Here is a 144,179-nt window from a genome sequence, read left to right on the forward strand (position 1 = left end):
TTACCTATGGGGAATTTTCTTTTATTTATTAACAATTCATTATTATTTTAATAAATAATTATGAAATAATTTAGGAAAATTATTAAATCTATTCACACCGATTTAGATCAGCCACTCTTGGCTTTACATCAATTAACAACAAATGATTTATTTTTAATTAAAACTAATGTAGTAAATAATTTTGGCTTAAAAAGTTAATAATCTACATTAACTCATTCATTTATTGTTATTGTAAATAACTAATTTACTGTACATTTTTTTTTCTAATCAACAACAATTTCAATGATTTTTGGAAATTATCATAAAATATTATAATTTATTGTTATTTAATTAGTTATAGAAAATTGGTAGAATTATAGAGATGGCAAGTTTCCCTATAAAATTAGGGCCCTACCTTGCCCCACCTTGAATGGGATAAGTTTTCTTGAATTTTAGATAGGGATTGTGAAGAGATAGAGTGGGGACGGGGAAAATATTTTTGCTCTAAATCAGGGATGGGGAAGGGATGGATTTTGCACATAATTCTAGATTTAATATTGATTTTTAAAATATTTCTATGTTTTCCTCATATTCTTATAATTCTAGGGTCCCACATTTCCATTTATAAAATATCCCTAAATTGTCATAATTCAATTCCTAAAATACCACCAAATTCTCATAATCCTATTTGTAAAATATCTACAAATTAGATTGTTTTAGGTGGTTGCCTCGAGTTGGAAAAATTTGGGGATTCCCCATCCCCAATAGGGAATGGGTGCCTCGCCTTGAACCCACCCTAATGCAGGGATGGTGTAGAGTGTCTTGACTATGAGAGCGAGGGGACAAGGAGAAATGCCCCATTCCGTGCATCGCACGACGCCCACTAGTATATACTAAAGTAGAGCTTTCCAAGTCAAATGCCCTCTCTTTGCCCCATTACCCTGAGCAATTCTAGAGGGGTGCAAGATTCCTTCTAGAAGCCCATGGAGTTGCCAGTAATCTTCCCTTTTTTGCCCCATTAATTTAGGAAGAAAACCCACTAACTTTATTTTAGGAAGAAAACCCATTAACTTATTAAACCTTTTCCTATAATTCTCTCTCTCATCTTTTCCTATAATCTCTCCCAATCCATAAATGGAAACTTGCATAAAACCTAGCCCTTCCATGTAGTTACGTGGTAGCCTTCTCTTCTTCATTAGAGTCCCACTACTCTCTCTCTCTCTCTCTCATGTTCCCAAACACTAGCCAACCCCTTCCTAAAATTTCTCCTAAACTATCTCTCCCACCTAAAATTCCTCCTAAAACAACTCTTAATCTATATTACATGCCAAATAAACCAACTAAAAACAAAAAACATGGTTAAATTAATTATTTACAGGTGGTCGACCTCCGGGATACAACAACTCTCAGCCTTGGCGTTATGTGCACTCACAAAGCAACAAAACCATAATATTATGTGCACCCAAAATGATTCAACCAGTGAAGGAGGAAAAACATAGTGGGGGAGAGCAAAAGTTGCATCCATGAGAAGAGAGCAAGAACTCATAGTAGAAAGGCCAAAGTTCACTGCTATATAAATGTAGATGTCTTGGCTATTAAGAAAACCTAGGACAAAAACATCTCTTAACAACTTCCCACCAACTTTGGGAGTTCTCCCACGCAATAGGAGAGTGGGCAGTTACAAAGAGAACGTTCGGAAATGGATTCTTGGTTAAAACATTAAAACTTTAAAGGAAAATCAAAAAGAAAATAAACAAAGATAGGGCAAGGGCCCTGGACCTATCTGAGTGCGTGCATGCATGTAGTGGTCTAGGTGCACTCTCTCCACATGCCCCAAATACAAACCAAAAAAAAAAAAAAAACGGTATAAGATAAACCTAAGAAGAGTGCTTCTCCTAGTCCATGTAGGACTCAAGCCACTCCAAAAGCAAACAAGACAAAAAAGACAAAAGGTCAAAAAGCAACAACAAAGGCAATTAATTTAAATCACACAAAAACCAAGAAAAGGTACCAACATTTAAAATAAAATAAAATTTTAAAATATAAATAATATTTTAAATTTATTTTGTTGGAATTGGAACAAGCGAAGACTTCATTTCCCATCCCCACCCTACCCCGATCTGAGATACCTATTAATCCTTATTGTCCTCGCCCCACCAAAGCAATCCACATCCCTGACTCGACAGGATCAACTTGGGATCACCTGTCAACAAAATACCTTCCAACACTGTACCAACAACATCTAACACCACACATCCCGTTATAAACCAGGGCCCAATGTAAAAGTGGGACCTGCCATGTATCAGATGTGAGGAGTCAGATGTTGTTAGTAGAGTGTTGGAAGGTATTTTGTTGGGAGGTGATCTGGACTCGATGTGGTTTGGAAGTCGTATAGGATCGGGATGGGGAAAATTGTCATCCCTACCCATGTGACCACACCACATTGTATTGAAGAACAAGCTACTAATATGAATTATTAATTAGGGAAAATTCCAGTTTAGTACCTTGAACTTTGGGGGGGGGGGGGGGGGGGGAGTAATTTTAAGTTAATACCTGGACTTTCAAACGTGTCATTGCAATACCCAAACTTTCAAAAAGTGTTAAGTTGGTCAAAACCATTAATGAATGTTATCATATTAAAGGATAAAAATGCCCTTTACCTAATTTTCTTATAAGATGAATGGGCAGAATAGAGTAACTCGCAACCTAACCATAGTTCCCTTGGTTAGCGCAAGAAAAGAACAAAAGACCAATAGACCACTAACCACTTAAATTCCATACTTGAAGAAACCTCGCCCAGAAACGATGATTCTCTTCACTTGTCAGTCACTTCCGATATCATGGCTGAAAAAAAAAACGGAGAAAAACCCCAATGAAAACATGGCTATGGAGAAGAGAATATAAGCACTTTTTCGTCAAAATCTACAAGAATGATAGAGGATGATTCTTCACCATGGTTTTCAAAACCGGACCAGACCAGATGGTTGGACCGAAAAAACCAGGAATCCATTACATGACCGGTTCCATTTTTTCCCAAAATCGTTGATTTTGGTCAGCAAACCGCTGAACCGGCCGGTTAACCGTTCAAACGGTTTTGACCATTTTTCAAATTTAATTTTTTTTTAATTTTTTTGTCAAAACGGACCGGCAGTTCGGGTCGAACAATCAGACCGTTCAAACTGATAACTGGACCCCTGACCGGTTCAGTTTTAAAAACCATGTTCTTCACCGTCAGATGCTCTACTCCAGAACAGCCACAACCACCGAAAATGGGAGTTTGTCACCGATCTAAACAAAATAAGAAGAGAAACGATGAAGAAGCCAAACACGATGCTTACCTGAAAGCGTTTTATCTTTGAGCCTACCCAATGATGCAGGTATGGGGCCATAAACTTTAGTATCAGCTTCCATCGTGTTTAGAGAAAAAAAAATCCTTTAACTGGCAGTCGGTATGGGGTCAATTGCATAGCCGACACCACCACCACCACCACCAAAAAATAACAAATTTGTCTTCAATCAACCTGCAAAGAGTTTATGCCATGTAGCCCTGGTACATATTTGGTGACTCAATCATACTCACTTATGGCTGTCAAATGATCGTCAAGCTCCTCTGTGGTCAACACTTTTGCTATGTTTGGTTTGAAGGAGAAAGTAGAAAAAATGTTTTCTTACATTTTCCTTTCCCTACCTCTTACTTCAAACCAAACTCAGCTTTTGAAAACTGTATTTTCCTTTCTGACAACTCCCACTTCAATTTGAGTGGCCTTAGTATCCTAGAACTATAGCGGAAAGAGTTCAAATCAGTCCCCCACAAGACTGCACCCCACAACGTGTTACAACACATTCCTGTTGTGTATTGAGAATATCTCCAAATGATAATATCATCATTTCTAATACTATCATCAAGAGATGTTCCAATACCCATTGTGAGACGGTCTTATGGGGGGCTGATTTGATCTCTAGCAGAAATTGCAGTCCTTATACGGTTTCCTCATAAGAAAATGCAGAATCAATTTTTATTTTCTTCTCTGACAAATTAATTGCCTCCTATTATTTTAAACCAGCACTTGTAGGATTGGGATCTGTTACTCACACAAAGCGCCTCACTCTGACCTAACATGCACATCTGACCATATAGGATGGGGAACATCTCCCGGGAGATGCACCAAACAGCTACTCCAACTTCTTCATCAATGCCCAAAACCATAGCAGCTACTCCTAGAGGTCTCATATAGACATGTTGAGTATATATATGTGATTTGTCTGCGATCCACCTGGCCAATACATCCATAGGCATCTCACATCCACGTTTGAACAAGAACTCCGCTGCTTCGTTACTGGTAATGGCGAAAAGGTGTGTAACGCTAGTCTGATCCAAAAGCTTAAGCTTGTCCGGGACTTTCTTCCGTGTGACAATGCATACTGAATCCTTTCCTTGAAACACCAATCAGGGTGAACCCGAAAACCTGTACGGCCTTAGAAGCATACTTTATGGCCTCGATTTGTTGTTAGACTTGGGGCTTTGCGCTTTTCTCTGATAAAAGTTAGCAGGGGAGTGGAATAAAAAACAAAAAACTTTCTGTACAAGAACGAAAACAGAAAAATTTTCAAAAATTAAAGATAATTTCAAAATTTGATATTTTCAAAAATTATACATATAATATGATATGATCATCACGTGATAGACAACTAACGGTAGGGATCAATTGAACATTTTTGCTACCCCGTTATTAAAGTGGAATTTTCCCTATTAATTATTTCATTTAACATAGATTAAAATCAGGTTTTATTTGAACCGGACCTCGACGCAGACGAAGTGAGAAGAGCAGGGCACTATATACCGTAACTTCCCGCTAAACAGCCTCAGATTGAGAGAGAATCCTCTGGAATTGTATATCACTTCTATATCTGTGTTCCAGACTGGGTGCGTCATTTCGTATTTGACGAGAGAATGGAAGCTCTAAAGAAACTGGAAGAGGTACAGAGAATGCTGGCCTTCATGCAAACGCGTGGTCTCTCCTCAAGCCATCATGATTCCGATCGCTTCCTGGCCGATTTCATGCTCTTTATGGTATTCCCCTCTTTATCTCCAACGGGTTATTTGCTATTTGCTTTTTTTTTTTTTTTAAGCATTATTATCTCTATTCGTCTATCTATCCATTCATGGAGAGCCACCTTCTTTGAATAATGCTCACCTTTCTTCTAATTTCTACATTATCTTTTGTAATTATTCTCTCTATCCAGTAAGGGTGGGGTGTCTCGTGATTTTCTGATAACATATTGAATCTCTAAGCACGGAATCCAAATCTGTAACTAACTACTGCCTTTGTGTAACGTGACCTTGTTAGGGTCCGCTAAAGCCTAAATTGTAACTTGTCTGTATGTGTTTTCTTGCTAATTACATTATAATGGGTTCATCTATTTGGAACTGGAGTATGGGTTTCTATATAAACATTTAGGGACCGTATCTTAGTGGCTTGAAGTTAAATAGAACGGATTGGCAAAACATGATTCATGTAGCCGACCCCATATAGTTGGGATAAGGCATGGATCATGACGATGATGATCTTAGTGGCTTGCTAGTAACCTACTCTTAATAACAAATTATTTTGTAAAGATTTCAAACGAGTTATTATAAAGTAGTGGATTGATCACATTTCTATTGCACTTTTGTTGGAGAATATTTGAACTGAAGGCAAGTTGGACATCATTACCAGATTAGACACTTATTGAAATGAAGTTGTAGAGTTAATCTAATTGGAAGTAACATGACAATTAGATTGACAAAGTATGTGTTTGGTTCCGTTTACTTTTTTTCATTCAACGTTTGTACTTTATTTGCTTGCAAAACCGAGAAAGGTAATAATTACAACCGTTTATGACAACTAGGTGCCACTAGGCTCCACATCAGCGTAACAGTAAAAAAATGCTTAACTGTTTGTGGAAGCTTTAAAAAATAACTCCCCCAAACGGTAGGCGTGCACAAAAACCGAAGTCCACTTTTGCCATTCTCGATCTGTACAAAAGAGCAAGAGAGGGAAACTGCTGAAGTGGTGCCTATGTGGCAGCGTTTATTGAATAAACGCCAACGGAACCAAACACCCTGAAAATAAGCAAGATAATGTAGTCAATGTGTGAAGTCTTTTTATTCCCTGCTAACGTGGCACCTTTGGGAGATGGAAAGAGTGTTTGGTTGCAGTTGGGTTGTCCCTGGTGGTTTAACCCCTTACACTGTGTTTGGAAGCAATGGAAAACGTCATCGATGTAAAAGTTTATGCTGGTTCGGTTTTGTCAGCGTTTGGATGGAGTGGAGTTTTACATCATAAATCGATGTAAAACCTCATCAAAAGTAAAGTTTTACATCAATAATAGATGTAGATACTACATCGTAGGGGTGGATTCGAGCTGAATACTTGGCTATTTGAGCTCGGCTTGCTGAAACTGTGTCAGGCTCGAGCTCGAGCTCGATTCTAGTTAGAGATTTGAGCTCGAGCTCGGTTCAGATCAAAGCTCGCAAGTTCGAGCTCAGTTCGAGCTTGAGTGCAAGCCAAGTTTTTTTTTCTAAAAAATAAAAAGTATACATATAAAAATATTTTTTTATTTTACATACAAAAAATTAAGAATTATAAAAAACATTTATTATTATACATATAAAAAATAAAAAATATACATATGAATAATGTTTTTATTTTACATACAAAAAATAAGAATTATAAAAATTATTTACCATTATACATAAAAAATAAAAATATTATATATAAAATATTATCATAGAATAAGAATTATTATTATAATATTTATATGTATATGTATAATAAAAAATTATTTATTTATTATACTAGGCTCGCGAGCCTCACAAGCCGAGCTTCACTGGGCTCGAGCTTGGCTCAATTAGCAAACGAGCCTATGTCAAGCTCGAGTTTGGCTCGAAGCTTGGTTTAAACCGAGACGATCCGAGCTCAAATAGCTCATGAGAAGCTCGGCTCATGGCCACTCCTACTACATCGATAAAATCAATGTAAAAATTCAACACTTTTCTCCACTCTTTTCGAATCTCAATGGTAACTTTTTTACGATTCGGTGTAAAACCTCATCGATGTACTTTTACATTGCTTCCAAACATAGCCTTATGAGGTTTATGATCTCATGACACATTGACATTTGTTTGGTTGGAGGAAATCTTGCACTTCCATGCACATGCAATGTTCTTTTACATCTTAGCATAAGTTGATCCTCGGTCCTTCTAGGCTGGAAAGATTGCTCATACACATGCACATATAACAGCAACCTATTTCCTAAATGTCGTGTTCTTTTTTTCCTTCTTGTGCTATCCTTTTTCTGGTTCTTTCTAGCTCATATTTGGTCTTTGACATCCATTCTTTCACCTGTAAACATTCTCATCATAAAACAAAAGCAAGAGAGACTGTTCTTTATTGATCTTGTATTTGTCATTTGATATTCTGAAGGTACAACCATCTGGCATGCTCAACATGTATCAGAAGTGCCATTTGATGTCAGAGCTCTTGGCAAAGGTGAGTTAAGGTTTAGAATTTGTTTCTATTACTAACATGACTATAAGATTCACCATTTTTTGTTATTGTTTCCTTGGCAGATTTCAGCTGAAGTTTTTGAGGAAGCAGTGCTTTGGCTTACTGGAGAAAGTATGTAGAAAACAACTGGACCTAGCTGACTAGTATACATTGATATAGGGGAAAATTGCATTACACTTTTAGGCCTTTTAAGCCTACAATTGATACTTATCCAATTTTCCAAATAATAAAAAATTGACAATGATATAAGTGGATATGAAATTGGTTAAGCATGCAAAGTCATTATGAACCGAATTGAGAGCAAGAAGAAAACAGAATTAGGGGTGTCAAGAATAGTTGACCCCCACCCCAAAGAGTCTTTTATATTAAACAGATAAAATATATGTACAGTTACAAGAATGCCCTTACAGGGTTGAAAGATAAAAAGAACAAATAAAATAATAAGAATTCAATACTATACAACAAGGACTACTCTAATAGTGTACATCAAGATATATCTTCACACTCCCCCTCAAATTGATGCGCAGACATCAGCATCAGTTTGCCCGCAAGAATGAAATGTCGAATTTTAGTCATGGCCTTGGTGAAGATGTTGACAATTTGCATGTAAGAGGCTACATGAGAAAGAGATATAGAGCCTGCAACAAGAAGGTCTCTAATAAAGTGACAATCCATCTCGATATGTTTAGTCCTCTCATGAAAGACCGGATTAGATGCGATTTTGATGGCGTTGGTGTTGTTGGCATATAGAGTGATAGGAGTAGGAAGAGGAATACCAAGATCCTGAAGGGATGAGAGATCCATCGTATGGACGCCCTAATCTTGCGGAATAAAGGGGCGAATTTCAAAAAAATTCTCTCCCTTCAACTGGGAATCGCATTCCCTATTTAGAAAATCATATTTTCAAGGATCAATCTTGAACCATAAACTGAACCAGATCTAAACCAAAAGGAGTAGGAGAGGATTATACCTGATACGGAGAAATAGTATCCCTCAATGAAGGTGTTCATGCCCAAGGAAGGATCCAAAGACTGCTCCCACTGAAGATGGCACAGTGCAGGATGGAGCAGAATTAGCAGTATTCTTCTCCAAGAATTCTGTCCTTCGCAAAAACAGCAGGATGGCACGTGAGCACAGCTTCATATCAATCATTTCTCAAAGAATTGATGTCAAGATCGAATCTTGACTTCTCCCACAACTGGAGATCGAACTGGCAAACAGGGCGGCAAGAACAAGGAGGCGGCAAAAAAGAATTCTGCAGGGTTGCTTAATTCTTTCTTCTGTGATTTCAGCTCTGAAGAGGATCTGATTATGTGTCTTCTCAAGGTTGCCGCCCCCTCCTTCTTTTGTTAACCTAAAAGATCAGCTCCTAATCCAATTAGGAGCTGCTTATCCAAATCATATTTGGATCAACCCTCTCTTTAGGTGATAAGGATAAACCCTTATCTTATCTGCAAATTAGATTAGCTTTCTCCTAATCTCATTAGGAGGTTTCTAGATCTGAATCACATTCAGATCTGGACTCTCTGAGTGGATAGGGTCTTGCCCTATCCTATCTGCTAATCCATTTCAGAATTCGCCCCATAATTAACTAATTAAATAGCCCAGTTCAAAATGGGCTTTAGGTCCATTAAGCTTATGTGCTCACTTAACCTTCCTAACTGCTGCCCAGTTGGGTTTCCTTGTATGGCGTGGGACCCAAGCATTGATCTACACATCAGCCACATGGGTTCGGCCCAACCTTTGTTATAAGGCCTGGCCGAATACACTGTTATGGACAGTGCACCCCCCGAAACCCATCAAATGGGCTCTATGGGCCCAACACTTACCCTAAGTGGTCCCTGGGCCAAGCCACCTTGTAACACCCAGGGACTGTGGGCAGATGCAAGATTAGCCCATCAGATATTACCCTCAATGGTCTTACACATAACCTCTCAGCCCATAATGATCATACACTGCCCAACAAGAGAGGACCTTTCCCTCGGCTGCAAGGAACAGTGTTGCACTCTCTACTTATATGGATCCCGGGAATTAAAATCTTTTTTGCAAACATTTTAGAAACCATAATATATACTTTTATATCTCATATAAAATATACTTTGCAAAACAAATCTCAACGATTGAAATCGACTGCCGGCAGTCTTGGTTTCCATCAGTGAGAGTACATCCCCGATCATTACTGGTGTTCGACAAAGGGGCTGATCTTGTCACTATGATCACCCACTTAGATGAATTCTCAGACTGCCCCAACATACCTAGATTTTGACCCCCGCTAAGGATCTCACTGATTGGTACATCAAAGATAGTCAAATCCGACACCTAGTGCAGTATCATAATCGAGTCTAGGGGTCGGGTGTAACTTTCCAGTTTTGCCCATCAATCTCCAACGTCCAGGGCAATACTAGAAATCTGGTCCATTTCATAGATTCAATTAATCCTACACTGTATGTGCCTAGGGTCTCACCCTGGCAGCTGAGACAGGCCACCCCAACCGACATGGTGGCACCACAGTGTCAGCCTTATCAGGATAGGTCTCCCCAGACCGACCCACTGGCTGTGAACATTCTAAACTAACACGAGTCTCATTAAGTGTCCAGTTTAAGGGTATTACACAGAAACATACCAATGGAACATGAATCAAATATGCACTTTTATTTATTTACAATAAACTCATAAAGTACATCATTCTGATTGAAGCTAAGGGCATACAAAACTGTCTAACAGCTCCATGAAAAGGGACTTCAGCCAAACAATCTCACTACATGCAGAAGACATAGCTCTATACTTGGCTTCAGTAGAAGACTTAGAGACAGTTTTCTGTTTCTTGCACTTCTAGGAGATGAGAGAGTCACCCATGAAAACGCACCACCCAGTAGTGGATCGATGAGTGTCAAGGCAACCAGCCCAATCGACATCAACATAAACCCTCAACTGTATAGATGATGAGGAAGAGAAAAACAGTCCCTAAGAGGTTGTGTCTCTAACATAATGGATGATGCGGCGAACAATAGTCATATGAGGTTGCCACGGGGTAGAGACAAATTGACTGACGACCTGAACAACATGTGAAATATCAGGCCTGGTGATAGTAAAATAGATCAAAGAGCCAACAAGCCGACGGTTCTAGGTAGCATCAGGAAGGATGAGGCCTTCGAATTTAGATAGCTTGACATTCAGCTCCAGGGGGTATCAACATGTTTCTCATAAGTGATTCCAACTAATTTGACGAGATCGGAGGCGTATTTTTGTTGACAAATAAAATACCCTCGACTGCTACAATGAACCTCCAAACCCAAGAAGTAAGAGGACCCAGGTCCTTCATGTGAAATGAGTTATTAAGTAAGGACTTCAGCTCACAAATGCCATCATGATCATCCCTAGTTAAAGCATGCCATCAATATACAATAGGAGGATAGTGATACCTTGGGGTCTTCTCTTAACAAAGAGGGAGTAGTCAGAGGAACTTTGATTATACCCAGTTGCAACAACATCCCGGAAGCGCTCAAACCAAGCCCTGGGTTCTTGCTTCAGACCATATAGAGACTTCTTTAGGCGACAGACACGTGAAGGATCATTACAATATCCAAGCAGAGGTTTCATGTAGACTGTCTCCTTCAGTTCACCATGAAGAAAAGCATTCTTCACATCTAATTAATAAATAGTCCAAGAATAAACAACATATATGGCCATAAGAGTCCGAACTGTGGTGATCTTAGCAATCGGGGCAAATGTTTCTTCATAATCAATCCCATATTTCTGACTGTATCCTTGGGCAACTAACTGAGCCTTATAATGCTCGAGGGAACCATTTGACTTCAGTTTGATCATATAGACCCAACGGCTTCCAACAATAGAAGTATCTGGAGGAGTTGGCACAAGATCCCAAGTATCATTCTCATGGAGGGCTTGAATTTCAGCATCCATGGCTTCTTTCCACTAAGAACTTCTAATGGATTGCTGATAAGACTTAGGGATATCTATGGAAGAAAGTATAACAAAAAAGGAACTATGGTTTGAAGGAAAACCATAGTGGTCAGGTGGTCGAGAAATATGAGTAGAATGACGAAGTGGAATAACTGAACTTGGGTCAAGGTATCACTTACAGAGGATATCAGAGATGGATGCTCTGGACCGAGTGGAATGGGGGGGTTGTAGGCGCAGGAGCCAAGACATGTAGCCACTTGCGAGTGAAGACGAGAAAATCTCTCTCAGTTGAGGAAGTAGTAGTGTCATTTGAATCAAAGTCTTGTAAAATAGAGATGGAAGGAGTGGGCAATCTAGCAACCCCAACAAAGAAGGAGATATGTTCAAAAAATACAACATTCCGGGAAATCCAAATACAACGAATATCAGGATCATAGCACAAAAATATTTTGTGGTTAGGACTATATCCCACGAAGGCACACATAGCAGACTGAACAGTTAATTTAGATCGTTCACGAACAGGAAGATGAACAAAATAAAGACAACCAAAAACATGAAGACTAGAGAAATCTGGGGGATGACCAAAAAGTTTTTGGAAGGGAGAAGTGTTACCTAGAACAGATGAGGGAAGAAAATTGATCAAATACACGGCTGTACTGGCTGCTTCTACCCAAAATGAAGTTGGAGTATGAGACTCCTGTAGTAATGTCTGTACAACACCGAGAATATGTCCATTCTTCCGTTTAGCCACACCATTCTGTTGTGGAGTGTCTGAGTAGTTGCGCTGAGATTGAATTCCATAACTCCTTAAGTATGCCAGAAAGTCTCCATCTCTATATTCTCCCCCTGAATCTGAGCGGAGGATAGTCACATTGCACTTGAATTGATTTTGCACCATAGTATGAAACAATTTAAATGCACCAAAGACTTTTGATTTGTGCCGTAGAAAATAAATCCAAGTATATCTGGTACAATCATCTATAAATAATATGAAATATCCGTATCCCAATCGTAAGGTAATAGAAGCAGACCAAACATCACTATGTATTATTTCAAAAGGTTTAGTGGCATGTTCAGATGTATGAAGAAATGGTAAAACATGACTTTTACTCAAACAACATGTAGTGCAAGAAACATCAAAAGTATGAATAGGAGGAATTTTATTCTTAATCAAACCTGAGTCAAACAAAAATTTTAATTTTGGGGAATATGGATGACCCAATCGTTTATGCCATAAATCTTAAATGTTATTTCTATAACTCAACTGAGAATCAAACAAAGAAGAACTAAGTAAAGCTGAGGATACCCCTGATTGAGAATTCTCGAACTCCAGCGCAAATAGATGGCCTAGCCTACGCCCCTTCCCTTTCACCTTCCCAGTGTACCGGTCTTGTATCAAGCAACCATCATGAGAAAAGGTGAGAACATTTCCTTCATCAACAAGTTGGCCAACAGAAATCAGATTAGTAGTAAGGTTGGGTACTAAGAGGGTTTTGGAGAGAGGGAAGGATCTGGTTGGTGACAGTTGAAGGGACAGACCATTGCTACCAATGATGTCTAACTTTTCACCATTGGCAATAATAATATGTTTATGGTGAATTTCAGTGGAAGGATTTGAGTGATTGAGGTAGGCTCCTGTCATATGGTTGGTGGCACTTGAATCTATAATCCAAGCATGTGAAGGGGAAGAACAATATGCAGAGACCTTACCAGACAAGCCAATAGCAGAGAAAGCAGAGGAAATAGTAGAAGATACCAATTGCTGAACCTTTTCTTCATCCATGACACCTGTTGAATCACCTTTCACTGAAGAATCATCCTTGGTGGATACAATGTCTATTGCTTATCCATTTGTTGCCTGATAGGCTTGAGGCTGAGTCTTTTTCTGAGAACCCTTAGCTGGTCGGACTAGACAATCTAGAATGATGTGACCATGTTGCTTGCAATAGGTACACACATTCTTCTTCTTACAATGAGATGCAATGTGTCCAAAATCCTTACACTCATAACACTGGGTTTTGGAGAAGTCCTTGGAGGTTGGCTTCTTACCCCTATGAGCAACAAAGGCTGTTTCAGCCCCAACTTCAGCCATCTTCCCATCAAACCCGGCTGCAATGAGAAGTCTAGTCTCTTCCCTCAGAAGTTCCCCTAAAACATAATCTATATCTGGAAGTATTCCCCTACTCAGAATGTTGGACCCAAATATCTCATATTTAGGTCTAACCTCATTAAGAACTGAGTCACCTTTCTCTTCTCAAAGTGCTTCTAAAGATATTTCACACTCTACTAGATCCAAGGGTTCAATGTGAACAATCTCATATTCAGCCCATAAATCAAGAAAACTAGAATAATATTCCTATATCCTCCTATCTCTTTAGCTATAGAAAAATATTTCTGATTCTATCTGATACTGTTTAGATACGTTGGACTGTTGATAAACTTTTTCCAAATACATGTACATCTCCATAGGCTGTTTTCTTTCTCCTCATAGCTACAAATATATGATAATAAATAGAACTCAGAATCCAAGAAACAAGCTTACCATTGTCCAACTTCCATTGTTGTAAAGCCTTGGCCTCAGTCTCAGCTGGTTTAGTGACCGTTCCATTCAGATATCCTTCTAAACTTTCCCTTCAACTAAAAGTCAAAATGGAACTTCCACATCCCATAGTTCTGTCCGTTCATCTTCACAAGAATGATATCACCTCTGTTTGAAGCCATTACAGCAAGAAAGTAGCACAAAATAGGGTTCCACTGAAGTTTAAAGGAACTAAACTGAAGTAAAACTTGATAAAAAACGAGTGAAATAAGCTGTAAACGAATCCAAGAGACTCAAAAACTGAGAAAGAAACCCCTTACTTTCCCCCAGAGATTGTTCAAGATCCAATAGAAAAAGAAAACTGAACACACAATCCAGAAAAGGAAAGTCTGGGCGCAGCCGCCTAGAAGAGAAGTCCAGACCTCTCTCAAAACTTCACGGATCTATGGATGTCAAACGAAAGAGATCCAATAAAATCTCTCTCTCTGGATGCGCAGAAAACAGAAAAGTGGTTCTTGGAAAGATCAAAACAGTCTAGGGCCAATTGGTAGAGATGCAGTTCTCAATGGATCAAGAGAACAAGGTGGATCAGAGAGAAAAAAAGATCAAAGAGCAGCCTGCTCTGATACCATGTGAACCGAATTGAGAGCAAGAAAAAAACAGAATTTAGGGGTGTCAAGAATAGTTGACCCCCACCCCAAAGAGTCTCTTTTATACTAAAGAGATAAAATATATGTACAGTTACAAGAATGCCCTTACAGGGCTGAAAGATAAAAAGAACAAATAAAATAATAAGTACGATACTGTACAACAAGGACTACTCTAATAGTGTACATCAAGATATATCTTCACAGTCATAATTCAACTTGAAATGTGACATGAGCCATAAAAATTTGTTGGCTTGTATATCCTAGAATAACTAACACTCTGGTAGTTGATTCATAAGTTGTAACTTATTGACTTTGTTAATATCTATGGATATGTTGCAATGATATTATGATTTTTTTTTTCTGAATTTGCTTATGACTACTGCACATATTGCTTTTGTCAAATGGGGCATATCCTTTGCGAAAAGACAGTGGTATTTGATATTTGCCATGATTGTCGAAGAAAGAACAAAACTACTTTGTCAATATGATTTAGACCAATGTTGTAAAATGCTGAAGCATGAGGCAAGGCATTTCACTCGAATAACATGTGAGGTGTACCATCATGAACAGGATAATATTAATAAATGAGTAATCATGAGTTAAATAAATTGAAGTTAGGGGTATTAATGTCCTTTCTTTTATGTTTATATTTGTTTATGTTCTGTCCAAACTTCATAAGGGCAAAACTGTCATTCTTTCCCCTTGATCTCTTCTGCTCTCTATTGTTCACAGCACACTTGCATAGCTAATTAACCATTAGAACAATATATACATAAGTTGTTCTCTTATTTTATTTTAGACCTTTTATGTTTTATTGGGCCAACTAGGTACACTAATCCTGCTGGAATTAAGATCTGTGAATTGCTTACAGCTAAATTTCAACATTTTGTTTTGATTTTTTAAAATTTTCATAAGAATATTTGACATGTTCATGAAGCTTAGGCCTCAGACTTGAGTTGTTGAAAAGGTGTCTGCCTCAAAAAAAAAAAAACCTCAAAAGTGTGCCTGTTTTAGTAGATGAATAATTAAATGAAATATATCGAGTGTTCTTTTTTCTTTGAGTTTTACTGTGTTAGTGGTGCTAAATTACACTAATACTATTGGACTAGGAATGAAAGAAAAATAAACTGAATTTCAACATTTTATTTTGAATTTGATATACATTGTTTGACAAGAATATTCGAAATGTTCATGAAGCCCATGCCTTGGACTTGAAGTGTGAAGAGGGTCTGAATCTCACGTGAGGATTAAGCCTCATCTCATTCATGTCTCCTTCATGCTTCATGAGCAATTGAACATGTTGGACTTCATACTTGCACCTTGGGCACAGGGAACTTCAGCTATTCCCTCCTTGAGGTGTGTTTTGAGGTTCATACCTCAAATGTCTCTGGAAACACTGATATAGACATCTTCCAGTTTGTTCCTTTTTGTCATTCATTTCAACAGAAAAACTGAAATTTGCCATAAAAGTATAGTTCAGAGTTGTGCTGTTGTGCTTAACATTTTGTAGCAGTAAGCTGCATGCAGTAAAGATATTTGTAATGGTGGGTTTTCTGGTTTTTCTTGTTCAGAACTCTTGCTGTTTCCATGGAGGAATCTAACAGACTAAATATGTCATTAGTGTCTATATTTGTCATAAAAATACAGTGTGGCGTTCTGCTATTATGCTTAACATTTTGTGGCAGTAGCTGCAGTAAAGGCATTATTGTTTTGTAATGGTGGGCTATCTGGACTTTCTTGTTCAAAAATCTTGTTGTTTCCATGGAGGAATCTAACAAACTAAATATTTGTCATAAAAATATAGTATGGAGGTGTGCTATTATGCTTAACATTTTGTAGCAGTAGCTGAATGTAGTAAAGGCATTATTGTTTTGTACCGGTGGGTTATCCAGATTTTCTTGTTCAGAACTCTTTCTGTTTCCACTGAGGAATCTAACAAACTAAATCTGTCATTGGTGTCTATAATATCCTTACAAATCTTGAAATATCATATGAATTCTTCAAGTTAAATAAGCCAGTCATGTCTCAACTTGGATTTCCAATTTGCTCCTTTCCTTCAGCATTAGAGATGTTTCCAATTTAACAGAATAAATGTTCCCTAGGTTTCCATGTATCTTGGGACTGAATTCTGAGATATTTCTTGCTAGAAAATTCTTGAGGACAAGTTCTATAAGAAGGAATTAAGCTTTACATGCATTGCAGGTTATGAACAGAACTGTGCAGAGCAGCCTTCACAACTTTGCCTTGATAACAAGATTGATCTTGGTTCACTGAGGGCCAACACTGAAGAGATTGCCATGGTTGGGCTAGATGCAATTGAGCGAGCAAATTCTACCCTTGAAGATTTTGTGAGCTATTCCTTGTCTTATAGTAGTGATGTTTTTGTTAATTATGTGTGAAGTGTGACAAGAGGGAAGAAATAGTACAACCATCTACAGCCCAGCTGCCCAGGGAGGGGATAAGACCTAGAAGAACTCTAGATAGATAAGAAAAAACAAAAAAGAGATGTGACTGACCCTAAACATTTGTAGTAGCACATAAAACAAAAAATAGAACATAAACTAAGAGAACAACAAAGGAAGGATTCTTTTATGTTTTCTTCCAATCAATTATGTGTTGATGTTAAGTTGCCACAAACAAAGAGGCCAGACCAGATGCCCATCCAGACTTTCCTTTTATGTTTTTTTTTTTTTTTTTGAATTGTAAGGTAAAGTTTTTCATTAATAACAAAAGGGCAGATTACAAAAGGTCCCTGTACAATGAGAGACTGTACGGCAGAAATAGACAGAAAAACTCAGAAAAGCCAGCCTCTGAAAAACAACCCAACAAAAAAACTATGATCTTCTTACAAAAAGGAAATCAGGCTCAAAAAAAGAACAAGTTTGACTGTTTTTGAAGAGTGGATGGTTTGTCAGCCATGAAAACACCATCCCCATAATCCTGTTGAGCACCTCTAATTTTGATTTCTTCCCTCAAAAATTCTCAAATTTCTATCACCCCATACTACCCAGAAAACAGCAGCGGGGAGGATACTCCATGCTACTTTTCCAGCCTTGCTGAGGCCTCCTAGGAACCAAGCCTCTAGGAAGCCCTTCACATCATTTGGGAAACATATTAACCCCAAAAGTCTCTAGCAGTCTTGTCCAAACCCAGTAAGTGAAGTCACAGTGCAGTAATAAATGACTAATACTTTACACATTTCCATTACAGAATGTGCATTCCAGATCTGTCACTTCTAAAACTCTTCTAGATAAATTCTCCTTGGTTAAAATCTTATCTAGCACGCAGACCAAACAAAAAAAGCTAGTTTTGAAGGAACAGGCTTGATCTAGATCCTGTTGCTCGGAAAGTGAGAGGTCTCTTCCCTTGACAGGTAGTTAAAAAAGGCCTTTAATGAAAAAGAGCCTGACTTCTCAAACAACCATTTTCTTTTGTCCTCCCCTGAACCCAGGACCTTGGCCATCATACAAAATCTGCAACAGGTTGACTAGAGACTCCACTTCCCAGTCATTCAAGTTCCTCCTGAACAGAGTGTTCCATGTAACAAAACCATTTTGCCTCTCTATATAGTCAGCCACGGAAGCATCCTTATTTAAAGCTATCTCAAACAGATTAGTAAATAAGGTCGATAGAGGGCCCTCACTGCACCAGTAATCCTTCCAAAACAGCTCCCTGTGACCATTTCCCACTCCATATTTAATGCCCTTCAAGAACTGAGGATTAATTTTCTGGATAGCCTTCCAAACTGAACAGCCACAAGGGGATCTTGCCTCTTCTGTTTCCCACTCCCTGCTGCTATAGCCATACTTTGCCACAACTAATCTTCTCCATAGGTTGTCAGAGTGCTCGTTGAATCTCCACAGCCATTTCCCTAGCAAGGCTGAGTTGACATCTTTCACTGATCTTATCCCTAAACCTCCTTGTTCCCTGGGTGAGCAGAGTCTCTTCCAGTTTACCAAATGACACTTAGAGTCCTCCTTCCAACCCCTCCACAGGAAATCTCTTGTCCTTTTTTCTATATCTGCAGCCCATTTAGCTGGAATTAAAATAAAGACAAATAGTAGACAGGGAGGGAAGATAAGGCACTCTTAATTAAGGTGACTTTCCCCCCTTTTGACAAGTACTTGGATTTCCAAGAGGCCAGTTTCCTATCAACCTTTCTCAATAATAGGTTCCCAAATGGTTTTAGATTTACAGCTTTCACCCAAAGGCGTACCCAGGTATTTTGAAGGGAGTTTACCCACTTTACATCCTCAATCATCCGCCCAAGAATCCAGGTTTTCCACTTCCCCAACTGCCAATATCTCACTCTTTTGGATGTTGATGTGTAAGCCTGAAACCACCTCTCGAAAAATTGTTCCCAAGATGCATCACAGAAAAAGAGTGTGTCATCTGCAAATTGCAGAAGAGGAACCTCTACTTCCCCATTCCCTACATGGAAGCCTTCCAGCAATCCTCCCTCCCTTGCTCTCTCTACCATTCTGAAGAGGGCTTCTGTTACACATGTAAATAAGAGAGGGGAGAGGGGATCTCCCTGTTGAAGACCCCTAGTGCTTCCAAAATGCCCAAATGAGGTTCCATTTATGAGAACCAAAAATGAGGAAGAAGAAAGACATACTTTTATCCAATTTCTCCATTTTACCCCAAAATTCATCCTCCTCAACATATAATCAAGGAAATTCCAATTTACATGGTCATGCCTTCTCCATGTCTACTTTACATAACAGTCCCACACAACCACTTTTCTTCCTTGAATCTATTAATTCATTTGCTATGAGGACTCCATCAACTATTAGTCTTTCCCCCACGAAAGCACCTTGGGTTTCAGCAATCAAGCTTGAAATCACTTTTGCCATCCCATTAGCCAAGAGCTTAGTTACTGCTTAAGAGGCTGATTGGTCTGAAATCATTTAACTTTACTGCACCTTTCTTCTTTGGAATTAGGGTGATGAAAGTGTGATTAAGACTTCTTTCGAGAGCAACTCTTTCATGGAATTCCTTAATCACCTCCATTACATCTTGTTCCATGAAACCCCAGCACTTCTTATAGAATAAGAGTGTGAAACCATCAGGCCCCGGGGCCTTATCACCCTCCAACCCTTTTACCACCTCCCACACTTCTTCCTCTGAAAAGGGCTTCTCCAAGTCTCTAGCTTCCTCCGCTGAAAGGGACTCAAACTGTATCCCATCCAGCACTTTCTTTTTATGTTTGCAAAATAAAGACTGTAAAGTAAATGTTCTATATAATTTCTTTATTGCATTTTTGTAGTCTATATTAGCTTTATGATTGTATCATTATCTTAAATTTAGAAAATATCTTTTTATGCTCAACTAGGCAATGCTTGAGAACTAAGTAGTCTTTGACTAGAGAAGCCAAAATTACTAGTCATTGTCTTACCCCATTGACAATACTCTTTTGTCCTATATCAGATTGTACTTGATTTGCATCATTCATGAATATTTCAAAAAAAATTTGTTTCTTTCACTTAGGTGTGGCTTGGATCTTGCATTGCAAGATAGAATGTATTATTATTATTTTTTGGTAAATAAGATTGAATGTATTATTAATCATCTTGCAAAATTGAAGTAACAATCCATTTTCTCATAATTTGCTACATGTCCCATGGATGTGTTGGTGAGTGGCTTGATTGCTGCATTGAACGCAAATTCCAATGATTTGATCAGTTATGTATTATCAACAAATCATAATTTCAATATGATGCAAAATGCTCAAAATTCCATCTGAGTTATTTGTTATGAGTTAATCTATGTTTCAATGGCTCCAAACAATATTTTGACAAATGACCCCAAATTCCAAAACAATATTTTGACAATAAGTGAAGTAAATAAGAATTATTGTTAAACATCTAATAAAATTGAGCTACAACCTGAGAACCTTTTCTTTTGACGAAAAAGAATTGATTTGACAACTTCAGCCAAATGTCTGGGGTTCCTTGGAGTGGTGACTATACCCCAATTACCCAGTGTTGTTAGGGATGCAAACGGATCGGATCAGATTTGAACCGGGGTATATCTGATCCGATCTGAAGATCAATTGGTCTCACAAATGTTGATTTGAATCTGAATCCATTAAGGATGTCAGTATCTGAATCTTATCTAATCCGATTTAATTTCTGAAAAAATTAATAAATTATTAGAAGGAAAAAAACATAATAGTTTGTATAAAGAAAAACAAAAAAAATACTTGTATCTTTTTCAACTATTTTCATCATATATATACATGTCTTTTTATAAAAGGAAAAATAATATAATAATTTACAAAAATGCAATATAAACATATTTATATATAAATAAATAACATATTGTATTCTTTCGGACTGGATAGGGGGTGAACTGAATCCAATCCAATTTTTATTCAGATCCTATTGTTCAATATGATCCAATCTGTAAACCCAACAGGGGGATATCCGTATCTGACAAAATAGAATCAGGTTCGAATTTGGATCAGATCACGATCCAATCCATTTGACCCCTAGGTGTTGTCAACCTTGTTGTATGGAGTCTTCCTCAATACAGATAGCTTCATTCACCATTTATGCTTTTGTTATTTCCTTGTACTCTGTACAAGCAATTTTTTCTAGAGGTTTTATATGTGATTCCTTTTTTGTCTCTTGTAAGCAAAATTTTGGATATAATAACAGGATATGGTTGTATTTCTTATCTTGGTTTGAAAAGCTTTAATGTTGCTTCAGTAATTTAATTACTGCATGACCAATTAGCAGTGCAGGTCTTATTTTATGTTTCATGAAATGGATGTGAGCAGACCAAGATCAATATTCAGATACCTTCCTGTCCTTTCGTTTACGGAAAGCTATATTTATCAGGTAAGAGGATCTAAACTTGTAATAGTCAGCAATCACTTCTTGTTAGGCACTAAATAACTTTTATAGCCTGAAGTTGTGTAGTGGTCCTAGAGCTTTAATCTTGCAACTTATGATGTTTGAGCCATGTGAAATACACATGGTTTAAATGCTATGCATTTTTCATATTTGATACTGCAATGTGCAAAGTCGATAAAAGAGAAGGTTGTAATCTTCAAGAAATCTGGCCTGAGTTATCAGTGTCCAGGCTTTATTTTATTTTATTTTAGTATCTTCTATTTCTTAATTGTCTCGTCTTTTTCTTGATACAGCTTGACAGTTTTAATGAGAAAATTTTGCATTCTTCTCCAGAGGGACTTGTAGATATGGAAGGAGGATCCAAACACCTTAGTAATATTTACAAGGTAGTAACATTGAGAGCTCCACAAGTATATGTTATAATATATTTTTTCTCTAACTGAATGCTAGCTCTACCATTTCTAAGATGCAGGAAAGGAAGCAGGGGATCACAAATAGCTTGCTGGAAAATTTTATAATTGATCCATTCAGACCCCTTGTTCTTCTAATTGAGCAGCATGGACTTTTGACAGAGAGGTCTTTTGTTTTAATGCCCACATCCCTCTTTGGCAGGAAAGATGCATTCTTTTGAAACATTTGAAGATATGACAATGTTATTTTTGTTTTACCTGAAGGTTTCAGGATAAGAGCAGAGCTCAATTGTGGAAAAGAGTATTGGGCACTGGAGAGGAAGCTCTGTCATGCACTTCTAGGCAGGGAGGAGGTACCTGTGTCTTCTTGTATTTTCATTTATTTTACTGCTAAGATTGCTTGATGAAGTTATTGAAATAAACATGTTTGTTTTCTATTTTCTTCCTTTTTCTTGTTTAGAAGAAAACTACTTGGCGTTGTATGTGTGCACAGAGGATCTATACTAGAAAACAGAGAATCTATGTAATTTCTACAGGCTGGAATTACACAAACTTAATACCCAACTTATCTGCATTTTATTTTCAGACAAAATGTCAGTTAAATGTGCTGCTCTCCTGCTTTCGATTTGTTGATTGTGCATTTAGAGTACTGAATTCAAGTAGCCACATCTCAAACAATATGGTGTTGGTTTGCATTGAGAGTACTTCGTAGTTTAATTAACCTTAAAAAGATATTGTATCAATGCCTCAATGGGTCCTTGTTTCAAATCATCTGTTTGATTGTTTTTTTTTTCTGGTTTTTGTGAGATGATGTTTCTATCTCACCTTTCCCAAGATCCAGATAATGGGAGCCAACATTAGGTAATGACCTTTTATCCATATGACTTTGAACTGAAAGAAAATTTCAGTTCATTGATTTAGTATGAGATGTAAGTGTTTTTTTTTTTTTAATTTATAATGAAAAATATTTCATGAATATATGGTAATAAAAGGTCATTAGGTCCTGGTAATCTGGGGTCTTGGGAGGCCTTAACTGGATATGGAACTTAACCCCCAACTCATAAAGTGGCTGCTCTCAGACTGAAATCCAAGTTTTCATGCTTGTCATCTCGGAGTTTTTATCATTGCATAGATATTGAATATTTTAATGTATTCGTGTATAAAGAAGATGAGAAAGCATCATCAAAAGAAAAAAAAAGAAATAAAGAGATGCAAAAGTGACAGAAAATTGATCATATTCACCATCTCTTTCCAATTCCTTTTGAAACTGATCCTGCTCTTATCTTGCAACCTTTTAGGAGTAAGTGTTAGTGTAGGGGTATTTCTGTCTTTATACTTATGTTGAGATTGCTGATCTGTAATATTATATTAGAACTAGTGTCCCTCACTTAAATAAGGGCACATGTGTCTTTTCCATTACATTAATAATATAAAAACATGTCTGGCCGAATGGGAGAGGCACTTTTCCCTAATTCGAACCAGACTTTTCTTCTATCATTTTCTCCTCCTTTCTCTCTCTTTCCTCCTCCTTTCTTCCTCTTTCTTCTTGGCTGTTATCAGACTAACAAAATTCAAAGGCAGGCCGAATTATAACATGGTATCAGAGCACAACTAAGCAACTCGGATCTGCCCAGATTTCTGTTCTCTGTGCACTCAATCTAGGGTTTTCCCTTGATTTCTCTGCCATCGATTGGAGATAAGGGAAAGGGCTGAAAAGGAGTGGTCGCCCTCTTCCCTTGGAGGTTTCTATGCTTCCAGTTGTGTCTTGTGTGATTGGTTGTTGTGGTTCCTAAGAAGCCCTCCCCTAATCGATGAAGAGAAGAGGGCTGATTCGTGTGGTGCGGTGGGTGTCTTGTGTGGACTGATTTTCTTCTCGTGTGGTTTGTCTTTCAAGTGATGAGGTAAGAGATTTTTATGCATATTTTCTGTTATGAATTAAATAGGAAGTATGTTTCAGATCGTATGATGGGATTTCAGACTGTAGTGTGCTAGGGTTTATGCTGTTTTTTTGTGTGATTCGAAGGAGTGGTGCCCATATAGTGGTGAGATTTCAGGTAGTCGTAGGGTAGGGTTTGTGGTGTAAAGAGTGCAACCTTCAACAATAACAAGTGCTGAAATCAGTGTGATCAGTGTGATCAAGCAGTGTGCAATGTGCCGAATTCAGTGATAACAGAATTCAGCAATGGGAGATAATGATAGCAAATCTAATGTGATGATACCTATTGACTACCTGAATGTTCAAATGACCTCCATTAAACTGAATGGAGAGAATTATGTACCTTGGGCTAAATCTGTAGAAGTTTTTCTGAAGGCAAAGAAGAAGATGAAACACATAAGGGAGGAGAAACCCTTCACTGATTCTCATGAGTATGAAGACTGGGAACAAGATGATGCACAGATTATCACGTGGTTATGGAATAGTATGGAACCCAAGATTAGTGTAAATTTCATGTTTCTTGACACTGCCAAAGATGTGTGGAACCATGCTAAGAAGTTGTATTTTGGTCAAGACAATACAACTAGAGTATATCAGCTGTATCAGGAATACTTTAATCTGCAATAGGGCAATCAGAGTCTTGAGGAGTACTATGCTAGTATGAGAAACATCCGTAATGAGTTGAATGTTTATCACCCCCACTTCTGATGTCAAAATTCAGCAACAACAAAGAGAACATCTTGACTGACTCAATTTTTGGTGGGGCTGAAATTTGAGTATGAACTAGTACGGGCTCAGATACTAGGAGGGTCAGCTCTCCCTTCTTTAGAAGAGGTGTTTGTTCGACTTCGAAGGACTTCTATTGGATCTACTGAGAACTCTAATGTCTCAGATAGATTAGCCTTTGTAGTGTCAAGGGGCCGTGGTGTTAGAGGTAGAGCTCGAGGAGCTTAGTCTGGCTGTGGTGGTAGCAGTGGTCCGGTATATGGCCGGAGTGGTGGTGGTGGACCTACATATAACTGTGGTGGTGGTCATATTGGAGGTAGAGATTCAGGGGGAGCCCGTGGTAGAGGACGCGGCTTGGGTCCGATGAGGTGTACTCATTGTGGTATGGATGGACATACCATTAATTATTGCTATGACTTGCATGGTCCACCCTCAACCTGGGCCAATCATGCCATGACTAGTGACACCAGTTCTAGTTTCAGACAGGAGAATCGTTCAGCTGATCAGATGCCTCCTACATCCACAGATGGTCCCGGGAAGGTGATGGTGAGTGTTCCCCGTGATGAGTATGAGAGGTTTGTCCAATCCACATCTCAGTAGAACACGACTACTTTTGCACACTCAGGTATGGTTTGTTTGACATCCACACCCAATCCCTGGATTATTGACTCTGGAGCCTCCGATCACATGACTGGAACTCCAAGTGTGTTTTCTTCCCTCTCTCATTACTTAACATCACAATTTGTTACCCTTGCTAATGGTTCCACATCCTCCATTTGTGGTGTTGGTAATGTTGACTTGGACCTTGTATTCCTATCCTCAGTTCTGTATGTCCCTAAATTTCCGTTTAACCTTATGTCTGTTAATAAACTGACCAAGTCACTTAATTGTTCCATTACCTTTTACCCTTCTATGTGTGTTTTTCAGGATCTCAAGACGGGGATGAAGATTGGTGGAGGGCATGAAGCTGGTGTATTGTATTATCTTGACGGTGGTGGAAGAACATCAACAACTCTCCAATCATCTCTCTGTCCTCTCCAGTGGCATTGTCGATTTGGTCATCCTTCATTGAAAGTTTTGAAATCTTTGGTTCCTTCGTTGAGTCAACTTTCTGTTTTAGATTGTGAGTCGTGTCAGTTTGGGAAACACCATCGTGTTCTCTTTAGTTCTTGGGTTGATAACCGTGTGTCGAGTCCTTTTACCTTGATTCACTCGGATGTTTGGGGTCCTTATAAAGTGATGTCATACAATGGATATAGATATTTTATCATTCTTGTTGATGATTTTTCAAGGATGATGTGGTTCTATTTAATGAAAGAAAGAAGTGAATTGTTTACCATCTTCTAGAAATTTTATGCTGAGATTCGCAATCAATTTGGTGTTCACATTAAAATTTTTCGTTTTGATAATGGCAGTGAATATTTATCTTCATCATTTTAAGAATACTTGGACTAACATGGCATTATACATCAAACCTCATGTACCTACACCCCACAACAAAATGGGGTGGCTAAGAGAAAGAATTGTCATCTCTTGGAAACAACACAATCCCTCATGCATCACATGAATGTTCCCAAACCCTTTTGGAGTGATGCGGTGCTTACTTCTTGCTTCTTGATTAATTGGATGCCCACGTCTATCCTTGATGGTCATTCCCCATTTACTACCTTGTTTCCCACCTTGTCTCCGTTTCCTCTTTCTCCTCGAGTATTTGGGTGTGCCTGCTTCGTCCATAATCTGGGCCCCGGGAATGACAAGTTAGATGCACGATCCCTTAAGTGCATCTTCCTTGGATATTCTCGGACCCAGAAAGGGTATAAGTGTTACTATCCTAGTTCTCAACGTTCCTTTGTGTGCTGATGTTACCTTCTTTGAGTCTACTCTGTTTTTCTTGGGGTCCGGTGATGTTTCTTCCTCCTCATCACCTGCCCCTCTTCCACTTTCAGTTGCCGATTCTGTTCCCTTTGTTCCAGCTGTGACCAAGTCCTTGCCTCCAGTGCCACCACCTGCTGAGCGCCCACCTATCCGTCAAGTGTATACACATCGCCCACGTGTATCGGCTGCTACTCCTCTGGCTCCATCACCGTCGATAGATTCGGCAATTGTCTCCACACTAGCCCCTAACCCAGTATCTGATCTTGATATTCCCATTGCCTTGCGGAAAGGTAAACACACTTGCACCCTTCATCCTATTTCTAATCCTGTTTCACTCACTCACCTTTCCGCCTCTCATCGCCAGTTTATCTCTTTGTTATCCTCAGTTGTTGTTTCTAAGGATGTCCAGGAAGCCCTTGCCTCTCCAGGGTGGTGCCGTGCAATGGAAGAAGAGCTCTCAGCTCTACTTCATAATCATACTTGGGACTTCACCGCTCTTCCTCCTGGGAAGCAGGCTGTCGGTTGTAAGTGGGTTTATACTGTTAAGTATTTGCCTGATGGTAGTATTGAGCGCCTGAAAGCTCGATTGGTTGCAAAAGGGTACTCCCAAACCTATGGTATTGACTACACAGAGACCTTCTCCCCAGTTGCTAACATAGGGTCGGTTCGTGTTGTGATCTCTCTTGCAGCTATGTATGATTGGCCCCTATATCAGCTTGATATCAAGAATGCCTTTTTGCATAGTGATTTGCTCGAGGAGGTCTATATGGAGCAACTACCAGGGTATGTTGCTCAGGGGGAGGATGGTAAGGTATGCAGACTAAAGAAGGCTATATATGGGCTTAAACAGTCTCATCGAGCATGGTTTGGTAGGTTCAGTGAGGTGGTAAAGAAGTTTGGTATGAAACAATGCCAAGTTGATCATTCCGTCTTCAATTATGACTCTCCGACAGGAAAAATACTATTGGTAGTGTATGTAGATGATATTGTTATTACTGGGAATGATAAAATGGGCATTGACAGGTTGAAGACTTTTCTACAGGAACATTTTCAAACAAAGGACCTTGGTATTAATTTGTGTAAGAGAAAATATGTGCTTGATTTGCTGGAAGAAACAGGTTTGTTAGGTGCTAAACTAACTGAAACACCTATGGAAACAAATACTAGGCTGAGCAGCGATATGGGTGAAGTGTTTGAAGACCTTGGCAGATACCGATGACTTGTAGGTAAACTAAACTACCTAACCATTACTCGGCCAGATATTTCATTTGCAATTAGTGTGGTAAGTCAGTTTATGCAGAAACCTCTGGTTCCTCATTGGAATGCGGTCCTAAGAATTGTGAGGTATTTAAAAGGGGCCCCGGTCGTGGTTTGATATACAAAAGTGGTGGAAAACTCGAAATAGAAGGGTATATTGATGCTGACTGGGCTGGTTCTATGTCTAATAGGCGGTCTACCACAGGTTATTGCACTTTTCTGGGGGGTAATCTGGTGACATGGAAAAGTAAGAAGCAGACAGTCGTGGCAAGAAGCAGTGCAAAGGAAAAATATAGAGATATGACACATATTGCTTGTGAATTAGTGTGGCTAAGGAACCTTTTACAGGAGATAGGATACAACATTAATACTCCAATGAAGCTCTATTGTGACAATCAGGCGCCACTTTGTGAGAGAGAAGGTGCTGAATGGAGTGATAGACACTGCATACGTTAACACAGGAAACCAGTGGGCAGACTTATTCACAAAAGAGTTGAGTCGGGGAAGAGTGGACTACATATGTAACAAGCTGGGATTATATGATATATACTCACCAGATTGATGGGGAGTGTTAGTGTAGGGGTATTTCTGTCTTTATACTTATGTTGAGGTTGCTGATCTGTAATATTATAGTAGATGTTCAAGACTACTATCAGTCTTGAACCCTAATAGATTTCAGGTTCGAAAAAGGAGAAAAAGGTATAGAGGAGAGAGGAGAAAGAGTAGAGAGAGCAATAGAACACAAGAATTGAAAGGAAGGACAAAATTTGAATGTTATGCTGCCGCCACTTCTATTTAGTATTTATAGGTTATGCTAGTTACATGAAAGGACAAATCTGCCCTTGGTATTTACATAACACATAAAACAATATAAAACTGAAATATAAATAACTGGAATAACAGATTGACCATCAGCTAACCCTAGGATGACTAGGGCACATTCTACCCTACGGACAGAGTGGGACCACAGCTATGGGGCCCACATCAGTGTTCTCTACACTCCCCCTCAAGTTGGGAATAAATGTTTATCATTCCCAACTTGGATAGATCCGCCTCTAGCTTCTTTCTTGATACGACTTTAGTGAGGATATCTGCTAGTTGCATACTGGATGTGATGTAAGGGAGGCATACTTCTTGAGATGAGACCCTCTCTCGTACAAAATGTCGGTCAACTTCAATGTGTTTGGTTTTGTCATGCTGCACTGGATTATGTGCTATATTAATAGCTGCTTGATTATCGCAATACAGCATCAGGGGCTTCTCATACTCAATACCCAACTCCTCAAGTAGAGATCTCAGCCATAGGATTTCAACCACTCCGTTAGCCATTGACCTGTATTCTGCTTCAGCACTAGATCGGGAGACAACACTTTGTTTCTTACTTCTCCAAGAGACCAGATTACCTCCCACAAGAGCACAATATCCTGAGGTAGACCTTTTGTCATCAACACTCCCAGCCCAATTGGCATCCGTATAGACCTCCACCTTCATGTGGTTATTGTTCTTGAACAGTATACCCCTACCCGGGCATCTCTTCAAGTATGCTAATATCCTTTTTGCCGCAAGAAGATGTGTAGTTCTAGGAGAATGCATGTACTAGGTGACAACACTAACAACATAAGTAATATCTGGCCGAGTGAGGCAGAGATATAGGAGCTTTCCTACCAATCGCTGGAACATAACCTTGTCTTCAAGAGGCTTCCCACTCTGCACTAATCCTGTGGTTCTGTTCAATGGGTGTATCCGCAGGCTTGACACCTAACTTTCCAGTTTCTGCCAGCAAGTCTAGGACATATTTCCTTTGAGAGATAAAGATCCCCTGTTTGGATCTAGCAACCTCAATACCCAAAAAATACCGAAGTACACCAAGGTCTTTTACCTCAAATTCTTGATGGAGTTGTTTAAGGGACTCAACCTCATGGCTATCATTCCCTGTCACCACAATATCATCAACATATACTGCAAGTAGTGTCAAGGAGGACTCTACCCTCTTGATGAATAAAGTATGATCTGACTGGGCCTGTACGTAACCGAACTTCACAAGGGCTAGTCTGAATCTATCAAACCAAGCCCTAGGTGACTGCTTCAAACCATACAAAGCCTTGTTGAGCCGGTAGACCTTCTTACCTATTTCTGCATCATAGAATCCAGGAGGTAAATACATGTAAGGGATAATAGAATCCATACAAGGCCAACTGTGACTTGCTGCAAGGGATAATAGGACTCGAAATGGTGGTCATCTTGGCTACTGGGGCAAAGGTCTCCAAGTAATCTATACCATAAGTCTGAATGAACCCTTTTGCAACTAATCGAGCTTTATACCTCTCAATGGATCCATCTGCATTGTGCTTCACGGTAAATACCCATCTGCAGCCAACTGGTTTCTTTCCTTTGGGCAGATCAACTAGCTCCCAGGTGTTATTTTTCAACAGGGCATCCATCTCAACCTGCATTGCATCTTTCCATTCTGGGACGGATATGGCTTCTTGCACTGTTCTTGGAATAGGGACATTGGCAACAGAACTAAGGTAGGACTTGTAGGTAGGAGATAGGCGATCATAGGATAAAAACTGGGAAATACAGTGGGTTGTAGATGTGGTACAATGTCGTTTCCCTTTACGGATGGCAATCGGAAGGTCAAGGTCATCTGCAGGAGGTGAAATGGCAACAATAGAGGAAGTCTCTATGGGCTCTGGGACTGTAATACCTGGACTTGGAGCTGCAGATGAGATTGGAGCTGGCTTGGACTGCTGATGATCGGGATCAACCTGCCTGCATCGCCTGTGATAGACCCTCAACTCCTGATCCCTCTGACCACCCTCACCATTGCAGCTCTCATCGCCCAATGGAATAGGTAAAGGAACTACCCCACTCTCACTACTCTCCCCCTGAGGAGAAACCCGAGGATAATAGGGTGTCTCCTCAAAGAAAGTGACATCCATGGAGACAAACTTCCTCCCTGAGACAGGATCATAGCAGCAATAACCCTTTTGAGTTTGTGCATAACCAAGGAAAATGCATTTGGAGGCCTTGGGTTCGAACTTGGAGTGATGGGGTCCGAGAAGCTGAACAAAGCAGGTACAACCGAATGTTTTAAGGGGAATAGAAAACAACTCATCACTTGGGTATAGAAGGGAAAAGGAGATCTCATATCAAGGACCCGTGAAGGAACCCGATTAATAAGATATATTGCCATGAGGATAGCATCACCCCAGAAGCGAATAGGGACATTGGAAGTAAACATAAGACTTCTAGCCACCTCCAAGATGTGCCTATTCTTCCTTTCTGCAACTCCATTCTGCTGAGGTGTATGAGGGCAAGAGCTTTGGTGTATAACCCCATGATTAAGAAGGTAAGATGCCAATGGTTTAGCAAAGTATTCCTTTGCGTTATCGGATCTAAGAACGTTGATCTTGGCATCAAATTGGGTTAGGATCATTTGGTGAAAGTTTTGGATCAGGGCAAGAACCTCATCTCGTGAACGCATGAGATAAACCCAAGAAAAACGGGTATGATCATCAACAAATAACAATAAATATCTGTACCCACCCATGGAAGGAATGTGATAGGGCCCCCAAACATCAGTATGCACAATATCAGAAGAATTATTACTCCTTTTATTACTCAATAAATAAGACTTTCTACAATGTTTAGCAAACTCACAACTTTCACACTGCAACCGAGACAACTCAATAGACTCAAATAAAAGCAGGAAACAGACTCTTTAGGGACCAAAAGGATAAATGACCCAATCGGTTATGCTTTGGCATAACCGAACTCACACTCTGAGAAACAAAAGACATCTTCTCTACTGACTCTTCCTGACGAGACCTCTCCCCGAGCAGATAAATCCCATTCGTCTCACGGCCAGTCCCAATCACCTTCTTCGTCTCCAAGTCCTGAAAAACACATCGGTCAGGGAAGAAGGTTACTGAGCAGTTCATATGCTTGGTAATACTACTGACTGAAAGAAGATTAGTATCAAGCTTAGGAACATGCAAAACAGATGACAGGGAGATAGTATCTGATAACTTAATGTCACCCTTCCCAGAAATAGGGACCAGGGAGCCATCAGCAATAGATACTTTATCCCTACCCGAAGACAAATGGTAAGTGGTAAACAGTGAAGGCAAGCTAGTCATGTGGTCGGATTCACCTGAATCTATTACCCAACAAGGTTCAGTAGTACCTGGAGCTAAGGCATGGTAGGCTGAGGCTCGGGTACCTGAATGTGCGAAGGCAGATGTGGCAGGAGCTGATGGTGACTGCGGTGGCTGAGCTGAACTTCCAACTTCCTTTTCTAACTGTATTAGGGCAGCCCGAACTGCAGCTAAGGTTTCTAAAGGTGTTCCTCTTGTGCCAAATGAGGATGCTGAATCAATGTTCACGGCCACATGAGCATTGCCATTCTTGCTTCTCAACTTTGCCGGAACCAAGTGAGGATGCAGTTTCCAACATGTTTCTTTTGTATGTTTGGGTTTCTTACAATGTTCACATTACCACATCCTTTTTGTCTTCCTTCCTCATATCCTTCTCTGAATCACTCCCTGATTTGGGTTTGACAGCTGCAAAGGCTGGTGTGAGAGGCTGAGGTTGCATCATAACTTTCCTTCTGGTCTCTTCACTATGTACTAAGGAGTATGCCTGAGAGAGAGTCACACTATCTCTAATCAAAATCTGTTGCCGCACAATATCATAATTTGAATTTAGGCCTGCCAGAAACTCAAACACCCTGTTTGTCTTGACCTGCTTTCTATATATCTGTGCATCTTTGGGATTCTCCCACTCAAGAGTCTCTAAGTGATCAATCTCACACCATAGAGACTGCAAGGTAGAGAAGTATACTGAAATCGGTTTCTCTCCTTGTTTAAGGTTTTTCACTTCACATTTCAATTCATATGCTCTGGCAACATTAAGGGGTTGGGAATAAGTTTCTTTCATCTCATCCCATTATCTCCTTAGCTGTCTTTGCCCACAAGTAATTTCGGCTAATATGAGGCTGCATAGAATTACACAACCATGTCATAATTAAGTAGTTTTCTTGGATCCACTTGGTATACGTAGGGTCTCCCTTGGGGGGTTCTTTCACATCTCCCAAGAGGTACCCTAATTTACCTCTTCCCTCAATAGCCATCACGGCTGATTGGACCCATTCCAAATAGTTTGATCCATCAAACTTTACGGTTGTAATCTGACCACCTGTCTCAGAAACACTACCATAATTGTTGTTCCCAAAATTGCCTTTTGCCTGATTTTTAAACTCATCTCGGTCAAGTCTCAAAAAACAGCACTTGGATTACCAATCACAATCAAAACAGTGTAGGACCAATCTGTATTCACAGTGTATGTGCACAAAACAGGTAGAAATCTGATCTGAAACCAACTAGCAAACACAGCAGCAGTCCGTACAGTTCTCACCCCTTAAGAGAGTTTGAAAGCCCCAAAAGGATCTGAAAAAATCAGCTTAGAAGCAGGTCTGATATGCTTGGCAGAATTAGGGTTTTAATCAGTCCTTAAAGAAAACATTTCAGTGGCACATTCCAATCAGTACCGTACAGATAGACTTGCAGTAGGGTTAATATGAAACCCTAAAAGCTGATCAATGCTAACAAAACTTGAGGACAGCTCCAGGTAAATTGCAGGGTTCAGTCTAACATTAGGGCTTGCCGCAAGCTTATTAGGGTTTGCTGCAAGATCACTTTCAAACCCTTGAGTGGGAGAAAAGAACCCTAAGGCAGTTTGGCCCAATAGTAGGGTTTGCTATAAAACCCTAGAGAATAGAAGGGAGAAAACCCTAGAATGGTTCAGCCGCCCTTTCCAGATAGGTCCAACCTATCCTCTCTGATAGTACTTCTCTTAGAAAATAGATAACTTACAAGAAAAAAACTGTTCGCTGCCTTCCAAGGTTACCCGAACCCTAGTGTTCTCTGATTCTTCCTGATCACCAACACTCTGCAACCGTGACACGTCTTCAACAGCTGCTAAACCCTCTGGCGATCTCCAAGAGTCAGTCCACGAACTCCACTTTCTCAGCTTCCAGCCCTAGGGAATTCTCATGTGGTCGGCTGGACTAGACTCACATGAGAAACCCTAACCTTGCTCTGATACCAAGTAGATGTTCAAGACTGCTATCAGTCTTGAACCCTAATAGATTTCAAGTTCGAAAAAGGAGAAAAAGGTATAGAGGAGAGAGAGGAGAAAGAGTAGAGAGAGAGCAGTAGAACACAATAATTGAAAGGAAGGACAGAATCTGAATGTTCTGCCGCCGCCACTTCTATTTAGTATTTATAGGTTATGCTAGTTACATGAAAGGACAAATCTGCCCTTGGTATTTACATAACACATAAAACAATATAAAACTGAAATATAAATAACAACTGGAATAACAGATTGACCATTAGTTAACCCTAGGATGATTAGGGCACATTCTACCCTACGGACAGAGTGGGACCACAGCTGTGGGGCCCACATCAGTGTTCTCTACAATTATATTAGAACTAGTGTCCCTCACTTAAATAAGGGCACATGTGTCTTTTCCATTATATTAATAATATAAAAAATGTCTGGCCGAATGGGAGAGGCACTTTTCCCTAATTCGAACCAGACTTTTCTTCTCTCCTTTTCTCCTCCTTTCTCTCTCTCTCTTTCTTCCTTCTTTCTTCCTATTTCTTCTTGGCTGTTATCAGACTAACAGAACTCAAAGGCAGGCCGAATTATAAGAGTAAGAAACTAGGGTCTGCAGACAAATATCATTATAAATCCTTCTAAGCAGTGTGGCAACCCCATTGGCAATCTTCTTGCTTGTCCTTATAAATTCTCTGAATAATTGCAAGAACCATTTTTTATTAGATATGTGAGTACCAAACAGGACTGCACCTCATGCAGTCTAGAAGGGCAAAGACAATCCATTCGAAACATGAGTTGGAAAAAACAGCATTCGTCTCTAGTGATGTGGCAAGGCATAAATGACTTCCATTCCCCTCCCTTTTTGAACCCCGAACTCACCTGTTTACCTTTTGAGTTAGTGAGATAGTACATATTGAAATAACAGATTCTGGAAAAAGCTATTGCAGATGCTCCTGGACCAGTGTATAGCAGATATGATGCTTCTATCTGTAGCAAGCATTAGGTAGTATCCGATTGTGGATATGTGCCATATGAACTCTTAGTCTTAAGGAAAAATTATCTAAGGAAAAGCTGTTTGGTGATGCAGGTTCTTTGTAAAACACCATCAGTACCTGTAAGGGAAATGAGAAAATATAAACCAATCTAGGATTTGAATAAAATTCATCCGAATCTACTGATAAAAAAAATAAATAAATTAATTAAATTCATCCTAATCAGAATCAGACTGATTATTGATCAGTTTTCATAATTCAGGGTCTGCCAAGCATGTGAAATTTTGTTCAAATTCAAGAAAAAGAGAAGCAGAATCGATGCTCCCTTTTTCCTTCTAGAAATCAAACAAGATATTCCAACTTTCTTTATCATGAAGTGTCTTCTTGATGCTCTGATAGTTTGTGAAATCTTGGGCTTTTGGAAGTTACACATATAAGCTTCTATTGATTCTCAATGAAATCTTTCATGATTATGTAATAATCATCATCAATTAAACCTTATCCCAACTATTTGGGGTTGGCTACATGAATCCTGTTTAACCATTCTATTCTGTTTAGTGCTATATCCATTGTTAAATTATGAGTGCTTAGATCATTTCTTACTACTTCAACCCATGTCCTTTTTTTGCCCGCCCCTAGAGGCCTAGCCCTTCTAGCCTGTTCAACATGCAACAGACCGCTTCTTATGGATGCTGTAGATGATACATGGATATTTTTCTCAGTGATACACAAAAATTTTCTGAATTGTTTAAATTCACTATACTAGCAATAATATATTAAGTCTTGAGGTATTTAACTCAGGAACCAGAAAGTTTTCAGCTTTAGTGTTAAAAAGAATTATGTAATACATTGTGTGAGATGCACATTCAATGCAAAGAAATATTTATTTTAAATATGATATTTACCCAAGATTATGCTGGTGAGGTACTGACTTAAAAATATACATTTCTTTTCAGGTGTCAATCGAAGATGTGATGAGAGCAATTCATTTGAAATCTTTTGACTATCGAGTTCTGAATCTTTTGTTATATAAGTTGAGAGGAAAACCGGTAATTTTCCTTTTGGTAAGCTTGGCTGGTTAGATGTATTAAAAACTATTAGTAAAGGTCCCATGATAAGATAATTGAATCTCCCCGTCCTCTTGCAATGTTTCTTAATGTTTATTCATGAAAATTATGCCTATAAAGATTCTTGCAAGCTTTCCTGCTAACAGATATGACGTCATTACCCTAAGGATCCATTTGGTTCAGTTCGAATTGGAAAGGTCTATTCCTCCTGCCTGTTTGGTTCAGACTGGAATCGAAATTGGAATCAGAATCTGTTGGAATGGATTCTCATTCCCAAGGGAGGGGGAGGGAATGGCCATTCCCTCAAATGTGGGAATGCCATTCAACCAGGAATGGGAATGGGATTCCGGTTCCACCCAACCAAATGGTTGGAATTGGAATGGATCATTCCAATTCCAGACCCCTATTCCTGCAAACCAAACAGACCATAACATCAAACTACTAAGATTTTTCTTTTGAAGTCCTTTATTTTATATGGCTTGTCATTTTTCTTTCAATTGAAATGTAATAAAATGATTATGCAACGTTAATGATTCAGTGAAATGTGTTACTGTCTTGTAACTGTTGATGTATAAACTGAAACCAGGCTGTTTCTGCTTCTGTCATGTGTCTTCACAGGGTGGAAGTCTTTGCCTCTTAGAAATGGAAGACACTGCCTAATGAGTGTTATTAGAGTGGTTTAGATTTGGCTTAGAGCAATAGTGTATGTGGTGAATTCTCAGTGAATTCATCACATACCAAAATAAAACCAATAAGTGTATCAGAAGCAGACAAGTGCAACATCCTGTGGTTCTTAGTGTTGCATGAACTCTCCTAAATGGATGATGTTTCCATGTCAGACACATCTTGGAGTCTGACACTGATTCTTGAAGACACTTTTATGTAAAATTTCCTATTTATCTTTTAGTTTATTTGACATAAATGAACAACTTATGTACAAGATAAATGCTATTTTTTTGTATGAAACATTACTTGGTAGCAAAGGCAAACATTTTGGACCTTCACAGGTATATAATGTTAGAATTCAAAAAATGTTTACTATTTTAACAGTATATACTTTTCCATTGATATGTCTGCGAGTCCATGTTTTCTCATCTTGCCAAGTCAGACTCTTGAACATGCATCATATTTTGATTCCTGTGTCCATATTTGCATCCATGCAACACTGTGTTGAGTTCCATGAATATATCAAGCTATATTCTTTTCAACTTGATCTCCAGAACTAAAATGAAGATAATGGTCCCAAGTAATGCATATCTATTGGTCATTGCCTGCACTATCAAATAGCTGTAGTTCTTTTTTCTCCTTTGCATTCCTCTTAAAGTGTAAATTTTGCTTCATTATTTAAATATCCTTATTTGTACGACTCTTTCATCTTGTTGCAATTATGGGTTGTAGATGGTTTCCATTAAAATCTGGAGTCAACAGGTTTAACTAATTGTTCCCACTCTTCATCTTGGAGCATAATTATGCCTCTATTGTTGAATCACATGGATATTTATGAAATATATATATTTCTATTTAGATGGATGCATTCTGCCAGACTACTGTTGTTGATAATAATGTCTTTCTTTGAAATTTCTTTTTAGGTTAATGACTTGCATATGGAATTTTTATCAATCTCAGAATTCCTTGTTGAAGTTTCTGATGACTTGTGAGTACATTCCTTTGCTTTCCTTGTCTTTATTTTTTTCTTTGAAATTGCTTCCCCTGTCTGTCCCTTGTATTATTAATGTTGCTTTTTTTTTTTTTTGTGCATGCATATTCTTCTGGTGTGCTTGGACTGATACTTATTCATTTCTGGATTTGGCATGATTGCATTTCTTCATGGACATAAGCATTTGCAATGCACATATATGTATTGTCTTCATGCATGCTGTGGTATAGCATGGATGCTGCAAGATAAATATCTAAATAAACATTTTCTTTTAAAATTTGTGTGTTCTGTTGAATTACTAATCTTACCATTTCTCAGTAATGTACCTCATTTTCTAATCCTTTCTTTGTTTTCTTTCTTCTGGGAAATGTGAAATATGGCTTATAACAAGATAACAATGGTGATGCTGTAGGTTTGACTATGAGGTGTGTCAACGTATTTACACAATGTTACCTTCTGATCTCCTTTTCTTTTAGGACAACCTTTCTTCTTATTTGAAGGATGATGTCATTTTATGTAGGATGATGTGACAGAGAATAATTTCAATATTCTGCGCATGTTTGTTCGAATATATGGAGCTTCAGCAGCACCAACTATGCTGGTGAGTAATGAAAATGATTGTGTGACTAGCCATCATTCCCTTTACATAATTCTAAAATGACTAGAAACTTTTTGTTGTTGGTGTCAGTTGGATGTCATTAATTCCTCTTCTTTGTTGGGTGAACAAGGGGTTACACAAAGCCAGGGGGTGGTAGTGAGGTAGCACTTCCCCAAAAGTCAGCAAAGCAAATATACAATAAAGCACTATTACTAGATAAACTTGAACTGAAGCTATTAGCTATGACAAATGTTGGCAAGCCAGTCAGCAGCCTTATTGGCTTCCCCATAAGCATTAATAAACTCATACTTCGATTCATGACTTATCCTACATCATTCACCAATGATATTTTCGATGTTCCAAGGTGCCTCTAGAGTTCCTTTCAAACAATTACAATGTTCCTATCACATTCACCAATGATACTTTTGGTGGGGTAGCACTTCCCCAAAAGTCGGCAAAGCAAACTCAAACTCAATGGTCCTTTCAGACAATCACAATGATCCTCCTGATTGGCTTCCCTATAAACATGAACAAACTCAAACTCAAACTTCAATTCATGACTTATCCTACAACATTCACCATAAGATATTTTTTATGTTCCAAGGTGCCTCCGAAGTTCCTTTCAGACAATCACAATAATCTTTGAATCCCTCTCTGAATAATCCTGTTGCCTGGAAAATTTAGAGCAAGTTTGTGAGCGTTATAAATTTATCAAACTTCTGTCTCTGAAAATTAAGGACATGGTGGAACAAAGCGTGGGTCTCTAACCAGCATGGATAGGACTATTTTTTTTCCTGGGGAACTGAAAGAAACCTAGAGTACCAGAGATCATGTGAATTCTCATGCACTTCAAAAGCTCAAAAATAATATCAGGACAAACCACATTAGAGAAAAGTGTATTTGCATTTATTTGTAGAAGCTGGATTCTAAACTTCTCCTAACCTTATTTTATATAAATATTTCTGGTAGGCAAAATGCATAAGTGAGGCTGAAGAGAAGTATAAACATCTATCCAAACTCTTGGATCCAGAGCTCTCTTCAAATTATTGGAGAAGATGTGAAGAGGCCACAAGAGAAGGTAAGTATTCCTTTGCATTAAGATTTGAAGTAAATGATAAAACATGTAATTTCCCTGGTTTAACCTCTGTAGTTTTAAATGTTAACTTTGTATAGGTGGGAAGCTGTCAGGACATTCTCTTGGAGCGTGGAGTATACCACCTATAATTTCGGATGAGGAATTGTACAGATCAAATTTATTAGGCTCTAGCTCTGCAAGTCTAAATAGACTCGCATAGTTTCATGGCAAAGCAAAACCTAGCTTTCAATCTCATGAAGTCTTCATCTAAAGACTTGGCAATCATCCTATCCACTGGTTTCCGAATGTCTAAAATCTTAGTCAAATGAAGATCTAGCATTTGAAAGACGTATCAGCTATGAAACTTTATAGTCTTTAACCCCATTAATTGAGGGCGCCCTTGGTGATGTTTGCTCAAGTTTCCCTATGATGCAAGCGTAGCCTATTGAGCCATCAAATCACTGATCAAGTATATGTAATTTATGGTGTGTATTTCGCAACATCTGTTGCTCACTTAAATCTTTGGGTGAGTAGTCTGGTTTAACTTGGGAAATTATTTGGTGAATGATTTGATCATTCCGTTACGCAGGTCCAATATTTACTCCATTATTACGAGTAGCCACGGTCCAGTTTTCTTCTGTCACTGTTGCGGGGACAAAACCTTAACAGTTCATTCGTGTTGTTTTTATTCCATTGCTGCTGCAATGAGCAAACTATTGATGGGATGAGAATACGTGTTACACTTCTCACCCATACTTGTACTAGACAGCCATGGCTTCGAGGGTAATAATCTCTTCTTCATTAAACATTAATGAAGTTTGCTCAAAGAGTTTGACAATATGAATGGAGTTTGCTCAAAGGACAAAAATTGTCAGGTCTTTATTAGCCATGAGACCCAAGCCGACCGACCTTTGTGTTGGTAAGCGAACTGCGAACCGACCCCTCATGCACAGAAGTGGGCAGGGAGGGGTTGCAATAAAGTTTCTGCTGGGCTCCCCAGCTACAAAAAAGTCCCTTTGCCTTGCAAACATGCTTTTTGCAATACTGATATGTTTGTTTTGTTTGATGTATTTTTTCACTTTCTATTTTTTCAAAATTCTATTGTTATTTTGTCCCAAGGACTATCAACTTCCTCCATCCATAACTTTAAAGGTAGCAGAATAGCAGAATAGTGATTTTTTGTACTAGGGGGGGGGGTACAGAGTTATAAAAAGACAACGAGTTTAAATCCAGAGGGGCATAAGTGTCATTTTAGGAATACTCAAGAGAAATGGATTGGGAACTTGCCATCAGATCACGATCCACGATCAGCCCAGAGTGAGAGGTGTTGATGGATCAACAGAGTGGTGTGTGGGGCCACACGTCGTTAATAGGAAACCGGTAGAAACTGTTCAGAAATCAGAGCAAGTGCCAAGTTGGTGAGGCCTGAGGGTGGGGTTGGTGGTTTTGGTTGGTTGCAGTCCCGACCACCCCTTCCCTCCGACACTTCCTTTTGTCTTGACATTGCAAGAGGAACGTGCACCCCACACCCACAGATTTCAGACTTGGTGCTAGGACTTAGGAGGGCCTAAATGGCAAATCAAAGCGTGGATATCATAGATGTTACCCAAAGGCTGCAGAATGCAGTTGTCCTGGTGCTAATCATGGCCTCTTTACTCTTTTATTATCCCCCCCTCAAGCTCTCATCTTACACCTACTTCTGTGGTCTACAGCTTGGGTTCTGCGCTTCTCTTTGGACACCCCCGATTCATCGCTTGAGGTTGAGGAAACTGATCTTTCTAGCAACCTAATCCAACAGAGTTGGAAGAAGCTTCATTTTTGTGTAGTGGAGGGATGATATGGCTAATCCAACCAAATTACCACATTGCCGATTTCTAAATAATTCGACTAACAAAAAACCCTTGCTCCAATTCATCCTGCAGGTTTCAACCCAAAATCCCTAAAAGATTACAACTTCAAATTGCTGATACAATTTATCTAAGCTCCAATACAGGTGGGCATAGAGATGATCATTCATGTAGAGGACACTTGTGGTCAACGTTTTAAAAAATGATTCGGAAATAAAACTGTTCTGGTCACCAGTTTCCGGGTTAATGGTCTGAAATGGATAGCCCGTTTTGGCAAATAAATTAAAAAATTAATTAAAAATAAAAACGGTCAAAACCGTTAAATGAGTTGACGGGCCAATAGTTCGACCACCTAGATCAATGGGTTGTTAACTTTTTCAACATTTTTTTTTTCTAAAATTAAGTTTGGGGTAAAACAGAATCGGTTGCTTGAACGATTCCCAGGCTGAACGGTCCGACTGTCTGAATCAACGGCAATTCAAAAACCTTGCTTGTAGTCAATCTATGATATTGGACACCCTTCGGATTAGCCATATGTTGAATCTGTAGATTGGCCACTCTATCATGACCGCCCTCTTTCAAAGAAACCAGTATTTAAGGAGACAACAATTAACTCATTGCTGCCTCATCTACTTACATTTATTTTCAAATAGATTGGAACTAGTGCTGGAAGAAGCCCCAGAAATATCGAAAAGATAAAAGGAAAAAGGGTCAGAGACTTGGGATCAATGTGCTATTTTTCAAAAACGTCTGTTTTTTTTATCAAGAAACAGCAATGATTCCAAATACCACCTTAAACATTTCCTTATATTTGAGAAATTGATTTAAACATACCCTGAATTCTATCACAAGACTTAAACGTACCTTGTTACCATTTTGATAGACAGGAAACCCACGCAGAATCCAAGATTAGGCAGAAGACATTTGTAGCGAAAGAGATGCTGAAAAAAATACCCAGACAAATTCTTTCTTCGCTTGTAAGTGTGACAACTTAGTTGTATCCAATAAAGAAAGAAGCCATACTCTTTTCTAACATGGCACAAGTGGCAATGCTGACTTTGTGCACTTGTTCCTGATGTAGAGATTGGTTGATCTGATGTAGCGGTGATTGTTAGAGGCTTTGTCCGGTACCAAAAGAATTGGTTGAGGGAGGAGAGGAGAGAATTCAAGCAACTGTCCCCAGAGGCTGTGTCCACTGTCCACGTTCATCTAATAACTGCTTTTCATTTGAAAGCTCTTTTTACAGCGGCCTATCTTCTGGATTGGGGTTTACTTTAAGCTTGGACCAATAATTACTGGTTTAACTTGTGTTGGTTAGTGGTTACACGGGTTTGCTTATGATCCATTCAAGAAAAATAATTTCCTTTTGTTCTTTTTTTCTCCACATCTTTGTTACCTCTTTGTCTTTGTCTGAATGATTTGTTGTTTCTTACACGCTTCTTGTGAATGAGAATGGTGACATATACAGCTTCAGTGTTTCAGACTCCAAATGTTGACCCCGGATTTGGAGAAAAAGACTTTGGTGGAGTGGGTCTGAACCACCATTGGATAAACATGTGCTCAATCCCAAACTTATGCTTCAAGGAAGAAATTTACAAGGTTCTTACTCCTTAATATCCGCTTCCTCTGCACCAGTTTGCTCCCCACCAAACGACCCTTCATGGCATTGGAAGGGTGGTGAAGATGATACAGGAAGTGGGTGTAGAAAACAAGCCCATGACTGGAAAGAAGATGGGAAGTTGTCACCGTATTAATATGAAGATACCTCCGATCAGGTTAATGCAGAACTTGGTGAAATGTTTTGCAGGGGCAAAATATTGAAAGAGAAGAGAGAAAGAAAAATGCTCTTCTTGTTCTTCTACTAATTTGAAGCCACTTTTTCAAGTCTGGATATCCTGCCCACAATAACTCTACCCACATCTACCCATATATCATCTTAGTCACACATAAAGAACATCTTATCCTCCTATATAATACAAGATGGGATCTGCTCCTCACAAATGGGTGCCTCGCATGCATGTCCGCCGTGCATTGAAAACATCTCCCGTGAATAATAATTAGTAAGTATGGGAGATGTTCCCAATGTATGGTAGGGTGTGCATGTGAGGCGTCTGTGAGGCGCCAGGTGTGAGGAGCAGATTTGGTCTCATATAATACTAGGCACGGGAGATGTTCCCAATGCATAGGAATAATGTATTGTGGATAGACATGGGCATAAGATCCGGAGTCCCTCTTTGGTGCTTGTTTCATTGGGGGAGAAGAAGAGGGGGAGTGAGAGTGGCGTGGCATTTGCATTGTGGGCAAATGAGGAGTTCAAATCAGCACACCCCCCCCCCCCCCCCCCCCCCCAACGTCCCACAGCACATCCCCACCGATATTGGGAACATCTCCCAATGATAATACCAGAAATGATGATATCATCATCAGGAGATGTTCTCAATACACGGCACATTATGGGGAACAATCTTGTGGGAGACTGATTTGATCTCAATGAAAAGAGGAAAAGTTATCAGCTTAAGTTGCAGGAGAAATAGCTGTTTCAATTGTTAGGAGGGTAAAATAGGGTTTTAAAATTTTTAAACAGGTCACGTGATGGTGCATTTTTAATAACATAGTATGCTTTTAAGTTCAGGTATGTTTAAGTACACTTTAAACCCCTAGGGAATATGTTTAAGTAATTTCCAAAGCCTCAGGGTATGTTACCTAACCCCATTTAAGTCTTACAATAGAAAATGAGAAAATCTTTGTACCTTGGACTGCATTTGGTTGAAGTACAATTTTATTTGCACTAATATAAATGCAAGGGAGTGCAAATGAAAATAATACAATTTTTTTTGTTTAATTTTATTTTAGATTTGACTTGTTTCTCCTTTAGACTTTATTTTTATTCATTTGTATTGCAATTAAACAAAATAAGGTAAAATAAAAAAAAGAAAAAGAAAAATCAGAATTTGCATTATCATTATTTTGCATCAATGCAAATAATTTTGCACGGCAACCAGACAGCCTTAATTTTTACAATGGACAGTACAGTCAGTACTTATAAAAAATCAGAATTTGCATTTCATACTACCTCCTCCCTTACTACCAATGGGTGTGGTAGTAAGGGAGGAGGTAGTATGAAATGCCCTGAAAAGTGTATCAAAAAAAAAGAAAAAAGAAAAAAAGAAAATGTCCGATCTTTTGTATACCATCTAGGCCAACTTGTTGCATGGAAGAAGAGAGGCCGTCCCAACTCCCAACTCGGTGGGAACTGGATACTATCTCACCGTCTTTAAGGGGGCGTTCTTCTTTTTTTTGGATTTTGAGAAATGGCTTCTTTTCTTTAGATTTATATGACCATCGAGACAAGTTTAATTACCCATTTCCTAGAGCAAGGTTTGATTAAACACAATAACGGTTCCGCATGCTGTGAAACTAATGATAAAATTCTACACCAATAATAAAAAACACATAGGCCTCACACCTATCACAGTGAGGCCCATAAATTTATTAATGGCGTGGAAACTCATTATTGGTTCCACAGCCATCATATTCAGTTGATCCGAATTATCTCCTAAATAGATAAATAACTTTTAGAGGAAAAGTTATCAATACGTTCAAAGATATCTCTTTTAATAATAAATTTTTATAATTAAAATAATAATTTCTTATTTACATAAAAAATAAAAAAACATGAAAAAATTCAATTACCCGAGGAAACAGGGTCTACAGGTTTTCCCAACTGTGGTCCCGCTGGTCCACAACTGAAATGTACTTGGAGGTTTTCTTCTACCTTATTTTCTAAACATCACCTATTCCAGGAGTATCCTTGATTGAAACATATCCTGAGAGTAAATATCTGAAAGTGAATGGGACACATCAGAAATAAATATTTATCAGGAGTTTGTTTCGGTCTAGGCGTCTACCATCTGGTTGCAGTTGGTTGACATGACAGAAATTACCCAAGGTGAATGACTTGAGTAGCAATTAAATTAGACCTATCATAAAGCCTAGACCATTTAAAGCGAGTTGGACAATGGACACCAAAGGTTCAAACTCAAACACAAGTTGTAGTTCAAGAACTACATTTGACGCAACAAATTCTATATGTTTGAAAATATTCCACTCCAGTATTTAAAAAAAAAAAAAGATTATTATAGGACCAGTTGATCATTTTTCAACCCAAATTATCCCTAACCACCCTATCTAAGTCCAATTTAATTTCAATTTCAAGCAGAGGGGACTGGATAAGAGCTCTGGTGCAAAAAAATAAAAAATAAAAATAAATAATTATGAAAGATGTATGGAATCATAATATAGGGAGAAGGACCCACCACCACCACCATCCACCATTAGAGAATAGAGACTAAACACGAGATCACTTTTTCTCTTTTGGAATCTTATCAAGAACTAAAAGAAGGAATCACATATCAGAGCGAGTGATTGAGTGATGACTATATTTACACAACCTGGGCAAAACAGGAGAGGTTAAAAACTTCAAGGCAAAACCGGCCAAAATATACATCATGAAATGCAAATGCTAGCTAGATCCAACATGAATTAACAATAACCATTAATGGATTCCCACTTTACTTTATTCCTTTGTTTATTTATTGTCTAGCTCAATAAGTAAAGCAAGTTGAGGCTCGTTCAACGGAGGAGACTGTTAGGTGATGATATTTTGCCTTGGTTAATTGAATAAACCTGTTTTTAATGAGAAATTGAGAAGAGAATCAAAGATACAAAGCACGCACTTTTATATGGCAACGCTTACATCCTTAAAACCTATCAATAAAAGGTCCCAAGCAAAGTAGAAGTGGCAGCTAAGTAACAGTGACAGTGATTGCAAGTAGAGTAGATTTAGGGGTAAATTGCATTGGTAGAATCTCTCTAACCTTCCACTGGAAAATGGAAGCAGCAGCAAGAGGCAAGAGCAATCAAGGAGACTGGGGCCATTCAAAAGCAGCATCTTCCTCAAATCCTTGGTAGAACCTCAGCTCCAACTCCTCAAACCTTTGCTCATCATCCCAAACCCCATCAGAGCTCTCTCCATCATACAGTTCACCAGCAACAAAGTCCCAGTCCAAGTAGCTAGAAGAGTCTGAGTAATCCGAGCAATCATCCCAGTAAGTCCTCTCGTAACAATCAACGATCAAGGGTCCCAGAACCTTCAATCCTGAGTACTTTTCTTTGAGGAATTTCTCATCAAGTTTCACATCCCAACACCCTCTGATGTCCAGGAATTCAAGCTCCCGGCAGTTTGAGAGGATCTCAAGCACACCTTCTGTAGTGATGAGAAGGTAGGCCATCTCAAGGTGCTTGAGCTTGGGCATTGTAGTGGCAATGGCATGGGCCTCGTCATCTTGTGAGAATCTGTCTTCAACCTCCAATGGGTGCATGACCCGTCTCAACCCCACCAGCAATTTACAGTGCTTCCCAATCGCCTCCAGAGCACGGGCACCAATCTTCCCACAGTAGCTGAGGTCCAGAAACGAAATTGTAGACAGCCTATCTGCTACCTGTTCCACCATTGAATCACTTATTTCACTTCTCGGCAGCTGCAAGGTTTGAAGGGAGCCGGCACTTGCAAAACGGATTAGAACAAAACCCAAATCAACAAATCCATGGATTAAGCTAGCAAAAGAAAATAACAAGGGAAGAAGAAACCAAAATTGGGTTAATGGGTTCATCTAAAATCTCTGCCTAATCCTGAGAGTTGAAAAGGAATCACTTGATTTTTGAATTAAGTAGAGGACTTAAAAAAGATCAGCAGGATGAGTTCACAGAAGTGGTCCGCTTACTGGTCCGCGATAAAGGACAAAATGGGTTCATTGGGGAGGCCGGATACACAGAGCTTGCGGAGAGAACCACAGCTTCTTCTGATCAACATTTTAAGCATTCGATCCAGCTGCTCAGGTTGGCAGCGGAGGCTCCACTCCTTAATGTCGATCTCCTGCCAGCAGTAAGGCCCCATTACTGCTCTGTTCCAGGATTTGCAAACCCTTGGAATCACAGTCAGTGTCTCTTGAAGAGAAAGGTTCTTGAAGATTAGCCCCAGCGCGTCCGGTATTAGTTCATCCCAGCTCCGGAACTCGCCTTCCTCCTCCATCGAATTTTCCTTCAAAACAAAGGGAAATGTCAAGAACCGACATGCAACACTCCTAACAAGCCCCTTTGCTCAATTAATTAAAAACAGAAAAAAAGATCAATAAAAAGAAAATTGTTAACAAATCACTATTCATATTCAAGAAATAACCTAAACAGAGAAGATTCATCATTAATCAAATACTATTATAGATGAAGAAAGGATCTATGTTCCCAAAAGAACAGGAACTTCAACGTACTCCAATCATCAAGGATCCACGAGAATAAAAAAAAATAATAAGATGTTTCATAGAACATGTAAAAGAAGAAAAGAAAAATACAAGAAAAAGGACGAAAAAAAACTGGAAGTCTATGCATGAGATACAAACCAATGAGTCTGAAGAACAGATCAAGAAACCTGGGAAACCCAAAACAGGGGAGGAAACCAAAACCCCCTTTCTTCTCCTTCTCCTTAGTCCCAGCATCACAATTAATACTACGTACAAGAGAAATGAATCTGCTTTTAAAGAAAATAAAGACTTTCTTTCGTAATAAACAAGAGCCCAGATGGGAGTTCACGCCTATGGAGGGGAACATAAGAGAAATAGTTGGAAAAACTGAACCCTACTACTCTGCCAATCAAAATCTGTGGTCTGTCTGGACAAGAAAACTGAGCAAGAAACCAGAAGTACATACATATATACATACAAGAAAGCAATAATAAACGCCCTTATCGATCAATTTCAACCAAGATTAGAAGGGAAAGAAAAAAGATGAAGAGAACATTTATACAGTAATAAATGCAATTGTAGCAGAACATTAAGACTCAAAAAGACAAGCAAGCAACAGGAACAACAACACCAACATCGCAAGTGGCATTGAAGAGAAAAGGAGGAAAATAAAATGTATTTTCGTTCTTCAACACCTCAAAGCAAATGTTGTTTCTGTTACTCAACACCTTCAAAGATGACCTTCAGAAAGAATACAGAAAAAATCTTTGGCACCAAGAAAGAAATGAAGAAATGCATCATTAATTCGGCATACCAAAAAACCGAACAGCTTTTTTTCGCCCGGCTGTGGTTCTTTGGATCTGCAAAACTCACCGGTTTATCCGCCTGAGATGAAGGGGGAGGGGGGGGGAGGAAGAGAGAGAGAGATGCACCAACCCACAGCTAAACTGTGAACAACAACAAAAGAAAAAACAAGACCAAAAGCAACAAGACCCAAAGAAGAAAAATGTAAGAAAGAGAAAATTAAAGGAGATGATGACAAATGGGGAACCTTGAGTTTACTCTCCCAGTCTCCCTGTAAAACAATAAAATATAATCATAATCAAAAGAAAATAAAGAGGAGTAATGGTGGTTAAAACAGTTCCCTTTGTTAAACCAATTCTGTATTTTATTTTATTTCTTTTCTTTTCTCTTCTGAGTAGGGTCTATTCCTATTTCCGTGATGAAAAAGTTGAGCGAGGGAAGAAAGTTCTTGGTAATCGGTTACCCATGGGTTCCCAACACGGGGTACACCGACACGAGTCGGTAGATCAGAGGCGGTACGATTTACTGCACCGTGATGACTGCAATATCTTAACTACGAAGGTTAATTAGTTGGTGGTACTTGGGTTCAGAAATGGGTTCTGTTTGGTGTGGAAGATGGTTTTCAGAAATACTTTATAACAGAGACGATATAAACTTCCCATCCAGCTCATTTTTCTAGCCTTCGTTTACTTGGTCCATGTGTTGTGCTGACCCTGAGACACTCCCTCTATTTATCTATTAATATTCCGTTTGTTTCCAAAATTTCAGACAGAGTATTTCAGCTATTGAGCCCCCATTAATTTACTTTGGTGCAAAATTGCAAATGGTTTAAAAAATAATGTTTTTGCCACAGAGGAGAGAAAACTATTGATTAATAGATGAATTTAGAAAACGATTTCGGTTCATTTCATGCCAAAGCAAACAGAGATAAGCACTCACAACCAAAAACCCTTGATTTGGAGTATTTTTTAGCTCATAAGAACCAAAAACCCTATGGGGGACTCCCCCAAATCCAGAAACCCCAAAAGAGTCAAAGACTTCGGTGAAGGCGGGATTCAATTCCCAAGTCTGGGAAAACTTTAATTGGTTATCTCATATCTGGAAAAAAAAAAAAAAAACAGCCTGAGCTGTTTGAGAGTTTGCTGTGCATCACACATATTATTTGCAAATTCTCTTTCTATTCCACACCCATGGCAACGTAACGTTTCATGCCTAGCCCAGGCTGTTTTTCCTAAACAACCAAAGTTTTCCTTCAAGACTCCGCTTCGACCAGAGAGGGAAGGAATGGAAAGAATATAGAATTCCTCCAGCATGAGACACCGGAGCTGAAGTCTGTACAAAGCCACGGACACTTGTAGCTCCAGTACCCACATTATTATCATCATCATCTACAACAGACATTGGCTATGGAGGTGCTAAATCCTGACTGACAGAAGACTGATATATTCTAATCCGCAGTTGTTTTTCAATAGATACTAATAGTCCTCAGCACACTGGTCATTGATCTGGGTTTCTTTTTCGTCCACGCCCCTATTAGTTTTTTACCATAAAGCCTAGATAAGTGAGCATGAAACAGAGAGGCGGAGAGAGCGCACCAAGTCATTGGAAATGGCAGATCCTTGTAGAGCAGTTACTAGTCCATGGCTCCATGCCCATAGTTGGTAGTCGCTATAAAGAAGATTGGTCATGGTCATGGTCATTGGTCATCCATTTCGATTTTCAAGTTTAGGTGGGATCATGGATATTATATGATGGACCTGAATCTGAAATAATTCCATGGGCCCTCAGATGACTACGTTAGGGTCTCTTAACCAGTACTGTGCAGGTGAAGTGAATCCTGACCCAGTGAGGACTGAGGACTGAGGAGTCGATGTAAGTACCCACAGGCTTCAGCCGAGGTGTTTCTTTTTCAGTTTTCAGTTTTCACTACAACATTCAAAATAAATGCCTCTTTTGCCCTGATGGGTTAAACCTTAGACTCTTGAAAAGGGCCCTATTAACGTGGTCCATAAAATAATCAATTTTTATTTATTCATCGTACATCTGACATAGAATAAACGCATAAACTTTGTTGAGCAAGTCAATAGAAGCTTTGAGGAAGTTGGGAGCAAACTCATCAGGGCCATGTCATAAATTGAACAGGGTAAAGATACATTTCGTCCAATCCTAGCTTTCTCAGTAACAGGAGTCATTAGAAAAGGGTATTATTATTGATTTGGGACACCTCATTCTTTGATAGATCAAGGACATCACCAGTGAAAAGACCAAAAGTATTCTTATTTTGTAAATGACCACGCTTACTTGTCATCTAAGACAAGCACTTATGAGTTAGGTTCAACCATTTATCAAAATGGAATGTTGTGAGATCACTGTGCTGGCTGTTGGGGATAAGTGTGGGGTTTTTTAAGTACTATTGAGTTTTAATACCAAACAGAATATATATATATATATATATATATATAGATATATGATTTAGCCATTTAGGAGCGAAAATCCTATGGGTTCCATGTCTCGTGGACAGTCTTAGATTTTGCTACAGGATTCGTCATATGATACAAATAGACGGGGTTGTGTAGGGAAGTTCCTTAAGACTCCATTGTCTATCCAAAAACAAATTTTAAGACTCCATTAAGAGATTTCCTTAAATAAGAATGGCAGTGATGATTGTAAACATATCGGTTTTCAAAAGACTCAGAGGTTGGGGACTGGGGAGACAGGGAATGGCTTGTATGGAGCGGCTCCTCCCCTGGTTGTATGAACTATGAAGGTATTCAAAATAATCAGTCGAGGATGGTTTGGATGAATCTTATGCTGTGGTTTTTGTTAGTCTTTTTATTTGGTCCTCGTATTCTGTTTTTTCCCTAATGAATTGTTTCTTTTACAAAAAAAACCAAAAAGGGCCCAAACGTTGCCTGACCGATCATCCAACCTTACCATCAGCCGGTGGAAAATTGGGTAGAATTGCCTTGTAATGTTATTGATCGTCAGGTGTTAGACCAGCTGAAAGATTTCATAGCACTAGAAGAACTGATGGAGCCATTAGCCTATTAGTGTGGTTGAAGCCAGGAAGGATTAGTTGCGAGTCAGACCAATAATCATAAGCTGTCAAAACGATTTAATGTATTTCTGTTCACTCATGAAAAGATGGATTTAAGTAGGATCATACAGACTTATTTTCTGCACAAATACAAATACAAATATGTAGAGTACAAATACAAATATGTAGAGCGCAAAACCTTATATTTTATACTATTCTGTATGTATTTACACTCTACATATTTGTGTTTGTACTCCTTCCAAAATGAGCCTTAATAAGTGAGAATTGGAGGGAACAAAATATGTAAGATCTCTTTAAGCTTTTGGCAGAGGTAGAAGTAATACAGAAAAGAAAAAAACTATTTGAGGGATTACATATGAATTAGTCTCATTGGACAAATAAGGATTGTGCTCAAGTGCATGCCTTCCATGTAAGTTTGCAATGAATTTAGAATACCTTCAAGTCTTCAACCACCACGCAAAACCCATGGTGTCACCTCGCTTTTCTGTTGAGTTTCTGACCATCCTCTCTTTGAAACGCGACTCAATATCAACGTTCCAGGAGAAGGCTCATTATTGCTCATGGTATGGTGCATGTAGAAGCAAAGTTGGCCCATTCAAGGCCAAGATAGAGGAGAGTAAAGAGGAATAGCCGTATCCACTATACAGTATAGAAGCAGAATGGTCCTTGGTTTGACTTTGCTGATAGAAACAGAAACCAATGGTGTGGTAGAGGGAGATGCAAGGGTGTCAGTCATATGAAAATATAAAGAAAAGAATGCTCCTTGGGCTTGGGAACTGGGATAGCAACGGTGTTAGAGATGTCAATGAAAATCATTTTATCATGTCTTCTAAAAATATGGCGTAATCACAATGTAAAAACCATGTACTTTTTGCGATACAGACTCGATAAAGTATCTTTTTCAATCAAGCAAAAACTTGCGACATTCGCTCCTTGCAATGAAAAGAAATGTGAGGTCCACAATATTTTGTGACAACACAGCATAAACCACTTGAGAGTCCTTTATTTGTTAACTATATAATAAAAGAACAGTTACCTAAATAAACAGAAATAATAAGTTGGATCTTTTGATTATAAAAATGTGCCTCGTACTTTTGAGGAATGAGACGAGAGTCCCGGGATGTCAAGTGAGCCTTGTTGCATTTTCCTCAGTTGTTTCTTAAGGTATCCATTAGAGCTAGCGGAATACGCGTAGATTGGTCATTTTATTTTTATTAAATTATGTGCTTATGTGGCAGTTTTAATAGACTTCCTATCTCATACTTAAGTGGGGGGCAGTTTAGTCTTTGTACAACTAGATAGAGGCTAATTCATATTAGGGTCGACTGATAGGGTTTAAACTATCAGATTCGACTGTTCCTTTTCTTCTTCTTCTTCCTCTGGTTTGAACTGCTGAAGCCACTGAGATAACATGATATCAGAGAAGGACGTTGCTCTTTAAATCTCTGCTCGTGACTGCTGCTCCTTTCTGTTCGTGACTTCTTTTTCTTCTCTCTGGACTGCAAATGGAGAACACAGACTCGACCTAGGTTTGAGAACACTTTGGCCTCTCTTTCTTTGCTCAGAACTTGATTGCATTTCAAGAGAATAACTTCAGAAATAAGTGGATGGTCGACTGAAGCTCTCCATCAAGGTTGGTTATCCTTTTTTTTGTGTTATTGGTGTTTATGGGTTGGAAAACCCTCAAAAATCTGCTCGGACTGATCAGAACTTAAAGAACTAGGTTATTTGTAGCATTGGTTCTTGGCAAAAGGCCCAAGAACAGGTTGTGTTTATAGTGACCGAATGGTGTAAGGGTTACTGTAGTGGTTGTAGTTGATGTCTTTGGACTGGTAGTGACCTTTAAAAAAAATTGTTGAATTACTGTAGTGGTGATTTATGACTCCATGTAATCAGTAGTGGTGTGAGCAAGAACAAAAGTTGTTTTTTTTTTTTTTTTGGGCTGGAAGGAATGGTCGAATTGCCTACGTCAATTTTTATGCCTTGTTAGTGTTGTCTGAATGTTGGTTTACCTTTTGTTCTTAATCTGAATGGTAGTTTGTGCACAGTGGTGACTGATTGTGACTTGTTGTGAACCTATCACCTGAGTTTAGAGACTGCTGTAGTGTTGCCTTGGCTGTTGTAGTATTTGGTTGGTGACTGATAGTTCAGCATTAGAGATAGCAGTGGGGGAGACATAATGGCAGTAACGGGAGGTGGTTCTAGTGATCAGAAACCAAGTGTGATGATCCCCTCTGATTATTTGGGTGTGCAGATGACCTCCATTAAACTTAATGGTGAGAATTATGTGCCATGGGCCAACTCAGTGTAAGTGTACCCATTGTGGTAGGGACGGACATTCATGAATTTCTGTTATGATCTTCATGGCCCTCCTACATGGGCTAATCATGCAGTAGCTGGTGGGGTTGATGTCAGTGATAACCAACAGGCATACCTAACACCTTCCACATCTACATCTGTTTCCGGGAAGGAGATGGTGAGTGTACCGCGCACCGAGTATGAGAGATTCCTCCAGTCTACTTCACAACATACTATAGCCACCCTTGCCCACTCAAGTATAGCTTGTCTGGCATCCAAACCCTCTCCCTGGATTATTGACTCTAGAGCCTCTGATCACATGACCGAACTCCATATGTGTTCTCTTCCCTCTCTGAAACTTCCACATCTCAAACCGTTACCTTTACCAACGGTTCCTCTTCTCTCATCTGTGGTGTTGGTAGTGTTGACACGACTTCTCTTTCTTTATCATCTATTCTATATGTCCCTAAGTTTCCATTCAATTTTATGTTTGTTAGTAAATTAACCAAGACTCTTAATTGCTCTATTACATTTTTCCCTTCCTTGTGTTTTTCAGGATCTCAAGACGGGGAAGAAGATTGGTGGGGGGCATGAGGCTGGTGAATTGTATTACCTTGACGGTGGTGGATCGTCAATTGCACTTCAGACTCCACTCACTCCTCTACAGTGGCATTGTCGACTGGGACATCAATCTCTCAAGGCACTCAAGATACTGACTCCGTCTTTGAATCATTTATTGTCTTTACAGTGTGAGTCGTGTCAATATATGAAATATCGTTGGGTTCCCTTCAGTCCTAGAATTGATAGTCGTATGTTGAGTCATTTTGCTTTGGTTCATTCAGATGTTTAGGGTCCGATTAAAATAGAGTCTTATAATGGTTACAAGTATTTTGTCACTTTTATTGATGATTGTTCAAGGATGACATGGATTTATTTAATGAAAGAAATGAGTGAATTATTTTCCATTTTTCAAAAATTCCATGCTAAAATATATACACAGTTTGGTGTTCTAATCAAAGTTCTTCGTTCAGATAACGGTCGTGAATACTTTCTTACTTCCTTTCAATAGTATTTAGAACAGCATGGCATCATTCATCAAACTTCATGTGCATCCACTCCTCAACAAAATGGGGTGGTTGAACGAAAGAACCATCATCTCCTTGAAACTACTCGGTCTATTCTTCATCATATGAGTGTTCCTAAACTATTTTGGAGTGATGTTGTACTTACTGTGTGTTTCCTTATTAATCGGGTGCCCTCCTTCATTCTTCATGGTCGGTCTCCCTTTTTTATTTTGTTCCCCGCCTTGTCTCCCTTTCCATTAACACCCCTCATCTTTGGTTGTGTGTGCTTTGTTCACAATTTGAGCCTTGGGATAGACAAGCTGGATGCACATTCTATTAAGTGTCTTTCTTGGCTACTCTCAGACTCAGAAAGGGCATAAGTGTTACAATTCCATTACTCGGAAGTGCTATGTCTGTCCTGATGTCACCTTTTTTGAGTCTGTCCCCTTCTTCTCAGGACCTGAAGCATCGGTGTCTCCACCTTTACTTCCTCTTCCTCTTACAGTCCATGATTCCGTTCCGGTTGTTCCAATTGGGATTGACCATTCACCTCCTCCAATGCAGATCCCTACTGAACAACCACCGATCCGGCACGTGTATATTCATCGACAAACATCAGCTCCTCCTTCAGCTTCTACCTTGTTTGCGGATCCTGTTGTTGCTCATGTCCCAGAACCCTCAGGACTTGATCTTCCCATTGCTTTACGAAAAAGTAAACATAGTTATACCCACCATCCCATTTCCAATTTTGTTTCAGTCTCTCACCTTTCCGCTTCACATCGCTAGTTTGTTTCACTGTTGTCATCTATTTTTATACCTAAGAATGTTCAAGAGGCTCTTAGCTCACCTGGGTGGCGACAGGCAATGGAGGAGGAACTCTCTGCCCTTTAGCATATTCAAACGTGGGAGCTTTCTACTCCTCCCGGTAAACATGTTGTGGGTTGTAAATGGGTGTAAAATGTTAAATACTTGCCGAATGGTAGTGTAGAGCGTCTGAAGGCCAAACTTGTTGCTAAAGGTTATTCACAATTGTATGGGGTGGACTATAATGGAGACCTTCTTTCCAGTGGCTAAGATTGGCTTTGTCCGTGTCTTAATTTCCCTGGTAGTTATGTATGATTGGCCATTGTTTCAATTTGACATTAAAAATGCCTTCCTTCATAGTGACCTTATGGAGGATGTATATATGGAGCAACCACCTGGATTTGTTGCTCAGGGGGAGGATGGTAAGATGTGCAGATTGAAAAAGGCAATTTATGGGTTGAAACAATCGCCTTGTGCTTGGTTTGGGAAATTTGGTGAAGTGGTGAAAAATTTTAGAATGAAACAATGCCAGGTTGACCACTCGGTGTTCAACTATGATTCAAAAGCCAGAAAGATTTTATTAATGGTCTATATGGATGATATTGTCATAACTAGTAGTAACAAATTGGGGATCGATAAACTAAAGGTCTTTCTGCAAAACCATTTTCAAACAAAAGACCTTGGGACATTGAAGTATTTCTTAAGTATAGAAGTTGCTAAATCAAAACAAGGTATAAACCTGTACAAAAGAAAATATGTTCTTGATCTGCTGGATGAAACAGGACTGTTAGGTGCAAAACCAACTGAAACTCCCATGGAGCCAAATGCTAAGTTGAGCAGTGATACAGAGGAAATATTTGATTATCCTAGAAGGTATAGACGGTTAGTGGGGAAGCTGAACTATTTGACTATCACAAGACCAGACATCTCCTTTGCAGTTAGTGTGGTGAGTCAATTTATGCAGAACCCTCGGATACTTCACTGGATGCAGTTCTTAGAATTATAAGGTACCTGAAGGGAGCTCCAGGCCGTGGGTTATTGAACAAACCAGGAGAAAGACTTGAGGTAATTGGGTATACAGATGCAGATTGGACAGGCTCTTGTGTCTGATAGAAGATCTACTACAGGTTACTGCACATTTCTTGGAGGAAATCTTGTGATATGGAAGAGTAAAAAGCAGACGATTGTGGCAAGGAGCAGTGTTGAAACCGAATACAGAGCCATGGCACACACTACATGTGAATTAATATAGCTGAGGAATCTCCTACAAGAAATCGGGTTCTCCATGGATAGACCTATGAAATTGTACTGTGACAATCAAGCTACACTCCACATCTCATCTAACCATGTTTTTCATGAGAGAACAAAGCACATAGAGATTAATTGCTACTTTGTGAGGGAGAAGGTCCTTACTGGAGAGATAAGCACAAAACATGTGGGTTGAGGTGATCAATGGGCATATTTGTTTACAAAAAGCTTAAGCTCAAGGAGAGTGAACTATATATGTAACAAGCTAGGATTATATGATATATATTCTCCAGCTTGAGGAGGAGTGTTAGAGCTAACTGAATAAGGGTAAATTAGTCATTTTATTTTTGTTAAGTTATGTGCTTATGTGGAAGTTTTAATAGAGACTTCCTGTCCCATACTTAAGTGGGTGAGGGGGAGTTTAGTCTTTGTACAGCTAATTAGAGACTAATTCATACTAGGGTCGACTGATAGGATTTAAGCTATCAGATTCGACTGTTCCTTTTCTTCTTCTTCTTCTTCTTCTTCCTCTGGTTCGAACTGCTAAAGCCACTGAGATAACAGTACCGATACTCAGTAACCAAGAAATCCGAAATCAATTAGCTCATAGCAGAAAGACAGACATATGTTAAACCATAACCTCTAAAATCAATTTGCAACTCAGACTTAGATTTGGTTAACTCCTATTCTAATTTCTAACACATAAATTTGGACTTCAACAAATCGTAAGACTGAAATAAAATGACACTCCAAAATCCAAATTGCCTCTCCAAGTGATTCTTGATAGATTTCAAAATCTACTAAAAACCATAATTACTGTGCTATTTAATTTACATCCTTCCCCTGCTACTAAAAGGTACGAAAAGACACATTTACTTCCAATCCATTAACAATTCAGAAGAAAAAAAAATAACTCGCTGATTAAAAGAAAACAGAACTCTTGGTTATGCAATAGGACATCAAGACCATTAACAAAAATGAAATTCAGTGATGTAAAAAACTGGATTTGCACTGCAGATCAGTACTACAAAACTACAAAGAGAAAGAATTTACACTAATGTGTATCACCAAAACAAACGCATCACAATAACGTAATTTTCCATGCTTTCATCTTATATCCTAATGTCAGTCCTAAACTTACCAGCAAATGTCCACCCAAACTGATTCATCACCCTAGTCCCTGTAAAGGTTGCAGAAAGAAAATTCCATTATTCAAACAGTGCAGTGTATCAAGCAAAACCAAATTAACCATTACAAATAGAATGCAGAATTGCTATGAGAAACTAAATAAAATTGTCTGATGTGAGAAATTTCATTAGGATGCATGGCAACCTGTATGGTATACCTAAATTTTAAGCAAAAGGGCCATTTGCTTGGTGCAGTGGTAAAAACATGGACTTTTCAATCTGAGAGGACACTTAGGCAAAAGTGCTAGAGATTATTAATTTTTTATCCTCTTCTCACTTGGTAAGATTATTCATGTCCTTGTAGAGGTAGTTTGATAACAGCTGAAATGGCTGTCTTTTAGTGAATAAGTTTTTAAGGAGACTGAGCTCCTTAATGGCTGAAGCTAAAGTTGGGTTGATTACTATATCCTTGAATATTTTACTTTTAGTTTTTTTATTTTAATATTTCAGCCACAAAAAGACAAAGCTCATTCAGTTCAGCCACTTCAGATGTTAACAAATGGCCCCATAATCCCTTCCATTAAGTTGAGAATAGATACCAATCATTCCCAATTTGCGTAAATCTGCCTCCAACTTGGTCTTTGGCACCGCCTTAGTGAAGAGATCAGCAAGCTGCATGTCAGAGGCAACTCTCTCCGATAAAGTGTCAATTCACTTCAATATGCTTAGTTCTGTCATGTTGAACTGGATTATAAGCAATGTTAAATAGCAGCCTAATTATCATAGTATAGCATCAGGGGCCTCTCATAAGTAAAACCTAATTCCTCAAATAGGGATCTCAGCCATAATCCTAAGCCACACCATTCGCCATAGCTATATATTCAGCTTCGGTACTAGAACGAGCAACAACATTTTGCTTCTTGCTTTTCCAAGAGACAAGATTTCCTCCTACAAAAGCACAATACCTAGAGGTGGATCTCCTATCATCAACATGCCCAGCCCAATCAACATCTGTGTAGACTTTTATTTTCATGTGACCATTATCTTTGAAGAGTATGCCTCCACCTGGACATCTCTTCAAATAAGCAAGGATCCTCTCAGCTGCAAGATGAGTGGTTCTGAGGAAATGCATATACTGGCTAACAACACTGACCGCATAAGAAATGCCCGGTCGTGTGAGGCAAAGATAAAGGAGTTTCCCAACCAACCGTTGAAACATAACCTTGTCTTTAAGGGGCTCTCCACCTTCTACACTTATCTTATGATTTTGTTCAATAGGTGTGCCAGTAGGTTTAACGCCTATCTTCCTAGTTTCTTCCAAAAAGTCGAGAAAATACTTTGGGAAACAAAAATCCCGTGTTTAGACCGTGCTACCTCAATGCCCAAGAAATATTGTAGTTCTCCCAAATCTTTGACCTCAAATTCTTGGTGAAGCAATTGCTTAAGAGGGTCAATCTCACGAGTATCACTCCCTATTACCACAATATCATCCACATATACAAGTAGGGTCAAGGAGGATCATTTTTCTTAATGAAAAGGGTGTGATCTGATTCAGCTTGAATAGATCCAAATTTATCAAGGGCCTATCTAAATCTGTCAAACCACACTCTTGGAGACTGTTTCAGTCCATATAAGGCTTTATTCAGGCAACAGACCTTCTCCCCTACTTCTGTACTATAGAATCTAGGAGGTGACTCCATATACATCTCCTTTTGCAAATCACCATTGAGGAAGGCATTTTTGACATCCATCTGAAACAATGGCCATGAGAAATTTGCTACAAGGGGTAGTAGGGCTCTAATAGTATTCATCTTGGCCACTAGTACAAAGGTCTCCAAATAGTCTATGCCATATGTCTGTGTAAACCCCTTGGCAACTAATCTGACCTTATATCTTTCAGCAAAGCCATTAACATTATGTTTTGCTGTAAACACCCATCTGCGCCCAACTAGTTTCTTTCCTTTAGGCTGCTCAACTAACTCCCATGTATTGTTCTTTAGAAGAGCATTCATCTTTACCTACATTGCATCTAAGGCTGCAACTTGGGTTATGTTGGCCCGAACCCAACCCGAAAAAATTGGGTTGGGTTAGGTTGGGTTGATGTTCAGGTTAGGGTTAGGGTTGAAATTCATGAACCCGACTTTACTTCGAGTTGGGTTAGGGTTGACCCCTTAGCCAACCAGACCCAAACTGAACCCGACTCTATAGTACATGACATATATAAATATATGTTATATGTAATATATAACATACATTGATGTGTTTAGATGCATGATATTTGTATAGCCCCCCCTACATAGTATCCTTTAAGATAATCACTTCACTTAATCCTAATCAGAAAGGCTAAAACCTTAATAATATTATTTTATGTTTTTTCGAAAATTTTATTCATCTCCTCTATATTGTTTACTGCCCAAGAAAGATCTATTGTAAGCCATAACTCATTATTTCTAATAGGGTTGTTCACGGGTCGGGTTGGGTCGGTTTACTGAGGTTTTTCCAACCGACCCGACCTGGTCGGGTTACCTGAGATGGAAACCGAAACCGACCCAGTGTTAAGCAAAACCGACCTGGTCAGTTTGAGTCGGGTTGGGTTGGTTTGGGTCGGTTTCGGCTCTAAGTTCATCCATGCCCCATGGCCACCTAGTTTTCTAGAAATATATTTAAAACTGAAATATGTATTTTAGAAATATATATATATATATATATATATAAACAAAAATATACATACAAATATATTGGAATATATATTTTCTGGAAATATATATTTGACATATTTCATAATATATATTTTTTAGATATAGATATTGGAATATATATTTTCAAATATTTAGGTTTTTAGTTAAGTAGGAACTAAGTCGGTTCGGTTTGGGTCGGTTTCAGTTTTCACACAAGAAAACCGAAACCAACCTGAACCATCGGTTTATTAATTTGTACAACCCGAAACCGACCAGTGCTGATGAAAAGCCGCCCGACTCGGGTTGGTCGGTTTGGTCGGGTTGGGCCTTCTTATGAACAGCCCTAATTTCTAACACTTGTTTTTTTGAATTGTGTACCAAAAAAAAAAAGTCAACAAACAAATACTAATGAAACATAGGATTAATATATGTAGTGAAAGTTGAGTTAAGATCTAAAATCGAGAAATTTATGAGGTTTTAAGGGATGGGAAGAAGGTTGGGTTGGGCCAAACCCAACCCGAAATTGACTTCGGGTTGGGTTGGGTTGGGGTTTAGAACTTAGGGTTGGGCTAGGGTTGGATTCAACCAACCTAACCCGGCCTGACTTGCAGCCCTAATTGCATCCTTCCACTTGGGTACTGACAACGCTTCCTACACTGTTGTGGGAATGGCAATAGGAGCAATAGAGGCCAAAAAGGACTTATAGGATGGAGATAAATGATCATAAGACAAAGACAAACTGGGAACTTAGGGTTGGGCTAGGGTTGGATTCAACCAACCTAACCCGGCCTGACTTGCAGCCCTAATTGCATCCTTCCACTTGGGTACTGACAACGCTTCCTACACTGTTGTGGGAATGGCAATAGGAGCAATAGAGGCCAAAAAGGACTTATAGGATGGAGATAAATGATCATAAGACAAAGACAAACTGGGAACTTAGGGTTGGGCTAGGGTTGGATTCAACCAACCTAACCCGGCCTGACTTGCAGCCCTAATTGCATCCTTCCACTTGGGTACTGACAACGCTTCCTACACTGTTGTGGGAATGGCAATAGGAGCAATAGAGGCCAAAAAGGACTTATAGGATGGAGATAAATGATCATAAGACAAACTGGGAAATATGATGGGCTATAGATGAGGTACAATGATGCTTCCCTTTACGGGCTGCAATTACAAGATCAAGATCATCCAATGGGGGAGAAGGCTCAACAATGGAGGGTATGGGAGATATCTCATCTATAGTGGAAGATAGAGGAATTGTGATACTTAGATTTGGTGCCGCAAAGGAAATTGGAGTTGGCTTGGACTGCTGATGACCAAAATCAACCTACCTCCACCGCTTGTGATACACCCTCAAACCCTGGCATCTTTTTTTATATCAATAACAACAATTTCATTAATGCACCTCCTTCTTTGTATGCACTTTCTGATTTTAAGAATAAGCCAGTGGGGAATGCACCTCTTAAGGACCAATTTCCTTCCTTGTATGCACTTTTTGATTTTAAGAATAAGCCAGTGTCCTCCTTCCTCTTCCTTGTCTGGTTTTGGTTGGAATTTGGGTCTGAGAAGGGCTATGTGCTCCAACCTAGACAGTATTTCGAGTCTCCTCCTTCTTGATAATGTTTTCTTGGACCCTTCTAAGGATTACTCTAGAATCTGGACCCCTACCCCTACTGGCTTTTTCTCCTGTGCCGCTTTCTTTAAAGTGCTTTGCCAGCCCTCAAATCCTGTAACCCTCCCCCCCACCTTCCCTGTTAATGAGGTTTGGTGTAGACCAATTCCTCCTAAGGTTGGTGGTTTTTGTGGGAAGCTTTTTTGGAAAGATTCAACACTGATGATCTGCTCCAAAAGAAGAGACCCAATACTTGTTTGTCCCCTCATTGGTGTGTTCTTTGTAATGCTGATGGGGAGACCGGTTTTCATCTTCTGGTGTCTTACCAATTTGCTAAGTCTATTTGGGAGTGGGCTTTATCTCTTTTTGGGTGTACTTGGATCCCGCCATCAAATTTTCAAGGCCTTTGTGCTCATTTCTTCAGGTAGCATACGAAAAGGGGAAGGACTATGTGGAGAGGAATGAGGGCAGCAGTATGCTGGTCTTTGTGGGAAGAAAGAAATACCAGAATCTTCTCTGATGTAAAGAGAGGGGCTTAAGAATTGAAGGTCCTGATCCACATAAGGGTTATTCAGTGGATGAAGTCGCTAGAGCTGCTCACAGAATATTTTTTTTTTTTTATCAATAACACTTTCATTAATCATCAGTAGAAAATTTACAGGAGGAAGACAAGCATACTTATCTTCCAAGAGTCACTAAGAGCCTCATAAAAGAAAGAAAAAAGAAGAAAAAGAGAAAAGAATACACTAAAGTTACAGCTTAGCCCAAAACAGTGAATCCCTTTCTGCCCCTTGTTTAGCTAAACCGTCAGCTAGGGAATTAGCCAATCTTTTAACCCAACATGTCTTAACTTCCATCTCCCGCACCAGCCACATGAATTTCCTCCTCTCAATGTTATACTTCCATAAACCATTTTGATCTTTAATCAGCCATCCTATCACCACCTCTAAATCCCCTTCAATTATGAGTTTCTTGATGTTCAACTCCTTAGCTTTCCGGGCTCCTTCCATAACTGCAAGGATCTCAGCTCTAAGGGAGTCACTCACTCCAATTGGGCCTGAGAACATGGCAGAGATGACCCCATTTTCGTCCCTAAAAACACCTCCAATCCCCGATTGCCCTGGATTTCCCCTATTGCATCCATCAAAGTTTAATTTCAAGAATCCTCTAGGTGGGGGAGTCCAAACCACTTTCATAACTGACTTGGTCTGTGTGCAATTTGCAATTTCACCCCACTTCCTCAACATGTCATCCACAGTGTAATCTGTGAATAGTTTCAAATATTTCAGCCACTGTACCGCCCTAATATGTATGATAGCCTTCAGATCTACTGCTCCTCTTTGGGTTTCTGAGAATATCCTGGAGTTTCTTTCCTCCCACAATGTCCAACATACTGCAGCCCTTAGTCCTCTCCACATTATCCTTCCCCTTTTTATCCGCCACCTGAAAAAGGTGGGGGAGAAAAGGCCCTGCAAGTCTGATGGGGAATTCCAACTGCGTCCAAATAAGGAGGAAGCCCAATCCCAAATTGACCTCGCAAAGTGGCAAGACACCAGTAGGTGAAAACCAGTCTCCCCATCCGCTTTACATAGAACACACCACTGAGGTGACAGACAAGTATTGGGTCTCTTCTTTTGGAGTAGATCACCATCCGCTGCTCACAGAATATTCAGTAGATGACTTGCTAAGGAAGTGGGGCAAGATTGCTAGCTGTACCCAGATTAAAGTAGGGAAGAGTGTGTCTTGGACTCCCCCACCTGTTGGTTTCATGAAACTAAACTTTGATGGAAGTAGTAAAGGGAACACCAGACAATCAGGGATTAGGGGTGTCTTCAGGGATGAGAATGGGGTTGTTTTTGCCATGTTTTCAGGCCCAATTGGTGTGGGTGACTCTCTCAAAGCTGAGATTCACACAGTTTTGGAAGGTGTCCAGAAAGCTAGGGAGATGAAAATTAGAAAACTTATGATTGAAGGGAACTCGGAGGTGGTAGTTGGGTGGCTGAAAAAAGAAGACAACAGCTTATGGAGTTATAGTAATTTGAAGAGAAAATTAAGATGGCTGGTTCGAGAAATGGAAGTTAAAATCACTTGGGTAAATAGATCAGCTAATTCTTTTGCTGATGGGCTAGCTAAACAAGGGGTGGACAGGGATGTCATGTTCTGGGCAGAGATGTGATTTACTTTTCTTCTTTTTCTGTTCTCTCTTTCTCTCTTGTTTCCTCTTTTGGGGCTCTTGGTGTAGCTGGAAGATGAGAAATTTGTCTTCCTCTCTGTAAGTATTTTGATAATTAATGAATTAATGAATTGTTTTGTTGATAAAAAAAAACAATTTCATTAATCAAATAATCTGAACAATAAGGTACACAGAGGGAGAGCTAAACTTTCTTAACTCCCTATTGAGGCTAGAAGCCCCATACAAACTATAGTTATAACTGAGCCCAGAAAATAGATTCCCTAACCACCCCCTGCTTAGCTAACCCATCAGCATAGGAGATCTCTTCACCCAGCTGAGTTTGGCATCCATGTCCTTAACCATCCACCTGTACTTTTTCTTTTCATTTCTGTAAGCCCATAACCCAGCCTTGTCTTCTTTCAACCACCCTACTACCACCTTCGAGTCCCCTTCAATTACATGTCTTCTAATGTTCATTTCCTTAGCTCTTTGGACACCTTCTACAACAGCATAGATTTCAGCTGTGAGAGAATCACCCATCCCAATTGGACCTGAGAACAAGGAAAAAACAGTCCCATTCTCATCCCTAAACACACCCCCAATTCCTAACATCCCTGGGTTCCCTCTACTACTACCATCAAAGTTCAGTTTTACAAAGTCAAAGGGAGGGGGAATCCAGGACACACTCTGGCCTATTTTGACCTGGGTACACTTGGAAATCTCTCCCCATTTTCTCAGCAGATCATCCACTGTAAAGTCTATAAACAACTCTGAAGATTTCAGCCACTGTACCACCCTCACATGAATCAACTCCATCAGGTTTTCAGCCCTTCTCTCCTTTTCTGAGAAAATCCTTAAGTTCCTTTCTTCCCACAATGACCATCACACAACGGACCTTAAGCATCTCCACATAGTCTTGCCCCTTTTCGGCTGCCACCTAAATAAGGAAGAAGAAAATAGATTCTACAAGTTCAGTGGGGGGGTCCAGCTGCACCCAAAAAGGGAGAATGCCCGTTCCCAAATAGTTCTTGCAAACTGGCAAGAGACCAATAGGTGAAAACCAGTCTCCCCATCAGCTTTAAAGAGAACACACTGGTGAGGGGATAAGCATGTCTTGGGTCTCTTCTTTTGAAACAAATCACTTGTGTTGATTCTTTCCAGAAAAGTTTCCCAACAAAAACTCCCAAGCCTAGGAGGAATTGGCTTTACACCTAATCTCTTTAACTTGGAAAGAAGGGCCAATGGGGCTTGTCGACTGGGTAATGACTTTAAAGAAAGAGGCACAAGAGAAAGATCCCAATGGGGTGGGGGTCCAAATTCTAGTGTCATCCTTTTCGGGGTACAAGAAAACATTTTCTAGAAGACCAAGGAGAGTCAAAATGTTGTTCAGGTCTGTGTTTCTAACAATTCTCCTCAATCCCCAAATTCCAACCAAACCCAAAGTTTGAAGATGAGGAGACAAGAAAGGATGAGATTGGCTCATTTTTCAAATCTGAGAGGGCATAAAGTGATGGAAATTGATCCTTCAAAGGAACATTCCCCACCCACGTTTGTTCCCAAAATTTTATGAAATTGCCTGAGTTTAGGTCATACCTGATCAGAGGGGAGAAGAGTGGTAACAGATCATGGATGGCTTTCCAAGGTGAAGCACTTGTAGTCCTTGCCAGAATTCCGGAATCCCAGCCATTGCCTTCCAGCCCATGAATGCCAGCCACTAACTTAGCCCACAACCTCTCCCTCTCTAAAGAGAACCTCCAAATCCATTTCCCCAATAAAGCCTCATTCCTTTTTCTAATATTCCCAAACCCCAACCCCCCTAACTTCTTACTCCTACTCACCACCTCCCAACCTACCCTATGATCCCTCTTCTCCTCCCCTATTTCCCACAAAAAATCTCTCATCAGCTTCTCCAATCTATTAGACACCTTTGTTAGAATCTTGAATACCAACAAAAAGTATATGGGTAGATTGGCTAGAGTTGCCCTAATAAGTGTAATCCTCCCACCAAGAGAAAGGTAATTCCTCTTCTAAGATGTTAGTCTCTTCTCAAATTTTTCCACCACTGGATTCCAAAAACTCTTTCTTAGGGTTGTCTCCCAAGGTAAATATAGATAATTCAAGGGCCAACTTGACACTTCAAGTCCCAAAACCTCTGCACACTCCCTGACCTCCCCTTCCTCCATGTTCACTCCCACTACACAACTTTTCTCAAAGCTTACCTTAAGGTTGGACATCTACGCAAAGAGTTGTATCACCAACTTTATGTTCCTAATCCATCTTAGATCTCCACCTTCACAAAACAGAATTGTATCATCCGCAAATTGTAAATGGATAATAGGTATTTCCTCCCTTCCTATCCTCCATCCTCTTATTAGGCCCCTTGAATCTGCTCTATGAATCAACCTCCCCAATACATCTGCAATCAACGTGAACAAGAAAGGAGAGAGTGGATCCCCTTGTCTTATTCCCCTTATAGTTGGGAAGAAGTCGACCACTATCCCATTTACCAGCACAAAGTAATGGCAACTCCAGACACACCCCAAGATCCATTTACACCATCTTCCCTTGAACCTGAAGTTAACCATAACCTCCTTCAAAAAAGACCAGTCCACCGAGTCATAAGCCTTTTCTAGATCCAATTTGCACACCACTCCTTTCTTTTTTACCCTTTTGAAATTCTCCACTCTCATTAGCAATTAAAATCTAATCAATTATCTGTCTCCCCTTCACAAAAGCTCCTTGGTTTGGTGCAACTATAGATGGCAAGACTTGCTTTAATCTTAAAGACAACACCTTTGCAATTATCTTATATAGGCTATTTACCAAGCTGATTGGTTGGGAGGCATCTTTCTTAGGAATTAAAGCATTGAATGCGGAGTTCAACCCAGGATTTATTACTCCCCTTCTATAGAATTCACCAAACACTAGTATTAAATCCCTTTGTAGGATACCCCAGCAGTTTGGTAAAAAGCCATTGTGAAACCATCCGGGCCAAGAGCTTTTGTTCTGTCAATAGAAAACATAGCCTCCCTTATTTCCTCCACTTTAAATCTCCTTTCCAACCATTGACTGTTTTCTACCCCAATATTTGGCCAATCCATCCCTTCTAACCACACCCTCCCACTTAGAGGCCTTCTAAAAATGGATTTAAAATGTTCTGTAAAGGCCCCTGCTATCTCATTCTGGTGGGTCAGGACTAATCCATCAACTTCAAGTCTAGAAATAGAATTTTTCCTCCTCCCGCCATTTACCATAGAATGAAAAAAGCTAGTGTTTCTATCTCCCTCCTTCAACCATCTACATCAAGATTTCTGTCTCCAGCTTACTTCCTCCTTATGCAAACAATCCTCCAACTATCTCCTCAAGCCCCCTCTTTGTTCCTTGTCTCCCTCCTCAAAATCTCCCCTTTCCTCTTTCAAGTCCAGCACCTCAATCTGATCCATCAATATTCTCTTTCTTTTTTCTAGTCTACCAAACTCCAACTGGTTTCACTCCCTAATCTTTGCTTCCAGAAATTGGAGTTTCTTGTGAAACCTCATTCCTTCCCATTCCACTGAAGGGTTACATTGTCCCCACCATTCTATGACTCTCTTAGTAAACCCCGGGTGGAGTAGCCACATATTTTCAAACCTAAAAAGGATTGGTCCACCATACCTCCTTTCCAATCACTATGGACCAATGATCATAAGTCAATCTAGGAAGTGCTCTGGATGATAAGTTCCCCCAATGTTCCTCCCAATTTGTTGAGAATAGGAACCTATCCAGCTTAGAACAGATCGAGTTCGACTAGAGATTGGACCAAGTGAAGGTTTTATGGGCTAATAGGATCTCTTTAAGCTCAAACACCTCCACAAATTGGTTAAACTTCTTCATACTTGTAGTCACTTTCTGATTAGGGTTATAAGATTCCTCTATGAACCTAATCACATTGAAGTCCCCCCCATACACCAAGGCCCTTCCCATAAGCCCTTTACATCACCCAACTCCTCCCACATTTGCTTTCTCTCTCTGTAGTCAGTTGGTCCATAAACATTCGTTAACACCCACTCAAACCCATCCTCTATCTGCTTGAATTTCAAAGATATTGAGTATTTACCAACCAGTTCCTCCAAACCTTCAAGAACATCCGTCTTCCACATTGTTACTATCCCTCTTGAGGCTCCCCAAGATGGGGCAGCCGCGCAATTGATCCCCCTGGCTCTCCAAATACTCTTTGCCCATCTGCTATCGAAATCCATTCTTTTGGACTCCTGAATTAGCACTACATCCAAGTCAAACCTCTTGAGCACCTCTTTAATAGTAGTTCTTTTCCTTGCACTTCCTAAACCCCTCGCGTTCCAGCTTAAAATCCTCATATCCACCCTTTCCTAGCCCCTCCCCCTCTACACCACCCCTTTACTTCCCCCCTTTCCACCTCTCGCTCTTTGCACCAAACTGCTTGTCTCCTTTAATATCTCTTTTTAACCTCTCCACTTAATTTCCTCTTCTTAGTTTTGCACTCCTTTTTCTTCTGTAACATAACTTTCAGCTCATTCAAGCTCTTCATTTTACATCCTAGTCTTCCCACAAAGTCTATTATAGAGTCCTCTCCACTAGAGACCTTCCCCACTATACCCTTTCCTCTTCCTGCCCCCTCACCTTTTGAACCCTCAATCCCCTCTCATCGGAGTCATTCCCTATTGTTCCATTTATCTCCTTTCTCTATAATACATTTTGTTCAACTTCACAAAATATTCTTTCAATGATCTCCCACACCTTGTTTCTATTCCTTTCTTCCACCATCACCCCACTACCCTTCGCCTTCCCCTCCCTCCACTTACACCAACATTCATCCAAGTTGGCTTCACTTCCTTGGGTTGTTGAGCTACGAATGGGAATGGAATCTGGAACACAAGACACAAAGTACTCATCAGTAGCAAAAACTGAATTCACTTGGTTACCTGGGTTTTCACGAGAAGTGAAAGGTGGATTCTAGCTATTGTAGTCAGATGTCCATCCCTGTTTCAAGACTTGGTTTTTGTCTGTCTCCTTGGATTGGTGAGAATACATTTCTGCCTCTCAATCAACACAATGGTCGTTTCTCTCACCCTACCGCTTACCCCTTTCTGGTGTGTTTCCGCACAACCTCAAATTTTCCTAGTTTACTTCCCTATCAGTGCCTTGCACAGGTTGGAGTTTTATTTCCTTCTCGCAGTGCATCCTTTTGACCCTCTAGAATGGACCTCTGTTTCCCCTCCAACCCTCCTTGAAATAACCCTTCAAGGTTTAAAGTACCTGTCTCTACCTCCACGCTTGGCCTCCTTCATCCACACTTCCTATACTGGCAGGTTCATCTGAACTATCAGCATAGTCTTCGTCCTCCACGTTACAATCCACCCAACCAGCATATGCTTCCCCCCTCTCTTCTAATATCTCCTTTGCATACCTGGGATTCGGGCGCTTTGAGGGGTGAAGATCTTCGAAAGCACCTACCAGGTTTTGGTGAGAGACCCACTATAGAGAGTTCTCTCAAGCTGGTTTTCGCCCCTACATCTCCTTATTTTCATTACCCTTTGATTTAGACGATGATAAACGGGAAGCTCCGTCTATTCATCTTAGGCTTAGCCCGATCCACGTGACCACTTAAGTTGTCACGTGGATCTTTGTTTCTGTTGCTCAAGTTTTGGTTAAACCGCCTACAAACCCAGCCAGTTCGGACAAAACAGCTCGGGTAGAAAGACCAAGGCCACCATGTTTCCTTGCCATGTCAGCAATGAGAGAGTGCATAAGATAAACCCATGAGAAACGAGCGTAGTCATCAATAAATAGCAAAAAATATTTGTATCCCCCCATAGTAATGATGTGATATGGTCCCTAAACATTAGTATGCACAATTTCAAAAGGAACACTACTTTTATTGCTCAAAAAATAAGTTGTTCTACAATGCTTTGCAAGTTCACAACTTTCACGTTTTAAACTAGACATTTGGACCGACTCAAACAAATTGGGAAATAAACTCTTCAAAGATCTAAATGACAAATGACCGAATCAATTATGCCAAAGCATAACCTGATTCACAGACTGAGAAACTAATGATCTCCCCACTTCTTTATCTTTCCCATGTGAGTGCCCCTCCAAGTAAGTAAATTTCATTCATCACACAGCCAATCCCAATCACCTTCCTTGTCTCCAAATCTTGAAAAACACACCGATTAGGAAAGAAAGTCATTGAACAATTTTGGTTTTTAGTAATGCTACTAACTAAAAGCAGGTTAGTACCAAGTTTAAGAACATGCAAAATTGAGGACAAGGATATGGCAATAGACAACCTAATGTATTCGTTGCCAAAGATGGGAGCAAGGGAGCCATCAACAATAGACACTTTGTCTCTGCTAGAGGATAAGCAATAAGTAGTAAATAATGAGGATAAGCCAATCATATGGTCAGAAGCACCCGAATCTATAACCCAACAAGGTTCATTGTTAACTGGGGCTGAAGCATGATATGCTAAAGCTCTTGTACCTGAATGAGCAAATGTTGAAGTGGGAGTAGTTGATGTTGTAGCAGGTAGCTATGATGAGAGTGCTGAAGTGCCAACTTCACTTTCCAACTAAGTCAGAGAAACTCAAACAATAGCTAAAGTGTCTAGAGATGTGGCTCTTGTGCTTGAGGATGATACACCATTAGTAATAATTGCCACATTGGCATTCCCCTTTTTGTTTCTAAGCTTTGTTGGAATTAGATGTGGATACAACTTCCAACAAGTGTCCCTTGTGTGCTTCAGTTTCTTGCAATGATCACAAATTACTTCCCTCTTGTCTTCTTTCTTCATATCCCTTTCCTTGCCACCCCCAAACTTTGGTTTCACTACTGCTAGGGTTGATTCCATAAACTGATATTGTAGCATAACATTTCTCTTACTTTCTTCACTATGTATTAAGGAATAGGCCTGAAACAAGATCACACTCTCCCTGGTGAGAAGTTGTTGCCTCATAATATCATATTTTGGATTCAGACCAGCTAGGAGTTCAAAAACTCTATTAGTTTCAACCTATTTTTTGTATGTCTGTGCATCCTTTTGACTTTCCCACTCAATTGTCTCTAGGTGATCAATTTCATGCCACAAAGACTTCAAAGTAAGAAAAGTAAACTGAAACTGGTTTCTCTCCCTGCTTAAGATTATTAACTTCACACTTAAGTTCATAGGCCCTAGCAACATTAAGTGGCTAGGAGTAGGTTTCTCTCATGATGTCCCAAATTTCCTTAGCAGTTTTGGCTCACGAGTAATTTCGGCTGATATGAGGCTGCATGGAATTGCATAGCCAAGTCATGACCAAATAGTTCTCCTAAACCCATTTGGCATATAACGGGTCTTCCTTGGTTGGTTTCTTTACATCCCCCATCACATAGCTTAATTTCCCTCTTCCCCAATAGCCATCATAGCAAACTGAGCCCATTCCAAGTAATTTGATCCATCAAATTTGACAGTAGTAATCTAAAAAGTATTTTCAGTCATGTTTCCAGCCCCCGACACACCTTCCCCTTGGGTCTTTAACTCAGTTTTTGTCATTTCTATGCTGAAATTTATCAAAAGAACTCCGTTTTATTCTGAAGTAGAGGTAATTATCACCCAGAAATTGCTAACAGCCCACTTAGAATGCTGAAAAAAGGTCTAGCAAACACCCAGATATGTTGAAACAGATCTAATAATTTCTCAAAAATTTGAATGCTAAAACAGACCTAACTGTTACCCAGAAACCAATAACAGTCAGAATGCTAGGGTTTAACCAACTAGAACTGATCATATGTTTGAAAAAAATCTAAAAAAAAGTTTAGAGAAATTAAGAGAAAAACCAGCCGCTCCTTCCCTCTGATTCTTCCTGATCACTAGACACTTTCCAAGGCTCCACAACCTCTTGAAAAGCTGCTGCACTCAACCAATGATCTCCAAGAACCAGCTGATGGACTATTCTTGCTAAAACTTCCAACCCTAGGAAGTTCTCATGCAGTCGGCCTGATTAGACTCACATGAGTAACCCTAGGTTGGCTCTGATACCAACTTGTGTTGTAGCGACCAAGGTTCAAAAAATCGACACGTATCGGCTCGTATCGTCCGATACGTGTCGTATCGGGAGCACCCCGATATGCCCCTACAGAGGGTGTATCGGGGTTCTGACTAGTTCAGGGGGTGGAGGAACCTTAAACCGCCCCCCTGAACCAGTTTTGAAAAAAATTAAAAAAAAAAGTGAAGGAAAGTACCGATACGCCCCTACCATTGTCGGGCGTATCGGTATTTAGAACCTTGGTAGAGACTAATCAATCCTACTCTAGATGAGAACTCAACAAGAGAAAGTTTAGAAAATAAAAGAGAGAGAGAGAGAGAAGAAGAAGAAGAAGAAGAAGAAGAAGAGAAATCATAGAGAGGAGATTTCAGAAAGAGTGTGGGTCAAATAATGATTACCGCCCCACTCAGTTATTTATATTAATGACTTAAAACATAGTAAACTTACAATGTTGCCCCTACTTTTAACACTAATAAACAGCAACTAAAAATAACTGAAATAACTAACTTACTAACACTACTAACATGCTAACAGCAACATAAAGTAACATGGTAACTAACTCTACACATTTCACAAACATCAACAGTTTCCAAATGGTTTCATTCTCCAGTTCCAAATTGTTTATATCTTAATTTTCAGTTTCACACTCTAGTAATTAGAGGAGTTTTAGTAAACGAGCTTCTGTGACTTTTTGATACCTCACCCAATAGACATAGTGGAGCTGTGAAAAGACACTACAAGACAAAATTAGGCACCTTTTCTGCAGGGAAAGATATCCAAGAGTTGCATAAACTCCTTATTTGCTAGCATTTCTCTAGTAATTATTATATATTTTTATCATCAATTAAGTAAAAATTTATGAAGAAAAATAAAAGATCAAACATGGAGATATTTAGGCTCAGAAGACCCAATATTAAGGATGGGTAAACTCAAAAACTAGTAGTACACATACACACTACTAAGATGGTCAGATAAGGATGTATAATACCACTATTGGTTTCTACGAATGCCGCCAGAGAAAGAAATGCCACACTTTCTAAATAATTAAGAGAACAAACATTCAAAGAAAAGTGATATTTCTTCTTAACTTCTTCAAAAGAGATGAACTTTCACTAAGAAAGTTAGAAATTTCTTCAAAAGTAAATTACTTCCATGTTCCAACCCTTATCACTTTCATCTTCTTAAATTATACCCTAGACTTGTTACCTACTTAGAGACTACTTCATGTCCAAGTATCTCCTTACAACCAAATAAAAAAGAAAAGTAACACACTTGAATATGACTAGGAGTCTAGGACAGAACTATACTCAAACAAACTCTCACAAAAGGTAAAATACCTAAACTCTTATTATATTACTTAACGAAGGAGTAAGGACAAACTAAAAAACCTAAAATCACTAAAGCCCAACTAGTCTACTTGAAACTCAAGTTAATAGCTTCATTTTTTTTAATATAGACATCTCATCTAACATTCTGATACCACACCATTATAATCAAGGTTTTAAAATACCAATACGATATCGTATTGGTATCTGGTTGCACCAATATGGGATACACTACAACTTAGTGCGTATCCACTAAGTAGTGCATATCAAACCGATACAGGTGCACATTGGCCCCAATCACATTGTATCAGCCAATACGAACCCATACAGGTGCAAATACCAACTGATACACACAGAAACAATGGATTGCATCTCTATTAAAAAAATGTAGTTGGTGTGATTTGAACCTCAGCCACCCAATGCCCAAGCCTTAAATGCATCCTCAAAACCACTAAGCCACCTTTCATCTTATGACAATAAATGAAATAAAATAACTTTTATTAACTTTAATGTTCACATGTAATCCAGACAAATAAAATATGTTTCAACAACTCCAATTAAAGATTAAAAAGAATAATATTAACAATCAAATATTTATTTTAGTACTTAAGATTTATAAACTAATTGAATAAACAATCTATCAAATCCACATTCATATCCAAAAATGATTTTTAATCTCATGAAATTTATTCACACAAAAATATTAATAATAAAATAATTATTTTAGTACTTAAAATGTATAAATCTGCACATGATATGTATCTTAAAATTATAAAATAAAATAATTTTTTATTTTAGAAAATATATATACAAATAAAAATATTAATAATGGAATAATTATTTTGCTATTTTAGCAATTAAAATTTATGAATTTACATATGATATATTTTAAGTTAAAAGTATATTTTTATAAATTATTAATTGATATTTTAATTTACATTTTATAATAACATATTTATTGTTTACACAAATAAAAATATTGTTTGCCAAACATTCGAGAATTTTTTTAGCTGACTTTTTTGTTAATATTAAAAATTAAAAATAGAAACTAGAAAATAATTGATATAATATTAAATATAATAGTCGCATATGTTTTGTGCCTTGGGCCTTAACAGAGAATAAAATAATAATGCTATTGTGCATATATTAATTTTTAAAAAATCCATATAATGTGTCTTGGACTCTTGATTAATATCAATAAAATCTTATGATATATATGCATTCCACTATATTAATTGTAATGTACTTCTTCATATATATATACCATTAAAATATACATTTCTTATGTATTTTAACATTGTTTGTGGCTCTTTTGACATTAATGTATATTAGTGTATTCATATGCTTTGTATGCATTTCATTAGTGTATCCAAGCATTTCCATATCTTTTGTCCGTATCCATGCGTTCCCAAAGTGTATCCATATTTGAGTTGTCTAATACGACACCCAACATTGATAATTTGATCCTTGATTATAATTTAGCTTTTCAATCTAAACATCATTGCAAAACTTGTCAAATTTAATTAAACATTTAACATGGACAAACTTTTCATAGTGTAATTAGTTGAGATACACCATTTACATATTTTGAATTCATGCTGTCAAATATACTCCGAAAAGTGTCCATTCAGTACCAAATGCCATACAGGTACACTAACCATGTAATTATACTTGGAACTTTGGGTATCATAGATAAACTATGTAACAAAAGTAAGGGCCAAATGAGCACTTAATAAACAATGGAGAGAGCGAGAGTGAGAGCGAGAGCTCTGATCCCTGTCCCTGAGCCTATAAAACATTAAACCCTATTTAGTTCCTCATTTCTTCTTAATTATACTACACTACTATAAGACCACACCTCCCTCTTAACTGAGCCTTTGTGATAAATCTTTCAGCCTTTAATCCCTTCAACTATAGCCCAATTAACCAAACCTTACAACTACCACTTATTTTAGCTCTCCTTACATCATTGCACACCCCTGAGATATGAACATTCATGCAAACACACACACACACACACAAAGAAAAAGGAAAAAAGTAAGTATCCTAATCTTATTGTCAGTCTTCTTTCCCATTAGTTACTTCCCAATTATCAAAAAATTGTTGTTCTTACTCTCATATACCCCTAATCCCCTAATCCTAAAAGGTTAAAACCAAAACCAAGCAACCCTTTTTCTTTCTTATTGAAACTCTAAAATTCTGTATATAATTTGTGATCAACTAGGGTGAGCATCCTCTAAATAAAGCAAAACCCTATACAATCTACTTTATTGTAAGCTCCTCTCCAAAATAAAATAAATAAGTAAAACAAAACCATAAAAGTGCCCAACTCATGGTACCACTTATCATATCCCATATGGATCATAGATTCAAAAATTATTCAAACATACAAGTCATTGGGGAGTCTTCAAATGAGCATTTGCAAATGATCAGTAAACTAATCCCTAACGTGGCATAAAACATGAATGCAATCTTATCTTTTTTAACATGGAAGCATATTTTATACTAATATGTCAACAGATTGATTTTTCCTATGTGCTCCCCTTCAAATTGCAGTTATATATCTTGCACCTTAACAGTTGATCAATATGGATCTTTCATTGCATGTCCACCCGTGAATTTACTTGAGAGGTCTCCAAACCTAGCATCTATAGAATTACACCCACCTCATTCCATGCAATGAAGCAAAGTAGTCAACTGTAACTGTGCAAAAACTGGAGTACAACTCACCAGATTCTGGACTTACAGTGTCCTCAGTGGGGCAGATAATTCAATCTAGATCACCCTTCTATGAGGGTTTTAGTTAAGATGATAGAAGTCAATAAAAGTGCAATTCCAAGTCTCTAATTTGTCAGTGTAAAATTTTAGATCAGGATTGGATGATCACCACCCATTCCAAACATAACCAAGGAACTTATTCTCTTGATTAACCAACAGAAAGCACAAAATTTAAGCTAGAAGACCCAAACTACTACTGCTACCATATATCTATCTATTATAACTTCATCCCGTCCTCTTAATTTTAGATCCAGATTGGATGATCACCACCCATTCCAAACATAACCAAGTAACTTTCATTAAGAAAAATTAAATACAGAAAGAGGGAGATAAAATCTCTTAACTCCCCCACCCACAGACAAACAGAAGAACAAAAGAAACCATGATTACAAGTAAGCCCAAAACATAGAGTCCCTAGTCACCCCTTGTTTGGCTAACCCATAAGCAAAAGAGTTGGCACTTCTTTTTACCCAAGTCAATTGCACCTCAACATCCTTCTTTTTACCCGTCTTTTGAACTAACAAGAACGAGGTCACTTGCTAACAACTCTAGTAGCAACTACAGCCTATAGGATGAGACAAATATCATGGATAAAAAGTGTTTGTGGCAGCATGTACGATGGTTGTGATATAGGACCAGCTCAGTTCTACTCCTCATAGAATGTTGATTGGTCTTCTTTGATCAGAATTTTATGGTTGTTGATGGCTGTAAAGGAATCTTGAAGGAATAAGAGAGAAAATAGGGATAGAAAGAAAGAGAAAATACCTGGAATCACTCACAATAGTTAGCACAAGCTGAAGAAAACTCATAAACTTCATTGCTCTTTGTGTAAAACGATCATACATATTTATAGACTCTAAACTCACAATAATCCTAGGAGTCAAACCATTAGACTCATAATAGTCCTAGGAGTCAAACTGTTAGACTCAATAATCATAGTAGGACTCAAACTAAGCTGTCATATCCTATTTCAATTCAATGAAGACTCAATAACTCCAATCCTACTTATGCAATGACTCTGAAATTTTAAACATAAACAAACTATAAATAAACAATCAAACCCCATTATTGGACCCCACAGGAAATTGCAAAATGACAAAAATACCCCTACTATCCAAAAATACAGAAATACATAAAATTTCATAAAATTCCAATTTTGACTCTTCAGCTCCTGTATCAGGTTGGCACACAGTTGAAGCCCCATAACAATGCCATGATTTCCATTCCTCGTGTTATTTGTCACAACTTATAAAGCTCTCCTCATAACCTAACACTTATGGAGTTCAAATCTGTGCCCCACCACCTCTCGCCCCACAAACGCCCCACAAACCGAGTGTCCGCCACCTGTCCATTTGCATGTGGTCAGCATTCCCACGTGTGGGGCTAACGGGACGGCCATTAGCCCCAAAACTAGCCCCGTTAGCCCCAAAACTAGCCCAAAACCATCATTTCGACATTCCCACCCCTTCAACCAATCCATCGTACTTGAACTGGTCATCCCCTGATCCTCATTCTTCTCCCCTCCACCCGAGCTCTCCTTTTCCAGCACCGGCTACTGCTCAGGTGAGTTCACCTTGACCAGGTATTCTCCAACACTCATATTTTGTTTTGCTATTTAGAAAAGGTGGAATTATCAAAGGCAGGAACAGTTTTTTTTCATCAAAAAGCTGTTGATGATGAAAAAGAAGAAGACTATGGGAGTGACTGGGATGATAAACAAACCTCTGAAATGTTTCCATGCCAAGAAGAGGAAGGGAATATTGATCTCAAGGCTGAGAAGCTTATAGCTAACTTCTATGAACAAATTAAGTTGCAGAGACAGATTTCATATCTACAATACAATGAGATGCTAACAAGAGGCACAAGTTAATGAAAAAGAATACTGATGATAGTGATATATAGATACACAAGTGTCTATAAGTTCCCTGTATTTTTTCAGATTTTGCTGCCTTCTTTTGTTCTTTTTCCATATAAGAGTTCTTGCGGCGTTGTTGTAAATACAGTGTAGAGGCTCAGCTTTCAAGTATCAACCAGCCGGAACTGAGTGTTTACAGTGCCAGAATAAGTGTTGTATTCACAATATGAATGGATTGACAGAAAAGAATCACAGAATCGCTGTCTGTTCGTGAGATGTTAAAGGTCAATATATAATATATGCTTTGTGATTGTTGATTTTGAGGTACAGAGCTTATGGACATGACATACCAAATGCCTGAAAGCGACTCCGGATCAGATCCAAGTTAGTTTCATACAACCATCCCACAACCAGATCAACTTAACCAACCAGGAGATCTTCCTGTTGTAAACCCACTTTGGATCTCAGACCTCTCACCCTTCAACTTCAATTCATCATATTCATCGGTTCCTTGCACTTCAAACCCACTATAGTATCGGCCCACACAGATACAAGCCATTTGTTATTTGCAAGGTTTAAGTGCTTCAAGCACCTGAACGGCTGAACCTGAACGACAAGGGTATCTGAAATGAGAAAACAAAATATCAGAGAACAGAGGTAATACCTGGGCAAGGTGAACTCACCGGAGTGGTCGCTGGTGCCGGAGAAGGAGAGCTCGGGTGGAGGGGAGAAGAACGGGGTCAGGGGACGGCCAGTTCAAGCACAAGGGATCAGTTGAGGGGTCAGGGCTAGTTTTGGGGCTAACGGCCATCCCATTAGCCCCGCACGCGAAAATGCTGACCGCGTGCGAATGGACAGGTGGCGGACGCTCGGTGTGTGGGGCGTTTGTGAGGCGCGAGGTGGTGGGCGCAGATTTGTGTGTTCAGACATAACAGTTTTCTCACCCTTTAAAAAGTATGGTAGGTAGGTCATGTTAAGACACACAGATGTTAAGACGCACAGATTGGAATTTGTTCAATTCCATTGCTTCCTTTATTATTCTACAAGTTTGATTTTGATGCTTTGCAATATAGCTTATGACTATCCTTTTGTTTGACATTTTGTTTTTAGTGTACATCAAAAAAGGCCCTCAGAGAACCGAAGATGACTATGTGCCCACACACATCTATAAAGACGAGCAGAAGGATCTACTTAATTCAGCAGGCATTGTTTTTTTTTCCTGTAAATAATTCAGCATATATTGAATGGCACAGGATTCCATTTTGGTTTAGGTTTCAATTTACTAACCATGTACTGAGAGAAGAGAACTAAGGGCATACCATTTAATGAGCCATCCAAACAGGAAATGCTGCATGACGGGGACCTTCTCAAGCACCTCCGCCTTATACATCTTAAGCATACCGCTGTTCACCTTGTTCCACGTGGGTACGCCGCTGATATCATCCAGCAACGGCGAGTGCTCAGCGAAAAGCCCTTTCTTAACCTTCTTTACAAAGGATATGCACGAAAGGTAGAGATACTCGTTCGAAAAATTATCTAGTATATCCTGGTTATGAATGGACTTGGGCTTCATATACTTGTGGTCGATCAACTGAGATGAGCCGAAGATAAACGGCAAGAAATGGTAGTCGTCGAGACCCCAGACGCCGTGTGAACCCGCCGGTTCGAGACAGTAAACCGTCTGCAACTTCCTCATCAACTCGAGATACTTCACGAATATCCGAGAAACAACAGCCTGGTAATCCTCTTCCTTGAGAAGCCCCAGCCTAGCCAAGCAATAGAGCCAAGCAGCGAAGTTGGTCTCGTGGCCCGTACCGTAGTCAATGCGGGTCGAATTACCGAAACTATCGGTGAAGTAGGGAACAATCTCGAGGGTGGCAGATCGGAGATCGTTGGGGATGAACTGAAGCATCAAGGATTCAGCATTTTCCGTCATACGTCCGTGCCAAACCCTATAAGAGTAGTTACCATATCGGGAGGACTGCTGGACCGGGGGAATCTCGTCCACCCAACGGAGGAGGGTTTCGAGGAGGGAGACGATGGAATTTACAGTTGGAGATTGGTGGCAATGATCGGAAATTTTGTGGCCGCGGATGGACTCACTAAGGGCAACGATGAAGCCCAGGAAGTTCTTGCTGGAATCAGACTCGTGGAAGCGGTGAATGTCATCCGGGTGGGTTATCTTCTTGGTTGGAACTTGGAAGAGGTAAGGAGGAGAGAGGGAGAGGACTTTTTGAGATTGAGGGACGGGAGAGAGGATGATGGCTTTTTGGGAGTAGTTTGGAGGGAGGTTGATGGCGGGAGAGCGGACGGGGCGGTAGCTGGGAGGTGGGGAGACGTCGGACCATTTCGGCGGTGGAGCTAAGGCGGTGGGGCCACCGCAGTTGCAGCAGGTGGTGTTGGAGTGCGGTGAGAACTGAGCTTGGATGGGGATTGGAGTAGGGGTGGTGGTGGCGGTAGCTGATGGTAGGGTGTCCTGTGCCTGCGCCGGCATCTGTAATTGCTGCGATTCCATTTTCCTGTTACCAACAGTCAACAGCGAGAGTGGAATTTGCTTTTGTCCCGCACCGCAACCTGCAGCCTTCCCTCTCGGGCTCAATTTCAGCTTGGGCATTGAAGAAAGGGTAAATTTCTGAAACCGCCCCTATACTTTCTGACAGATTCGGTTCACTACCTATTTTTTCTGAATTTCTTTTGAACCTTTTGCATTTTATACCCCTTCGTTATATAGAATCGACAAAATTACTGGAATTTCCAACTTTGTCCGTTTGACTGATAAATTGACTTATAAATTTTCCCTTTCCTATGTTATTTTTGTCTATATAGTTTGTCAATATAAATATAAATATATATATATATAGATATATATATTATGGATTTTATGTATTTTTTATAATTTTTTATTTTTTTTGTTGAAATATGTAAAATGTTAGAAGGTATGAATAGTTTCTATTCGCTTGTATAAGAACATATGTGCTATAAATGGCTTTAAGAACATATGATGAAATCAAGAAACAAGAACGCTTGTAGAGCTGTCTCGTACAACTATCTTCTTCTTATACTCACCCTCAATCTCAAGTTGGAGCTGGGGAAGAAACTAAGGGCCTGTTCGTTTGCTCTGAAATCTGACATCTAAAAGTGTAATAATTATATTAAGAGGTATACTGTTATCAGTGAACTTTTCTTTCCTTTGAACTCTAAATGTAGATAATGTTGTTTTGAATTTTGAAAAATGTCAAATGTCCAATTTAACACCATATAAGAGAATTTTTATTTATCTATATAATTCAATAAATAAACAATATTAAAAAATATTATAATAAATATTACATAATATTAATTATTAATAGTAATTAATTAATAATAAATTAATGACTATTCATTAATTAATAATTAATAATTAATTATTTTTGTGATTAATTAACTATTATATAATTGATTAGTTAATTAATAATAGGCAATAATAATTAATTATTACTTAATTAAGAATTACTATTATTAATTAATTAATGAAATATTATTAATAATTAATACTTAATTTTAATAATTAATAATAATTCATAATCAATTAATAATTAATTCATTAATTAATAATTAATAATTAATAATTTTTATGATTGATTCATGCATATTATTAATAATTCATTAACTATTATTAATAATAATTGATTAATTAATTAATAATAGTAATTATTATTATTATGATTAATGAATAACTATTATTAATAATTAATTAACTACTAGTAATAATGATTGATTGATTGAATAATTATTACTTAATTATGAATTATTATTATTATTATTATTATTATTATTATTATTAATTAGTAATTAATAATTAATGAAATTGTATGATGATAATTAATATTGTAATTAATTTTTTTCTATTAAAATATTACTATGAATATTATAATATTAATCATTAATTTACAATGTTCGTAATATTATAATATTAGTATTATGAATATTATATTAATAGTATATCAATAATAATAATTTATTATTACTATTCATAATTTATAATACTATTTAATATAAATAATTCTTGGTTTCATTATAATATTATAATTGGTAAATAATATTCTAAATAATTAATATAAGTAATTATTAATAGCACTATAAGACGATAATGAATAATATAGTTAATGAACTATTATTATAATAGTATAATATGAATATTATAGCATATTATAATATTACATTATAATAATATTATGGGAAAATAAAAGATTGGTGGTGGGTCCCATGGGTCTTCATATGAGATGTTATAAGTTAATTGAGCATTAGAAGAGCAATATGGGTAAAATCCATTAAAATAATGACGTGATTCATTTGTACTTGAGCTATCATTAGGCTTCAGTGTTAAGAGCCACCAAACACCTCTTTAGTGCTGAAAGTGATTTGAAACCACTTCAGCGTTAAGAGATCAGAGGCACCGAATAGGGCCCAAGTCCAACTTGGATATGAATGTGTAAAATTGGTCTCGACTGAGAGCTTTGGTGAATAAGTGAGCTGGTTGAGTAAAGGTAGAGATGTGTTGTGTAGAAATAGTTTCAACTTGAAGGTATTCACGCACAAAATGACAGTCGACGTGCACTCATGAAAGACTAGATTGGCTAGCAATATGTAGAATAGCTTTGTTGTTGCAAAAGATAAGCATTGGTTTAGTATGATAGAGGCCAAGATCAGTGAATAGTTGTTTTAACTAGAGTAGTTCACTAGTTACAACTAAGGTTACAACTTGGGTCGGGTTGACCCGAATCCAACCCGAAGATGCTTGCGTTAGGGTTAGGGTTGAAATTTATGAACCCGACTTTACTTTGGGTTGGGTTAGGGTTAACCCCTCCAGCAACCCAACCCAACCCAAACCTGACTCTGTAGTACACATCATGTATAAATATATTATATATATGATATATCATATATTAATTTGTTTATATGCATGATAATTGTATAGCCCCCACTACTACTATCATTTATTTCTTTTAAGATAATCACTTCACTTAATCCTAATTAGAAATACTAAAACCTTAATAACATATTTTATTCTATATTCCTCTCTATTGTTTTACCACCCATATCTTGCTGCCCATAAAAGATCTATTATAAGTCATAACTCATAATAAACTATAGTCATTTCATACACTTTTTTTTCTGAATTTTGTACTTAAGGTTGTGTTTGGTTGCAATGCAAATGCAAATATGTACACTACATATCTACCCATTTTTTGGTTCATGAATGCAAACACGGTTTACATTTTAAACTATTTTTGCATTCATCTTGTTTGTTTGAAATCGGTGCAAAAGTGTGGACCCATCATTAAATGCTCCAACTATCTTATGCTCCAATGCATTAACTTTGGTCAAAAAGTTAATTATCAAAAGAACACAAAATTGTATCCAAAAAATAGGTACAATAATGCTCTCTTCTCATAGTACAAGTGTTAGAAAATACAGTTTTGCTCTGATAATCATTACTTTTTTACATTTCAAACAAACGCTCGCAAATGCAAACTGAGGTACATAAATACCCCGGTTCGGCGTTTGTATTGCAAACAAACGGAGCCTAAAGAACTAATGGTAGGTCAACAGCCATTGACCTATTGTGGGCCATCTTGTAAGTGGAACAACCAGTTCAATCAGAGTCACAAAACCTCTAATCATGAGGTCATTAGTGGGTGACAACAACAATCCATGGTGTAAGGTGCCCTTAAGATAACAAAGTATGTGCATATCAACATCCATATGGGCCTGAGTTGGCTTATTCATGAATTGACTTAACGTATGCACAATACAATGAATGTTTGGGCGTGTGATAGTTAAATTGATGAATCTTCCAACAAGTCGTTAATAGGAATCTGGATGTGCAAGTGTAAGTCAACTGTCTATTTCCAAGTGTTGTTGTTGAGTCATTGGATGTGGACTGGGTCTACAACCTATCATTCTAGCATCTTTAAGGATGTCAAAAATGTACTTGTGTTGATGCATGAATATGCCAGAATCTAACCTTGTGAACTCGATTCCAAGAAAATAATGTAGAGATCCTAGGTCTTTTATGTTGAAACATTTGCTAAGGTAAGCTTTCAGACTAGCAATGACTTGGATCATCACCAACAGTGAGAAGGTTGTTGACATATACAAGGATAGCAAGAAAACTATTAGACCTTGTTGAAGTGAAGAGTGTAGAGTCTATTGTTGATTGCCAAAAACCATTGTTTCTCAGTGCTTGGGCTAATTTCTCAAACCAATTGTGCGAGGCCTATTTCAGACCGTATAAGGACTTTTGTAGATGGCAACCCTATTATCACCAACTGGTAGGAGGCCTAGTGGTGGAAGCATATAAACTTCTTCATGTAAATCACTATGAAATAAGGTGTCATTGATGTCAATTTGTTGAACATCCCATTGTCAAATCGCAGCTATAGAGAGTAAGCACCATACAGTTGTGAGTTTGGTAACTAGGGCAAATGTTTCATTATAGTCAATACCTTCTTCTTGTGTGTAGCCTTTGGCTACTAACTAGGCTTTGTATTTGTTTATTGTTCCATCATGCTTCAACTTTAACTTAAATATCCATTTATAGCAAATGGGTTCTTTGTCAGCGGGTATAGGAGTCAAACCCAAGTGTTGTTGCGCTCAAGGGCAGAGAGATCTTCTTTCATGGCTTTTTGCCAATGTGGATGAACAACATTAGCATAATTCTTTGATTCAGCATGATCCAAGAGTGTAGAAGACAAAGTTGATCCTGGGTTTAAGATGGGTCGGGAAGTTTTAATGGTGGGGCATATGAAGTCACTTAAATGGGATAAAGGTTTAACTTCACACCTAGATCGAGTAGTCAGTGGATTGGTGGGTTCATTTGTGTTTGCTATGGGTTCGGTCATAGTATGACTTATGCCCGGTGCAGTCACAAAGTCATGGGCCGAAGAAGATGCAATTGGGTTTGTAGTAGTAACATGTTCACTGTCCATGATTGGTAAAGGGATAACTGGTGAATGATTAGGTGTTGTAGGGACCAAGAAGTTGAAAGGGAACTGGTCTTCACAGAATATCACATCTCGGAAGATGAATATGGATTTTGTCTTCAGGTTGTAAAGGTGATATCCCTTTTGCCCATGGGAATATCCAATAAATATACAACGAACTGAGTGACGAGCCATTTTGTCATGGACTTTGCCAAGAACTTTGGCATAAGCTAGACATTCAAACACTTTTAAATGAGAATAAGTGGGTGGCTTACCATAGAGTCATTCATATGGAGAAAGACCTTGAAGTATTGGAATTGGTAAATGGTTGATTAGGTATGTTGTTGGTAGAACACATTTTCCTCATAATTTTATTGGAAGGCCTACTTGAAATCTTAGGGCTCGAGCCATTTCCAAGAGATGTCTATGTTTGTGCTTTACTACCCCAGTCTATTAGGGGGTGGCCACACAGGACGCTTGGTGATTAATTCCACGAGCATTATAGAAGATAGAAGAGGTTTAATTGGAAATTCTAGGCCATTATCAAATCTAATAGTCTGTACATGCACATTGAAATGTGTTGCTATCCAGTTATAAAGCCGAATAAAATATTTTGTTGTTGTAGAGTTCTGTTTCATGAGAAAAACCCACATACAACATGTATAATCATCCACCACTATAAGAAAATATCGAGCACCTGCGTTTAAGTTTGATAAGGATCCCATATGTAACAATGTAGTAAGTAAAAGGCAATAGAAGCAATGGTATTATTATCAAGAAAAGAGAGTCAAGCAATTTGGCCTTATTACATGCATCACAATAAACACTAGGATTAGGTCTTATTACATTCAGGTTAGAAATGAGAAATGCAATCAAATGAAGCATGACCAAGATATAGATGCCATAGTTGTGAATCCGTAGTTACTGTATGTAGAGTAATTGAAGTTTGTATTGTAGTAAAGTAGTATAGGACGCCTCTTTGTTCACTCAAACAGATCACCCTCTTCGTTTGAAGGTCTTGAAGGACACAGAATGAAGGAAAGAAAATAACAACACAATTAAGTTGTTTGGTAATCTTACTAATGGATATAAGATTACAAGTAAAATTAAGCAGGCATAAGACATCATGTAATTCCATATCAGAGGTTAGTGAAATGGTGCCTTATGAAGATATTGGCAAGATATCACCATTCAATAACCAAACTGGCCTTGAGACAATTGTTCTGCTAGTAGACTGAGTCATAATGGAATTAACCGTAGACATGTGGTCCAAGGTATAAAATTTTGATATGATACACCCGATATGATACGGGGCATATCATATCATATCTTTAAAGGTCTGATACAAGATATGGTGGTAAATTAGTGGTATCATCTTTTTTCCACCGTATCAGACCCGTATTGGGGCATATTGGGGGGTGTATTGAACGTATCAATTGATATGCTATGAAAAAGATATAGCAAAAAACTGAAAAAAAAAATAAAGGGGAAAGCAAGCTTCTTTCCCTTGAAATAATCCTTCTTTCACCTCCAAATGACTCTAAAACTCAAAACCTCATACCTAGAGTGCTAAATATGCAAAAATTGCAAGAAACAAGTGCAAATTGTTAATTCTTTTTGAAGATTTTTCAAATTTTGAAAAATATGACAAAATAGGTAAGTTTTTTCAATTCTTTATAATATCTTGTGATTTTTTTCTTGAATGTTTAAATCTATATTGATCTACATTTCTTACATTCAAAATCACAATTTTTTGTGTTATGAGTAGATCTATGGAAATTTCATGAAGATATTTGGGGAAAATATAAATTAACAAAAATTTTGAAAATATAATTTTTCTCTACCTATAATGACTTAATATGTTTTACATCTATGGATTTATCTATCATATCCATAGAGAAATTGAACTTTCTTCTTTATTTTTTTGATTTTTTATATTTTTAGAATTAAAAATTAAATAATAATTAATTATATTTTATCATTTGATCACAATGATTGAATAATATTATAATTTTATGGATGATCTATCATATCTACAGAGTAATTGAAATTTATTCTTTAATAGTTATATTTTTATATTTTTAGAATTAAAAATAAATAATAATTAATTATATTATATCATTTGATCATAGTGATTGAATATATTATAATTCTATGGATGATCTATCATATCCATAAAGCAATTGAAATTTCTTTTTTAATAACTATTTTTTGAATATATTGTACGATGCTTATTTATTATTTATTTTTATTTTTTATAATTTTTTAAAATAAAAAATAATTATTAATTATATTTTCACTTAGAAGTTGTGTCAATGCATCTTTTATGGTTGGATAGGAGAGTTGGGTTTTTGCCATCCCATAAAACTTAAGAATTATAATTTATAACTTATAGTTAAGCATGGTTTTTTTAATGAAATTATAATTAACTACAATGTATTTCTTCATAAATCCATTAAAATATATTAAGTCAATGTTCACACTTTTTTCATAAATAGCAAATATGTATGTCTTCTGTAATAATTTTTTTTTTGTATTATCATGAAATTGTAAACTAAGAACATTTTCTTCCCTTCTTGAGACATAGTATTAAAGATGTGAGATTCATGGCTGAGACTTTTCTATCAAATCTGAAGCTCAAAGATGAAATCCACAAAAGCTAATAATGAAATATAGCCGAATGTATAATGGGAGCTTCATGGGTTTTGGCATTTTCTATCAAAACCTATTTGTATCTTGAAGAGCAGAATAAATAAACATCGAACTGGGTATGGGATGGATTGTTTAATGGTGAATTTTAATTGGGTAAATGTTCTCATATCATAATAATCCAAACTGTAGTGGAGGCTTGGAGCTAAATTCATATTAAGGAACTGTTTTCATGATGGTTCGGTTTGTTCATTTGCAAACTTGTTCAACAGATCCTGTTCAGTTTCAGCCCGTCCCTAACCCTAACGATGTCTATAGACTAAGGCCCAGTGTAAAGTAATAGCACTCTCATGAACTTCACTTGGGGGTTGGACTAGGCCACCAACATGTACCAGGGATGCAAGGTGCCAACCAGCTGGTTGATAAGGTCTTATGCTATTTCTAGCGAAGACTTGGGATTGAGTCCTACCTGCATCTAAGTTGGGGGGTTATGGGTTAGGGGATGGGTCATCCTTGGTTGTGTAGTCCTTCCAAAAAAAAAAAAGAAAAGAAAACATATATCATGAATAGACACAGAATTGGGATGTCCCCATGAATAATAAATACAAGTACAGGAGATGTTTGAGGAGTAGATCCAGTTAAAACAGACTAAGAGAATAAAAAATAATAACAGCAATGAATCAAAGAGAGACAAGCTCAAAGAATAATATGGCTAACCTGCGTTGATGGGGGGCGAATCAGCCCTATTTATAGTTACAAAGATTGAGTTGTAATAGGGTTACACAAGATGAGAATTCAAGAGATAGAGCTTATCTGGGTTAGTTGTGATTTATCCAAGATAGATCTTATCTTAGGATAGGATTAGGATTATCCTAGGTTGTTCAGGATAATTCTTATCTTGGGTAGGAGTAAGATTATCCTAGTTAGTTATATATAAGAGCCCATAGGATTTGGTTTTGCTAAATGGGCTTGGAGGTTACGTAGGTGTGCATGGGCCCATGGACGTCTACGTTATCATCCCCCCCACAAGTTGAATGGGGTAACGAGAAGCTTGTCCCAAAGAGAAGCAAAACGAGCTGTGGAAAGTGACTTAGTGAAGATGTCGATGATCTGTTTTGCTGTTGGAATATACCAAATTTGAAGTTGCTTCTTGGTGACAAGATCTCGCAGGAAATGGTAGTCAACCTCTACATGCTTTGTGCAAGCATGGAAAATAGGGTTGGCAGCCAAGTGGGTAGCACCCATATTATCGCACCATATAATAGGAGGAGGGGCTAGAAAACCAATGTCTTGTAGCGGAGACTAAATCCATAACAACTCTGTGACTGTGTTGGCAAGAGACTTGAATTCAGATTCGTTGCTGGAGCGGGCAATAATGGGTTGCTTCTTGGAGCTCCAAGAGATCAGGTTGGAGCTAAGGTAAATAGCATACCCTCCTGTAGATCGTCGATCATCTGGACAACTCGCCCAATCGACGTCTGTGTAAGTTGTTAACTATCGAGATGAGGACCCTCGAAAAATGAGACTGTGAGTGAGAGTACCCTTGAGATACTGAAGGATTCGTTTGATGGTTGCCCAATGCTCATCAATGGGAGAACGAAGGAACTGACAGACTTTGTTGACCGCAAAGGAGATATCTGGACGTGTGATGGTGACATACTGTAATGCTCCAACAATATTGCAATACTCCGTAGGATTAGGTAATGGATCACCTAAGTCTTTGGACAGACGACTAGAAGTAGACATGGGCGAACTTGCAGGTTTGGCCCCTTCGAAATTGGTCCTACGAAGTAAATCCAGGATGTAACGTTGTTGTGAGAGAACCAAACTGCCTGATTTGCGACTTATCTCAACTCCCAAAAAATAGTGTAAGGACCCTAAGTCCTTTAATGGAAAAACTGTAGAGAGTGATTTGAGAATGTCACTAATGGCAGTAGTAGAGTTTCTAGTCAAAATGATGTCATCCACATATACTAGCAAAAGGAGAGTGGATTTGTTGGAGGAGAAAATAAAGAGAGATGGATCAACAGTCGAGTTGCAAAATCCCATCTGTTTGAGGACAGAACTCAAACGTGAATACCAGGCTTGAGGTGCTTGTTTGAGGCCATAAAGAGCCTTTTTCAATTTGCAGACATAAGTGGGACATCCGAGATCAACAAAGCCCTTTGGTTGATGAACATAAATGCTTTCGTCCAAGATGCCATGAAGGAAGGCATTGTCAATATCTAATTGATGAACATGCTAGTTTTGCACAAGAGCAAGAGAGAGGATTGTCCGCACAATCACCGGTTTGACAACCGGACTGAAGGTATCAAAGTAATCAAGGCCAGGTACCTGGGTGAAACCCTGAGCTACCAACCTGGCTTTATAACGATCAATGGTTCCATCAGCCTTAAGTGCCAAGGGTCATTTTTAAGGAGGGCTTGATATTCTTTTTGCATGGCCTCTTGCCATTTTGGTGATTTGACAGCTTGATTAAAGTGTTTAGGTTCTTGTTCTTGGAGGAGAGAGAGAAGAGCAGAAGGGATTGGATACCTTGTCACAACTTGAGACCTGGGAAGGGTCCCGTTCATTAATCGGGTGCACATGGAGTGAGTGTGTACTGGTTGAGAAATAGGTGTTGTAGACTCTAGTAAGTCTTGAATGCTTCAATACCTCTGTGGTTGATCAGATGAAGATTGCTCCAATGGTCCTGAAACTGGAGAGGTGGTTGCTGAAGTAGAATTGAATTCAGGAGCATAAGGAGACTGAAAGGAAGGAGATACGACTAAAGTTGTAGATTGCAACAGTGCCGGTAATGAAATATAAGTTCCTGTAGGAACAGGAGTTGGGCTTGGTTCTGTTTCAGCAATTCCTGGAAATGAATCTTCATCAAATACAACATGGCAGGCGATGAAAAGATGCCCTAAAGGAGCATGGAGACATTGGTACCCTTTGTGAGAGGTACTGTATCTAATAAAAATACATGGAAGGGACCGAAGCTGAAACTTATTTTTGTTATTGGGCCGCAAAAAAGGATAGCAAGCACACCCAAAGCATCACAGTAGAGAATAATCAAGTGAAGTCTAAAAGAGTTTCTCACATACCATGCAATACCTCTGTTAGTTGTTGATTTATCAAGAAAACTGCATCAGCCCAAAAGGAGAAGGGGATCTTGAAGGTGGTCAGTAGAGACAAGGCAGATTCAACCACATGTCTGTGCTTCCGTTCTGCTAATCCTTTCTATTCGTGTGTATGAGGGCACACCAAACGATGTGTTATTCCTTGCGAGTCTAAGTACAGGAGAGAGAGCGATACTCTCCACCCCAATCTGATTGAAATACCTTGATTTTGGTATTGAACAAAACTTCTACATGTCTCTTAAATTTAATAAAAACATCACACACATCTGATTTTTGAGCAATAGGATACACAAGAAAATTTTGAAAAATCATTTAGAAATAAAACATAATATGAAAATCCATTATTCGACTTAACGGGAGTAGGTCCCTATACATCTGAAAAAATTAAATCTAATGGATGCTTAGACTAAGAACTAGAAGATTTCAAGGGCATTCTATGACTCTTGCCCATTTGACATGACTCACAAACAGACTCATTAACACTAGAACGAATAAATGGAAGACCAAACTTTGAAACAACTTGCCATACATTATGCATAGCTACATGACCAAGACGAAGATGCCAACCATGAAGATAGATGCGTTCTCCAAGAAGAGCTTTGGGAGAGATTGTGGCTGATGCAAGAAAGCTGTATAGGTTGTCTCTACTGCCTCTTCGAAGTAGGATTCTCCCCGTATAGTCCTTCACATAGCAACTATCACGGTGAAATTCAAAAAATAAATTATTATCTTTGGTAAATCGACTGACAGATAATAGATTCTTGCAAATGGAGGGAACATGACAAATATCTCTCAAAGAGAAAGCATGTTGATTGAAATTCATAGAAGAAGATCCTGTATGATGAATATTCAAACCTTGACCATTGTTGACCTTCACTTGATCTAGTTCAGTATACTCAGTGCAATTCTGCAGATTGTCTAGATCTGGAGTCATGATGAGTAGCTCCAGAGTTCGGATACCAGTTGGGATTAAAATTATTCTCATACTGGTTCTGAGAAGTATTTACTCTATGAAATGCAGAACGATCATTGCAGGTGTTATCAGAAAATCCAAAGGCATATTTCGCCTTTCTACACTGTAGGGCACTATGTCCAAACTTATTACAAATCTGACAAGTAATATTATTTTTACCTCCACGTCCTCTAGAAAATTGTTGTGTTTGATTTTGGAGGGATTGATGATTATACTGTGGAGAGCCACGACCACGCCCCTTACCTCTGTTGTTGTTGAAATTTGGTGAGAACTGATGTGGGGGCTTCTGAAAATTATTTTTCTTAGGAGGAACGCCTACAAGATTCGCACTTCGAGGATCAGATGCAAGAGCTAGGTCCTCAAGCTAGCTTTCATGGTTCAAAAGTGCTCCCATAATATCAACAATACTAGGATCTGCTACATCTGGTTGATTTGTTAGTGCTGTAACCACTGGCTCATATTCACTCCCTAGGCTAGATAAAATGTAAAGTACCAGTTCGAAATTGAGAGCCGGTTCAAATACTGTAGATAGACTGTCAGTAATAGACTTTGCATGTTGTATATATGCAGAAATAGAGAGAGAACCTTTTTTAAGATTTTGCAGTTGTCTCCGCAACTACAGTACCCTGGATTGGAAGTGGGTGGAATAACTGTGAGCAAGGGAAATCCATACCTTTGATGATGTCGACAAACCTACCACTTGCACCATAACTCCTTTAGTGAGAGAGGAAATCAGCCAACTCAACACAATCTGGTCAATATCAGTCCATTTTTCGAATTCAGGGTTCACTATCATCCCTGTACCGTCTGGATTGGGTATAACTTCAAGCGGTGGCTTCTTCTTCCCTTCAACAAGCTCCAATAGGTGGTGGTGTTGAAGGATGGGAAGGAACTGGGCATGCCACAGCAGATAATTGTCACTTCCAAGTTTGATCGGAAGATAATGAGTCACATTCTGGATTGAAGGGAGCACACTACTCGTGGATGAGTTGTTGTTGGAGGCTGTTGGGCTGCTACCATGTGTGCTTGTCTCTGTTGACATGGCTCTGATACCAAATTAAAACAGATTAAGAGAATAAAAAATAATAACAACAATGAATCAAAGATAGATAAGCTCAATGAATAATATGGCTAACCTACGTTGATGGGAAGCGAATCAGCCCTATTTATAGTTATAGAGATTAAGTTATAATAGGATTACACAAGATGAGAATTTAAGAGATAGAGCTTATCTGGATTAATTGTGATTTATCTAGGATAGATCTTATCTTAGGATAGGATTAGGATTATCTTAGGTTGTTTAGGATAATTCTTATCTTGGGTAAGAATAAGACTACCCTAGTTACTTATATACAAGAGTCCATAGGAGTTGGTTTTGCTAAATGAGCTTGGAGGTTACTTAGGTGTGCATGGGCCCATGAACATCTACATTATTAGATCCTGACCGATAGACACATGCATCAGTTGCTGCTATATCTAATATATATAATTGTATTTTCTGACGTATTTAGTCGTGAATGGATAAAGTAACCCACCCATTATACACGCCTTACTGGGTAACACATCTGAAGTTTAGCTTCGCTCCATCCATCAAGTATGCAGGTATCCGTCCCACCTCAGCATTTCTCCTATGAATAAATAATACACCGAGCAAGGTTTAGGTTAAACGCTTTGACTGTTTAGCCACTTTAGCGGGGCTGTGGAACCAATGATGAGGTTTCACGCCGGTAATAAATTCATGGCCCTACTGTAAAAGGTGCAGGCCCATGTATTTTATTTCCGGCGTGATCATTACTTCCACAGCCTGCTAAACAACCAAAATGTTGAGTTAATCCGAATTTTTTGAAAACACAAGTCGTAAACAACCATAGCGGTAGCGGGGTGCTCGTCCCTGAAGCACATTATAGTGGCATTAGTGCGTTTCAAGCTGAGCTTCACATTAAAACTTCAGAAACTGTGTTCGCTGAAAATCAACATGGGCGCCCTGAATTTGAATAATTTATCCGGGCAGGAGCACTCCAGCAAAGCAGAGCGTAGGTGTTTGCTTTAAGATCTTTGGCAGCAAAATTATCCTCAAACAACTTTGACCAATCTATTCGGTTTCCTATCTAATATCCAATAGACGATATTTATTAGTTTTTAACTTTTTTTTTTTTTTATCAAATGGCCGGTCTGATCAGTCATATGATCTGTCAACGTGGCAGAACTAGGTAAGGTCAATAGAGACCATGGATGAATGAAGCGTGAGCGTTATTGACCCGATTGTAGGGTTGAATAATGAAGGGATTACCCATTACCATGAATTGAAAAGCAATCGACTGTAATTGGAAGGGAATTGGGCAATGGGGGATTGATGTCTCTGATCATTTTGGGGCAGAGATGAACAAAACAGGTTTTGGCAGCTAGAGCCTAGTGAAGGTCTTTCTGACAAAGCTTGATTTGCAAGTTAAACTATTGGGCCCATCCATGATCCAACAACATAATGTCGATTTTGTTCAAGCAAACACTTTTCCATGTGGTTTCTGAGATTGTCGGGTTTGAGATGAAGTTACCATCAGTGCCATCCTCAGTCCGATAGAAGTTGCAGATACCACGTTTGGCTTCAGTATCCATTCGAACACCGTTTGAACTGCCTTTACATGTTTATATTGGGAATAGCTTTATTTCAAGAACGGGCTGAATCCCAATATACCATTTTCCGGACTATGTGTTTGAATCATGAGAGGACCTAACCTATATTTACCTACCTTGTTTGCTACAACATCAACATGGTTCATCCCATCATCCATGTGTTTTGTCTGATTCCATAAAGTATTATTGATAACTACACAAATAATTGGAGTGAAGCTCTTCTCTCCTATATATGCTGTAAAAGAAGTCATGTTAACTGTTTCTTTCCTTTTTCCCTATGTCATGGTTCTTTCCAAAATCGCTTGGCAATGTTGCAACCTGAGCTCTGGTGGGGAGATGGGAAGAATAGAAGATTAACAAATTAAGCTTACTTGTAAATTCGTGCCATACCCAAATTCTTTGTGGGCCAAAATTACAGTCAAAATACTTGTGACCAAAAGTTTGGTTGGTCAGGAACTCAGGATGGAGTCTCTTGGTTGGTCATGAAAGGCGCCACCTGGGCTGCAATGTGGGCAATGATATCATTATTTTGGATGGTCTATGGCCATGGCTCCCAAATTTAAGATGGTTTTAACTTTTAAGCACGTTGGTCCTTATTTGCCAACTGCTTGGTTCTAAGGTTTGCATGCACCAAGGTTTTGGGGGATGGGATACTCCCATTGTTATTGGATAAGTTTGTGTAACGGAAGAAATCCGTGTGGCGTCTAGGTTTGTGAGGTCAGGATAAATCTTTTGTGATATAAATGTCAAGTATAGGCCAATTGATGGTTTCATCAAGATCAATGATATTACATCATGACCTCATTGCACATGGTTATGATCAAGGCTCAAAATATCACTATGTATCGGCCCGTATCGATCAATATGTATCGTATTAGGGTCTTTCTAATATGTCCCTACAGGGAGTGTATCGGATCAGGTCATGGTTCAGATGATAATTGGGACTTAAACCGACCCTTCTGAATTGATTTTGAAAAAAAATATATAAATAAAATACTGAAAAAAATATCAATACAGGCCGATACGCAACTCTCATTGCACTTAAGTGCCAAAGGGGGATTATGTCGATGATGACTATGCTATGCAACCGTTGAGCTTTGAACATACCTGTATGCTAGGACACCGAATAGCTCGATCATAGAGGTGCTATTAGTCGTGACTCGTGACTTGTGCCCAGGAAGAAATTACTTGTGATTCTCTATCTCTTTTTCTTGTGATTAGGCAAGGAAAAGAAGCTCATATGGTTCGGATATAGGTTGACCCTAAATGGGACTTTGCAAGCTCCCCATATTCAACATTTCAACTTATTAGAATATTCAGCTCTTTTGCTATGGTTGATTTGGAAAATTAGAAACAACATGATTTTCAATTCAATCAACTCAAATCTTGTGTCTAGGAGCTGAATGCATCACCTAAGCCTTTGGGGAAAGAAAGCTCGTTGAGAGGAATTATTTAAATTTAAGTATAAAAGACGAAGGGATTATTATTATAAAACATAGTTGTCTGTCGGCATTCCCTGTCTATTGTTTCAGAGCAATTATCTAAATTGAGATTAAGTTTTGCTTTTTTATTGTGTATGTGTTTGTGAAGTAGTTGAAATGCCACTAAGCCATAAACGAGATCACATTACCTACAACCATGGTTACAAAACAATTCATTGACACTGATTGAAAAACAAACACACCGCCATTTAAAATAAATTCAATACAATCACATCAGTTGTTTTTTATTTCAAATAGTGGCATGTTGGCATTTCACTAGAGTAGGGGTGCAAAATGGGTCAGATCATGATCTGATCCGATCCAAGATTCGATTTTATTTGGTTGAATTCGGATCACTCCTGTTTAGATCTTTGGATCGGATTCAGATCACCCGCTATTTGATTTGAGAAGATCTGATCTGATACATTATATATTTATAAATATAAATATATATATATATATATATATATAATACATATATATGTTATTTATTTATAAATATATTTTTATAATTATGTTATATTATTTACTTTTTTATAAAAAACATGTATATATATGATGGAAAATAATTTGATGAAAATCATTAAAAAAATATTTGTATTTTATTTAAATTAGTATATTTTATTTTTCTTTTAATAATTTATTAATTTTTAAAGAAAACGGGTCGGATTGAATCAGATCCAATGATCTGACTTACTGATAGGATTCAAATTAAAATCAAATCTGATTGGATCTTCGGATCGGATCAGATCTAACATGAACAATGTCGGGTCAAATTTGAATATACCCTGATTCAAATCCGATCCAATTCGTTTGCATCCCTACACTAGAGGATCCCTGAGTTGTTGTACGACACTTCTCGTAGCTAATGTTTTCTCACCATAATACCTTGCCAGCACTTCAAATTATTGTCTCCTTAAAAGTCTCCACTCAAAGTCTCTCCCTTAGGTTGTGTTTAGTTTGTTGGAAGGTGGGATGGGCTGAGAAAGGAAAAATGGTGAAATTTTTTCACATTCTATTATTTAGTTGCAAAAGGGAAAATAGTGTGAAAATCAACCCTAGTAATATTATTAATTAATTAATTAAGTAATTAGTAATATTTTTATTATTCTATATTTTAATATTAATTAATTATTAATTAAGAATTAAGATTTCAAATTTTATTTTATTAAAATTTATTATGGATTAATTAATAATTTATTTTACATTATTTATTTATTAATTAATTATTATTAGTAATTAAAATTTTAATTTTTATTAGGTTAATAAAACATTTTAATATGTTTTATTATTATTATTATTATTATTATTATTATTACCTATGACTTAATTAATGTATTAATTATTAATAAATTAATAAATTATTTTTCACTAATTAGTTAATTTATTAATAACTATTTTATTGTTAATTATGTATTAATTAATAATTTATTTATGATTTTATTATTACTTATTAATTTGATATTAGTTTTTTAATTAATTATTAACATTAATTAATATTTAAATTGTATTAGTTAATATTTTATTTAACTATTAATTATGACTTAATGAAAATTTTGAATATTTTATTCTGAAAAATAATTAATTATTAAATTATGTTTAATTGATTAATATTTTTATTCATTAATTATTTGTAATTAAATTATGTTATTAACTAATTAATAATTTATTTATAGGCCATGGATATGATATTAGCTCTTAGAAATACTTCAATGAAGATGTTTAATTATTAAGTAATTAATAATTTATTTATACGTCATGATCTTATATTAATTCTTAGAAATACTACAATGAAGGTCTTTATTTTTGTTAAGCAAGTTTCTCCCTGCATTCCCACTAGTTTCCACCAAAATGGTGAGATTCTACATCCCAATTAGAATCCCAACTTTTTTTTCCATCCCATCTTATGACATTCCACAAACCAAACATGGAAAGGGAAGAATATTACATATTTTTCCTTACCACCTCACAAACCAAATGGAGCTAGGGGTGTAAATGGATCTAATTCGAATTGGATCAGGCAATATCCAAATTTGGATCCAATTAAAAAATTCGATATCCAAAGGATATCAAAAATTAATATTCAAATTTGAATCTGATTAAATATTCAAATATTCAATTCGAATTCGAATTTGATTAATTAATTTATTTTAGATAATTAATAAATATATAAAATAAATATTTTATTTATATAAAGTATATAAATTATTTATATAATTTAGTTATTATATATATATATAGATTATATAAAACATTTAAAAAATTTATATATTATATATAAGAGTTAAATAATCGATCGAATTCATATGTTTATCGAATCGAATAAGGTCATATCCGAATTCAAATCTGATTAGTTATTTGGTATGAATAGGATATCTGAATTCGACCAATTAGATATTCGAATTCGATTCGATTATGTTGAATCTCAAATTTGAAATCAGATTTTCGAATACCATTGACAGTCCTAAATGGAGCCATTGAGTCCTATATTTTCTCTTCTCCTCACTTCTATCCTACTAAAGTATTAACAAATATTCATCACCAACATATCTCAAGGTTTTTAAAACCGGATTGGAAAGGGAACCATTTTGGGGACTGGTTATTGGGGCGAATGGTCCGACCGTTAGGTTCGAACGAATAGCTTGTTCTGACTTAAAAAAATAAAAAAGGCAAAAAATTGTTGTCTGGGTCGATATTTTGATTGCCCGGGTTAGTGGGTTGTTGATCAAATCAATGGTTTTTTTTTGGTAAAAAGCAGTTTTAGGGTAAAATGAAACCGATTACCTAATCGGTTCTCGATTTTTTTTGGTCCGACTATCCGATCTGGTTCGGTTTTGAAAACATGGCATATCTATCATAGCTCATAAGGAATGATATCTAAAAACTGATAACCAATTTACCAATATGATAAAAGTAGTAAGACGTTTCTAAATCTTTTAATAGAAGTTATAGAAGGTTTTACATTCATTCAAATGTTTGTAGCAAATAAAAAAAAAGATTTAAGATCAAATTAAACATACAATTAACTAATAAATTATCATATAAATAAAATTCAATTAATATGATATATTAATTAATAAGTTAACTAAAAATTATAATATTATCAATTCAAGTTAAATAATAACTTTAACTAAAAAAATTATTTTACTATTGATTAAAAATAAAATTTCAATTAATATAATTTATTAATTAATTTTCATATTAATAAAAAGTGACACATTTATTATTATTATTATTATTATGAAAGTCTAAACATGGGCTACTCCTAAAAAAGTAGTATCTTCTATGTTCTATTTGAACATGAAAAGCTTAGACTCAGTGTGGGTAGAATGCTAATACAAATATGTTTATGGCAAAACATTGTATACAGTATCTTTAAACCTTATATTTGTACTGTATATATTTTTATTTGCACTCTTTCTAAATTGAGTGTAGATATAAATATGTAGATTGTAAAATCTCGTATTTTGTTATTAATTTTTATATATTTATACTGTATATATTTGTAATATATACTATTTCTTTTTTTATATATTCCGAAGGGCTACACGATAGAGCTAACCCATTCCCCAACACAGCAGGAAACCTTACCGGTCAGCTGGTTGGCACTTTGCATATTTATACTATTTTCAAACTAACCCTTGGGAACAACAAAAACATCAAAATAAGGTGCTAAACCATGTTTTTTAATTTGCATGGGACCCTTGGCTGTTTGTTTGTGGCCATTACTCTTTACCCTGTAGCTCATCATTTTGCAATTTTCTCTTTCCTTGTCAGAAGCTTATCGTCCAAGCATCCAATCCACTCCACTTCATGAAGCACCTTCATATTCTTATTCTAGAAAGGATACAGACAGAACAACCCAGAACATAGAAGGTCATTCACGGGCCAGCCCCGTGGGCCCTGCCCTCTGTCGAAGACCACAAGTTCAAAACCCATTCCACTGTCGTATATAGCTCTCCAAATATATAAATTAGAACGACTATGCCTATTCTCATTTGTCCAGTGACTGAGAGACCTAACGGTAGCTAGCTGACTCCCATTTGGTCCATGCGTATGCGTATTTTTCTAAGATCTAGTTTTTTCTTTGTAGAGATCAATAGTGAACTAATCAGTATTAATTACAATGTCTTCAGGAGATTATTTAATTTCAGTCGATAAAACATGTCCTTTCAGGTGGACAATACATTGAATAAACGAATCTTTATTGATTTAGGGGTTGTTCTTCGTGAATTGTTTTTCTTGTTTTCAGTTCTAAAAATAAATCAAAATCATCTAATTGTTTCTCACAACATGTTCTTTTAAAATTAAAAGAAAAAGCATTTTGTCATATTGACAGGGTATTATGTCATTGGGCTATAATCCCACCCTGGGCCAAAGCCCACGATTGAATAAAGTGACAATTGTCATGGAGCTTCAGCTTGCTCATCTTCATTCAATGAGAGAGAAAATTAGTAAAATCTGATGTTTTTTCACAAAATCAATGGATGCCTCCATTAGACTAGGAGCTGCTTTCTCAGCTCCTCAGATGAGATTGCAACCACTCAAAACATTGCAAACCCTCAAACCATGAGGCAATCTGATGGTGACGCTCATGGAGTCAGAAATCTATGAAAGCCAAAACCACCCTATACCTCATTATTATTTTATTTGTTATTTTTGTTCCTTCCATCATTATTTTCTTTGTCAAAAAAGAGAATAAACGAATCCAAGTAATTTTATTGCTCCATTGATTAATATTTGTTTTTTTGGTAATAGCTCCTTCATTAATTAATTTATTATATATATATATATATATATATTCACCTTTTTTTCTTCCTTATGTAAAGGAAAGTAAAGTAAAACAGGAAAATTGTACAAGGGCAGAGCAAAATGACAAGTTCCATTCCGTATACATAATTACATATACTATCTGCAACCGTGTATCTACATACGTATAGATTCAACCAACCCACCACATACGCCTTCCTAACTTCACACAAGCGTTGCGCACGCAGATGTTTTTGGGTCCCACATGGCTGGGAGCAGGTACTTCCGTCCGTTGACGCCGTGCGCATTGTAGCTAGCCCCCGTGGTCTTATCCACCAATACCTCACCTGGGTAACCCGGGTAAGCTCCCTTTCCGAAAATACCAGTACAAGCTGACACGGCCTCTAATGGCGCGCTCGGTGGCCCCTGAAAGAAACCGCTGTTGAATGGATTGGTCACCGTCCCTGCCAGCACCGTCGCCAGGTTAATAATCATGCCGTCGACCCCGACATCGCCGTTCGGAGGCACCAACGGCGGTGTCTGTGGACCGTAAATCGGTTGATGGAAGGGCCAGGAGCACTGGCCGGGGCATTGAGTCTCCGAGTTACCGACCCACACGTAGGCGAACTTACTCTTCTTTGTTCCCGCAGTTCCCAAAGCAGAACCGTGGGTGCCGCAACGGCTCATACAAAATCCATCTACAACAATATCTTTGGCCGTGAAGACCACGTTGATCGCGTTCTTGTGGTCTCCTTTGGCAGCCAAAGCAACGATGTGAGAGGTCTTGAGAGACTTCCCCAGAGAGCATTCCTCGTCCAGGATTTGCCTCCCTAAGATGAGTTTGCTAGAACCCACTTTGTACTTGTCAGTAATTCCCCACCACGACGAGACGGAGGGAGCAGCACGAAGCCGAGGGGCGTTCAGGGATTGAAAAAAGTCGACGAGTATGGAGCGCTGGACCGGGGAGAACTTACCGTACCAGATAATGTTCACCGTGAAATTGCCTTTCAGAAGAACGCCGTTGTGATACTTGAGAACCAGCGGCTGCTGTTGAACAAGAGCCAGCATCCTCGAGGTCGCGGTGGAGGGGTTTACGAAGGAGGAGAGCAGGAGAAGACAGCTCACAAGGACAAAGTTGTGAATGGGCGCCATTGGATATGGAACACAAAGGTATCGAGTCTATCGATTATGTCGACTGTCGAGAGGAAAGGTGATGATGCAGGGGGACTGTTTGTTAAGTTGGTGTGAGATATCAAGAGTCGAGAGAAATACGTATATTTATATCGCTGGCCGCTGGGAGAGGAAGGCAGGAAGGGGGAGGATGAGGAGGGACAACTGTAGAAGGGGTGGGTTTCGCGTCAGAAGAGCGCCACGTGTTTTTGACTGATTGGGTATCAAATTCTGTGGGAGCAGTGACAGGCTGTCAGGGTGTTCGGGTCCTAGTGACGTGGTGATCAAGGGAAGGCGCCTGCAAGGGGGTCCAAGAACGCGTGATTGGAGCTTGACTGCGTGTAATGATATTTTGTACAGAGACAATGTTATGTACGTCGTAGTCTCGTAGACACTGTAGTCAGTATACTCCCCCTTTTTTTGATTTGCTGCCAAGTGGCTTCTTCGGTAGGCTTTTGCATAGGCGTCATCGAAAGAAGAGCATTTTTTTAAATGAAAACAGCTGTTTGGTCATTACGATTCACGAGTGATAAAACCGTCTCTGTCTGATATTCACTCCGTTCTATGGTTTAGCATTTAGCACTAGCGGCATAGGTATTTGATAAACTTACAAATACCGATAAAGAATTATCAGCCTGAAGGTGCAGGTGCCAGCTAGCTTGGGATAGGAAATTAGGAACCTAGGGTTTAGTTAGGGAGGGCTTACTCTGTTCGATAGCCCATAAGATAAAGAATTAATAAACTGCCAAATTTTGTCTCAGATGATGATCTAATCCTAGAGTTTAGGCTCTTAAAACCTAATTTCAGTCTCGGAATATATGAGTGAATGCCAGACAAAGTAAGAGGCCCACAACTCAGATTAGTCTAGGTATTAATCGATCTCAACCATCTAATGCGAACTTTGTCCCTTCATCAACGAGATTATGTGATAAAGATGTCACCAGAGTTGGTGTTGACTGTTGAGTTGCACATATGGCGATCACCTTCTCGTACCAGTAACCCACGATGGACCAGTAATGGTTGCATATGGGAAGGCGAATGAGTGATGACATCAGTTGGGGTCCATAAGGTCCAAATTTCGATGATAGTGCATCAGTACTTTATCATTATTTTATTCTCTAATGGATAGAGAAATTTTATTAATTTATTTATTATCCAATTGAAAATTTAATACTTATTTTTTAAAAGGGGCCAAGTAATAGTGATTTCGGGATTCGAACTTAAGACTTAGCCACAACACCTATCTACGCTGTCTTTTCCTTTTTTTTTTTCTTTCTAATTCGGTTGATTGCGTTTTGTTTGGATGGAATTGGGGGGCCAAGGTGGTGTCGTCCTCAAAGGCTCAACCTCGAACTCAATCACTTTTCTTTCTATCAAGTTTGAAACCGAAACCGGAAAATTGGCCGGCGCAACTTGGTTGAGAAATAACTCAATAATTTACTAAATGAATTCTTATAATAAAACAAACACGGGAGTAGAAGGGTGGAGGGAGCTGGGAACGTTCCCAGCGGGGGGCGACGGGGTGAAAGGTTGGGTGAGGGTGTGAGTGTGTGACTAAAGTATGAATGAGTAGTGAGCAGCGTCGGCACCCCAAAAGACAAGTTGTGGTCAAAGAGGTAGGGAGAGAGGTACGAAGAAGGACCGGACCGGATCGGACGGGATCGGTAGCTAATTAGCTAGTAGCTACTACCAAAAGGCTGACATAAAGTCAATCATGTCCATGGTTTCCATCACCAGACACGTGTGGTTTCAAATTCGACGAGGAGAATAAGCTTCATCTCCAAAAGAGCAATTACGTAGTGCCGCGTGAGAGACCGGATCTTCTCTTCACACAGGGCGCCTCACACGCATATCGTATCATACATTGGGAACATCTCCTTACTTATATGTTATGCCCCCGTGTGAAGAGTAGATCCCGTTCCGCCGCATGGTGTATAATTAGTGGGATGGAAAAGCCTGAATGGAGTACATAAGTTTTGATGCGTGGACTTCCCTCGCCTGTGGTCCAACTTAAATACCCAATCACTTCACACGATTTCAATTTATCGTCTGTTTGGTTGTTAAGAAAAAGATGGGATGGGAATCATCTTTAAAGAATATTTCATTTTTCATGTGTTTGTTTTGAAAGAAAAGCTGGAATTGAGAGAGAAAGAGGTGGAATGCGGGTTCCCAAATATCGATACGTGGGGTTTAGACCTGTTCATGGGTCGGGTAGCCTGATGGCCCAGCCCGCACCCCGGTTGGGCTTGGTCATGTAATTAGGCCCACGAGCCTAACCTCAGGCCTAACACAGTAAGCCCGACCGTGTTTCAGGCCGGGCTTGGGATTTGTCAAAAATGCCCGGCCCGGCTCAATATTATATATTTTTATAAATAATATAATATGTATTTTAAATATTATATAAAATATATAAATAATATAATATTTATTAAAATATATATTTATAATTTAATATATACATTTTTATTATTTTCTTTATAATTTCTCTCTCTCTCTCTCTCTATTCAGTTGCTTCAGCAGTAGTAACAGTATGGGCTAAATTTCGGGTTCGGGCCCAGGCCCGGGCTTCGGGCTTTTTATGAGGGTCGGGCTCGGGCCCAAGTTGTAGGCCCGATGGTCGGGTTGGGCTCGGACCTTAGAAAAATTTGTTAATACAGAGTGAAAAGCCCAGTCCGATCCATGAACAGGTCTAGTGGGGTTGCACCAAAATGGTGAGACCCCGGTGGGAAAAGAAAATTTGGCCATTTGTGAAAAAATATTATCGAGAGCACTTTGAAGATAGTCGTGTTCTTCCTACACATCGTCCAACAGTATCTCTCCGACGCCATCTCCAACGATTTCTTTCAAAGGTTGGCTTAAATCTGGCATCCCTTTGAGATTTTCGTTCTTTTTTGTATTGTTTTTGTCTTCGTTCATTTTATGAGTTCCCCCTTCGTCTCATCGTTGTCTTCTTTCATTGAGCGAGTTCCCCCTTCAGATCCCAGCACCATATTTGGCATCTCCGGTGCCATCTCACCATCGTTCCAGATCTCAGCACCAAATCTCTCATTTTAACGTTGGAACTCATCATATATGATATTTTTTGTAGTTGGGAACTCTCTGGTGTTATGTTGGGAAACAGATCTTCCGTTTTTTTGTTGTTGGGAACTAGATCTTCCAGTTTGATGTTTGATGTTTATTATTGCTCTGTTTCAAGTCATCTCAGGTTTTTCCTTTTTTTTTGAGCTACTGAAGGTTACAACAGTTAATTTTTTTTTTCTATTGACTCTTACTCTGTTAATGATGTTTATTATTGCTCTGTTTCTTATTTTTCTATTAAACACTAATACGTATTTTGCTGATTCTTTTCCTTATTGTATTTGTTTGACCCAATTTTTACAATATTCTTTGTTTAGGCATAATTTCTTCTACCATATTAATTTTCTGGTTTTTCTAGTTTTCTTTGTGGAACTGTAAGATAGTTTTTAATTGTTACAGGCATCTTGAGATATTAATTTTCTGGTTTTTAGCTGTAGTATTTTGATAAGAATGATAGGTTAAGGTGCCAATAATTCGAAATGAAACCGAGAAGAGCAGGAAATATGTATACTTTCTTCTCTAGAAACCAAGATTTTGGTTTCTTCAACATCACATGTTTCATTGTTCAAATACTATTGTGCCACGTCGTCCTCAAAACAAGTATTGTAAGAATACATGGATTTGTCAAATTGGGATAGATCCAACAATCTTGTAAAATTTTCTCATCAATCAAACATTGGAAAACAAATTTAGCAGGATTACTGGTCTCAGCAACCAAACACAGGTGAAAGAATTGAGAAAAAAAATTTTCTCTTCCCATCACATCCTTTCTCATCCCATCCCATCCCATCCCATCCTTTCTCAGGATCCATTTGGTTGGGTGGAATTAGAATCCTATACTTATATTTAGTGGAATGACATTCATTCATTAGTTTATATGATTATGAGGGAATTTGCATTCCCTTTCCTCATTTAAGAATAAAAATCCATTCCAGTTGATTCTAATTCTGATTCTTATCTGAACCAAACAGCCAAAAAGAATGTATCATTTCTGATTCCAATTTTAAGAGAACTCTATTCCAATTTTAACTACAAACCAAACTGACCTTTACTTTTTTTTAATCTATAAATCACTCCCAATCAGATAAAAAAATTAGAGAGAAAATCAAGCAAATCACATGCATTTAGGTGGTTGGCATGGTTATATAAGTAGCCAGCCAATAACTCAATAGTAAAGATATTCTTTTTTTCTTTCTCATTATTTTTGGTAAAAAATGTAAAGAGATTAGGTTCACGTGCTACAACTACGAATTGACGTCGATTTTTAACATCTGAAAAGGAATTGCATCGAACAAAATGTGAGCAATTATTAATTGTGTGCACGAGACAACATGGTTTCAAGACCCAATCGGACCGGATGGTCGGACCAGAAAAACCGAGAATGATTAGGTGATCGGTTCTGTTTTACCGTTTCCGGTTTTCCCCAAAACCAGATATTTACAAAAAATGTTAATTTGGTCAATAAACCACTGATTTGAATAGTTAAACCGTTCCAAACATTCAACGGTTTTGACCATTTTTTTTTTTATTATTTTTTGTCAGAATGGACTAATCGTTCGACTCAGGAACCAGACCCCTGACCGATTCATTCTCCTAGACAATCTACAATCTGCAATCACATACATAGCTCATTGACTGAATTGAGTCCCAACTGTCTAAAAGCGACTCATGGCTTTACCCATCAAGATAATACCTTCGATTTGAGTTTATTCACAAAGAGCTTGAATGTGGGACTAGGATGGAAAACAATGCGTAGAAGAACGACTGAGAAGCAATCCATATAACAGAAGATTTCTATGCAATCCGAATGGGGTCTCCATGACTACAACTACAACCAGAGGGTGTTTGATATTATGTCCGTTTATGCAGTGATGTTAGACTTAAAATTTTCGTGAAGACTCAAGATTTTGTCTTAAGTGAAAAAGGTGATTATGCTTTTTTGATTTGTATTATTGTGATTGCTACAGAACTTTTGATTTAAAGTGCAATACCTATTCAGCGTATAATACTTGTACCGAACACCATGCCCAATTGCGGTAAAGCATTGAAACTAAACGGTAGATAAACGTTACAATATGTACCAAACACTTAGAAAAAAATTATTTGAAGGCTATTTCATTTATGTCTATCACGAGGCCAAGCCGCTGAACTGAAGGGCTCCAATGTGTCTCTAACTCTCTACTCCTTAGTTTGATTGAACACAATAATTGGGATATACAAGACATTAATTGAGGCCGATCAATTAATTTGAAATTGTAGAAAGAAAGGTATGCGATTCATATAAGTAAAGTATGGCTGCAATCGAATCCAACTCTAATTGAATAGTTTGGGTTCCAATTCGAATCCAATTTGAATCTAGTTGAATTTTAATGTATATGAAAATAAAATTTATAATATGTTTTTATATTTTATATATAATATAAGAATATATTATATATTATAAAAAATATATCATGTATATTTATAAAATACAAACACATATTCATTTTTGAGCTTTTGATTTGAATTCAAAGTCATCAAATATTTAGTCGAATTAAACTTAAATTAGGAAATAGAGTTTGAATCAAACTCGAAGTTGAACTTGAATCTAACAATATTTTATTCAAACCGAATCAAGACATATAAAAGTTGGGCTCTGCTTGACTCGATTGCAGTACCCTAAGATAAAATCACTCCACAAGACAAATGAAATCTAATTAAAGGAAACACCATCTTTGTTTAGTTTAAACAAAAGGATGAAGAGTGAGCATATAAGAATATATGGAATGGAAGCTTCCCTTTATTAAAATTTCCTCCCAATCCTCCCTTTCCCTTTCAAATTTCAACCGGTGAAGCAAGATAAAGAAAGAAACACAAAAGGGATCGTGAGAACGGTTTCTGACCTTTGTGGGTAGGTACGTATATAGGAAATTTGAATTTTGAATCCATCAAATGATGATGGTAAATGGTACTGGTACTGGAGAAGGGCAAACCACCTTTTCTGGTCCATCCTACATCCTACTATTGGCTAGCTACTTGCATCAATAATCAATAATACGAATGAAGAAAAGGTGTAGGTGGGTAGGGTTTGATATGGGAAAGGGAGCTCTCTGTGCTCCACTGTTGCAAAGCTGCCACGGTGCCACCAACAGCGACTCCTCAAGCATTGTGATCACGTTATATTCCATCTTCGACTTTTGCTCCCAGGAAAAAGGTGAAGTTCATGCATCTTGTAATAGTAGTACAACTGTACAATGCCAATGTATCGCAGAAGAAGACAATGTCTTCTTTCCCACGTGACGGCCGCGTCTCTTTTGTCCTCGAAACGTTTTTCACGGAACGTCAAGCTTAACAACAATATTTTCATTTAATAGGCCATACGCCAAATTCACATCTATGGATTCCCGAATCCATCGAAACTCCACGTCTCTTTCTTCACTTCACTACCATTAGCAGATACATCTCTCTGTCTATATAATTTCTGGCGGAGATCCGTGTGATGCACGGATTTTGTAGTAAAAGGATTGAATTGAGGTAAAATTTGGGTGATCTTTTGTATAGGTTGGACTTGAGTTTTCAAACATCAAGTTGAGTTTGGGCCAAAACATTTCAAGCCTAATTTAAACTTAGGTTGGGTTTGGGTTGAAGCCTTTAGTAGCCCAAGCCTAAGTTGATCTAATATAAGCACGTCCAACATTTTATCATATACATATCTACATATTATCAATTTATTCTACTTGAAAACTGGGCTACAAAGCTCAATATGTTGAAACCCACGATGTTGGGTTAAGCTCGAGTTGGGTCTGAGTTGGTAACTCGGGCTAAAACCTAAGCCTGAGGTTTGAAAGTTAGAATTGGGGTTGAATTGACCTTCCATCCAACCCAACCCACCCAAGTTGCACGCCAGTGGCATTGTGACATTCCTAATTGTATTAGTTTTTATTTTTTATTAAATTATTTTAACTTTTATTTAGTAAAATTTTATTATTTTTAAATGGATTAGTGGATTTTAAATTAATAATGTATAGGGCTTTTAAACGTCTCAAGCCAGATAAGTATCCTGGTGGAATGACACTAGTAGGAATGAAATAGTGTCTAACGTGGAAAGAGTGGATTGTTAGAGAACATAATTGGGAGGCAAGTAGGGCTATCAATGGGTCAGGTCCGACTTGACGAACTCGATGGGCCCGAATCGATTGTGCAAGTTCTGGTTCCAGGAACTTGAACTGACGGGTCGGGTTCCAGGTCCTAATATAGGTCCCGATTATTATCAGTTTGGAGTCGGTTCCACCTAGTCCTTAACTGATTCAGACCCGACTTGCTATATATACATATTAATGTATATATTAATTAAATAAACTGTATATAGAATATTTAATATATATTAAACATAAATATTTATTTTAAATTTATTATAATTGGGTCTATCGTGCAGACCCGATTGTCTCGAGAACTGATCAATTCGATTCTGGGTCCAAAAATTACAGACCTATCGAGTCCGGGTCCTCAACATTTCATGTTGGGCTGGTTTTGGTTCCAGCTGGTTCTAGCCGGTTACAGCCCTAGAGGTGATACAGAATTTTAATAAGAAAAATATTAATAAAAGATATTTTCAATAATTTTTAAAATTCTGAAAATAAAAAATGTTAATTACTGAAAATAACTAAAAAATATTAAAATACTGAAAATAACTAATTAATGTTTTCAGTCGTTTTCTTGGTAACAATGCTTTCAGTAATTAATATTATATAACTATATCATTGAACATATGAATTATTGAAAATAATATTTAATAACTAATAATATTAAAAAAATAACTAAAAAGAACTAAATAACTAAAATTATTAATTACGTACCAAAAATATTTTTAATTAATAGAAATATTAATAACCAAAAATATTAATTACTATACTAAAACTACAGAGCGGAGCACTGTGCATTAACAAAAGATTTACTTGATAAAACCACCCTTCAAAATAAGTTTGCTTAATCTAGCGCTCCAATTGTGCCAAAAACAAAGCAGAACTACTACTTGACCAGTGACTGAGAGCTTGCTTGATCTACGGTCGTTGTGATTGGAACGGAAGAACTGTGGGTAGAATTCATTGCGTAGTGGAAAGGAGGGAGGAGATGTATGGAAGAAAAGATGGAGAAAAGTTGTTTTGGTATGTTTTAAAACCATTATGACCCTTTCGATTTAGTTTCCTAATAGGTTACATTAGTACCTTTCTTGCCACATGGCCTATTGTGACCTATTGGGAGGCTTGGGTAGGAGAAGGGAAGGAGAGAAAGAAAGAGAGAGAGAGAGAGAGAGAGAGAGAGAGAGTTGTGTGTGTGTGAATGAGAGCTGGAAAAAGGGATAAGCGAGAAATGAGAGAGGTTTAAGGAGAGTAGAGAGAAGGGGGAATGGGAGAAGGAGAGGTCTGCTGACATGACACCTAATTGCTTTATAATATAGTACTAGCGGGGATCCATGCGATGCATGAGATTTATTAAGAGAAAGCTAAATAAACGAAAGGGTCATATAATAAAATACCCTTTATATTTTTATGGATTTAGTAAAATCTACCATATGGTTACCATTTTACTAAAACACTACTTATAATTTGCAATGGATTTAATCAATCTTCCATTAGATGATAGTGGAAAATGACAATATTGACCCTAATGTTCATTTAAATAAATTTAATCAAAATAAAATAAAAAATACCATTTTTGCCCTTAATAAGACACAAGCAACCACTCTATTGGCTATATTTTGTCAATTTTGTTTTTTTTTTACAAAAAAAAATTAAGGGTATTTTTGGAATAAAAAATTATGGACCTAACGACAAACAAACACTTCTTAATGAAGGGTTGATTAAGTAAATAAGTTGTAAAATATATGGGATGTTTTAGTTAAATGAAAACTGTAAGGTAGGTTTAAGTAAATATGTAAAACTATAAGGTATGTAGGAATGGCAACGGGGTGGGGATCATATTCCCTATCCCTAACCCCGATTCTAAAATTAACCCGATCCCCGATCCCCGACAGGGATGGGTTTCCCGTGGGGACCCGAATCCCCAAAATGTTTTTAGATAATAGTTTTTTAATATATATATTATCAGGGTCAGGGCGGGGCTGGGACCTCAATCCCCATCCCTGACCCCGACCTCGACTGGATTCCTATTAATCCCCGTCCTCACCCCGCCAAAACAATCCCCATCCCCAACCCCATCGGGTAGGGGAAGTCAGGTCCCCGTCAGGGATGGGGAAAATTGTCATCCCTAAAAGTGTGTTCTAATAATTGACCCAAATAGAAACACATAGAAATATACAATTGTTTTATATTTTCAACTTTTTAAATCATTAATAATTATTTGTATTTTATATACTAATTTTAATAAATTTTTATAATACAAAAATAACAATAATTAATTTTAGTTAGGTTTATTTATCAAACTGATGAAACTGACCAACCTGATTAACTCAACCCGAGTTGGTCGATTTTCTAGTATTTTAGGTTGGATTTGGTTCAAAAATTTTCCAATTCGACCAAGTTGGATCAGTTTCACTTTGGCCATTTGTAAACTGACCAAAATCGAATAACCTAACCATGAATATATATTAATATTTTATATTTTAAATATAATTTTTAATATGGAAAAGTGGGAATTTTCCCATATTTCTTAGTTTAAAATGTTTTATAACATAAATCAAATTTTTAAATTTATTTATTTTAATAATTGCACTATAATTTTTAAAATTTCATTAAAAATCTAAGTGTAAATCTTTTGAACAGACTGACCAAACCGATACAACTTGAGTGGGTCGATTCTCACAAAAGGTTAGTTGGCTTTAGTTAACCAACTCCTTAACTTGACCAGGTCAATTTGGTTGGCCAAATAACCTACAACTAAGCTGAACCAACTCATGAACACTCATTATTTCAGCTAAATTAATAGTCTTATCTCTCATAAATAACAATAGTTTAATCTCCAATAATTGTTGAAAATTTATAGCAAAAATACACAATTGTTGAAAATATATTGATAATAAAAAATATAATAATTACAAAAATTAAAACAATACAATAAGTACTAAAAATATAATAACTTATTCAATAAATAGTAAAATCTCAAATAATAGTTTAATCTCTAATAAATATTAATCAATAACTTATAACAAAAATAGAATGAATACAATACGTACAATAAATTAAATTTAAAAATTTAATAATCGTAATTTAATCTCCAATAATTATTGAAAATTTTCTATTAAATAATAAAACAAAATAAATTTATACATAATCATTGAAAATACATATATCACAAAAGATAATAAATATTAATTTTAGTATAAATAATTATGTAATAAATTCAGATTAGGAGTTTAAAATTATTATTAATAAATATTAACTTTTTTGAAAGTTATTTTTCAAAATATTTCTTGGTATAAGTGAAATTAATTATTTACAATATTATGTAAAAATATTAAATTATTATTAATTTCAATATTATGTTATAATTATTTTTCTACTTTTTAGATTTTTTAAAATTTATTACATAAATTTTTATTTTAATTATTTAAAACCTAGTTATGTTAAGTATTTTATTATTTAAAATATTTATTTATTTAAATACTTAAATAATATGTAAAATATTAAATATTTATTGAATTTAATTATCTATAAAATCTTAATTTATACTATTATTACATAATTTCATTATTAATTTTGTAATATATTAAATTATTATTAATTTAAATATTATGTTATAATTATTTTTCTACTTTGAAGATTTTTTTTTAAATTTATTACATAATTTCATTATTTTAAGTATTTAAAATATAGTTATGATAAACATTTATTTATTTAAATTGATAATCCAGAAAAAAATTAAATTAGTTAAATTGATAATCTAAAAAAATATAATTTAAATTGTTAGTATATAATTTCGTGATATATTTTGTAAAAATATAAAATTATTTTTATTTTTTTAATAAATATTTTAAAATTATTATGTAATTTTGTTAGAATATTTAAATAATTCTTAAATTTTTAATCCAAACTTTCTTTAGATAGATATAGATAAAAAGTAGGGAAGAGGATAAATAGGAATTAGAGATAATTTAGGAGAGAAACTATCTAGTAAATTAGAGATAATTTTGGAGAAAGTGGGGGAGGTAGTTTAGGAGTAATTTTAGGAGAAGAGATTATTGATGTTATTGGAAAAGTGCATCTCATTGGTTGTTTAAAAAATGACATGGGATGAAAAAACAAGAAATTCAAAAAAAGGAGAAAATTTCTTGACTGCTTTGTTTTAATATATATATAGAAAATGTGTACAAGTAAAGAATAAAGATATAAGTTTTTTTTTTTTTTTTTTTTTTTTTTTTGTAATAAGTAAAGATTTGGAATGGCAATGGGGTGGGTTTGGGGTGGGGATCATATTCTGTGCTCCTAACCCTAATTTTGAAATTAATCCCCATCCCTGATCCCGATCCCTACCAGGGATGCAAGGATTACAGTCATCCTCCACCCCCGATCCCCAATGGAGATAGGTTTTTCATGGGACTTGAATCCCCAAAATTTATTAATTAAAAGTAATTTTTAAATATAACTTTACTTAAAATAAAAGAAAATTTTGAAATATAAATAATATTTAAAATATATTTTGATATAAATAATATCATATATATAAAATAATATATATTTAATATATATAATTGGAGTCAGGGTGGGGTGGGGATCTCTATTAATCCCCGACCCCAACCCTAGTCAGGGATCCCTATTAATCCCAGTCCCCGTCCCCATCCCGCCAAAGCAATCCCATCCCATCGTGTTAGGGAGGTCGGGTAATTGGCTAGGATGGGAAAAATTGTCATCCCTAGTAAATATGTAATTTAATCTTAAATAATCAAATTTAGGTCCTGTTTGGTTTGCGGGAATAGGGGTTTGGAATCGAAATCGGAATTGGCTATTCCAATTCCAACTGTTTGGTTGGGCGGTATCAGAATCCCATTCCCATTCCTACTGGAATGGCATTCCCCCTTTTGAGGGAATGACCATTCCCTGCCCCTCCCTTGAGAATAAAATCCCATTCCTGCTGATTTTAATTCACATTCTCATTCCTATTTGAACCAAACAGATTGTGGTAATGGACCATTTCGATTTCAATTCGAATTCCAACTATAGATCAAACAGACCCTTAATTTTTATAATTTAAAGTATAATCAAGTTAAAGATCTCGTTTATATAGTATGGATAAATACACATGACATGATTGATAAATTTCAAATATGTGGTGATACGATTTTCATTCAAATCTCAACAGATGTAGCGATTGACAACACTGACAACAATGTAAAATCCAATAATGCACTAGAGGAGCATTCTGCCATCAGTTTTAATTTGATTTGTGATTTAAGAACTCATTTTACCCTTGTCCTTTCTATTTCTATAAATGTCACATTTTTTATGTCATTGCATCCAATAAGAATAAGTAATTAGGTTTCAGTTTGGGAAGAATGCTTGAACGCAAAACCTTGCATACAATATTTATTCTTCCCAAATAGCTAGAGCCTAAGAGCCTAAGTTATGTTTGTTTTGAAGGAAAAAGTAGAGAAAAAAAAAGGAAAATTAGAGAAACCTTTATAAATCTTATATAAATTTCCCAATTTTTTCTTTCTTTTTCCTATTTTTTCCTTCAAACCAAACATAAGGATTGGCAATTCTTTGGGTTCGATTGACTCGGGTGACAATTCAAGAAAAATCCACCGACGAACAACCCACATCCATTCACCTCATATGCGCATCTTATTATGTATATACATAGGTCCAACCCGACCCACTTAAACGTGTTTAAATTTGCTTAATTAAGGTGATCAATAGATAACCTGACCTCTGCATAACCCAATAACTCACTTAATCCACCCAGTCGGCCGACTCCACCCACCTCAACCCCGGTAGGTTATATGAATGAGTTTGGGTAGGTTATGACCACTCATGAGTGCGTTGGGTCATAAATTACCATTTCCAATAATCCATGCCAATTGCCAAACGGATAGAACTCTACATGAGTATGTAAGTAATAGATGTCTATTACTTGCATTAACCATCTATAAGGGTCCATTTGGTTTGGAATTAAAATTGGAATCGAAATTCTTTGCAATCAGAATGATCTATTCTCATATTTTGTTTGGTTCACACAAGAATTGAAATGGAAATTGAATTCAGCAGGAATGAGATTTCATTCCCAAGGAAATGGGTAAATGGGGAAATGCCATTCCACTAAGAATGGGAATGAGATTTTGGTACCACCAAACTAAACAGTTACAATCAAAATAGCTCCAAACCCCTATTACCGCGAAACAAATGAGACCTATGGCTTGCATTAATTGGACATCTAAAAAAATAGATGCCTACTTAATGCAAGTCTTATAGATTGGTTAATTTATTTGGGATAGGGTGCCAATAATATTCTAAAATCTGATTTTGAATTCGAGATTTTACATAATTGAATCAAATTCGGATAATTTGAATATCTAATCGGTCAAATTCAGATATGGCCTTATTCGATTAGATAAATATTCGAATTCGACCAATTATTTAATTCTTATGTATAATATATAAAATATTTAAATGTCTTATATAATTTATATATATAATAATTAAATTATATAAATAATTTATATATTTATGTACTTTATATAATAAAATATTTATTTTATATATTTATTAATTACCTAAAATAATTAATTTGTCGAATTCAAATTGAATTGTATATTCGAATATTTAATTGGATTCGAATTCGAATATTAATTTTCAATATCCGTCGGATATCAAATTGAATTTGGATATCGAATTTTCTAATCAGATTCAAATTCAGGTATTGCTTGATCCAATTCAAATTTGATTCGTCTACACCCCTAATTTGGGATCCTTGTATTGGTAAAAGACGAGTTGCATATGCTCATTATGGAATATAGAATCAGAAAATCACTGGAATTTTTTAGTATAAAGTTTGTCATATGGGTCATTGTGTGAATGCCATCTAATTTGTTGAATACAATGTTTTCAAAATCAGACCGGACTAGACAGTTTGACTGAAAAAACTAGGAAACAATGACCGGTTCCATTTTACCTCAAAACCACTTTTTGGCAAAAAACAGTTGATTTGGTTAGTGAACTGTAGACGGGAACAATGGTTTTGGCCATTTTTTTTGTCAGAATGGGCCGCCCATTTAGATTGGATGGTCAGACTGTTCAACCTGGAACCGGTCTCTAGAACGGTTCCTTGTCCGGTCCAATTTTAAAAACTTTGGTTGAATATTCTTCCTACTCAAACCACTTCACTTTAGCCATTTTGGGCTGATTTCAAGAAGCTCCAAATGAAGCTTCCCGCGTCTTCCGTGTTTTAATCTTGCGCGGAAAAACTCGAAATGACACACGGAAAGATGTGTGTCTGCCAAACGGTCTTTGGACTGCCCAGATCTTATGTCAAAAGCTCAATGCGTCTATTGACTGTCAGAGCTACGAGAAGATCTTCTCAAAAAGACGCCAAACGGGCCCTTACGTACCTACCCATGTTCTTTTATTTCCCATTCAAACAAGACAATGGCCATTTTAACCATAAAAATTCATTATTACAAGGGGTATTTTTGTCCTATTCAAGTGTTGGCAACTTTCCCTCATGGTGGAAAAATTATTTACCCATCTAGAAAATGAGTATCATTTGCCTGAATAAATAATACCCAAAAAAATAAATTTTTTCATCAATCTAAAAAAAACATAAAATTTTTTATCAACGAGAATCAAAATCCCATTAACCAACTTTCCCCCACTCAGAAATACAGAAAAAGAACGCCCCCTCGGTCTCTCACATACAAAAGACAAAGCGAGTTCGAGTGTTTGACCCTACTACAATATTTATGATGGTTTCATGTGGGGTAGGGTTCAAATTCAAATTGCCTTTTGATGGAGCTGGTTCATTCACCTGTGTGAACCAGAAAGCTGCAGTATGAAGGTTGGATTTTGGGGCATGGTTTTCAAACTTGACTTGGACGTTGAAATGGAAGTAGATGGAAGTGGGGCCGGAAAGATTCAAAGCCAATCGAACCAATTGAAGCTGTACGTACGTGAAGGGGCTGGAGCTGGAGCCATGCATTTGTTTAGAAAATTAGAGAGTTGTCTTATCCAACCACGCCCAGCTGGCTTCCAAAATTCTTAGCATGTAATTAAATGCTTTGCAAATCCTTGTGGATAAGAATTTAAGTTTAGATGAAGAGATATCAATAATTGAGTACAAGGTCCAAGTGGTCCTCAGCTCCATTTTGGACTGGGCCTTATCTTACTCGTGGGTCTACAAACTGAAGAAGCAGTACTCAAAAAGGTTCTTTTCATGATGGGGCAGGGCAACTGGGCAAGCCGACTTCGCCTCTTGAATCTAGTGGGCTACGATTATTATGTTGTTAGCCAGTATAACTGCTAGTCAATTCTCACACCAAATAAAGATGTCCTAACGTGAAAGAAACCTTTTTTTTTTTTTTTTATTATAGTGGCAGTAAGAGAGAGAACAAAAACGATATCGAGGGAGGGAGAGAGAATGACTACGTTTTCTTCTTTCTTTCTTTCTTAATCTAATAATATATATACTAAAAGGCGTTGAACCATTGACCTAGAAAATGATGGCAAATTCGATTTTTAAAACCTTGGTATCCATTTATCTCAATTCAAGTCCGAATCTTAATCATCCAAATTTGACCTATTTATAATTAAATCAAATATGATCCACCTCACTCTATATATTCAATTTGGTCCACATTGGTTGATATTTAAATAATTATCCATTAATTTAGTATGTATTTACCGGTAAGGTTGGTTTGGATTATTGATGTAATTTTACTATGTTCAAGTCTCATAAAAGTGATTTCTATATCATTTCAATCATGTTATTTAATACTTGTGTTGATTTTGGTGTAGATCATAAAAGTTAAATCTAAATACCGTATATAATTGCTCACATGCATATCATGTATTGTTACAAGTACAATTAGTACTAATTCAAAATATTTTGCTGATAAATGTGTAATTAAACACACACACTTATATATATATATATATATATATATATATTATAAATACAAATATGTAGGTTTTGCATTCTATATATTTGTGATGTAGCTTGAGCCCTTGAAGAATAACTAGAAGAAAGACTTTCAAAGGAAGTGGAGCCAGTTTCATACTTCTCACCCTAGATAGCATCAAAATGGATACACGTTGAACTTCAACTTTCCGGTCTCTAACAACGAAGCCGAGTACGAAGCCTTCATCGTCGGACTACAACTCACGAAGGACCTCAGCTCGCAGTACATTGAGGTCTTCAGCGACTCCCAACTGGTGATGAACCAAGTCAACGATGAGTACGAGGCCAAAGAGTAGAGCATGGCCAAGTACCTTGCCAAAGTGCAAAAACTAGCCCACCACTTACAACATTTCTCCCTATGAAAAGTCCCGTTGTCCAAGAACATGAAAGCCGATGCCCTATCCAAGTTGGTGAGCACCTCGGGTACAACCCTCGACCGCACTGTTCGAGTGAAAAAGTTAGCTCGGCCCTTCGTTAAGGAAGTTCACGTCCTTCCAGTACAGGCCGAACTGTCATGGATGGATCTTGTCGTCACCATCCTCTTGACCAAGCAGTTGCTTGACGATAGAAACAAAGCCAGACATCTGACATCAGGCTGCACACTACACTTTGCTTGAAGGGAAGCTGTACCAAAGATTATTCACCTTGCCCTACCTCCGATGCCTCCGTCAGGAAGAGAGCGAGTATGTTCTCCGAGAGATCCACAAAGGCATTTACAGCAACCACTTTGGAGGTAGAGCCTTAGCCTAAAAAGCACTAATGCAAGGGTATTTCTGGTCAACAATTCAAAAGGATGCAACCAAGCTGGTGGGAAAATGTGATAAGTGCCAAAGACACTCCAAGGTCTCCCATCGGCTGCCACAATCCTATCGGCCCTCAGTAGCCCTTGGCCCTTTGCCAAATGAGGCATGGATCTTCTCTGCCCCTTCCCGTAAGCCACAAGAAATAGAAAGTACCACCTCGTCGCCATTGGCTACTTCATCAAGTGGGTCGAAGCCGAGCCCCTAGCCACCATCACGGCCATAATGATACATAATTTCTTTTGGAAAAACATCATTTGCTGCTTCGGCCTCCCCCACATGCTAGTCACTAACAATGGGAAGCAGTTTAACGATGCAAGGTTCTGAGAATGGTGTGCCTCCCTCGACATCAAGCAACAGTACACCTCGGTAGGCTACCTTCAAACTAATGGCCTAGCCGAGATCACAAACCAAACTATTTTAGAAGGGTTGAAGACCAAAATCGACAGAGCCAAAGGCCAATGGGCTGATGAACTGAATAGCGTCCTATGGGCATATCAGACGATGCCTCGGGCAGCCACGGGGGAAACCCCGTTCAACCTAACTTATGGCACTGAGGCCATCATCCTAGCAGAGACCGGCCAACTGACGCTTCGAACTGAGGCATATAGTGAAGCCAAAATTAGTGAAGAACTTAGAATAAATTTAGACTTGTTGGAAGAAGTCCAAGAATAGGCACGGATAAGAGTAGCAGCCTAGTAGCAGAGAGTAACCCACTAGTACAACTCAAGGGTGAAAGAGAGACACTACCGAGAAGGAGCCTCATCATTACAAAAGTCAAGGTTCCCGAGCTTGGTATATGCAAGCTCGGCCCCAACTGGGGAGGTTCCTACAAAATCAAGCAAGTCGCCAGCCTCGACACATTTTGGCTCGAACGCTTAAGTGGAAGACCAGTCCCTCGGACATGGAATTTAGAGAATCTCCAGATGTACTACCAATGAATGTAATCCTTGTTAACTGAACAATGAATGCTAGTGCAAAGTTCCTCCCCCTTGGCCTTGTGTTTTTAGTGTACAAGTTCTTATTTTTTTACAAATAGCCAAGACCCCTCGGCCACACGGCCAGTCGACGCGTACAACCTCCCCCAAGGCCCTACGCTTGGGCTGGACTATGGTCGAGAGACTCGAGACATACAGTTCTTTGTGAACTAATCGCCCGCCTAGCCTTTACGTTAAGGCAAGGAGTAACAAGAGCCTCAGTTGCAAAACTCAGCTAATAACCTCGACCTACAACAAATAAGCACACTAAAGATAACTTAAGTACCTCACCAAGCAGGAATGACACGATGTCCTTGGTCAGGCGTGCCTCAGTAACATCGGCTGCCCGAAGGATCACCCTTGGGCGCCTCTGAAGAAGGTAAGCTAGGTCGGCCAAGGTATCACACCCCTCGGCTTCACGTGCTTAGCGTGACAAAGGTGTAGCACAACCTCGAGCACCTTAGCGATTCACCTCGACCTCACCTGACCAATCCCTAAGGGGACAAGGAGCAAGTTAGGAGAGAAAATGACAATCCCCTTTCCTCACCGCCGAGGGAAGGGGGCCCGAGCACCTCGGTGGCATAGCTCGACCTTGGCCAATGCCCTTTAACTTCTTAAAGCGAGCGACTAAGTAATGGACCACTTTGTATAACGAATTTTGCTACTTGTAACCTCTCGAAGGGGGGGGGGGGGGCATAGACCCCTCGGTAAAAAAAGAAAAAAATAGAAGAGGCAAGAAGCAACAAAGGCATAAGATATGCAAAAAGAGTATTACATTAAGTATTCAATTTTCGACACTTACAAAAGTTTTTGCCTCGGACGAGGAGGCTGAACCCCTTTACAGAAAACAAAAATAAAAAAAGAAAAGCATAAAGGCAGGACGCCTAAGCGCCACCCTCGACAGAAGGGGCAAGGGAGTCCTCGGCGGTAGCTGTGTCGATAGGGATCTCAGAAGGAACCTCGGGAGGAAGAGCATCGATGTTTGGGAGCACCTTTAGCTTGTCCACTTGGAAGTCTGGCACCAGCCTCAACAGCTCCTTTTTCGTGTCCTTAATCCCTTCCAGGTAGGCCTTGGCGGCGTAGTCGGCAAGACACTTCTGATACTCCGCCGTTGTTTTCCAAACATGGACGACTTCTCTAAAATTCGCCTCAGCCTTTGTTGCCTGGGCCTTGGCCTCTGCTGCCTACTTCTGGGCCTCCAATGTGACCCCATCAATACAGGCACGCTCTAGCTCAGACTTCTTCATCTGCTCTTGAAGCCTAGTGGTCTGAGCCTTCTCCGCCTTCAAGTCATCCTCCAGCGTATGCCCAAGTTTCTTCTCCTCTCCCAGAGCCAAGAGGGTCTTGTCTTGACTACTCTCAGTTGAAGCAACCCACACTGTGAGCTGCTCGTTCTTCTCCGTAGACCGATCCAGGCGGTCGAGGAGGAGGCTGACTCGATCCCCCAGGTTGACGTAGTGCCGATAGACCTACAGCAAACACGTCTCCATCAGCAAAGTAAACAAAAACAAATAAGTAGCGAACTAAAAGTTAGTTGGAACTCACCTTAGCCAGAAAGTCTAGGCCCTAATCCAGGACGGTGATGGGGTCTACATTCATCTGGGCGGAACACTCATGTGAGGAGTTCCCCTATTCAGCTGGCTCCGATGAGGACGGTGGGGCAGACAAAGGCTTGGTTGCGGGCCCCTTCGGTGCAACAGGGGCCTCCTTCCTTCACTCACCGTCCTCGGCTGGGCAATCCTTTTGTGCTAACTTTTTTGTCGGAGGATGAAGTGCCTCAGGCGGCCTCTTCTTGCTGGTCTCCTTCGGACGACCCCCTTCTGCTGGCCTCTTCCCACAGTCATCCTCTCCACTAGTGGGGGCTTGAGGCCAAGATGATCTCTTGGTAGGTGTGGAACCCCTCTTGACAGGCACGGGCGTCCCTCCGGCAGGTCTCCTCAGCGTTTGCCCTCCCGACGTCCCCTTGGATGGGGCCTTCTTCTTGGCCAGGGCAGTCTCTAGCAATATCCTCTTCACGTCCAACGACATCTTTGCAAAAAAAAAAAAAAAAACGATAGAAGTCAGCATCTCCAAGTAAAGCAAAAGCCGATGTGTCAAAAGGTCGACAACAGGAGTTCTCCTATCGAGGGGAGTAGAGTCGAGCCCTGCAAAAACTAAGGGAAGCTCCACCTCCACCAGGGGCTTGGCCTGGAGCATCCCAACACGATTAGGTGGGATATTACAGCAGCTTCATTGTCTCGAAGTAAAGGGTTGGACTTCTCAGCGGACAGGTGCATCTCCCCCCAGCCTGATTTAAACGACCAATCCTCGGGATAGGAAACAAAGAAAAACTTGCTCTTCCAATTGTGGACGGACGAAGGGTTGCCTATGGGTCGGCCTCTCCGAGGCTGGAAGCAATATACACCGCCCTCGGTAGAGTGTGCCGTTGGCACGAACATGGCACGAAACATCTTCGATGTCAAATCCATGTCCCAAAGTCGAGCCACCACCGACATGGCGACAATGGTCCTAAGGGCATTGGGGGCTAATTGGCTAAGTGTAACCCCATACCACTTTAGCAGCTCGAAGATCAGAGGATGAAGGGGAAATTTGAGGCCGAACTCTAAAAAGTGCTGGTAGACACGGATCTCCCCCTCATCTAACGTTTATGGCCGATCATTAGTGTCGGGGACCCTAAGTCTATAGGACCGAGGGATGTAGTACCTCCTAGCCAGGGGCTTCACTTGGTCATAATTCAGAACATTATCGTGCTCTGGACGTAGCAGACGCCCAATGTTCATCCCTTGATCAACATACTCAGCCACTGCCCTCGTGCTGGGCTCGAGAATCTCTTCCCCCACTACCACCAGGGGGGACCCCGCGGCCTCCCTAGGCGTGACGGATGCGGTGCTCTCACAGGGAGAGTCCTCGCCTCGTTTACTGCACTCGGCACCTCCTAGGGCAATCCTCTCCCTCAATACCTCGACCTCTCACCATGGGGCTGGCAGGTGATGGGGTCCGGTAGGAGCTTGCCCCCGAGGGATCTGATAGTTCATAGCACTCTAGGTCAGAATCAGAGTAAGACATGGCGGCTAGGTGTTTACCTAAGACGAGGACGAAGGTTGGAAAGTGATGTAGGCACATTAGGTAGGCCTTTGCCACGTAGCCAAAGGGTGGAGCCAATCATCATGTCTAGCAAGGCGGAGGTCAGCACCCAGCGCGGGGCTAATGGTGCGACCCTACACAGCGAGCTTGGATGACCGCCCTGTCAGGGCCGGATTGCATCCTGACTGTCCACATGTGTCTGCCTACAGGCGACCTCAAGTATAAATAGGGCATGCCACCCCCAAGGTAAGGGATCTCTCTCTGGCCACCAAACTTTCATCTTTCCAAACTCTCTTGCTCTCTAGCTTTTTGGTGACCTTGTCCGAGCTCCTCGGACCTTGTTCGCCTCTCTGCTACGCCCTCACTAACTTGACCGTTAGTGTCCCCGCCTCGGGTTATCACCCGGGGCCTCTGACGTTCCATTCCTTGTAGGTACTTGGCCTTAGCCGACCTCGGGCAAACTTCACCAGCCCTTGATTGTAATCCACTTTGAGATCCTCTGGCCCTTGGCCTCAGCACCCCCCGAATCCATCCACTAGCCATCTCGTACAGGAAGTGGAGCAAATTTATTGTGTTGTCCTCGACCAATCTGAGTATTTACAGAAAGCACTAAGGAAAGCGAGTAAGTCGAGGGCTCTAGGAAGCAAAGGTCTCTTGAAGGCAAAGGCATTCGAAAGCAAATGACGAGAAAATACACGACTCAGGCCCCTATTTAAAGAAAAATGGATGGCCTACATTGCACCCAATCCAACAGTTACGTAGCAACTGCCTCTATGGCCCCGTCCACTGACCAACATGCATCACTCACCTTGGGAAGACAAAATAATGTCGAGCGAATCGACCGGTCCTCTCGCCGCGACTCGCTGGTCAGCCCAACCATGTTGACCCAGTGAACGCACGACCCGGATCACCTAGATCCCGTCTCCCCTATGGTCGCGACATCGAACCCGTCGCGGGCATGAGCTTGACTTGTCAGTTTGGAGACCCATTTCACATACGACCCATAGCTAACACCGAAGTTGAGACCTCCACGAACTCACCTCCACACCAACACGGAGACAGGGCAGGGGGCAAGGTCTCCCCTCACGCACTTACAACAGTGATCTCAAAGCTAAGGCCAAGGCCTCCCCAATAGAAGGAGCCTCTACGACACCCCCTATAGAAGGGAACAAAGCCGAGTCGATGCCACTGCAGGCTACAACATGGAAGAAGGTCCAATGGCGCCTTCCAGTACAACCGACACACTCCCTTCGGCCGAAGTCGAGGCCCTCAGCTCGGACCTCCACTATGGCCTCAGGAGTGGGGGGAAAATGATGTAGGCGCACATGGTCTCATCCTATCACAGGCCTACACGTGTCAGGTGGTGCAGTTCAGAGCAGACCCAATTAGGGCGTGTGCGGAATAGAGCTCGACGGGCTTTGCAAATCCAATAGTGCGAAATCACCTAGCAACCTCAAAAGGCTGCACTCCCTGCATACGGACCACATTCATACCATCCGAGTTCACCTACCTCCAAGTGGCCTCAAGTATAAATAGGAGGTGAGCCCCCCAAGGTAAGGGTTTGAGTTGAGACTCTCTAGTTAGCACTTGAGAATTCTTGTGGCCTCATCTGAGTGTTTCCACCTTAAGCCTCGTCTACCTCATATCCTCTATACTAACTTGAGCATCGAAGTCTCCACCTTGGACACCAAATCGATGCCTCTAATGATCTCTTTCATCCACTCCTTGCAGGACCGACCTACTAGTCCTCAGCCACCTTGGACTTGGGACACCTTGATCACACCTTGACTTATAAATGAATTGACAATATTTTCCTCGGCCCATTCCAAGCATCAACAATTTGTATTTGTACTCCTCCTTCGTGACTGAGTGTTTATCATGCGCCCTTAAGATATTTTGTGATCTTTTGATGACTTAGTTGGGTGAGTGGCAAGCAACGTCGACGGTGAACAAATACACAAATTTATGGAATAATACAAACATCCCCCCTCGTCACCTTAACCATTCTGGAATTATTGTGCCCGTGGGATGAATTCCGCGCAGCTTCTGCCGACATATGAGCTGAGTCACCCAGAGTACCATGGAATCCAGATTTTCTATTCACTTTCTCTACCTACAACTTACCCACAGTTCTCTGCGGCCGTATATCCCACAATACAAGATGATGATGTGTGTGTATAATTCAAGACAGGTAAAGAATATCCAATAATATAAGATGATGATGTGTGAGTAATTCAAGACAAATAGAGTGTGGGTAGAACTGTAGAAGGTAGTGGGCAGTAAATGATGTAAATCTAATTTGAATACTGTGAAGCTGTACTTGGTAAAGAATCGAAAAGTTGGAATTAGGCTTATTTTGAGTAGCTTTTTGGAAAAAGCCCTCTTAAATGGGCTAATTATTTTTATTGAAGGTCGGATTCGATCCCAAGTTCCCTGCCTCCCTACAACCAGCCATTCTTCAATTGGGTTAAAGAGAATTCAACACCCAAAGTTTTGACAATCCTAATATAAAAAAAAAATCTTGAAATAAGTAGAAAATTCAGCCAATCCTTGACCGAAATTATGTACCGTTTTCTATGTATATTTCTTCTGGTTGACCATCTTGAATGAAATCAATTTGGAATTTAATAGGGGCCCACTTACAAATAATGGAAATATGCAAGGTGTCAAGGTGTCAACTGCTATTTGACAAGGTCTCTGACGGGTTGTAGCAGAGACTTGGTTAACTTAAAAAACTGGTGATTAATTGAATTAATCGGTATTATATTATATATAAATATATTGTATTTATAATTATCTATTTTATAATATATATTATCTGATACATTAATGTTATATATTTATAGTATTCATAATATAATATATTATACATTTATTTATTTATAAAATATATATTATAAACATAAAAAACAAGAAACCAAAATATCGAAACTGATCAACCGATTAACTAATTGATTCAATTTGATTTTGATTAGGGAATTTTCAAAAACCGAAAGTATCGGTACAGTTTCAAAAAACACCCCATGATTTTATTAATCAAACTGTAAACACCCCTTCTAATAGCGGGAGTGATCATGAGTCATGGCCCATTTAATTCCGGAAAATGTAATTTTGTGAATTGACCCTTTTGCAAATAATTATAACTCGAGCCAAAATTTCTGATGTACCCCACAGAAAAAGCGCAAAGGCATTGAGAAATTTGAAATATTATATACGTACAGAAAATATAAAAACAAGGAAAATTTTTCATTAGTACCTTGTAATTTGGGTTTAGTGTCACTTTGCTCCCTGAATTTTAAAATGTAATAATTTAGTATCCAAATTTTCAAAACATAATAATCCAGTACCTGCCGTTAACCAGTCCGTCAATCAGTTGTTAAGTGACATTTGAAAAGATACAAATGTCCATGGAGTGTCATCTAATTTTCTTTATTAATTACCCAAATGTTGATAAAAAATGAACAATTTCTAGTGATCCCAATTTTTTTGAATAGAAGAGGCAAGAATTTGAGACTGTTCAATTTTATCAACGTTTGGATGATTGGTAAAAAGAATTAGATGACACTCGATGGGCATTTGTATCTTTTCAAATATCACTTAATGGCTGGTTGACAGACTAATTAACAACATGTATTGAATTGGCACGTTTTAAAAGTTTGAGTACTGAATTATCACATTTCAAATTTTAGTAGCTTCAAATCCCCTCTCCATGCCATGCCAGGCATTTCTTCCTCCTCTCTCTCCAACTTTAATTGCTGAAATCATGAAACCCCAGAAGACCAAACCCAAGAAAATTAACTCCTATTTCTCATTTTGCTTCAGGTTCTAAGGCCAAGTCCTCAATCCCAACTGACATGAAACCAGCAGAAACTTGGTGGCTATGGTGGTCGGAGAAGAAAGTGCTAGGTCTCCTGGTCAAGTCGGTCATCAGCTTCAACTTTCTTCAGACATTATTATTGTCTGATCTCTCCATTATCTAATCTAACCGTCTTAACCTAGATTTAAAAAAGGCAGGCAGCTAGGATAAGAGAAGTGTCGACTCTCTTTAACGAAAACCTCGCATTGGCGGTGAATTAGTTGCTTAACTCCCCCGAGACCAGCATAGAGAAACTCATTTTCTCTTTGTTCTCCCGCTCGTTCAAACTATCAACAACCGAAGGAGGTGCATCAACCATCCCCATCAACATTCTCGAAACCTCAAGACTTAAGTATTCTATATGGATGTCCTCGGCATCTCTAAGTCCAAGGACGACTTTATGAAGGTGATATAAAGCACCGACAAAGAGGAAGGGGGAAGAGGGCGGATGCTATTTAAATCCCAAAAAAAGCTATAAACGATCAACTATATAAAGTTTCAAATCGATGGTTAGCCTTGCTACGACTGGTGATAGATTCTCTGTTCTTTTGAATCTTTTATTGTCTATCTACATATTAAAATCGAAAGAGAAAGGTAAATTAAATATTGTCTATCTATATATTAAAATCGAAAGAGAAAGGTCAATTAAACACTGAAAAACTCTGTGGAATTTGTTGATGATCTTCATTATACAAGGTACAGCCTATATATACAATTTCCTACGCCTGAATTTAGGAGATTCAGTTTCAGTAGGAAATTACTAATTACAAGTTCTACTAATTGCAAGTTCCCCAAGAAATCTGAGAAACTACTATCCAAATACATCTAGGAAACGTGGAGATTTGGTTTCCCAATACTCCCCCTCAAATTGGCGCATGCAGATTTCGAATGCCCAATTTGCCAAGGAAATATGCGAATTTCTCTTTTCCCAAAGCCTTCGTCAAGATATCAGCCAACTGCTCAGTGGTTCAAACATGGCAAGTGGCAATGTTTCCACGCCGTATCTCATCGCGAACAAAATGACAGTTGACCTCAATATGCTTTGTCCGCTCGTGGAACACTAGATTCGTGGCTATGTGCAAAGCTGCCTGATTGTCACAATACAATCGTGCTGGTTCATCATGCGCCACCCCAAAAGACAGAAGAAGTTTCTTCATCCACTTCAGCTCATAGCTTGTCGCAGCCATCGAACGATATTCGGCTTCTATAGAGGATGCGACACGGTATGTTGTTTTTTCGTTTTCCAAGAAATCTACGACTGCCCCAGTAGAACAAAGTAGCCAGTCAACGACTGTCGTGTCAGTGGGAAACTTGTCCAATCAGAGTCGCAATAAGCATATAGACGCAGATCACTATCAGAAAGGAACAATATACCTTGTCTTGGATATCCTTTCATATAATGCACTACACGCAGAGCTGCCTCCCAATGTTCTTGTCGTGGGCTTTGCATAAACTGAGCTAGGATATGAACACAATAACACAGCTTAGGACATGTAATGGTCAAGTAGATCAACCGTCCCACTAATCGTCGATACTGATTCAGATTTTCCATAAGAGCGCCCTTTTCTAGTGCAAGATGATGATTCTGTTCAATGGGTACGGGTGTTGGTTTGGCTCCCAAGAGTCCACATTCCGAGATGATGTCTAGGGCATATTTCCATTGAGACAAAAAGATTCCCTCAAGGCCACGAGCTACTTCAATCCCTAGGAAATATTTGAGTGGACCCAGATCTTTCATATGGAAGCATCGATGGAGATACTTTTTGAATTTTACAATGGCAGCAGTATCATTTCCTCCAACAATCAGGTCATCAACATATATCAGCACGTGCAAACGAATATTGTGTTTGCAATAGGTGAACAGAGAGTAGTTAGGATACGACTGGACAAACCCGAACTGTATCAAGGCCATTGTTAACTTTGAGAACCAACATCTGGGAGCTTGACGTAGTCCATAGAGAGATTTCTTCAGTTTGCACACCTTTGTTTGATCCTTAGATGCAAATCCTGGCGGCAACTGCATGTATACTTCCTCATTCAAATCCCCATGTAAGAAGGCGTTATGTACAGCCATCTGATGCAATTCCTAGTTCCTAGTGGCCGCCACGGCTAAGAAGGTCCGAACTATCGTCAGCTTGGCCACAGGAGAAAAAGTCTCATTGTAATCTAACCCTTCAACCTATCTATTCCCGAGAACAACTAGGCGCGCCTTATACTGTTCAATTGTCCCATCTGAATTATATTTGATCTTATAAGCCCATTTACTCCCTATTGCCTTTTTTCTAGGAGGTCGAGATTCCAATGTCCATCTACCATTATCCTCCAGGGCCTAGATTTCCTTCCTCATAGCTTATCCCCATTTCTCACTTTTTATTGCCTCAGAAAAACTGGTAGGCTTGGCTCCTGCAGTGACTGCAGCTAAGAAGGCTTGATGTTTAGTAGAGAAGTTAGTACATGTCACATAATTTGCTATGGGATAGGGAGTCGTACCTGAGGACTTTGATTCAGAGTTGGCTTGAGTGTGAATGGGGTCTTTCAAACATCGAGCAGTTTAGGTTACGCAGGGCTTTAACAAAACAAACGACGCGCGATGTCGATGTCCCCTACCAAGTTGTTCTTCTAGTGCTGGATCCACACTAATTCTGTCCTCTCCATCATTAGCTTCCATTTCCTGCACACCCCCTCCATTGCCTTTCTCCTCCTCTCCTCTATGAATATGTTGAAAGCTCTCCCTATCATTCGCACAAATATCGTCTTTGGCACTTCCCCTGTCTTTATGTCCCCCATGGCTGTGAAAAACATCATCATCAACTACAACTGCAATTGCCGGGCTAGGGTTGTCTTCAAGAGTTACTTCTAAATCACTGACCTATGGAAATATGTTTTCATGGAAGACTACATCGCAGGAGACGAAATATTCACCGCTCTCGACATCATATACGTGCCAACCTTTCTTTCCATAGGGATAGCCTACAAAAACACACTTCCGACTCCTCGCTCCAAACTTATCCTTATCTCAAGGACTCCAATGAGCATAGCAGAGACAACCAAACACTCTTATTTGTTCGTATTGAGGTGTTGTCTCGAACAGTACCTCGTATGGAGTCTTCCTGCCAAATACGGAAGAAGGTGTCCTATTTATTAAGTATGCAGCAACAAGACACACTCCCCCCAAAACCGAATAGGTAAACCTGCTTGAAACCTCAATGCTCTGGCAACATTCAAAATATGCTTATGTTTTCTTTCCACTCGACCATTCTGTTGGGGTGTTCCAACATAGGAGGTCTGATGCAGAATGCCATGAGTCTCGAAGTATGACTTCAGGCCTTTAAACTCTGTTCCATTATCACTTCGAACAACTCTGACTTACTTGCCAAATTGGCGTTCTGCCATGGCACAAAAATTCTGAACAATATGTGCTACTTCACTTTTTTCAAGTAGCAGGTAAACCCACACAACACGAGAATAATCATCAACAATGGTTAGAAAGTAAACGGCACCACAAGAGGCAGGTACTTTATAAGCACCCCATGTATCACAATGAATTAGAGAGAAACAATCATCAGCTTTATGTTTACTTTCAGGAAAAACTTCCCTAGTTTGTTTTGCTCTGTAACAAACATCACATGGCTTATCTCTTTCAGGTCTATTGTTTAATTTACCTACTTTAGGAAGTGAAGATAATATCTATTTAGACGGATGTCCCAATCTACGGTGCCACAACTCCCATTCACTCATTTTACTTGTTCTATTTGTCCGAACTGGTGCTGCTCCTCTAAAATGATAGACCCCATTACACTGCTCACCCGCTCCAATCAGAGTCCTCGAGGTTTGGTCCTGTATCACGCACAACTTCTTAGTAAAAGTGAGTACAATTTATCTCTTGCAATAATTTAGCTACAAAAATAAGGGTGCAGTTCATTCTTGGTACAAAAAACACATGATGTAAATAAATATTTCCACCCAAATGCACAATCCCTTCCTTTACTACAGTAGTTTGCTTCCCATTGGGAAGTTCCACCGGAAACGATGTAATATTACGAACATCAATCAATAAATTAATTTCTCCAGTCATATGGTGCGACGCCCCAGAATCAATTATCCAATCAGCAAAATTTTTCTTACCGGAAAGTCTTTTAGTTTTATGTGAATTCAGAATATTGAGAAGTGTTGTCCATTGGTCTTCACTCAGCCCCGAAAACCCGTTTCGGTCATGATCATTTGTGGTTCCAACCTTCCGTCCTCCAGTCTCACTTCCCGCTGCTTGGGCAGCGTTTGCTCTTGCCTTGTTTCCTCGTCCTCGTCCGCCGAACATGGTGAAAAGTCTATCGATATACGACGAGCAACGGTCACCTTCAGGTAGTTGTTTGGTGTGCTCTACAGGCGGTAATCAAAGATTACGACAGTCACACAAATCCTCCCAACTTCAGGGGTTCGTCGAACTCCAGATGAGGTTTGCGAAACAAGTGAGGCCACAATACCTTGCAGAATAATCCAAGAAAACCCAAGGGCCTACGCAACAGGATCAGATTCCGGAGGATATATCGATCGACCGGCAGAATACACAACAGGAACCATCAACCGGCCCGAACTAGTTTTTAGTTCATGAAAACCAGGTCAAACACTCCGCTTCGTGCTTCGGCATAGGATCTGTTAATCTCGATCATACTCCGTCGCACTGTAGAAACCATACGGTTTGGAAGGCAGGGTCGAAGAAGTCCTCCCGAAAACAGAGGAGAGAGAACAGTTTGTGTTGAAGATGACGAAACTCTCTCTGGATTTCGTAGAATGCGAAGCCAAACTCTGGTCACTGTCTCAGAGATGGGGATGATGAATCAATCGGCTTTGAGGGATTGGAAGAATGTTGCCGCTCAGAAGTTTCACTGCCGCTGGTCTGGTTCAGACGGAAAAGAGTCCAGTCTTCGCTGCCGCTGGTTCTGCTCGAACAGGGAGAGAAGAGGAACTGTAGCTTCGCCACCGCTCTTTTCTGCTCAGAAGTTTCGCTACTGCTTCTCTGGTCCAGACGGAAAGAGTCCAGTCTTTGCCGCCGCTGGTTCCGCTCGAACAGGGAGAGAAGAGGAACAGTAGCTTCGCCGCCGCTCTTCTGGGTTGGGTTCAAATGGAGGGGGTGAGCTACAGTGCCGCTCTTGGAAACTGGAGCGCAGAGTCTGGACTCTGCCGGCGAATGCGGTGTTGCTCTCAGCAACTTCGTTACTGCTGCTGATTTACAGATCGTAGAACACAGACCTCTTTCTCCCGTTTCTTATGGCTCTGATACCATGAAAAACTCTGTGAAATTTGTTGATGATCTTCATTATACAAGGTACAACCTATATATATACAATTTCCTATGGCTGAATTTAGGAGATTCAGTTTTAGTAGGAAATTACTAATTACAAGTTCTACTAATTGCAAGTTCCCCAAGAAATCTGGGAAACTACTATCTAAATACTTCTAGCAAACGTGGAGATTTGGTTTCCCAATAAACACTTTAGCTCGATTTTTTATTCCAGTTGATTATTAGTGAGAGAGTCTCAGCTTTCACGCATTTAATTCTAGGAAATTGAAAGTCAAGGCGGAAGTCTTATTCTCCATTGTCTAATTTTCGTTGTTTTTTATTTGAATGAAATAGAAAAAAGAAACCCTAATCCGTATTTTTTATTTATTTTAAAATTTTAGCATACATGAAAACGTTTGAAACGTATATTGTTCTAACTTATTGGGTGGGTTCACGTAGACGTTGCTTTCTGTGCGTAGGAAAGATCTATATGTTCGTGGGAAAAACAAAAGAAAATATGATAGGAAGAATCTGAGAAGAAAGATGTCAATCAGTCGATTCAATAAACCAAGTTAATTTGTTCAGATTCCGGGAAACTCCCTGGGCACTGGGCTGTGCCATAATCTGGCAAAACGCAGTAACAGGCAGAGGAAAAAGAGAGAATTCCATTTCGATGTCTCACCATTCCTCTCACATCAGATCGGGGAAACCATCAAAGATGTTTCAACTAGTCAATAACCCAGTGGATGCGAGTATGCGACTCAATAGATGAGAATACGAAAACAACAAATTGACGAAGACCCATTTCCAGCTGAATTGTATACTTGCTCTGTTCATTAATTATTCCCCATTATTACTTGTATACTTGCTCTGTTCTTTTACTTCGCTATCTTTTCCCTTTTTTTTACCAAAAATGAAAAAAAAAAGTAATTAAAATCCAAGAGAAGTAAGCAATTATATATAATAATTTGCTTGTCGAGCTGTTTATCTGGTCATTTAAATGAATTAATTAATGAACAAATAAATGAATTAATGGAATCAATACAGTTACAGACTTACAGTATACCATATCCCTCTCTCCAACATATACATTTTCAAGTATGAGATTATTCTGTATTACTATTTGTTGCTTGTAATAGTAGTAATAAAATAATAAAGGGATTTTCCATGATCCTAGATGGTCCTGCTGAATCTCAAACCAGCGTGGAACAGGACGAAGTGGAAGGATCAAATAAGGCCGGGAGCAAATATTTCCTGGCGTTTGAACCATGCGCGTTATAGCTCCCACCAGTGGTAGAATCCACTAAGAGCTCCCCTGCGTAACCCGGATATGCCCCCTTGGCGAACACGCCGGGGCAAGCCGAGGCAGCCTCGAGAGGGGCATCCGGCGATCCCTGGAAGTAACCATTGCCAAAGGGGTTGGTCACTGTTCCGGCCAAGAGAGCAGCCAGGTTGGTCACCATACCGTCCAGACCCACGTCGTTGTTTGGTGCGACCAAGGGCGGGGTCTGGGGTCCGTAGATGGGCTGGTGGAATGGCCATGTACATTTACCGGGGCACTGTATCTCCGAGTTGCCCACCCAGATGTACACAAACGTACTGTTTCCATTCCCCCCCGGTGTCCCGTTTGATGATGAGCTAACAGAAGAACCGTGAGTCCCGCACCTCCTCGAGCAGAAGCCTTCAACGGCCACATCGGAAGCTGTCAACACGACGTTGATGGCATTCTTTTTGTTTCCCCTCTCGGCCAATTGAACGATTTGGTTACTGGTGAGATATTTCCCAACAGAGTACTTCTTGTCCAGGAGCTGCTTACCCATCTGGAGGATGAGCGAAGGGTGGTGCTTCTTAGAGGTGTTATTCTGGTAGTACTTCTCGGTGGTTTTCCACCAGGTGACAACGGAAGGTTCGATCTGGGGGGTCTTTTTTAAAGCTGATGAAGAAGTCGTGGAACCGGAAAGAGAGGAGAGGAAATCAGAGATGATGGCACGCTGGGAGGGCTTGAAGTTGCCATACCAAATTAGAGAAATGGAGAATTTTCCGGATAGAAGGGGACCATTGTGGTATTCTAAGTGCAGAGGCTGCTCTGATACCAGCTCATTGAGTCGCCTTGCTGCGGAGGAGATATGGAGCAGGGAGATGACCAACAATAGTTTGAAGAGAAGCTTGGTTGAAAGTGAACAAGTCATATTAATTAATTTGTGGCTTTCTAGTGTAGTGGGCTGTATGTCTACACACCAGAAAAGAAGAGGAGATGGGTCTTGTCTTAGACAGGTAGTGATCGAGTGCTGTGGAGAATGGATTGGGTGATTGGGGGGTTTATATAGTGGAAACAGAAGAGTAATTTTATAATTTTACTGGTTGCCATGATCAATAACTCTTGAAAGTTAAGAGGAGAGGAAAAAAAAAAAAGCGATGAGCGGTGAGTGAACTGGAAATGGAAGATTTAAGCTAGAGGCGTGTCCAAGTGCCCCCAGTGGTGCAACAACGCGTTTGCTTATGTGTGCAAGGTTTAGTTAGAGTTTCGTCACTGACCTGGCTTGTCCATTGACAGCTAATTGGTTGCTCCTTATGAATTCTCAAATTTCTCAGCAAGGCACTTGACAAGTTAAAGTCTAGAAGAGTCGAGAAGGTGCAAAGGATTCAGCAAGGTGGACGGTGCATCCAATTTTGGATCAAATCACTATAGCTTTATTATTTACTTTGGGACTTGGGTAGCTTTTACTTTTTAGAGAGTTCCAAAGGAAGTCTGATTTCCAAATCTTAACATCTTCAACTTGTATATCAATGTTGAGAATGATTTTTTACTCTTAAAAGTTTATTTGTATCTGAAAATTTGATAGTTTATTTAAGGGTCCGTTTGGTTTATGTCGAAACCGGAATCATTATCAGATGGAAAAGCAGAATATACCGGGAGGGCATAGCCCGCCTTGCCCTATGCCCAATACAAAAAGCACTCATCATTACCCTCTCAAAACCTACCACAATTATTTTAGACCAGAATGAGAATTAGAATCGGAATCAATTGGAATGAGGGTGAGGGAATAATCAATCATTCAAATGGAGGAATTTTATTCCACTAGGAAGGAACCCACTCAACAATTGGAGTCATTCCGACTTTGAATCCAAATCCCTATTCCCACTATGAATTCAAACAAGCAGCATCAGATTGATACTATTTGTGAGAATCGCACAAAAAGCCATTTCAAATTTTCTTTTTACACAATAAAAAAAGATGCCAAGAAATGCATTCGACTATTCTATAGGCCAATCCCCATCTCGAGGATCCTGCTCTCACCACCGCAGCCCCCCACATCGCGAATTTTAACAACAACCTCAACTACAGACCATCGTCGACCCTACCTAGTTCCAAGCAATGCAACATAAAGTTGACTAGATCTTGGTGATGATGCAGACATTGGGATCTACAGCACAACCTCCTTAGAGCGTCCCCCCTCCTGCCCTACCATTTACCATGGCTGATCCTTTCTCTAAGGAAGGATATGGTGCGGTCTGACCAAGAAAGGCAACATTCATCAAGAAGGTTAGACTCCTCAGCCTGATCCTGTGAACGCAATGACCGCAGCAAGACACACCGTTCTGCTCGAGTTCCGGTGAGAGAAAGGCTCGAAAAAAGGATGCAGCAATAACCAGTCTCCATCGTAGGGTCCAGCTCAGTAAAAGATCACCCGGCGATGCCCAAGAAAGAAAGGGTAACACATGCAGCCCAAGACGACAAGGACGTGGAGATCAGAGAGCTTAGGTAGTGCCTGATCGAGTTGGAATGTAGCCAAGTTGAGAGAAGCATGACTCCTCCCATGGTCCAGCTCGCGAAACTCAACAACCAGCTCGCCAAAGAGCTAGTCTTCACCCAGGACATCGTGGATGAGCTCCCCCCAACCGGCTGGTGAGCTCCATAGTTCAAAAAGTACGACAGATCAATAGACCCCAACGACCATGTGGAAGGCTTCAAGGCCCTGATGATGTCGCATGGTTTCTCTGAAGTTTTGATGTGCAAGGCCTTCGTTGCCACTCTCAAAGGAGTTGCTTGGACATGGTAGTATTCCCTTTAACCATGCTCCATCTCTTCTTGGGAGCAGTTGGAGAGCCAGTTCCTGGCACAATTCGCCGCAAGCTAATGACACTAAAAGACTTTGGCTAGTCTCATGCAAGTGTGGCAGAGGAAGAGAGAGACTCTAAGAGAGTACTTGGCGAGGTTCAACGCTAAGGCCCTACAAGTTCGCGCCCTTAACCAATTAGTAGCGGTCATAGCCGTCATGCAATGCCTGCGCCCCTCCCCCTTCAATTTCTCAATATCAAAGAAGCTTCTTCAAGACATGGACGTATTGATGAAACATGCCCAGAAGTACATCAACGTCGAAGAGGCGCAAGCTCAACTAAGAGGCGAGGAAGAACATCCTGATAGGAAGAGGAGGGACCCCGACGACCGCAAGATAGAGAGGGCAGACAGAGATAGCAAGAGACAAGACTGCTGACCAGATAGAAGACCGAGGACTCCACGGCCGACCTATAGAAACTTCACGCCGTTGAATGCTCATTGGTTAGAGATTCTGATGCAGATTCGTGACTGCAACTACGTTAGGTGTCTAGAAAAGATGAAGTCCCAAAACAACAAAAGAAATAGAGACAAATATTGCGACTTCCATCGATACCACAACCGCGAAACGAAAAACTTCCACAACTTGCGCCACCACCTCAAGGACCTGATCAGGAGTGGGTACCTCGGGGGATTCATCGACACCCAGGAGGATAAACCAAAGGAGGAATTGCACCTAGAAGCCAGACCTCTAGCCATAGCTCCCCCAACTGGACTCATCACCACGATCTAAGGAGGCATGGCCGCTGGAGGGGAAGGTAGCTTGGGCAACAAGGCATATGTGTGGCTCCTTGAGATCGACGATAGGGAGCAAAAGAGAAGGTGGGAGGATCCGATCACCTTCATCGATGATGACCTCAGGGGTCAGACCACGCACGATGATGCCCTTGTGATAACAGTTGAGATAGAAAACTTCGAAGTTCAACACATCCTGGTAGACACTTCGAGGAAGCCTTCGAACAACTCGACATTAGCAAGGACCGCCTCACCCTAGTCAACACTCCCCTGATGGGTTTCTACGGAGAGTCCCTCATGCCTAAAGGAAATATCATGTTGCCTTTGCTGATCGAAGATGGTGACATTACTACAATGTCAATGGTTGATTTCATCGTCGTCCGGTGCCTTTCGTCCTACAATGCCATCCTCAACCGACTAACCCTCAATTCACTGTGAGCCTTTGTTTCCACGTTCCACCTAGCAATGAAGTTCCTGACCCCTTATGGAGTGGGAGTAGGACGTGGAGACTAGAGAGCAGCATGACAATGGTACTTGAAGGCCTGCAGAGGAAAGCGCCAAGCAATGGAGACGTTGACAATCAAGAGCATAGACCTGCGGGATGAGCTAATGACGTAACGCGGCCAGCCTGTCGAAGACCTTGTACAGGTGCCACTCTCTGAAGAAGACCCTAAGAAGACGGTCTAGGTTGGATCCCTCTTAGAAGATCATTTATGGGAAGAGCTTGTGTAGCTACCGAAGGATAACGTCGACGTGTTTGCATGGTTTGCAGTAGACATGCCGGAGGTCAACCCTAAGGTCATCAAGCACCCCACAACTAGAATGCCGACTAGTGCTACTGACCCATTATTCACTACAGAACGGTGGCAAGTGATCAACAAAGAGGTCCAGAGGCTACTCGACGCTGGCTTTATCCGAGAAGTAAAGTACCTAGACTGGCTAGCGAATGTCGTGATGGTGAAGAAGGCTAATGAGAAGTGGAGAATCTGCATTGACTTCACTGACCTGAATAAATCCTATCCCAAAGATAGCTTCCCCCTACCGATGATCGACCAACTCGTTGATGCAATGCTGGGGCATGAACTCCTAAGCTTCATGGATGCATTCTTAGGCTACAACCATATCCAAATGCACCTGGACAATTAGGAGAAGACAACCTTCATCACCGACCAAGGACTTTTCTGCTATATGGTTATGCCCTTCGGCTTCAAGAACGCCGGTGCTACATATCAGCGACTGGTGAACCACGTCTTCAAGGACCAGGTCAGATGCAACGTAAAAGCCTATGTGGATGACATGCTGGTGAAGAGCAAGAAGGCCGAGCACCATCTAGTTGACCTCAAGGAAGTCTTCGACACCCTCAAGAAATATCGAATGAAGTTGAAGCCGACAAAGTATGCTTTCAGGTCGTATCTGGAAAATTCTTGGTACTCATGGTGACACAAAGAGGAGCTGAAGCCAATCCTAAGAAGATCAAGGCCATCCTCAACATGCAGTCACCTCAGACCTACAAGGAAGTGCAGCGCCCTTAGCAGGTTCATGTCAAAGTCTGCAAACCAATGCATACCCTTCTTCAAGGCCCTCAAAACTGAGCCCTGGGGACGAGCTACTGCTCTATCTCTTGGTTGGAGATGAGGTAGTCAGCTCGGTACTAGTAAAGGAGGAAGACTGAGTACAAAGGCCGATCTACTACACCAAGGTCTTGAACGGTGCAAAAACCTTGTACTCAAATCTGGAGAAGGTTGCCCTGGCCTTAGTCACTTCAGCAAGAAAGCTCAAGCCATACCTCAAAGCCCACAGCATCTGGGTACTTACCGATCAGCCTCTCAAGCAAGTATTGTAGTGGTTGGAAGTGTTTGGCCACCTAGTCAAGTGAAGTGTGGAATTAAGTGAGTTCGACATCAACTATGCACCTTGGCCCACCATGAATGCCCAGGCCTAAGCTGATTTCCTCGCTGAATGCACATTCATGACATAGGATCCAAGTGCACCATCACTCGTATGGACCCTTCACGTGGACGGTTCCTCTAACCCACAAGGCATTGGGGCTGGCCTCATCCTCCTCGACCCGGACAACACGGTAGTGGAGAACACAGACACTTTGAGGTGAGGACACCACCCATGGTGAGCTACCTACAAAGCGTTCAAGAGCTCATCCAACGGCTCAAACACTTCATCATTCAGCAGATCCCATGAGCCGAGAACATATGAGCTGATGTACTTTCAAAGCTCACTAGCTCGTCGTAGACCGACCTCGATCCAATAGTTCAGATGAATACTTTGGCTTAGCCCAGCATCACGTTGACCACCTTCCTCATCCTCCGTGTTCAGCATGGCCCATCCTAGGTGGATCCTCTAGTACTGTACCTTTGGGATGACACACTACTAGAAAACTGAGTTGAAGGCAAGAGACTCATACACAGGTCGACCCGATACTACCTCATCTAGGGATAGCTTTACCGTCGGTCACACACTCTCCCCTACCTGAGGTGTCTCTCCCCCCCCTCCCTCCGAGGCCAATTATGTCCTTAGGGAGATACACGAGGGTATCTGCAAAGATCACCCCGGTGCTCAAACCTTGGCTTACAAGGCACTTCGGCAAGGCTACTTCTAGCAGACCATGAAGTATGATGCAGCCCAGCTCATCAGAAAATGTGACTGCTGTCAGAGGCACTCCAACCTTCATCATCAGCCAGCGGTCTCCTTGAAGCCGATCACAAGCCCGTTGCCCTTCGCATATTGGGGAATGGATATCCTCAGACCTTTTCCTACCACGACCAGGCAAAAGAAGTTCCTTGTAATTGTAGTGGACTATTTCACCAAGTGGGTGGAAGTCAAAGCCTTGACAAGCATTACTGTGCAAAATGCCCGGAATTTCTTCTAGCAAGGTATTGTCTATTAGTTTGGCATTCCTCGGGTTCTCATCATTGACAAGGGCACATAGTTTATTGATTGTAAGTTCAAAGCCTTCTGTGTTGACCTAAAGATCGACCATCGATCGACTATGCTCGGCAGCTCCTCAACTCACCTTCCCTTGGCCTGGAAAAGTCTGGTCTTCAGACTGTGCAACAAGGTTCGATTGGGCGTACAGGACCACACTGTGAGTAGCACACTAACTCAACCAACCCATGGCTAGAGCCCATAACACATAGTTGCGCACTGACTCATCTAACACATGACGGCCAGAGCCCACAACGCATAGTCGTGCACAGATTTGGCAACACATAGTCAACCAAGTCAACCAGCTGACTCGACTGATGATATCCAGAGCCCAAATCGAGAAGGACACTCCACCTCCTATGGCCAGAAGGCGGCCATCGAATTCCATGCACCTTGCTGATGGACTATTAGATTAGAGCTAACCGAGGAATAGCTAGCCCAAAAAGAGCACAAGGCTTCCTGAGACTAGGTCAAACTGAGCATCCCCCAAGCGATGAAAGATCGGAAGCACATTGGCCAGCGAAAGCTAAAGGTTGGGACATCAAGGTCTCGGCTACTCCAGACCTTGGCCAAGATAAGGAAATGAGAGAGGGACACACAACTCAGAACAAAAACCATATTTTCAATAATTATAAATGATAATTACAAATAGAAAGGCTTGGCATATTGAGCTATACACATCAACAGCAAAAAAAAAAAAAAAAGAGATAACACTAGAAGAATAGGATAGAATCAACGATAGGCAAACACCTCACTCCTTGGCCGAACGGTCTTTGGCCTCCTCGGGCACTTCGGCAGCAGCATTATCGCCCTCGGTAGGTATAGTGGAGTCGTACGGGCCCAGACCTTATGCGACCTCAGCAACATCGGGGAACTGACGCACAATCTTGTCACAACAAAGGTAGAACCCCTTCTCCCAAGAATATGAGAAAAAGTTGTCCAATGCGTTCTGATAGTCCTTTGAGGCCTTGGACCTAACGACAACCTCCTCCTGTGCTCAAGTCACGCTCTTGCCGGCCTCCTTCTTCAGTGCTTCTCGTGCTCCCTTCAAGCTAGAGACACGATTCTTCAGCTTGCTGACGGTCTCACTCTGCTCAGTGCTGCGTTTTAGTTGGGCATTCTTGGCCTCAAGCTCGGCCAACTAAGCCTTCAATTGCTCTGCTTTGGCCTGCCTTGCTCATAAAGGTGTTGCACCGTCTGAATGCTCGACCAAGGTGATTGCCTTGTAAGCATTCTGCAAGAAGAAACTAACTGTTAGCACAACAGAAGTCATTAGCCAAAAACAAGAATAACAAAAAAAAAAGCGAAGGCTTACTGACGCGGCTTGGCACAAGAGCACGCTCTCTAGAGCACCGCTTGAAGATCTGACGAGTTCACGCCTAATGGCTAGAGTCAGCAAACCCTGAAGAAGCTACTCGGCCAGTCCTTTCGTTTGAAGCCTGTCTTCGGGTCGAACACTCCACAGTAGCATGTAGACAGCGGGATTGTCGCACTCTAGTGTGTTGTCTCGTGGGGAAGGAGAGTGGATGGCCTGAGCGCATTCCTCTGGGTTGACCACCACTACCTCCTCGTCGGCCTGCCTTGGCCACTTCTATTGCCGGGGAATGCATTCCGTGGACCTCATTTGTGCCTCGTCAATTCTAGGCTAAGCCCCTAGGTCCGACCAAACTGCACCCTCTCAGTCGTGGCCCTCATGTGATAGGGCAGCTCCATACGACTGGCCACTTTAGCACTTGTGCAAGACAAACAGAAAGTCAGTACCAAGTCAAAAAGCTCGGAAAAGATGAAAGGCTGGTAAAATCAACATGGTGCACAAACCGATCGCCTTACTCATCAGCCCGACATTGATCAACTTCAAGAAGGACGTGCATTCCATTACGTCGACCTGCTCAGTCATCCTAATCGACACCTTTTCCTCCTCGATAAGCTGGGCTGGGGTGGGCGCCTTCACTTTTGTCCTCGCCTTCTGTAGCTCGGCCGATAGGGGTAAGCTTCCAGAACAGTGCACGAAGAAGAACTTCCCCTTCTAGGGCTTCACAGGGCCCCCCCCCACCAACACCTTAATGCATTGTCGAGTCGAGAAAAAGTATTACCCCTACTAGTGATGCTTTAGTTGGAGGAAATATGGAAACATCGACGGGGTAATATCAAGACCGTGGATTGAGTAGTAGCAAAACGGGCCGACTACAAACCTAAAGGAGTTCAGCATCAGCTGGATAGGCAGTACCCAATACCACCTGAACAAGTTGACATTTCCCTCTCACAAGGGAAACCTTAGCCCGACCATTAGGTTGTGCTCGTACACAAAGAGCTCGCTTGGCTAAACTGAGGTGGGTCTTTCACCAGTGCGTGGACACATGAGCTCATATTCTTCGAGGATGTAGTATAAGGCTTTGATTCGGGCTAAATCCCCGGGCATCAGGTAGCACGGAGTTGTTTCGAACCAACTACCAACCTGTGGAGGAAGGGTGGCTTCCTCCTCCTAATTTGACAAAGCAACCTGAAGGGATGAGAGATCCATCCCATGGACGCCCAAAGATTGCGGAATAAAGGGCGAATTTCAAAAATTTTTTCTCTCCCTTCAACTAGGAATCGCATTCCCTATTTAGAAAATTATATTTTCAAGGATCATTCTTGAACCTTAAACTGAATCAGATCTGAACCAAAAGGAGTAGGGGAGAATTATACCTGATACGGAGAAGTAGTATCTCCCAACGGAGGTGTTCACACCCAAGGAAGGATCCAAAAACTGCTCCCACAGAAGATGGCGCGGTGCAGGATGGAGCAGAATCAACAGTGTTCTTCTCCAAGAACTCTGTCCTTCGCAAAAATCAGCATGATGGTACGTGAGCACAACATCCTTTCAATCCTTTCTCAAAGAACTGATGTCAAGATCCAATCTTGACTTCTCCCACAACTGCAGATCGAATTGGCAAACAGGGCAGCAAGAACAGGGAGGCGGCAAGAGAGTATTCGCAGGGTGCAGAATTCTCTCTTCGTGATTTCAGCTCTAAAGAAAATCTGATGTTGTGTGTATTCTAAAGGCTGCCGCCCCCTCCTTCTTGTTTTTAACCTAAAATGATTAGCTCCTAATCCAATTAGGAGCAGCTTAGATTAGCTTGACATCATATTTGGATAAGATTTCTCTGTAGGTGATAGGGATAAACCCTTATCTTATCTGCAGATTAGATTAGCTTTCTCCTAATCTCATTAGGAGGTTTCTAGATCTGAATCATATTCAGATCTGAACTCTCTGAGTGGATAGGATTAAGATCCTATCCTATCTGCTAATCCATCTCAAAATTCGCCCCTTTAATTAACTAAATGAATAGCCCAGTTCGAAATGGGCTTTAGGCCCATTAAGCTTATGTGCTCACTTTTCCTTCTTAACTGCTGCCCAGTTGGGCTTCCTTGTATGGCATGGGACCCAAGCATTGATCTACACATCAGCCACATGGGTTCAGCCCAACCTTTGTTACAAGGCCTGACCGAATACACTATTAAAGACAGTGCACCCCCTGAAACCCATCGAATGGGCTCTATGGGCCCAACACTTATCCTAAGTGGTCCCTAGGCCAAGCCACCTTGTAACACCCAAGGACTGTGGGCAGATGCAAGATTAGCCCATCAGGTATTATCCTCAATGGTTTTACTCTCAACCTCTCAGCCCGTAATGATCATACACTGCCCGACAAGAGAGGATCTCTCCCTCGGCTGCAAGGAACAGTGTTGCACTCTCCACTTATATTGATCCCGGGAATTAAAACCTTTTTGCAAACATTTGAGAAACCATAATATATATACTTTTATATCTCATATAAAATATACTTTGCGAAACAAATCTCAACGGTTGAAATCGGCTACCGGCAGTCTTGGTTTCCATCTGTCAGAGTGCATCCCCGATCATTACCTTTGTCCGACAAAGGGGCTGATCCTATCACTATGATCACCCACTCAGATGAATTCTCGGACTGTCCCAACATACCTAGGTTTTTACCCCCGCTAAGGATCTCACTGATTGGTACATCAAAGACAGCCCAATCCGACACCTAGTGCAGTATCGTAATCGAGTCTAGGGGTCGGGTGTAATTTTTCAGTTTTGCCCATCAATCTCCAAGGTCTAGGGCAATACTAGAAATCTAGTCCAGTTCATAGACTTAATGAATCCTACACTGTATGTGCCTAGGGTCTCACCCTGGCAGCTGAGACAGGCCACCCCAACCGACTTGGTGGCACCACA

At 39.2% G+C, this 144,179-nt stretch overlaps 4 protein-coding genes and 2 pseudogenes across 14 annotated transcripts; 1 reads left to right on the forward strand and 5 right to left on the reverse strand.

Annotated features, from left to right (window-relative positions):
- Window positions 1-3,957: 3,957 nt before the first annotated feature.
- LOC148803666 (proteasome subunit alpha type-6-like) lies at window positions 3,958-4,912 on the reverse strand (annotated as a pseudogene).
- LOC104608664 (ATP synthase subunit B) lies at window positions 4,739-39,827 on the forward strand. Of its 4 annotated transcripts, none has more exons than XM_010274715.3 (14): window positions 4,739-5,050; window positions 7,446-7,511; window positions 7,592-7,640; window positions 16,845-16,990; window positions 21,386-21,487; window positions 21,796-21,888; window positions 21,975-22,078; window positions 22,184-22,265; window positions 35,781-35,888; window positions 37,481-37,545; window positions 37,961-37,973; window positions 38,069-38,149; window positions 39,116-39,224; window positions 39,320-39,827. In XM_010274715.3, exons 1-14 carry the CDS (start codon window positions 4,931-4,933, stop codon window positions 39,439-39,441), a joined length of 1,260 nt encoding a protein of 419 aa, XP_010273017.1. In that variant the 5' UTR covers window positions 4,739-4,930; the 3' UTR covers window positions 39,442-39,827. The 4 variants fall into 4 exon arrangements, with proteins under 4 accessions (XP_010273017.1, XP_010273016.1, XP_010273018.1 ...); XM_010274714.3 differs by having other exon boundaries at window positions 4,740-5,050; window positions 21,969-22,078; XM_010274716.3 differs by having other exon boundaries at window positions 4,741-5,050; window positions 21,969-22,078; window positions 35,781-35,873.
- A 5,961-nt stretch (window positions 39,828-45,788) lies between these two features.
- Window positions 45,789-48,377, reverse strand: FBW2 (F-BOX WITH WD-40 2). 4 transcript variants are annotated; one of them, XM_010274720.3, is made up of 3 exons: window positions 48,238-48,377; window positions 46,852-47,168; window positions 45,789-46,633 (listed from the first exon to the last, which is right to left on the reverse strand). In XM_010274720.3, exons 2-3 carry the CDS (start codon window positions 47,157-47,159, stop codon window positions 45,988-45,990), a joined length of 954 nt encoding a protein of 317 aa, XP_010273022.1. In that variant the 5' UTR covers window positions 47,160-47,168; window positions 48,238-48,377; the 3' UTR covers window positions 45,789-45,987. The 4 variants fall into 4 exon arrangements, with proteins under 4 accessions (XP_010273022.1, XP_010273021.1, XP_088747340.1 ...); XM_010274719.3 differs by having other exon boundaries at window positions 48,179-48,360; XM_088891214.1 differs by lacking the exon at window positions 48,238-48,377 and adding an exon at window positions 48,060-48,212.
- Window positions 48,378-51,484: 3,107 nt separating this feature from the next.
- Window positions 51,485-80,884, reverse strand: LOC104608666 (uncharacterized). Of its 4 annotated transcripts, XM_010274722.3 has the most exons (3): window positions 79,550-80,878; window positions 57,782-57,820; window positions 51,485-51,906 (listed from the first exon to the last, which is right to left on the reverse strand). In XM_010274722.3, exons 1-2 carry the CDS (start codon window positions 80,842-80,844, stop codon window positions 57,814-57,816), a joined length of 1,302 nt encoding a protein of 433 aa, XP_010273024.1. In that variant the 5' UTR covers window positions 80,845-80,878; the 3' UTR covers window positions 51,485-51,906; window positions 57,782-57,813. The 4 variants fall into 4 exon arrangements, with proteins under 4 accessions (XP_010273024.1, XP_088747349.1, XP_088747354.1 ...); XM_088891223.1 differs by lacking the exon at window positions 57,782-57,820 and having other exon boundaries at window positions 79,550-80,884; XM_088891228.1 differs by lacking the exon at window positions 51,485-51,906 and having other exon boundaries at window positions 57,562-57,820; window positions 79,550-80,876.
- Window positions 80,885-100,790: 19,906 nt separating this feature from the next.
- LOC104608667 (protein EXORDIUM-like 2 pseudogene) lies at window positions 100,791-102,066 on the reverse strand (annotated as a pseudogene). Its single transcript, XR_016078490.1, has one exon. The product of XR_016078490.1 is annotated as a protein EXORDIUM-like 2 pseudogene (transcript).
- A 31,040-nt stretch (window positions 102,067-133,106) lies between these two features.
- LOC104608668 (protein PHOSPHATE-INDUCED 1-like) lies at window positions 133,107-134,617 on the reverse strand. The gene has a single exon (XM_010274724.3). It carries the CDS (start codon window positions 134,334-134,336, stop codon window positions 133,341-133,343), a length of 996 nt encoding a protein of 331 aa, XP_010273026.1. The 5' UTR covers window positions 134,337-134,617; the 3' UTR covers window positions 133,107-133,340.
- Window positions 134,618-144,179: the final 9,562 nt, after the last annotated feature.

The sequence above is a fragment of the Nelumbo nucifera genome, chromosome 1 (genome assembly GCF_055504915.1).
Source record: "Nelumbo nucifera cultivar China Antique chromosome 1, China Antique-T2T, whole genome shotgun sequence".
Lineage (NCBI taxonomy): Eukaryota > Viridiplantae > Streptophyta > Magnoliopsida > Proteales > Nelumbonaceae > Nelumbo > Nelumbo nucifera.

Coding starts and splice junctions, on each gene's coding strand:
- LOC104608664 (XM_010274714.3), top strand. CDS start 4,931: ATGGAAGCTCTAAAGAAACTGGAAGAGGTACAGAGAATGCTGGCCTTC. Junction 22,079..22,183: donor CATGGACTTTTGACAGAGAG/GTCTTTTGTTTT, acceptor TGAAGGTTTCAG/GATAAGAGCAGAGCTCAATT. Junction 38,150..39,115: donor CAGCAGCACCAACTATGCTG/GTGAGTAATGAA, acceptor TATTTCTGGTAG/GCAAAATGCATAAGTGAGGC.
- FBW2 (XM_010274718.3), bottom strand. CDS start 47,619: ATGCTGGGACTAAGGAGAAGGAGAAGAAAGGGGGTTTTGGTTTCCTCC. Junction 47,169..47,523: donor TCTGTTCTTCAGACTCATTG/GTTTGTATCTCA, acceptor TTTGTTTTGAAG/GAAAATTCGATGGAGGAGGA. Junction 46,634..46,851: donor TTGTCCTTTATCGCGGACCA/GTAAGCGGACCA, acceptor CCGTTTTGCAAG/TGCCGGCTCCCTTCAAACCT.
- LOC104608666 (XM_088891223.1), bottom strand. CDS start 80,844: ATGCCCAAGCTGAAATTGAGCCCGAGAGGGAAGGCTGCAGGTTGCGGT. Junction 51,907..79,549: donor TTTGGATGGCTCATTAAATG/GTATGCCCTTAG, acceptor TGTTTCTATCAG/CAAAGTCAAACCAAGGACCA.
- LOC104608668 (XM_010274724.3), bottom strand. CDS start 134,336: ATGACTTGTTCACTTTCAACCAAGCTTCTCTTCAAACTATTGTTGGTC.